The sequence below is a fragment of the Equus caballus genome, chromosome 9 (assembly GCF_041296265.1).
Source record: "Equus caballus isolate H_3958 breed thoroughbred chromosome 9, TB-T2T, whole genome shotgun sequence".
Lineage (NCBI taxonomy): Eukaryota > Metazoa > Chordata > Mammalia > Perissodactyla > Equidae > Equus > Equus caballus.
This window is the reverse complement of record NC_091692.1, coordinates 74,516,827-74,661,005: the sequence shown is the minus strand read 5'-3', so window position 1 is coordinate 74,661,005 and position 144,179 is coordinate 74,516,827. Positions and strand designations below refer to the sequence as shown.

At 37.3% G+C, this 144,179-nt stretch overlaps 2 long non-coding RNA genes across 7 annotated transcripts; one reads left to right on the top strand and one right to left on the bottom strand.

Annotated features, from left to right (window-relative positions):
• The first annotated feature begins 47,813 nt into the window (after positions 1-47,813).
• On the top strand, positions 47,814-133,322 carry LOC138915430 (uncharacterized). Of its 6 annotated transcripts, XR_011421360.1 has the most exons (6): positions 47,814-48,102; positions 49,213-49,336; positions 49,780-49,968; positions 55,650-55,735; positions 76,467-76,793; positions 87,295-91,379. It is a non-coding gene; the product is annotated as an uncharacterized lncRNA (long non-coding RNA). The 6 variants fall into 6 exon arrangements; XR_011421361.1 differs by lacking the exons at positions 49,213-49,336; positions 49,780-49,968 and adding an exon at positions 131,863-133,322 and having other exon boundaries at positions 47,840-48,102; positions 87,295-87,449; XR_011421358.1 differs by lacking the exons at positions 49,213-49,336; positions 49,780-49,968 and adding an exon at positions 86,032-86,119 and having other exon boundaries at positions 47,840-48,102; positions 87,258-91,374.
• On the bottom strand, positions 108,293-112,096 carry LOC138915431 (uncharacterized). The gene is made up of 2 exons (XR_011421362.1): positions 112,015-112,096; positions 108,293-108,514 (listed from the first exon to the last, which is right to left on the bottom strand). It is a non-coding gene; the product is annotated as an uncharacterized lncRNA (long non-coding RNA).
• Positions 133,323-144,179: the final 10,857 nt, after the last annotated feature.

The following is a 144,179-nucleotide window of genomic DNA, read 5'->3' as shown; positions in this document are numbered from 1 at the left end:
CACCTTTCCGTCGTAAACAATCTTTTCAAAATTTGAGGAGCAAATTTGGGGGAGTTACATCGTACACAATGGTTATGTTAGAAACTCAGCATGTAAAATCAAAAATTACACATGGAAAAATTACCAGTTAAAAATCTTTTAAACTGTCCATGAAATATAATACAGTATGTATCACTTATATAAACAAACTATACAATATGTGCACACATGTACTGTACACAGTAAAGCACAGTGTTTAAAAATGAATGCGTTTTTATAATTGTAGTAAAAACATAAAACACATAAATATAAATAAATATATACAATATAAATATGTAAAACATATAAAATTTACCATTTTAACCATTTTTAAAGGTATAGTTCAGTGGCATTAAGTACTTTCACATTGTCGTGCAACCATCACCGCCATTCATCTCCAGAATATTTTTTGTCTTCCAAAACTGAAAGTACGTACCCTTTAAACACTAACTTCCTGTCACCCCTAACTCCTGGCAACCACCATTCTACTTTCTGTCTCTGTTAATTCGATTATTCTAGGTGCCTCGTACAAGTGGAATCATACGGTATTTGTCTTTTAGTGACTGGCTTAATTCACTTAGCATAATGTCTTCAAGATTCTACCATGTTTTAGCATATACCAGAATTTTCTTCCTTTTTAAGGCTGTATAATATTCTGTTGTATGTATATACCACATTTTGTTTATCCATTCATCCATTGATGGACCTTTGGGTTGCTTCTATCTTTTAGCTATCGAGAATCATGCTATTATAAACCTTGGCATAAAAATATCTGTATGAGTTTCTATTTTTAACTCTTTTGGATAGATACCCAGAAGTGAAATTACTGGAACATATGGTAATCTTATTTTTAATTTGTTAAGGAAGCACTATTCCGTTTTCCATAGCAGCTGAACCATTTCACCTTTACACCAGCACTGCACAAGAGTTCCAATATCTTCACATCTTCATCAGCACTTGTTATTTTCTGTTTTGTTTTTGTTTTCTTATAATAGCAATTCTAATGGATGTGAAGTGGTATCTCATTGTGATTGCAATTTGCATTTCCCTAATTATTAGTGATATTGAACAACTTTTCATGTACTAATTGGTAATTTGTATATCTTTGGAGAAATATCTGTTCAAGTCTTTTGCCCATTTTTTAATCAAGTTGTTTGTTTCTGTGTTGTTGAATTGTAGGAAAATAAATGCATCTTAATTGCATTATATACATTTGACTAAGTTGAATGCATGATATGATTCCATCATAATGCATTCTGGGGAAATTCTGATTCAGAAGAACTTGAGATATAATGATTTATTATAAAACAGTCAATACTTTGACAATATACTGGATGTTATCAACAGTAGAGAACACACAATGGGGAAAGAAGATCTTTAAGTAGAAGAGGAGACATGCAGAAACCAGTGGATTGCTCACTCAGGTTAATTTTGCCAATCATTGTATTAGTTTTGATGGGTAAGTTGCAAATTTAGGAATGAGTGACTCATTTTTCCATTCTGGATGGTGGTATTACACAAAGTATTGCTTGCCCTCTCCTACTTACCAACAGTGAGCACCCAAATATAATAGGTTGTCTTGGTGAGTATGCTTCAAACTTGTCAAGCAGGGCAGAATTCCTGTTTGCTAGGCTATGCGGAAACAGCCTCATATTGTCTTCACAAAGCAGATCACCGTGACCTCCAGCGTTCTGGCTCCACCTCTGAAATCTCTCCTCTAGCTATGGTAGATTTTACCCTCTTGACAGTAATACCTACAACAGATTAGTTTCCCACCACTGCTGCTGCTACTGATGCTGCTGTGGTTTCTTAGCTTTGTCCTACTCACCTTTGTCTGCCTCAACTTGCCCGTTACCATGTTTTTTCTGCCCACCTGCTTCTCTCTCCTCACTTCAGAACCCCTACAGCAATGTTTGCAACCCTGCCGTCATCCATTCTGAGCACGTGTCACAAGTCATGGGGACCTGTTGCAGCAGGCACTGTTGGGAGCTGGGCTGTGTTCCAGAAAGTGGTCGTAAGGCCTCCTTCTTACTGTTAAGATTAAATGAGGCTCAGGGATGCTGCTGATGAAATTGTTTAGAGAGCTGGATGTGGTGCCTCTGTAGTAGGTCTAGGTCCTACCGTCATTAGAAGGATTGGACGGACTTGCCTTTCAAGTCTGGGCGGATGTACATTTGCAGGGAGGCCCCGAGGACTTTTCTGCTCGAAACACATGCGGGGCCAATCCCATTTTGAAAGCTCCAAGAGGTTGTTTATTTTGCCAACGCTATGAAGGTTCTTCACTGATGCACAGATTTTTTTTTTTTAACCACATGGAAGTCATACGATTTTTTTCCTCCTTCTCTGTGTCATATACTTGAGACACTCTCCATCATGCATTCCTTTCTTTATTCAAGACACAATTTTTGAGCGCTTGGCATGTACCAGGCACTAAGCTAAGGAGTGGAAAGCAAGGCATCGTGGTGGATAAGATTATATGCTTTGGAGTCATACATGCTTACATCGCATCCCAGCTTTGCAACTCGCTAATGGAACTCAGGGCAAGTGTCTTGACCCCGTTAGTACTCATTTACCTCATTTCTAAAATGGTGAATGTGATAGTACCCTTGATAACATAGCATAACATAGCAAAGATTATCTGATGTAGATGTATGTAAACTGCTTAGCACACCAGAGTAGAAATTCAATAAATGTTTGAAATTATACTATTGGTATTATTCTCGAATTGAGAGGTGGGATATAAAGCTTTTACCCTCAATTAATCCATCAGCTAGAATGGAGACAAGCTTGTAATCAGTTACAAGACGATATTAGTACTGTAAGGGAGATAGTGAGATAGAAGCTCTAAGAGGAGGGAGCTAATTAATTCTGCCTGGAATCGTGGAATATGGAAGTTCTCGTGGATGACGTCTCAAAGGAAATTTTACTGGGGCTGGAACTTAACATAGAAAATGATTTTGCTAAATCTTTTAATGCAAATTTTTTTAGTACTTAATATGTTTTTCAAAATGTCCTTCAGCCTACAACGTCTTCTCTCCCTTCCATTCCAAAGTCCAAATTTTATCCAGCCTCTAATCTTTCAAGGCCCTGTTCAAATGTCAAATCTTCCTTGAATCTTTCCCTGATGAGTGAATAAATTAAATATTACTTGAAAGTATACTTGTATGCTGGGGCCTGAAAATAATTTTCCTTATGCAGAAATTTATTTTGGCAAGAGAATTGCTGTAATGGAATATAACCTGTATTAACGTGAGTGCTATCAATCATTCTCTGAGGCAAGTATGATAAACATTTCCACTTTTGATCCAATTAAAGCTAGTGTAGCTAGAAAAAATATGGACTCCTTTTCTTTTATTAAGTGATATAAATTTTCATGGTATAACTACCTAACTGATTCACAGAGAATATTATGCCAGTGGAGTTTGGATACAATCTGCTGATATAACATAAAGGTCTTAGAACAATAAACAAAACCTATAATATAGAGAACTGATCGCATCAGGATAATAAGATCCATCAGTACATTTAGTAACAGCCAAATGAAAGAAAACCACAACCCAACACGCTAGAGGCATGTTGCTCATCTCTTTTGCTAAATAGCTCCAACTAGATAATATTCAGTGATAATGAAAATAATCAGTAAAGTTTACTGCATAAGTAACCAAGGCAAATTATACCTATAATAATTCCAGAAAAATAAAACCCAGGAGGCAGTACACAACGTACTCCCAAATGTTTCTCCCCCGCAAAGTATTGCCCAGGTCCTCATCCTGAGAATCTAAATGTCAGCTACAACAGAGACAGGACCATCATTCAGATGTGAAATGATAAACATGTGCCATAAAGGTTCTAGCAAAAAGACATGAGAATCTGCTGTATTTAATGTTCAACAACAAAGAGGAAGATGTGAAAGGGGTATGGAGGGTGGGCTGTTGAGGTTAAAGTACCCATAAAATGCAGAACTGACATTTTTGCATTGAAAATGAGTGATAATTGGATGATAGATTGAATCGTATCGAAGTCACAAACTGGCCATCTGATGCATAATGTGGTCTATTGGCATGTTATGTTTGTTGATCCATCTAACATTTAAAGTAATTTGTAATTGGAAGAGTTCACGTGAAAATCTAGATTTCTCCTTTCCTTTTAAAGTTGGAAGCTTGGTCACCCTGCGTGCAGATATTTATAATGCTCTTGCCCTCGCCTCCTTTAAGTGTTCACTCACGAGTCTAAGCTCACAGATCAGTCTTCTCTGGACTACCTATTCAAAAATTGCACCCCACATGCTCCCTCCTGTATTTCATTTTCCTCTATAGCGTGTATGACCTTTAGCATAGTACCTAATTTACTGACTCATGAAAGCTCCAAGTGGGCATGAATTTTGTTGGTTTTGTTCATTGTTTATTTTTCTCTACTTTGTTCAGTGTCTAAAATATGAATATAATTTGCACTCAATAAATATTTATTAAATAAATCTGGCAACACTGGGCCTGCATTTCTGCATATAGTAACTGGCACAATCTATATAGAAACTGCCTTCACTGCACAGGTCCCACACTCTCCCATTACCATCAACCTCCAACCCTCCCACCTTAGCTCTCTCTTTCTAAGCACATAGTTTTAAAACATCAGCCTCATTCTAATCACATGGAAAGCCTACAAGAATAAATGAATATACAAAATAAATTTTAAAATATAACATTCAAGACCTTATGTTAAATGCTTTTATATATATCAATATCTATTTTACAAAAAGAAATCTGAGGTTCTGGTAGATAAAGTCAGTTGCCTAAAAAAGATTTAAACCATGAGATTTAAGCCATTATTTATCTGATCTCAAAACTGTGCTCTTAACCCCTATAAGTCTTAGAATTTATTAAGACATAGTATGAGTATTTTTGTCTATGGCAAAAGAGATATTGAAACCTCATTATAAAGCCAAAGCTTTTTTCATCTGAAATCTAGAGAAACAAAGATACTTGCTCTAAGAAATAAAAAACAATGTTTCAGGAGATTACTCAAATATCTCCTGGTAAAATCAGAAATAATGGTTGAGTTCGCGGGTGGAACAAAGACCCCAAACTTGTTCTTTGGGTGAGTGTACCGTCAATGGACACACCTGCAGATTCTTCTACTAGTAAGTTGTAAATCCTCTGACCAGCCTCAGTTCAATGCAATGCAACGGCAGAGACCTGGCAGAACCGAAGGTCCTTACCCTTATGGTGGAAGAGACGACAGCTGGGTGATTCGACTGCCAATCATGATCTGATCAGTGCTCTCATTGAAGAAACAGAGAGAATGTCAAATGTTGTGTCCCCGTTTACTGTTCATGAGTTATGTGACTTTGAACACATCTTCTCATTTTTTTTATTCCTGTTTGACATAAGCTTGGCTGTAGGAAAACTGCAGTTTCCCTATGGGCCTCATCAGTTGTGAAGAAAGACAGGGAGACAAAAACCCTTCCTGTGGTCTTTGACTATAAGTCCACAGAGTACATCCCCTTGCCCCAAACCGCATAATAATACTTTCAGCTTCTGTTGACGCTTGTTTTCCAAAATCCAACCCCAGGTAACATAGCTCTGATCACCCAAAGGAAAATGTTGAGCCATCACTCCTTTCATTCGAGCATGGCCTTGGAGATTATGGATCAAAAAAACAAAACAAACAAACAAAGACTATGGTCATCCCTAACATTGTTTTGTTGTGTTGCTGCCATCATTAAAAAGCTTAGCTCAAGTTCTGTCAAATAGAATCAGTTGATATTCAGAGAAAGCAGCCACCACTCAGGGCTCCCCAGTTTTCGTCATCTCCATTTCCTTTCTCAACATGGCCCAAGGTAAGAACTATTTCCTACCTGTCTCCTTGCTTGACTTCTGGACCTTTTAATCCCATCTTAGTTTCCTATCCTCCTACTGTATGAGAGAAATATTCTTCTCTCTGCATCTCACTTTATGTGCATGATGTTTGTGTGAAAAGAAAGAAAGAAATCACCTTGCTGGTAACTCCTAAAGATGTATTTCTGTTTTTTATTTGGTTTGTTGATTGGCTGCTTGGAAGGGAGTAGGGTTTTTTAAATTATTTTTTTGATTATGATTTTTTCTAAAGTCTCTTAAGTACCAGGACAGGGTATATGTTTGTGGCTTGAAGAGTTACACAAGTCTGATGAGTTATACAAAATTTGGAGGCAACCCCTTTGTTATCAGGGTGTTCAGGTCCTGGCTTGAAATGCTCCAGGCCTGAGCCAGAGAAAGGCTGTACGATGGAATGAGTGACACCTAATGCACAAATAGAAAGGATGTCCACGACATGACATTTTGTGCAAACAATCTGCACCCATCAGATAGTACTAAGATGTTAAGACACTTTAAAATGGAGTCTTAGAAAACCTGTACTTCTGTCTGAGACCACTCAAGTCTCTACAGAACGTGTATAATCCCAAGTATCCTCTTTATAATGTGAAAAACAAAAAGGGAAAGGGAAGTAATTTACCATGATTTCTCCATGGAGATTAACTACTTGGTTGAATGGCACAAGAAACTGTCAAATTTAGGTCAAATGTAAAATGTCTCAATCTTATGAGAACACGAAACTACGATGCCAACAATTCAAAGGCTAAATGAGAGAGAAGCAAAAGTTAACATCCACAGCATTAAACCAAGACATATTGAACAATGTTCTCCACCCTCAATGGTATGGATTGTTCATTAGTTCATTAATTGGTGAAGGAGTGAATTGATTTCGATATACACCTTTTTCTCGTGATGAAGAGGAAAAAGATGCCATTTCCAACAGAAATATTTGTGTATGCAGTCTAAGTAGGTCTCCTTATGAAAATTTTCCTAAATTCTGGGGTGTCTATGCCCTCCTTGTGTTTGAAGCTTGCCGCCGAGCTCAGAATTTGCTTTTTGCCCCTCTCTCCGCTGCCCTGCATGCTGAGCTCATGAGGTACACTGCTCGTCGGAAAGGAAAAGTAAACATTGGATTGCTCGAACTGAGGTCATAGTTTCTCCATGTCTAGACACCACCAGTAACTGGTGCCTTCTGGACCTGCTGTGCTTTTCATGGATTTATAAATGTATGAATTGCTTTGGATTTGGTTGCATAAAAAGCGCTAGATTTCTAGACAAGTTTCAAGACCGTATTTTGGATCTTGCCGATAAGTCTCTGCTCGAGCTATTTTTACCTCCACCTGGAGCAAACAACTCTACATAATGAATTGGTGGACAATATGATGGTTCTTTGCCATATTTTTAAATGCACCAGATAAATGATTTTTACTTTTTGTAAACTAGTTGTACTTTTATTCCATTGGTACTGTATTTTCTTCAACCACTTTGAGTTTAAATGCAAAAGAGAGAGAGAAGAAAAAGAAATATCTACTAAAAATAGCATCAGAAAATAATTGCTTGTTGTAGGAAAAAAAATGAATGGGAATTATATTTTTCTTTCTACACTTTGTTTTCCTCCTTGGAGATAGACCATTTTGCTTTGGTTCTTTCATTACCTTACTATGTCACAATATATAAGAAAAGTGAAGTATGAGAAAAGACACACTCATACACATGTGCTTTTAAAGATAGTCCAGGGAAATAAGTCTTTATGAATAGGTCTGAGCCATTCTACAAACTGTATGATTTTCAAATCCTTTATAGTTACTTTCTTAAATTCACCAAATAATCGCAAATGCAGATCTATATATGTACTTCTGCAAAAAAAAAAATAATAAAATTGATTACTTGTTATCCCAAAGTCTAAATAGAATTTAGGCTCGCATACCGCGCCTGCTAGAGAAAAACAAGTGTTCTAAGAAATATCCTGTGGGCCTCTGTGAATATTTCAGGGCACAGAATTTTTTTTCCAGCTTTTTTCTATTCTGAGCCTAGAATATTCAGAAAAGAAATTTGATCCTTAGAAATTGGAATCCAAAATTTCTAACTCTTCAACGGATCCATATTATGGTATTTGGAGAAACACATCGTAATATATTCTATGAAATATGATTCCTAGTGATGTTTCAGTTATTTATGTTTTTAAATTGTGAATAAGATATTAGGAGCCTACAACCAAACCGGAAAAAAGAATTCACTCCTTAGAGTTGCTGTCCAAAAATTTTAAGTTGCATTGACTTGTTTCAAGCTAGTTGTTTTCTGTAGGAATGTCTTACTAATGCTTCTGCTTTTCTGGTTTTGCTTTGGGAAACAGGAAAAACTACCTCTGTGCCACCAGCAGCATCATCATAGTAACGGCCATATCAAATTCTAGTATTATTCTGTTAACCAAACATTAATACAAGAGAGTATCACCCTTGCCTATATTTCAGGAAGGCCAAGATCTATTAGCAAAAATACTACCAGTCGGCTTTCTTCTTGATTTGTGCAGTGATTTTTGCTTCCTTGAAAGAACAAAAGGATCTCCTGAGAATTCTTATGTGGTTTCATTCGCTCTTCTCATATGCTTTTCCCTCTTGCTTGAAGTCGATCCCCACTTTCTCTTCTTGGCCCACGTCTATTAGCCTTCAGTCAGTCACTTTATGAAGGCTTCCTATATCCTCCAATTTCGGTTAAAGAACCTTAGGTGTTCCTATAACATTTTGCATTTATCTCTGTTACAGTACTGGATGTATTTTATTATGCCCAGTTATTTCTATGTTTCTTTCCTTCTCTGAGAGTTTTCCAAAAGCAGAGATCTCCAGGGCCTTGTCCAGCTAGTCAATAAATGTAAATTAATTAACTAATTAATATGTATTTAATAAATTTTTTAAACTAGTTAGCCTTTTGAAAGACAATTAATTTAGCTCCTTAAGTTATACAAAATAAATTACAGCTGGAACGAAGGATTGAATTAAACAAAATAATACTGTAATGAAAATACCAACGTAAGAGGAAAAAAATTGTCTTTTTCTTAGCAGTTGAATTTGCTCCTGAGAAATGACGAGTTTTGTTGATTAGCAACACAGGGTAAGAGGTAAGACCCCAAGAGCAAGATTGAGCAATAGCGGTTCCTTATTGAGTTTTAAGTAGTCAGGTTCAGTTAAACGCAGATTTTTTGTTGTCCAAACTCAGATTAGGCATGCAATATTTGAGCAAGCGCGGAACTGTTTCAGAAAATAGAAAGGATTTCAGATACTGAAAAAATCAGAAAGAAGAAGGGGAGCAGAAGGGAGAAGAGGTTTTTGACATATAAAAAGGGAATTTGGGAGGAAAAACAGAAATATGTATCACAAATACTTATTAAGTTTTGCCTTGCAAAACTTAAGTACATAATATCTCTTCTTTTTCTCCCCACGAAATCATTAGCAAGATCTATATTACTCATGAGCATATCATGGACTTGAATCTATATTTTGAGAGATGAAACGGAATCGTGAATACAGTTTCAAGATTGGTATAGGACAAGCCCACACCGTGTCTGTGTTTACTCTGGTCAAACTTCTTAGTGGTTATGTGGAAGCATGGCAATGCTTCAAATCCTAAAATAATAGGAAACACCTCAAAGAACAGTATTAGCAGATTCAATTGTAAGAAGCTTAAAATTTTATATCATAGGGAAAAACATAGAAAATAAAAATACACCAAGAAAATATTTGTAGGACAGGGTTAATTCATCTGAAAGAGCTCATAAATATTCACAAGAAAATATCAAAACACTAATATGGTAAAAAAGATGAAGAGACAGTTGAGAATTAGTAAACAAACATATGGGAAAGTGCTCAGACTCACTGGTTATTGAAATAATGTAAGTTGAAAAAAATAACAAGTTATCCTTTTATACAATAAATTAGTAAAATTTTAAAGTAACATTATAACCTCATGTAAAGGTGGATGTTTGCAAAGTAGCATGCATTCATTCTTTGCTATTGTGAGTCTAAATTGAACAATTCTTTTAGGAAAAAAGAAATGTTACTTTATGTTTCAGAAGGCATAAATATGTTCCTCCTCTTTAACCTAGTATTCCTGGAATTTATTACAAGGAAATAATCCAAAAGGCAGAAAATGTCATATGGATAAAGTTGGTCATAACAGAGCAAATTAAAATTGTTGCTTTTTAAGAGCAATAATACTTCAAATTCTTTAAAAAAATTCCCTTTACATTATTCTAGTGTTGTATTTGAATTTTTAAAAAGCTTAAAGCTTAATTTTTTAAAGCAAGAGTCTTTACTTTTCTTCTAACAAAAAATAATCAAGATCAGCATTTTATCTTATTGCGCAAAATTTTGCTCAAAAATAGAGTGAATAAATACTATACCAATTCAAACATAGCTTCTAATAGTACTTTGGTTTCATAATTATCATGAAGTTGAAAAATACATTAATTCTTATTTTTCAGCTTAATCCATATGGTTCTGCTTTTAAATGAAACAAGATTGGTTTTACAGTACAGTACTGGGACATTATTTTAGATTTCTAAGAATATTAAGGATAGACGAGCCTTATTTTTTAATAATCTCTTTTTTTAATGATCAAAGAGTAACATATATTCACTGGGTTAAATTTCAAAAAGTAGAGAAAAGCATAAAGAAAAAAATAAAATCCTCAGCCTCCCACAACCCAAAGATAACCATTATTAATATTTTGACTTCTATTCATCCTATATCCATGAGCAAAAATGGAGTCACGGTGTACAAAAATGTTTCGTAAACCTTTTTTTGACTTTATATAGCATGATATATCTGTGCATTTCACTAAATATTCCACAGCATCATGGTTTTTAATCCTTGTGTTGCATCTAAACCTGCCTTATTTAATTCAATATCAAGTGATGAATTAGATCTTTTTCTAAAAGGAGGACCCAAAAGGGAAAAGTAATGCAGATACGTTATAAAGAGAAATAATAGTACCTACAAATGTTTTGATAAAGGACATGTCTGTCCACCCAATTCCCTGTGTCTGCCTTACGGAACAGATGTCAAATGTTTTTGTTTTATTGTGATTTTTACCATAGCTCAAAGTCAATATTCTGCTGTCAGATGTGGGCTTACTTGTGAAGAATAGGAAAGGAACTTAACTAGGAAGCGCGGAGCTTGGGGAATTGAATTTGCATCTAATTCAGTAAGCATACATGTTTACATGACCTTTAGAAAAAGGAATTAAACCAGTTTTTCACTAGCTCTAGGCAATCCACGTTAAAGAGGCGATTGAATCAAGAAGCTAAACTACTTCTTACAAGATAGCCAGGGTAACAAAAAATTACTTTAATTCAAACATATATTACTAATAAATTCGTAGTGACACTAACATCACACGTTGACCCTAGTAAGAAACTAGAGGTGTGAATTTTGGTTCTGAGTTGTTCCATGAACCATAGACTATTTTACTCAGCACCAAAACAATCCCACCTCTCCCAGAAAATTCAAATACAATATTTTAAAACCTCATTTCAAAGCATCCAGATTTTCTCTGGGCAGCATCCCGAATCAGTTCCAGATTTGTGATTAATGATAATGTCTAGTATAAAATTGATATAAAATCAGGGAGCCTGGGGTGGGGGCCAGCTCCATCATTAAATGTCTATATGATCAGAAGCAAGTAATTTAAGCTTTCTAGAACTGACTTTGTCACCTGTAAATAAAACTATTGGGTTATATAATCTTCGAGATTCCATCTAGCTCTGATGCTTTGGTATTCCAGTCCGCATTACCCATCGTTTTTGGAAAAATATCAAAGAGGTATCAATACATTGCAAGGGACTTGCTGCACATTGCAGCCTCAAGGATGGACTAAAATAGCTAAATCTCATCTTGTTCTCAGCCTTCCTTACTAACCCCGAGGAACATATGACTAAATATTTACTGAATGAAATGAATGAATGTATGAGTAAACTGCTATAAATATATATGTAGGGCAAGGAGAGGATTGGATTAATATGCCAATACAGTATTTATCTGTTGCCGGGGTTGTGTAAAGCACGGCTCTATTGAGCTGGCATACAGTTCTCTTTTCTTTACCATATTTTTACCCTTCAGCTTATGTATACAAAAGACTCTAACTTCAAAGGAAAGGCAGTAAGAAGAGAAAGCTTTAGAGTCCAAAGAGATGGGAAGGGAATAAATATTCCAATTGTTAAAAATTATTCCAGGTTTGTCTTTTTAAAAAAATCTTAAATTTCCTTTAGACACATAACTGAGTATTCATATTCCTCAGGAAGCAGAAGAAGAGCTGAGAGATATAATCAGTAAAAAGAGAGAGATCATCAATTTGGAGAGAATTCAGAAAAGAAAAATAAAAACAATTTATGAGCTCCGGGGATTTCAGAAAAAATGATTAAAAGAGTTCTACATAGCCTGACTGAGCAAAGCAGCAGTAGCCAGCACACAGTATCTGAGGATTTAATGATGTTTTTGTTAGTAGGATTTAATTCAGTGCACTTGAGTAAGAGTCAGTGTTAGGCAAGGCTGAGCAAAGGAAGTGGAATACCTTATGGAAAACAAACCAGATGTAAAGAATTTTTTCATAATTAAGAGTTTGTCTGTATACTCACAGAAAGGGTAAACCGAAAAAGAGTAAAGTCTTCTTTGGATCAAAGGAAATATTTAAACGAATGCTGAGAAAGTTCAATAGAATTTTCTTTTAGTTAAAGTTTTTTTGGAAGTAAGCGAGAAAAGACAGCTTTGACTAGTTGCTCAATAAATATTTTGACAATTATTTATTAACTACCAAGTTTGTGCAGGTCCTAGTCCAGGCTCTGGGAAGGTACCAGTAAATTCCCAGGCTCTGAGAGTGCACTGAGTCCTGCTTTCATGATGTTCACGATGGGGAGAGGGGAAGAAAGACGGTAATAGATAGTTGTACCACATGTCTGATGATGATAAGTGTATGAAGGAAAGTAAGGCAGGATAAAGAAGAGAGTAACTGTGTGGCTATTATTTTACCTAGGAATTCAGGAAAACTCTTTTTGATAAGGGGACTTTTGAGCAGAGACCTGAATGAAATGAGGGAGCCAAAAATATGCATCCCCAGGGAAAGAGCATTCCAAGAAGAGTCATAAAAGCAATGCAAAGACCTTGAGGCAGGAACATTTCTGGCATGCTCAGGGATGAGCGGGGAGATCAGTGCAGAGGAAGCAGACGGTACCAGGGAGATATAAGTAGGAGACGAGTTCAGAAAGAGAGCAAAGGGCAGATCACGTTGAGCATGTAAGTCAAGATAAGAACTTTAGACTTTGCTAGGAGTGCAACGAAAAGCTATTGGAGGTTTTTGAACAGAAATGTAATATTTGTGACTTAACTTCTATTTGAAAAGAATCTGATTGCTGTAGGGAGATGACATTGCAGAAGGACAAGGGCTAAAGCAAGGAAATCATTTCAGTTACTGACTAGTTCACCTGGGAAATAGTGGTGGCTTGGACTACAATGCTGAGAATGGGATTGAGAGAAGTGGTTGAAATATGTATAACGTGTGAAGGGCAAGGAAAGAATTTGAAGATGGATTTGGATGTGGGATGGGGGGTGGAAAGAAAAGAAAAATATGAAGCCTATGATTACTGTGAAAATGTTAAGTATTACAAAGGAAAAGATCTTCATCTGTCTTGTTCACCAACAAGTTCCAACACGTAGAACAGTGCCTGAAACATAGTAAATGCTTAATAAATGTATGTCAAATGGATAATTTTTCGTCTGAGATATTTGGAAAAAAAGGTTTTCCATTTGCTAAGATGGAGAACACCATGGTGAGAGCAGGCTCGGGATGGGAATCAGGACTTCTGTTTTGTACATGTTAAATAGAGATGTCAATTAGAATTCTGAGTAAAAATGTAGAATAGGTAGTTGGACACACAAGTCAGGTGTTCAGGGGATGGGCAAGGCCAGAGAAATTAATGTGAAGGTCCTAGTATTTGAATCCAGAGAACTGAATGAGATCACCTAGTAACTGATTGTAAATAAAGGAGAAAATAGACCTAAGCATTTAGCACTTAGATACTCCAACATTTAGAGGTTGAAGAGATAAGAAAGATCCATCAAAGGGGCCAAGAAGGAGGGCCAATGAGATAGAAAAGGATGGAGGTTGAAAATGCTTGAATCCAAGTGAAAAAAATGTTTCATGAAGGAAGGATGGATTAACTGTGTCAACTATTGCTGAAATGTCAACTAATGTGAGAATTGAGAAACATTGAATTTATCATTAGTGACCCTGAGAAGAACTATTTAAGTTAGGACAAAAGTCTGATTAAAGTAAATTTAATAAAACATGAGGGAAGAGTAAGTGAAGTGACAGTGAGTTTAGACAACTCTTTCAAGTAGTTTTACTTCCAAAAGATGAAGAATTAAGGGAAAATTTTTACAGCATGGGAGATACTGTAACATTTTTATATGTGTGTTGTAGCAGAGAAGGAAAAAACAATGAGGTGTTAGGTATAGGACAATTGCAAGAACAAAAATGGTTGAGAAGTCATAAATGAACGAGGCTTTAGGCATAAGAAGAGGAACAGGCCTAAGATAGAAGCTCAGGGAGTTGAGAAGGGAGGTAAAATATATGGATAGAGAATTAGGTATATTTGAAATTGTTTTCCTTGGAGAATCATGTAGATACTTGAAATAATTCCTCATGAAATAAGAATTCATCAGCTCACTCATCAGCTAATAATGAAAAGTCCTCATAAAGAAAAGTAGAGTGAAGTCATAGGTGTTTGAAAAGAGAAGGAGTAAAATAGCCCTCTATGTGAATAGAAGAGTGAGTGGATTAGAGAAATGTACAGTAAGATTGTAGGTAACACTAGGAACCACATAAATAATAAAATAAGGCTCAAGAATTCTATAACCTATAGTCATGAATTTAAAGTGCAAATAATCAGTGTATTGTTTTATTCGAATCACGTTCTGCAGCTTAAGTGCAAGAACCGAGTAGGATGGTTAGATTTAATTAGGGTTGAGGGTTTTCCCCAGAAATTTTGACAGAGGGAGAGAAAGTTAAGAGTATGACAAGGGTGGAATTATAATATTGGATGAGGAGATGTACGCCATATAAGAAGAAACGTAAGGTCGTGGAGGAGGAATGAAAGACAAGGAAAAAGTCATAAAGTCGATAGATCACAAAGTTCCCGTGGGGTTGTTTGATTCAAGGTAGCAGTGGTTTGCACTAAAATTCAAAAGAGGCGGTGTTGAAAACACTAATTTGAAAAAGCTATATGCACCCCTATGTTCATTGCAGCATTATTCACAATAGCAAGACGTGGAAGCAACCCAAGTCCCCCTCAACTGATGAATAGGTAAAGAAGATCTGATATATATGTGTACATACATATATGTACACAATGGAATACTACTCAGCCATGAAAAAAGATTAAATCTTGCCATTTGTGACTACATGGATGGATCCTGAGGGTATTATGCTAATTGAAATAAGTCAGACAAGAGAAAGACAATTACCATATTACTTCACTTATACGTGGAAGATAAACAAACAAGCAAACATATAGATACAGAGAACAGATTGGTGGTTACCAGAGGGGTAGGGGGAGAGGAAGGGAAAAAGGGGTAAGGGGGAACATGTGTACATTGACAGATGGCAACTAGACTTTTGGTGGTGAACACGATGCAGTTTATACAGAAGTCAAAATATAATGATGTACACTTGGAATTTATATAATGTTTTAAACCAGTGTTACCTCAATAAATAAATAAATAAATAAATAAATAAAAAGGAATGGTGGTCAGAGAGTGGTGCACTGGAATTTGAGATAATAGGGTTCAGCTACCATAATGACCTTGCAAATGGGTAACAGACCCGGAATGGAGAATGAAAACATTAGAGGATCTAGAAGGTCTGCTGGTGAAAGGATAGCCAGGTTGATATCAAAAACAGAAGGAAAAGTGTACAGAGATTAAGATGGGTGGTAAAATATTCAAGTAATGAGGTAGAGGGAAAAGAAGATTTGATGGAAGGACACTGATGTAGCTCACTCATTGAAGGATGAGTTCAATAGCCAAGACTTCAGAAGAGCGGGATTTGAGCAACAGGAATCTGTGGGCCTTCTTCCTAAGACGTTGCCATCAGATGTCTCAGCTCCTACCACCTTCCATTTCTGGTTATCTCTGCTAAACATCAAAATACTAGAGAGAGGCTCTGACTGACCAGTTGTGTTAAGAAATCCCTATCTTAGATCAATAGAAATGTACTAGGCCCTCTCCTTGGCCAAGGATGTGAGGATCTGATGCCAGAAGAAGTGTAGGAACAAATGCTAGGGTGACATAAGAAACAGCCATTGTAGAGGACATCACCCAGTCTGAAACTAACTAGAGATGGCAAACAGCCCCCCTCAGGGCAAAAGAATTCTTATTAAGTGTTAGATAAAGGTACAGCAGCTGCTGGGAGTTTTGAGAGCATCAACTTCTGGAATAAAATTGGGAGACAAAAATCTAACTATACTTCTAACTACAATCTTACTAAGGGAGATTGGTATCATTACCGTTGGAATATTTGAGAAATTTCTTATTCATCTTGTACCTATTTGTCCACAGTATTTACCTATAGAAGAAAATCCTTAAAACCAAACCAAAACACCTAGACTTTTAACTTAAAAAAACAAGCATTTATTGAGCACTCATTATGTTCCTGGTACGGAGCAGCAAATGAAGTGAGAAGGTGGGTTTCTGGCATCCCGCTTCACAAGTAACCTTGGAGGGAAGAGAAAACAAAGGGCAACAACCGATGGCATAGATATAGATAGACGTAGATATAGATACAGACACAGACGTAGATATGGCTATAGATGTAGATATAGATATAGATATAGATGATATAGATAGAGACATAGATACAGATCTGCCACTATCAATTGTTGTCCCTGAGACATATACGTATACGTATGTAGATACATGATATATTGTTTCAAAATGCAGATGTTTATGGATTAAAAGTGAAAAAACATTATTCACCACCTTCACTTCTTCAGCATCTCACTCTCCTTGTCACTTCCCCCTGTTAAACCCTTCACTCTTATTATTTTACAGAATTAAAAATTTTCACTCATTCAAACACATTACTCTCTTTCTGTATTAGGGTTTCTTTGGGGGTGGGGTTGTTGGGTTTTTTTGGTCACTTTATTAAGAAGGCTTTTCCCACCTCAAAATCATAAAAATATTCTCTAATGTATTCTTCCAAGCTTTCAGTTTTGTTTTGTCATTATTGTTGTTATTCTTTTACTGTATAGATACTTAATCTATTTCTGTGTGTGCCATAGGGTATGGACTTAACTTTCTTATGTTGTAAAAACATCCAGTTGTCCTAACAAAGTTATAGTCCATCTTTTCACCACTAAGTTAAAATACCATCTTTATCATCATGTTGGACAGCTGCTCTTTTTATCTGGTTAGCATCGCATCTAACCATCTCTAAGTAACCACAGCCCCACCTTCTTTGGGAGGCACTAGCAATCCTTTCTTCCATGCAGTTCTCATGGGGCTATCAATAACATAATCCAATCTGCTGAGGCAAGAGAGATGGTCAAATCACCCAGTACAGGTCAGTCAACTGTGTCTGTCTGGAATTTGAATCCTAAGAGCTCATACATTGCCACAAAGGACGGTGAATAAAAACAATGACATATATTTTCCCAAAGTCAATGACCATTCTTCTCCTATTCTCACTTAACCTCTTTGTAGCATGTGACATAATGGACCACTTTCTCCTTAAACCTTTTTCTCTAGTTTTCCACATCACCACATCCATCTGGCTTACCACCTGCCTCAGTGGCAGCCCTTTCTCAGTGTCCTATGCTCACTTCCCATCCCCTTTTATCCCTCTACATTTTTCCTGGGGCTCTAAACTTGGCCCTCATCCGTGATCTATTTCCTCCTTCTGAAATTATCTGACTTATATAATTGTTCAGGAATTTATTGTTTGCTCCCACTAGAATATAACTTCTTAGGAGGCAGGATTTTGTCTATCTTGTTCACTGCACTATCTGTAGCACCTAACATAGTGTCTAACACATGGTAAGTGATCGTTAAGTGTTTGCTGAACACCTGAAAAAGAATACAGCTCACTAAAAAGCTATATTTTAAAGTATACATCCTTCAACATATATTCCTTATGTGCCTTCTGATCACCAGGTACTGTATTAGACACCGAGGCTATAAAGTGGCAAAGGGTATCATCTCTATCCTTGGTCTGGTCAGTGGTTATCATAGAAAAAGAGATGCCTTGGACGTTATGGGAAAACCTCAGAACCAAGTAGGAAAAAGATAGTGAGAAACTTTTCAGTAAACTATCGAGGATGGCCCTTGAGATTGATACAGAAAGCAATAAAATTTAAGTCTTTTGCACGAAGATAAAAGGTAATATTTGAGAGAAAAGCATTATCTGGAAACATAGCCATAGATGGAAGTTCCTGATGCTAAGCTCAATAACGACAGTCTCACATGACCCCATTTTGGCAGCCATTAGCTAGAATGCTCCAAGTGATCTAACTGGGAGGGAGCAAAATCATTTCTAAAAACACCCAAATCACATAACACTTCATTACTCTGAGATAACATCTTCAGTCATATTCTGAGTAGTAAATCAACAAAAGTATTGCGACAGGCTTGCAATATATTCAGGAACTACGGTGCAATCTGTCTTGATTAAATTTTCATTATAGACTTCAACATTTAATATATGACGATATTGATATGTAGAAGTTTGGACTCTAGGTCCTAATAAGTCATTTTAGGGGCAAAGAGAAGAGAATACAAACTCCTGGTACACCAGATACTGGCAAACAACTTGGATTGGTCCTTCACCAGGCAGCTTTAGGTCTCTTTCTCAGGTCCAGGCCAGTTACCCTTTTTGTGCCTACCTTCTCTTCAATCCAAGAGTCTCCAGTTTTTGCTTTTTTTGTTTTCTGAGGAAGATTGGCCCTGAGCTAACATCTGTTGCCAATCTTCCTCTATTCTATGTGGGATCCCACCACAGCACGGCTTGATGAATGGTGTATAGGTCCGCCAAGATGCAAACCTGCGAACTCCTGGCCACTGAAGCTGAGCACTCAAACTTAACCACTACACCACCAGGCCAGCCCCCTTCTCTATACTCTTTGAAAGAGCTCTTATTGTATGCCAAGTTGTGGGAGAATATCCCATTCACAATAGCAACAAGAACTCAACTATATCAGGGACTAAAGTTAAGAAATACGAAAGAAAGCTCAACCTGAAGAAAAAAGGAAAACTTTAATAAGGAGCATAAAAAAACGAAATATATGGAAAGACTGACATTTACAAATTATAGGAATTAATTATGTAAATACACCAGTTTTTCCAAAATTAATTTATAGATTATTTGAAATTATTTGAAATTCGAATCAAATTGCCAATGGGATTGGTTTTTTGGAACTTGCAAATTTAAGTTCATCTGGGAGACTATGCAAGAAAAGCAAAGGTAATTTTGGAAGAAAATTTTTAAAAAAGAAGAAATAAGGACAATTGGATTTCCAGCAAACAAAAATTCACTAAACATCATAGTAATACAAGTTGTGTAAAATTGGTTTTGGAATACATAAATGGATGTAACGAACAGACTGGAGAATATAAAATATAACCCACATATGTAGGAATTCACATATGATTATCTAAGTTAGAGTTCCTTGGTTGGAAGCAACAAGCCACGAACACTGATTAATTCAGAGATTTTCTGAGTAGCTCACAGAATGGAAACATTTAAAATAAATAGGTCCCAAGAAATGCAGGAATAAGGGAAGCTGTAGGTGGTGCCAATATAGGTCATCAGTGACCACAATAAGGTCAGTGAAGTGATGAGAAAAAACCACCAGGTTGATATCGGTTAAAGAAAAAGCAGAAGTGAGAAAAAGAGAAATAATAAATGTAGACAACTATTTGGAGGGCTCCTGTTGTGAAGAGTTACAGAAAAGTTGGGTAGCAGCCAAAGGAGGCACTGGGTCAAAAGAGGTTTTTTGTTTTTTGTTTTGTTTTTGTTTATTAAGATGTGTAAAGTGTAATATTAATGCATGTTTTATGCCAATTAGAATGAGCCAGTTCAGAAAGAGAAATTAATAATGCTGGAGAGAAAGTGCACCATCGTAGGAACTAATTTCTCAGGAAGGCAAGGTGGAAGTCAAAATTTTAATAACAGAGAGGACATTTATTTTAATAAGAAGAATGTGGAGCATATGGATTCTGATGCAGGAACAATGGTGGAGTCAACAATGGGAAGATAAGGTAGTTCTATTTGCTTCTGTGAAATATGCAATGAAGTTATCACAGGAGAATGAATCAGGAATGGGAGATTGGAGACTTTAACAAAAAAAAAGAAGGAAGAAATTGTCACTCCAGATTGGAAATACTAAACCAAGTAAAACGAGTTAAATGCAGTAACATATCTGGACAGAGCAGTAATGTGCGAAGTGAGCCCCCTCAGTACAGGTATGTGGATTTTTTCCCCCTCGGTATTTTGCTCCTCTGTTACAGCAATAAGAACAGGGATAGTTAGACTTAGCACATAAATAGTTAGGCTTGGATGTTTTCCAGACAAGATGAGAGGACAGTGTTTAAAGGAAATCAGGATTATTTGCAGAGAGATGTTATATGCTGGATCACAGAATTTAGGCTGGGTAAAGTGCGCAACGAGGACATGAGGAAAATGATGCCAAGTGAAAAAATATTACAGTCTGTGGATTGGAGGTGTCCATGAGGTCCAAGGCTTGCTGGAGGAGGAAGAAGACCAGAGAAAGTGAGATAGAAAGAGTTGTAGTGAAAGCCAAAGGGTAGGATGTTTGACCTAGATTTTGGATTTGCTCCAGTTTTTGGTGTTGTTAGGAAAAGGGCAGGGCAACTTGAGGGGGTGGCTGAGATCATTGGAACTAAAAGGTCACTAATTAAAGAAGTCAGAGAGATGGGTGGGTCAGAGAATGTGAATGCTCAAATCACCAGTTATAGTAATAGTGGCAGTGGTGCTGAGGGAATCAGCGAGCTAGGCACTGATGAAACTTATCAATGAACCAGGATGACACAGCAGGGGTAGAAGCTGACAAACTTCAAAATAGTTTTGAAGGAAGAAGAAGGGATAATCGGGGAGCAGTGATATGGAGGAAGGAGGATCCCCAAGCACATGAGGCCTTGATAGATATAAGATATGGGATAATAATCAAATTCTACTTAAGAGAGAAGTGGTGAAAATAGCATCTTCAATGCACAACTGTGTTTCAGTTACTGCAACAGGATGAAGGGAATGTTCATAAAATAACTGGAAGACTAAAGAGGTTTGTTGATGATGGACCATGGGTTCCAGAGGGCCAAGTGGAAGAGGTGGGTGGGGGAGAGGATTCCAATTAACAGCCAACAGAGAAGTATAGGGATGAGTGTCCATAGCATGACAAGGCACAGAGGATAAGATTGATAGCATGGGTCTGGAGCACTGGGCAATGGAAGTATCTCAAGTGGCCTGCCACCCTGCAGATGAAGAACTGAAGCAGAACGGGGCACATAGAGCCACTTTCTTCTCACTTTTCACTAGAAATTCAGTCTGAGATCTTTAGATTCATGTTGAATGAATTCACTGTAAACAGCACTTATTAATCTGTTTAAAATTATTATTTTATTATAAAATATTCATGGATATGGTTAAAAACATTCAAGAAATATGGAAGGTTGTAAGTTGAAGTGTAAATGCCCCTTTCATTCCAATTCACCTTAGATATACACCCTCGAAGTAACTATTATAAGCAATTTCTTATGTAGTTTTCCAGAAATACTAAATCTAGAACCAGAAATACAATAATATTATTCACATTATCTTATACTCACTTTTTTTTTCTTTAGTTTAATAAGATCATGGACTACTTTCTCTAATAATGTGCTTACATCTACATAACTCATTCATTTAAAGGCTGAATAGCATTTCATTATGAGATATGGCCTATAAAAGGATATGTTTAGGGGCCGACCCCGTGGCCGAGTGGTTAAATTTCCTCGCACTCCGCTTCAGCAGCCTGGCGTTTGCAGGTTCTGATCCCGGGTGTGGACCTACCCAACTCATCAGCCATGCTGTGGAGGCGTCCCACATCCAAAATGGAGAAAGATAGGCACAGCTGTTAGCTCAGGGCTAATCTTCCTGCAGCAAAAGCAGAGGAGGATTGGCAATGGATGTTAGAACAGGGCAAATCTTCCTCACGCACGCAAAAAAGAGGGTTATGTTTAATATTACCATACTGGCCACCATTATTCCTGAAGATTTAGAAGCATCAGAGCAAATCCTGATTAAGAGTGTCAATCAAGTATCTAAGCAAAGACCAGTAGAGAAGCAACTCAGGGCAAAAAAGTGACTGACAAGATGGAAATTATTGCCTTTCAGCAAGCATCTAACCTGGATCAGCGATTTGCCTAGTTTCCATGCCACTGTCACATATGAAACAAGCAGAAGGTCAAGGCCTTGACCAGGGGCAGCGGTACTGCCACTCTGAAGGAAGCACTTACACTGATGTTAATGAAACTGTTTTTTACTGAATTAACTGCGAATGGGAATGATGATTCATCTGTGAACTATGATCATTCACTGATCACCTAGTGCCCTAGGAAATGGTATACTATTATCCTCTCCCTGTGAATAATTTCCATTTGTCTTATTTAGCTAAATTTCTTTACTTTATTTAAGTATTCATTGCAGCGAGAAGCAGTAACAAAAATAAAAACAGACATTTCACAATGAAAGCCTCAGCATCTGGTACATTCTAGAACCAATGTTTATACAAACTAGTTCCTACAGAGATACTCTTCAATGTATAGAATAGATGCATTCCTGAAAAATTGATTTTAAAGTGAGACTTCTCCTCCCGTTGAATTTTATACAAAATGGAAATATGCTGCTTCATAAAATCTATAAACCCATTGAATCTTTTTTAAAGACTTCATTTTTTTAGAGCAGTTTTAGGTTCACAGCAAAATTGTGAGGAATGTACAGAGATAAACCCCTGCCTCCACACATGCATAGCCTTCCCCAATAGCAACATCCCCTATCAGAGTGGTACATTTGTTACACTTGATGAACGTGCGTTGACACATCATAATCACCCAGAGTCCATGGTTTACAAGGGGTCGCTCTTGGTGCTGTACATTCTATGGGTTTGGATGAATGTATAATGACACGTATCCATCATTAGTATTATACGGAGCATTTACTTTCATTGCTCTAAAAATCCTTTGTGCTGGGTTAAGTCATCCCTCCCCTCCCCACCCCAACCGCTGGCAACCACTGGTCTTTTTACTGTCTCCATAGTTTTGTCTTTTCTAGAATGTCGTATAGTTGCAATCATACAGTATGTAGCCTTTTCAGATTGGCTGCTTTCACTTAATAGTACACATTTAAGGTTCTCTATGTCTTTCCACGGTTTGGTAGCTCATTTCTTTTTAGGGCTGAATAATATTCCGTTGTCTGGATGTGTCACAGTTTATTTATCCATTCACCTGCTGAAGGACATCTTAGTTGCTTCCGAGTTTTTGCAGTTGTGAATAAAGTTGCTATAAACAGCCATGTACAGGTTTTCGTGTGGTCATAAGTTTTCAACTTCTTGGGTAAATACCAAGGAGCATGACTGCTGGACTATATGGTCAGTTTTATAAGAAACTGCCAAACTATCTTCCAAAGCGGCTGTACCGTTTTGCATTCCCACCAGCAATGAATGAAAGTTCCTCTTGCTCCACATCCTTGCCAAGATTTGATGATTTTTTATAAAAATCTTAAAAGCAAGTAGTTAATTGTTGGTGACAATGTAAACTATTTTGCTAAGGCTTGTAGCAGTTAAGCTATTTCCCATCTCTAGGCTATTTCCCCTTATTCCCTTTGGGTTCTCTTGGGTCTTTTTATCATTTCATAGGAATTCTTCTTTAGCTAGAAATCTTCAAACTCCATATTTAGTTTCTATGGTTTGGCTTCTCTCCTTTCTATAACAGAATGTTTTTTCTTGGTTTTGCCTTCCTAGCATTTAATCATTATTTTTTTACAATTCTTCAATGTCTCCTTTGAACCTTACCCGCATTCTCCATCCATGAATTTGGACAGGTCTCCTGTGCTGCTCTCAGTCATGGAGCATATGATTCTGTCCTGTCAGTCAGTGCTCTGAGGCTCCCTAACAATGTTGACTGGGCTGGGGGTACTTATATGGTTGACTCAATAAAGAGTTCATCTTAGAACTTGTGTGAAGTCTCCTGGGAGGATACCTTTCTTTATCTTTTGACTTAGAGTTGTGAGGATGTTGGCTTGAAACCGCTGGTACCATCTCGCCATCACATGGAAAATGATAATGGGGCTAACAAGAAGTTAGAGAGATCTCGGAGATAGAGAGAGACCAGGCTATGATGATATCATTTGATTCTTTGAACTGCACCTATCTTAGTCCATTTGGGCTGCTATAACACAATACCACAGACTAGATAGTTTATAAACAACAGAAATCTATTTTTCACAGTTCTGCAGGCTGATAGTCCAAGATCAGGATGCCAGCATGGTCAAGTAAGTGCCCTCTTGCAGATAAAAGGGGCTCTTTGTGGTCTCTTTTATGAGAACACTAATCCCATTCAAGAGGGCTCCACCGTCATGACTTCAGTGCCCCCAAAGGTCCCACTTCCTAATACCATCACATTGAGCATTAGGATGTCAACATATGAATTTTCCGGAGACACATTCAAACATGCAGCACCCCTCTTGAAGACAGTCTGGGTACTTTTCTGTTATGCTAGAAAAATAACTTCCTTTTTTTAATCATCATCACCGTTACTATTACTTGTTCAAGCCATTTCGAGTAGGGTTTCCTGTCACTTGTAACTTAAATATTCACAATCAATAAAAGAAACATGGGAAATTTTGATCTTCCTCAGTACACACCCATAGCACCCAGTAGTAAAGAAGCAACATCGAGTGGCAGACTGAAGGCAAATTTGCAGGGTCTCCCAGGCCACATTAAGAGTTTAAGATTATATTGTTGGTATGATAGGAATTTGTCAAGATTTGGGAAATGGTAAGTGCTGTCATTGGTATAGAGGAGAGCAGGGAGAGACAGGACAACCAAGCTCTAAATAATCCACGTGACAGATGACAAAGGCTTGAACCAAGCGATGGCAGTGGAGATGGGGAGAAGTATATAGACTGGAAATATTTTGTAGAAAGATTTATAGGCCATAAATCATAGGCGTCTTTAGCTCTAACCTTCTACCATTTATTTGACCAAATGGCACAATTGCTAGTATTAATTCAACACGACTCCTTTATGCACTGAAGATTTTTTCCCAATTCAATTTTCATGAGGCCCTGGACACAGCACTAGAATATCATGGATCATTCTGGGTTTCCCTCCCATTATCATCCCCTGCTCCTTCCTCACCCTTCTTTTCTCCAAAGGAACAAGATACAGAAAATAATAATCAATGACATTCATACTCATTCTCCTAATTGTCAGCCAATATTATTTCCTAATTGCTGCAATTGGGTTTCTTATCCAGCAGTGTGTTTAAAGAGATAAGTTCTTCGAGCTGCCAGGATGAAGTGAAGGGAGACATAAAAGTTACTGCTTTGGGTGCTGCTTCAGGCAACCCTGTTTCGTTTTTCTTTACTGTCTCCCTATCTGTCGGAAAGGGGAAAAATATCTTTGCTGTTCCCTGATCTCTTGCACTGTCATACACTAGCAACCAAGAAATAATATATTTCTAGATAATGTACCTTCATGTTTGATTTCAGGGAATTTCATGAAGTCTTGACATGGTTTTGAAGTTCTCTTTAAAGATCCGATGACTTTTGCATTTACTGAACTCTGCCTTACAAAAATGCATTCTTTCAAACCTCTGAAAAAAATCTGCAATAGCGTTTATCACTTTATTCCTCCTAAACCTAAATAGGCCAATGGAGTAAAAGTGAGCAGCTTGGTGAATTGTAAAGTAGGGGAATATACAGATTTGCCCTGCTTTACAGAAAGATACGTTCCTGAAAAGTTAATCGGTTTTAAAATAAATCCAATCCTATTTTTAATACTTTGGGAAGTGGACTATTTCAGGGAACTCAGCAGCTAATCTTTTGGTATGTGAAGCTGTATCCTTTTGTAATGCAAATACTCATGACTGAATTTATCTGCTTTATTATCTAAAAGATTTGTATTTGGTTTTTATGAATGGTATATTTATATTATGACTTCTTAATGACCAGTAACTGTAATGACAAGAATCTCTTTCTCAGTTAGGTACAGGAACCTAGTACCAAGGGATAATATTTAATTTCCAAGAAAAGAACATTTCATATATATTTCTGTTCTTTCTAAAAGAACATCTCTACTCTAAAGTACCTGTGGTGAAATGTCAATAATAATATCAATAATAAAAATAAACAGCTAATTAGGGTCTTATTTACATGACTATTGGCAAGTATAACCACTTGTTTTTCATTTTTGTGGTTCTCTTCATTAAGCTGTTACTCCATTAAAAGAAACAATTTTTAAATTTTTTTCTTTGTACGTTTTTTTTAATTTCATGTGTTCTATATTTGAGAGCAGGAATCTAGACTCTTGACAACATATCCATGTATATACACCCATAATCAAAGTACCATGTCACTATTTAGATAACAAATGTCTAGAATGGAAAGAAAACAGACATACGGAAAAAAAATGTCTTGCGCAGTTACATGTTACAGGAATACGTTTGTCATATCAAAGGTTTTGAGGCATCTCACAGTGAGAAGCATGAAGGAAGGGCTGTCTATGGTTCATAGGAGCTCAGGAGAGAGCTTCTGCTTTAAATGCACAAATTGCACAATTTTTTTACTCTACATAAGTCAGTACTTTAAGTTTTCTCATAGTTTTTAACCATATTCTTTAAGAACTTGGATAGTCATTCAATATATATTTATTAGCAGGCACTGCTAATATAGTCAGTAGACACTGACGTGCCAGGATTCATAGAACATAGGTTTTGCTTCAAAGAGCTATAATCTAGTAGAAAAAATAATTCAAGCAAAGAGAAAGAACATAAACAATACAATGGTATAAGTGGTATGACAGCTCTAACTACAGGGTGCAGATGGTCCTCAAAAGGAGCTGCAGCTAGCCCTTTTCTGCGGAAATTGCTTTTAGACCTGAGAAGACTATAATGTATATCATTGCATGTTGAGTGGCAGTGATGTTCAGCCATTAACCGGGTTTTCATTTCCACTTGAGGCAAAAAAAAGTAAAACTGAAAAGAAAGAGGATGGTAAATTTAACAAATGAATCTACCAGAAAAATTTCCCTTCTTTATTCTTATACTTGCCAGTCCCTTTAATCCTCGAGTAGGATTATTTGCAGAGATGGTTACACTCAATGACTTGTAAGATGTAGTAAGCAATCTCTGGGATCATACTGAGATAAGAAAATAATAAATAACGAACTTGGGCAGGAAAGAAAGTCTTACTTTCATGTAATTAAGTTATAATGTGGAGCAAATAGAGACTAGGTATTATATTTTAGTTCATTCACGTCCATACTTTTGTGTATTTATACTATGTCTCATTCTACAGATGTTTAAAATGACTTTTGGAATTTCATAAGCAGAGCAAAGAATATTGCCGACGTGATGAAACTGATACGGCTTTGGATTAGAGCCATTGAAATAGATTCAATGTTTGATTATTATAGGAAAATTATCGATTATGAAATAACAGTAGACATAGAGCCAACCACCTTAATGATGCAAACAGATTAATGTGAAAATATTGGATGAATTGGTTTATACATACACAACAAACTAAGAAAGATGATTTTCACATTACTGGTCTCTGTGAGCTAAAAATCTAGTAAATTAAATCCAATTGAACAGAATATGTATAAAATATTCACCCTGAGAGGGGGAAAAAAGTCTCTTAGTTTTTGGCTAATAATATGAACTTTAGTGAGATTGAGAAGTTTCATGTTGGGAAAATTCCAGGGAATTTTTGTTTTAGTTGTCCTAGGAAAAGAGAATGCTTGTAAAGCAAACTTTTATTCTTCTTCACTATTCCATTCACTCCATCACAGGTTCTGATGTGGTGTAACACATTTGGTTAATTGAGTTTTTCTTCTATCTTCATCTATATTACTTACATTATCTGGATATTTAATTATTTTTCACTAATGTGAACCACCTTTTATGATAACCGAATGAGCTGGTGATACCGGATTTGCATATGGTTTGACTTGTTCTAGAATAATCCACTTACTTGATTTGTTAAAGCCATAGGACAATGATCTTTCCAGACTCAACCCTCAGATTTACTAGCTGTATAAAAGAGATGCTGTTCCCTGGGTGGGAAAGGCTGCTCTAAAGGATGTCTGCATCTTGGTACCCCTCCCCATGGAATGCTGTAATGTTAACTCACACTTCCCTCGGAGGGAAAGCAATTCAAAAGTAAACACTCAGCTACCTCTCCCAGACATCTGACACATTATGTACAAAGTACCCTCAGTCCTGGAGGCTATTTTGTCAGCCTCGATCTTTAAAGTATATAGCATAACGATTTAAAAGAGCCACCTAGCAAGGGCCTGGACATGCCTCAACCTTCACTTGGCTACATTTCAAAGAAACCGCACTGGCTATCAGAGCAGCTCTGCTTTCTATTCTACAGAAAAGGCAAATCTTCTGAACAATAAAAAAATCCACCAGACTGGAAAACATTACGGCCCCCATGCTTGTGTTAACACAAAGCACACTCAGGCATTAATGAGCCTCATTCCCATAATGTGTAAGTGAGGTGTTGTTTCTGGTTTTGTTTTGTTTTTTCTTAACCTGCTTGTCGCATCTTGGAAGCATATGGTGATGTGGCATCAAGCAATTTATCCTTTGGACACTTTGATAAAGATCTATCCTTGATAAACTGATATAGCTCATTTTCTTACATTGAAACACAGTTTTGTACTTTAAGATTATCCTTATTTGTGACAGATGAGTGAGTGTTTCTATCAGTTTGTGCCAATTTACGCAACTCCCAAGAAACTGGTTAAAGTTGTGGAAGCTAATTTCTTCAGGATTTTTTTTTTCAATTTATGTGTCAGTAACATTTTCAGTTGTCTCCACTATGTAATTATGAACAAATACTTTGAGTATTACCAATTTGAGTCTATTTTTCTGCATGGATATTAATGATCACTTCTGTTGGTTTTTATCCATGAAGAAACATTTTGGAGTCAATTGTGCTCAGATAAGAAGCGGCACGTTGAACTACAAGATTCTGGCGTTATCTCTAGCTCTTCATCAAAGGGACCCTGACTACCTTCAGCAAGTATGGTCGAGCATGTCTTAGGCCCACTAGGATCCTCTTCTGTGTGTCCCACTTAGCTCTTGTTCCATGCTCTTGGTCTGTTACAATGACTGCTTCTTGCTTCAAGGCACTATGTGTAACTTTTGGTTTTTACACATGCACTTACTTAAAAAGAAGCCTTTAAATATGAAGTCTCCATCAACTAATGTCAGTGGAAAGTTTAGCTATCATCAGCATTCTGCAAAGCATTTTGAAAGCAAGCCATTTGGTGAGTGCTTGCTTCTCTTTCTCTCTGTGAGATCAGAGATCCCATCCTCCACAGCTGTACAGTAATCCTCTGCAGTGTAGGCAACAGAATAGATGCTTTCAACTTTTTTTACCCAAAGGATTATTTCTCTCTTTGTGTGTGAGGAAGATTGGCCCCAAGCTAACATCTGTTGCCAATCTTCCTCCATTTTTTGTGTGAGATGCCACCAAAGCATGGCTTGTCAAGCGGTGCTAGGTCTGCACCCAGAATCCGAATCTGTGAACCCTGGGCTGCCACAGGGGAGCCACTACGCCAAGGGGCCAGCCCAAAGGATTATTTCTTATTTAATGTCTACACTGGAAAAAGCCCCTCCATACGCCCAATGCCCCACCCTACGTCAACAAAACTAGCAGGAAGACCGTTATTAAAACAAATAATATCACCACTTCTTGATTGGATGCGGAAGTGCATTAGAAAAGACGTAGATTTTTAAGTCTTAGGCTTGGTTCGAATTGTAGTTCCTCACTTACTATCTGTGGTATCTTAAACAACACATGATTCAGATTTCTGGGCTCCTATTTAATAGGGATTGCGAGATATAATGCAGGCCAAAGTAGCTGGCACATTAAACAGTTTTGAAATACATGGCATTTGTGGTAGTGACTTGAGAATTAGAGAACTGGTGATAAGTGAAATATAAACTCTAACTACCCAAGACTGAAAGTGGAGATGGAAACCCTGCTTAGGTCTGCCGCATTGTTAAGTTGCCTCACACGAAAACACATATCCCAGACAAGTGCTGTCACTCAGGAGTGTTGGTCTTCAAATTGTTAAGGTTGGGTTGGAAGGAGCCATAGTTCCTGACGTGTCTGATTTCTTTCAGCCATTGTAGTTCAGATAGCACTCCTCATCAGTTCCACTTCCATTTGTAGCTGGATGGGGTCTGGTACTCTAATTCTAGGCAAACAATTGGAGAAATAGTAGTTTATCTCTCGGCACCCTCCCTCACACACTTGTACCCTTTGCTATTGCCCAATCCCTTGTCACATTTCTCTATCCTTTCCTCACCTCCCTAACATTTCCCTTTCAAATACTGTTCCATTTTGTGAGTCTTCATTTATGGACTTTTAAAAATATTTTAGTTGAAAAAGGAGGATAATCAACTATACTTCATTAGGTCTTCACCCCGTTCCCAACCCTCTGCTATTTCCTGTGACTGTTCTTTCTTCACAACTTTTTCTCCACTTTCAATTCCATTCTTAGACTTTTGCTGAACAGGTTTGTGTCGGTTGCTAAGGCATACAGACCAAAATCAGACCAGTTCCCTGCCCTCAAGGAGTTCACTTTAAATATAACAGTGGATAGTTGAAATCCATTTATTGATACTATAATGTATTTATTTATTCAAAAAACATATTGAATGACTGCTGGGTGTCAGTCTCTGATTTTCCCACTGGTAAGCGAAATGATGGTTTTCCCTCATGGATTTATACTATAATGTTTCCATCATGGATTTACAAAATCATGTGTGGGAGGAACATAAAAAATAATTATACAAAAAGAAGACGTCATTGCAAATTCTGATTAAGTGATATAAGGAAGTAACAACTGTGTTAGAATAACAAGAGAAGAGAAAGGCTCATTTTGCATATCTTGTGGTCTGGTAGGGAATGCATGCAGGCAAACAGTCAATGGCAGAAAAAGAAGTAAAATGCTATGAGAGCATGAGACAGGAACATCCAACCCAGGCAGATTGGGGTCAGGCGAGGCTTTCCAGAATAAGTGAGGTCTAAATTGAAGGGAGAGTAAGAGACTTACACAGGCATCATCTCATTTAATAGCCACAAAATCTCTACGAAGTAAATACAATTTTAATCTTCATTTTATATGTAGGAAATTGAGGCTCAAAGACACCATGAGCAAAGAAAGGGTTTTCTTTTATACCCTTAGCACACAGTAGGGACTGAGTAAATACATATGAAATGAGTAAAGTAAATCAAAGCCAAGCCCACTGGATGTGAAAGTCTATACAAAGAACCACTGCACTACTTTGGTGTGGAGAGTTATGATTAATTCAGAACGGAGAATTTGGGAAGATTTAAGGAAAGATAATCCTTACCCTCAGAACGTTTTTACTAAAAAGCTCTCACTTCTTCCTCCAGCTTAAGATATTTTTTCCTTCCTCTCATCCAGCAGCCCATGATATGGAATGAGGGAAAAGGCAGCGGAAACAGCAAATCTGGGAAATGAAGATCTTTGAAGAAAACAACTTTTAATCTGCATTTCTATATTCGTTCTATCTTTATGTCATAAGTGCCTGTGGGCAGCAGCCATGCTTCTGTTTACTCTGTGGCTACTACAGTACTTGTCTAGAGTATTGGACAAGTGTCTTTGATTTTTTTAATTGTTTTTTTTTGAAAAGCTTCCTATGGCCAGAGTAGCTAGACATCATATTTGTGTGAAATTACCTTCATTGTTTTGAGAAAGTATACTTTTTGCCCCAGATCTTTCAGAGGTTTTGTGCATATTTACTTATCTTAGATTTGTAAAATTTGGGGAATCATAGAATGAGAAAAAGAAAAAAAGCAAAGGATGATCCAAATCAGGGAAGGCTTCTTGGGAGAGGTGATGGTTGAGTGAAATTTTTAAGCGTGAGTAAGGGTCAGCAAAGAAAAGAAGGTGAGAGAAAGGAATTCTGGGAAGTAGGAAAAACATATGAAGAAGCGTAGAGGCTTGAAAGAGCATGAGGCATTCAAGCAGCTATAAGGAGTTCTGGATTTCCAGAGGAAAAGTTCATGTTGGCAAACGGCAAGAGATTGGAATAGAACAATAAAATGTTTGGTACATTTCTGCTATTTAGCTACTGTCAAAAGTCTAGTTGGTATGTACAAGAGAAAGGGCATTCTTACCATTTACATGTATATTCTCTAATTTCTACCTCCTGTACACTATGCTATCAGAAAGCATATATCTGGACAAATGTCCCCAACTCTGGATGCACATCAAAATTATCCAGGAAACTTTTTAAAAATGTGAATTTCCTGGAGCTCAATTCAGTCTAAATGAAACAAAATATTAGACATTTGCCTAATTTTAATAACCGAATATATCTATGTATTATGCTTTTATTGTGCCTATGCCTTTTATTGAAAATTCACTGTTCTATACACAATTCCATTATAAGATAGATTCTTTTATACATTCAAAGGTCTGACTAGGTAATTTTATAAATAAATTTGTTCTAAAGTGCTAGAGACGGAAAACTGTGTTGAGTATGCATTTTACTTACAGAAGCATTCTGAAAACAATGTCTCCATCTTTGTTGCCTAACTGGAAAAAGTGACTAACCTTGTAAACTTTGGGTGAAATACAAAAGGTTAATATTATGACACAGTGGAGTGGACATCTGGGAACAGGTGAGATCCTTGAGTCATGCCATGTAAGACTCTCCACTGTCTTTGTTCATAGGGCAAGTTCTCATCTTTGAAATTTACCAACTTTCCCTGGGGGCAGTAATGTCCCTGAGTGTGGCAACAGGTGAAGAAATCAGCAGTGTTGGATAAAAGTGTACAAAATGCCTCCTTCAACCCATTCTGTCTTTGGATTACCTAGAATGTCTCTGCATAGCTTGGGAATTTGTCTTCAACCCCTCACTGAGCAATCTTTCTAGAGGCTTTTCCTTATTTAACATGTGCTCTCAGCAAATGCGTGTTGGCCAATGGATGACAAAAATTCAAGCAAGGCATGAAGCCAAAACTAAGTGAGAATCTCCTGTGGCTGGACCTCACTATATCAATATTTTATTCCATTTTGTTCCAGCGAAGACGGGGATTATATCTACTCAACTTTGTGTCTTTAGGGCCTAGGACAGCACCTGACTCCTCATAGTTATTTAGAAATTGTAAATTCAATGATTTTGAATTAACCTAGAAGCCCATAAAAATCCTACATAAAAGTAAAACTCAAAGGATTGTCACCTATGGAAAGTATTGTTCAAAATAGTTTCAAAGTGATAATTTGATTATATGAATAATTTCTTTTTGCTTCTCCTATGACAGCATGTAAGGTAGTTTCATATAAATTACTTCTTCTGTCCCTCAACAAGAAGAGATGAGGAAACTTTTACAGGGCACAGGGCTAATAGGTGGGAAAGCTAACAGTGAAGCCAGAACTCAAGATTCCAAATGCAGTCAATTACAAAATATGAAATTTGCTATTCCTCCATTGAGAGGTGGAAGCCATTTCCCCTAATCTGAGTTGGCCTTGTGACTCATTTTGACCAACACAATTCAGTGGAAACGAAGTTACATGACTTCCAAGGCCGAGGCCAAAGCTTTTCAGTTTTCCATTTGGGTCACCTAAAATGTTTGCCCCGGGACACTCCTCCTTGGAACTCAGGTGTGGTGTGATAATAAAATGTCTCAAGACATTTTGACAGTCCCACCTGAGCTGTCATAGATCACAGCCAGTATTAACTTCCAGTCCTGTGAGTAAGCCATCATGCACATCTAGCCCAGTTCAGCCCTCCTGTGACTGAAGCTCCAGCCAACATCTAACTATAAACACACAAAAGACTCTATGAGAACCACCCTGCAGCTCCCAGTTGATCTAGGGAACTATGATAGGTAATTGCAAATTGTTATTTTCAGCTAGTAAGTTTTGAGTGGTATGTTATGCAGAACAGATAACTGAAGGGAATATGTTACCAGAAGTAAGGAGCTATAATAACAATCATGTGAAACTTGTAGTATTGGCTTTGGGACCAGGCAACCTGTGAGATCAGGGAACACTGATCCAGTTGATGCTGTATGATGGGCTTGAGGGTTGCAAGAACGCCAAAGAAAATACTATTGGTGCTAGGTGAAAAGATGAACCTTGTTATGTGCAGTGGCAGAAAGTTTAGTGAGAGTGCAGCCAGCAGCAATGAGAAAAACAGAAAATGGACCTAATTAACTTAGAGACTAGCAAAAGGAGATTTACAGGCAAAATGTTGAACAACTACTGGATTCTTTAGCTATATATGATAAGGAATAGATAGAAAAAGATGAATTTTAAAAAAAGAATTTAGGGGAAATATAAAGCATATAAGACTTTCTGTGTTCAAAAATAAAACTATTTCTAATTACCAGCCTCTCCAGATGGTAAAGGCTCTCAAAGTAGAAAAGGGCCTCAAGGTAAAGATCACCTCAGAGGTGAGGAGGTAAAATCCTTTGCTAAGACTTCAGAAAGATTTAAAGTTATGCTCATAAACTCTCCAAACTAGACAAATGACCTTCTAATAATCTTAAGGACATAATTAGGTAGCACCCTCTCTCAACCTAAATTTTAAAAGAGGCTTGTCTTGAAAAAATTTGTATATGTACTTTTTTGTCCAGTGGAATGAACTACAATAAATTTTATAAGAAACCCACAAAGTTTGATGAGAATTATATTGACAAAGGCAAAATCAGCTGGAATGTTTTTTAAAGTTGGGGGAGAATTCAACAAGAAATGAGCTTTTCAGCACTTAACGTTATATGAACAGGAAGCCAACTGAAAAGCTATTCAGCTACAAATATAGTTCTTCTTCTCTTTTCTATCAAAAAGGAAGGATGAGTTAGAGTGTAGAGAGCCAAGTATCCAGAGAACACAGTCAAAGCTCAGAGGGTCTTTCCAAGTGCCACAGAAAACAATTCCCAGGAAGCAAAACCGAGCATTAATTAAGGAACTGGTAGGGGCCAGCCCCATGGCCGAGTGGTTAAGTTCGCACACTCTGCCTCAGTGGCCCAGGGTTTTGCCAGTTTGGATCCTGGGTGCAGATCTGGCACCATTCATCAAGCCGTGCTGAGGAGGTGTCTCACAGAGCAGAACGAGAAGGACTACAAATAGAATATACAACTATGTACTGGAGGGCTATGCAGAGAAGAAGAAAAAGAAAAAAAAAAGAAGATTGGCAACAGGTGCCAATCTAAAAGAAAAATAAATTAAGGAACTGGTGATTTGTGTGGAGTTGAATTTTAGAATCACCTTAGATCAGTGACTGCTTTGTGACACCTGTTCCTTAACCCCCAAATTAAATGAGAGTATTAACAGTCATTAATGGATATTTAGAGAAAACATTTAATGTCTCTTTAGATCACAAGAAACCATAGGACTTTTAATCAACATTGTGCTGGAGGTCCTTTATAGGGAAATAAGGCAAGAGAAATAAAAGAACATAGATAGTAAAGGAAGATGTAAAATTATCTTACAGACAACATAATCATCCATATAAAAAATCCTAATAAAGCTGAAAAGAAAGTTAACAGAGCTAATAAGTAAACACAGGAATATCACAGGATGCAGGGTCAATATACAAAAATGAATTGCAGGATATCACAAAAAATGGTGGAGGAGGGAATTCTAGGGCCCCATTCCTCCATAAAAACAAATAATAAGCTGGCAAAAACTGTCAGAATCAACTTTTACAGAACTCTGGAATCTAGTCAAAAACTCACAACAGCTAGGGAAAATTTGGGTGAAGAAAGAAGCTGTTGCCAACAGTAAAAGAGCATTGTGGCATTTTAAATTTGCCACCTCGCATTCCCAATCCCCAGGTCAGTAGCAGCTATGAGGACTACAGCCCACACTCTTAGAGCAGATGACTAGTGCCATTGGGAGTAATGTTAGCCTCCTGCTCAAAGAACTGTGGTTGTCTGTTTCAACCTTTCTGATATTTCCCTGATGGATTAGCACAAGGGCTTTCCTTTGTTTTGCCTGACTCAGACCATTCTCAGGGATGGAGTGGCTGTCCAGGTGGCACATCCTAAAAGCATTTAAAGGCACAAGTATTGGTGATAGCAGACGAGGGCAAGAGATAACAGTCAGGACAGGGATAGGCAGATTGAAAATCCTGGAAAGGTCAGCATTGGGAAAGGAGATACATGGAGGGATAAGGACTTTTAAAATCTCCCACAAATACTAGAGAATTGAAAAGCCTACACACACTCCCACAGCTGGATGCCTGCCCAGAAATGGCCTGAGAAGATCTTACACTTACAATTCTGGCTGACTTCAAGCTTTGTGCAAGTAGGAAGTGAATACTAAAGCAGAGTTGTAAATAGCTAGACAAGTATTTAAAGAGGGACCCAAAACAAGTCCCAATCTACAAAGAATTTTTTTTCTTTTTCTTTTTTCTTTCTTTTTTCTTTTTTCTTTTTTTGACTCCAGGAATGTAAAGAAACTATCAAGATGCTAACTGACTACTCAGCTAACAAAGTGCAGAGCTCAAAAGCCACATTCAACAAAGAACACAGAGTTTATAAAACTGGTTCAGAAAGTTCAACAAATAAGGAAACAACAAAAACCACAAGGAGGGGAGAGAATCTGATATCCAGAGTGGCCACATGAAAATATGCCCCATTTTCAACAGAAAATTATAAATGTCTCATTACATTATGAGACATGCAAAGAATTAGAAAGTGTGGCCCATTCACAGGAAAAAAGAAATTAATAGAAACTATCTTTGAGGAAGCTCAGTCATTAGACATATAGACAAAGACTTTAAATCAACTGTCTTAAATATGTTCAAAGAGCTAAAGAGCAGGTAAAGCATTATTTCTGGGTGTGTCTGAGAGGCATGCAAAGAAACAGGAAAGTATCACCCAAAAACAGAAAACAAAAAACAACCAAAAGTGTCTGTGAGAAGACTTCATTGCTGGAGTTAACAAACATCTCTGAGCAGTCATTGTGACCATGTTCAAAGAACTAAGGGAAACCAAATATTACCATTAGGTCAAGGAAAGCTCAATGATAATGCCCCATCAAGGGGAGAATGTTAATAAAGAGACAGATTTTATAAGATAGAACCGAGTGAAGATGCTGGAATTGTAAATTGCAGTAACTGAAATGACAATTCACTAGAGGGACTCAACAGTAGATCTGTCTGAACTAGCAAAAGAAAGAAAGAGCAAACTTGAAGATCGATCAAAGGAGATTATGCAGTCCAAACAAGAAGGAGAAAACAGAATGGAGAGAAACAGTCTCAGAGAAATGAGGGACACAATTAAGAGTACCAACATATGTGTAATGGGAGTACCAGAAGGAGAGGGGAGAGAGAAAGAGTTTTAAATAGATAATAGCTAAAAACTTAAGTTTGCTGAAAATCATTAATCAATCCAACCAAGCAGATCAACAAACTCCAAGTAGTCTACCTTAAAGAGATCCACACTCAGACATAGCATAGTAAAACTGCTGAAATACAAAGAAAAACTCTTTAAGCAGCAAGAGAAAAATGACTTGTCGGGTGTGAGAAGCCCCAATAAGATTAACAGCTGACTTTTACTAAAAAACAATGGAGACCAGAAGGCAGTGGATGACATAGTCCAAGTGCTGAAAGAAAAAACAAAGTCGTTAACTAAGAATCTTATATCTAAAAAAACTGTCTTTCAAAACACTAAAATGAAATAGACATTCCAAGATATTTGAGAGAATTTGTTCCTAGCCAAGCAAACTTACAAGAAATACTGAAGGAAGTTCTTCACGCTGAAAGCAAGTGACCACAAACAGTAATTGAAATACACATACACACACAAACACACACACAGTACTGGTGTAATTATGTAATTATGGAAGACAATGAAATACATATTTCTTCTGCTTTTTTTATTAACTGATTTAAAAAGTAATTTTATAAAACAATATTTTTATAATTGTGCTGTGGTTCTATAACATATAGAAATATAACATATTCGAAAATAATAACATGAAGGAGGAGGGGAGGTACTATATTGGAGAAGGTCATTAACACCAGATGGTAAGTCAAATCCATGGGAAAAAAATGAAGAGAACCAGAAATCATAAATAAAAGTTTACTATAACAAATTCAATAAATATATCTTTGTCCTCATTTCTTCTCTCAGCTCTTTTAAAAGACATAAAATCATATAAAGTGACAATTATAACAATGTGTCATTAGATTTATAATATGTATAACAATAATAGCACAAAAACTGGGGAAGAGAAAATTGGAGTAGCATTTCTCTAACTCACTGGAATTGTTAGTATAAATCTGAAGGAGATTCTGATAAGATGTATATTGCAAACCCTAGAGCAATCACTATGAAAATAACTTGAAAAATACAGTAAAAAATCATTAAAAGAATTTAAATAGTAAAGTAGAAAATAATCAGTTCATGCAAAGTAAATTATTGCTTACCTTCAAGTAATAGACACCATTTCATGTAATGTAAGAAGCTTACAGCAATATATTTAGATTCCCCCCTCCCATCCTGTGTATTATTTTTGTAGATTTAATTCTAGGTTATTAACCCCACAATGCATTCATATTATTTTGCTTTAAATTATTTATTATGTTTTAAATAAGTTAGAAATTAAAACGAGGAAAAACATATATGTTTTTGCCATCTTTACTATTCCACTTTCCATTCCTTACTACACTTCCAAGTGTTCGTTTGGTGTTACTTTCCTTCTGCGTGTAGAATTTGCTTTAACACTTCTTGGAGTTCACATCTGGCAGCATTGAATTATATCAGTTGTTAAATCTGAAAAAAGTATTTCCCTTTTATTTTTCATATGCTGTACTTTTATTATCATTCAATCTGTAGTATTTTATGAGTTGATGTCTCCTTTGACCCATGGGTCTTTGGAAGTGTGTTATTTAATTTCCAAATAATGGAAATTTTTCTTACTTTCCTAAATATGTTATTGGTTTTGATTTCTAATTTAATTCTCTTGTGATCAGAGAAAATCCTTTGTATGATACATCTTTCCTTTCCAATTTATTGAAAATCTTTTATAACCCATCATATGATTTCTCCTTGTGAGCTTGTGCTGTACCCTTGATAAAATTCTTTTTCTGTACTTGTTATGGGTAACACAGCATAAACCATACAATTAGATCAAGACAGTGGATATTATTCTTCATATCATCTATGAACTTTTCCTTTAGATGTTCAATTGGTAAGGGGGCGTGTAAAAATCTCTTTCTCTTATTTTGGGACTATTCTTTTTTCTTTAATTCTGTCAATTTTTGCTTCTTGTATATAAACTTTGTGTTTAAGCACATGCATATTCTTCTTTACCTCTGGAAAAATTCTTTTTCTTAGAATACATCTTTCTGGATATTAAAATAGCCACATCAGCCTTCTAATGATTAATGATTGCGTAGTGCATTTTTTCCACCCCCATTCTTTGAACATGTCTGTATCTTTTTATTTAACTACATCTCAGACAGCAAATAGTTGATTCTGCTTTTTTGTCCATCTCTGCCTTAAAATGTAATAATTATACACTACATATTTAATACAATTATTGATATAGTTAGATTTTGGTCATCTATTTTATTAATAGTTTTCTGTTTATTTCTCTCTGCTTTGTCATCCTGTTTCCCCTCTCATGCCTTATTTGAGATGATTTAAATATTTTTTTAAATTCCATTCTAATTTATTGATGGCCTCTTTAACTATCTCTTTGCATCTTTTAGTGGTTGCTCCAGGAATTATAATATATATCTTTAACTTTTCACAGTCTATAATAAATATTGTACCATATCACATAAAATACAGGAAACTTGTTTATTTCCTCCACTTGAAATTTTTTATTTGATGGTTTTCATATGTAACAAATTAATATATTACAATTCCCAAAAGAAAATATAAATTTTACTTTAAATAATTCTATGAAATTTAAATAAATTTAGGGTGAACATGTTCTTTTATATTTTCACAGATATTTGCTACCACCAATGCTTTTTGTTCCTCTTTGAAGATCAAATGTTTCCTCTTGTTAAATTTTTCTGCAGGCTAAAGGTATTTATCATCTCTTATTCTGTCAATCCCCTATCGACAACTGATTTTGTTTTCTATTATCTAAAAAATATATTTATTTGGCCCTAATTATTGATGGATATTTTTAAAGGCTAAACATTTCTTTTTTTTTTTTTCCTTTTTAAGAGAATTTTATTTGAGTGGTGCTTACAAAGGTTGTTGCAATATGAAAGTCATTTGTTTGATAGAAATATATCAAGCTGTCTTGTCAAACACACTGAAGTAACCCAAAAATATATTTCAGAGCTCACAGAGCTTAAAAAGAGCAAAGATTGTATGCAACCAGACAAAACCTATGTCTGCATTTCCTATTTCTTGCTCAGACTGCTTTGCTCATCAGACTGTCACTATAAACATTTCAGAGTTGATAGATTTATTTTTTCTTTCTACACTTTAAAAATGCTGGTCCACTGTCTTCTGGCTTGCATAGTTTCAACAAGAAATCTTCAGCCATTTGAATCATTTTCCCCCCGTGTTTATGTTTGGATTTTCCCTGGATGCTTTCAAGAATTTCTGTTTATTTTTAGTTTTTATTAGATTGAGTGTGATGGGCTTAAGTTTGATTTCTTCTTATTAATCTTATTTGGCATATTCTAAATTTCTTAATATTGCAAATTTATAACTGCCACCTAATTTTGGAAGTTTTGGGTCATTATAAATTTAACTATTTTTTTCTGCTTCCTACTTTCTCTTTTCTTTCTAGGACTCCAATTACACGTTACAACTTTCGATATTGCTCCCCTGGCACTTACAGCTCTGTTTATTTTTTCCTTATTTTTCCCGCTTTTATTTCAAATTACAGACCTTCTATCGATCTCTTGTCAAGTTAACCTGACTCTTCCCGTAGCCATTTCCATTATCTTAATAAGGCCGCCCGATTAATTTTTTATTTAAGACAGAGTATATTTCATTTCTAAAATTTCCATTTGGCTTTTTTTCATATTTTCTATTTCTCTGCACAGAGTTCCTAATATTTCACTCATTACGAACATATTTTTCTTCATCTAATTGATATTTACATTAGCTACTTTGAAGTCTTTGTCTGATAATTCCAGCATGTGGCCTCTGTTGATTGTCTCTCCCTTTCAGTACACTTCCCATTTTCCTGGTTCTTTGTGCGTGGAATAATTTTGTATTGTTTCCCAGACATTGTGAATGTTATGCTGCAGAGACTCAATTTGTATTTTATTATATTCCTTTGAATAGAGTTGACATTTTTGTCTGAGCAGACAATTTACTTGCTTACACTTAAAGTACAAACTCTCATTCTCACCTCCAGTGAGGCCACTCGTAGCTCAGTTGTTACTGTCATCCAGTTTCGAGGTGTGTGAAGTATGCCTTGTACAGCTTTGATTCAAGGAATAGCCAGGGACTTGGACAGAGTTGATAAATTTTCTCTGGACCACCCTTCCAGGGATCTCTCCTTCCCAGAATTCTGCCTTTACATTTCTGGTGCTGTGACCAGACTGGGATTTTTGTCTCCTAGTTTCTCAGTTCAGCAGAACAGAGGGTTTTCGATCAGATCACTAGACACACCTCCCACACTGAGACTGCAGTACACCCTCGGGCCAAAGGAACAAAAACGTGGAATTTCCCCTGTGCCAGTCCCTTCTTCCAAGTTTTTATTCCCCTCCAAAGTATGTAATGTGTTTTTCCCTGTAACTTCTTATGAAATTTCTCTTTATCACTGGCTTTCAGCAATTTGATTACGATATTACTGGCATGGTTTTCTTTACACTTACCTTGGTTGAGATCACTGAGTTTCTTGAATCTGGGTTTACGTTTTAATCAAATCTTGAAAATACCTAGCCATTCATTTTTCAAATGTTTTTTCTGCTCCTCCTTCTAAGGGACTCTAACTACACGTATATTAGACTTCTTTATGTCATCTCAGAGATAAATGATACTCAGTTCTTTTTTTCAGTTGTTTTTGTTTCTATTTGTGTTTCATTTTGGATAGTTTCCATTCTTACGTCTTTAAGATCATCATTTCTTCTGCAGCGTCTGATCTGATATTAAACCTAGCCAGTAAATTTCTCATTTGAGCTATTGTAATGTTTTTTCTTAGAAGTTCCATTGTTTCTTTATGCTCTGCATTTCTCTTTCTACTATGTTTGTTTTCCTTTAAATAGTCCAATGTGATTACAATAGCTTTTTTGTGTTTTGTCTTCTAATTCTTTCTTTGCTATTATTTTTATCTGTTTCTAATAGCTGACTTTTGTCACCTAGTTATGGGTTACATAATCCTGCTTCTCTAGGTGGTTGGTACTCTTTCGTTGGATGCTGAGCACTGTGAATTTTTACTGTTATCTTTCTGGATTTTACTGTCCTCCTTTGCTGGTTGCAGGCTTTACTCTGGTAGACAGGTAAGAACTCACAGTTTCGTTTATCTTTTGAGGCTAATTTCTAAGCTTAGTTTCTGTGGGTCTCAAGTAGCCTTTACTCTTGGGATATTTGAGTCTCACTACAAGACCCAGCCCTTCTATAGTTTCCACTAAATTTTCTACTTGACCACCAAGAAATTTCTATTCTAACTGGTGAGAACTTAAACGATTCTCAGTCCTGTGTGAACCCTGACAAGAATTCAACTCACAGAATACCAGTTATCATGTTGCACAATCTTTATAGATTTCTACCATACATATAGGCATGTTTGCGTTCAGGAAAGTTATGGAACTATTTTTCATCATTTCCTTTTCCCCAAAGCTGTGCCACACAACTTCCCACGGACTCAGACTTGCTGACTTCTTCTCAATTTCCAGACTTCTTCTCAACTCAGCAAGACCTCTACTTCCTACTTTGGATTTTGTCTTCCTACTCCATAGCTCAGAACGTGTCCTCAGTCAGAAGTCTAGTGTGATCTTAAATTTTACCTCATTTTTTTCTTTTTTCTCAAAGATCAAAGTCCTGTACTGCCTGTGTTTCAAAGACTGAAAATAATTTTTCCTATGTTTTGTTCAAGTTTCCAGTTTTTCAAAACAGGAGGTTAAATATGGTCCCTGTCACACCATTATGTCTTAAGAGTTTTTAACTGATATTTACTGCAGATGACAAGAGGTATAGCAAACATGATGACATAAAGAGGAAACATAATATTTATTGAGACTGTACTATGTACCAAACCCTGTATTTGGTCTAATATCACATCTCATTCAAATTGCAAAGCAGAGAAGGGATTGCTTAAATACATTGATTGACTCATTTACTGGTCTCTTCAGCTCATAGGATCATTAACAAAGAGCACAAACTCCAAGAATCTTCATGTTTGGCTAGGAGGCCAGTTTTGCATTCATATGACACTAGAAAAAGAAACTTCAAGATATCAATCAATCATGCCTAACAAAGAAGACAAATATCCTTGATTGCCTGATAATGACTGAGCTAAATAATTATTTTGTTTTCTTCCTTAGTAACTTATTGCAGCTCCAGATCCTAGACTTAATTTAATGAAGAAAAAATCAAATTTCTATCTACTATCCAGATAGAAGACCCCAGCTCCATCGCATCCATATATAAAAAAAATTCCTTCAGGCCTTTTTCAAGAGCCTTAACAAGTTTTGTAAGATAAATGTGAGTAAATGTGAACAGTTTCAGTCACACATACAAATACAAAGGTAACACTAACATATTATAGGGCTTTTATTTATTATAAAGGATCATATTATAAACTTGCTTGATAACCATATATCCACTTCAAATTTAAAGTGCAAGACTTTAGATTGTTATTAAAATATTTTGAGGGGGCCGGCTCCATGGCCGAGTGTTTAAGTTCAAGCGCTCAGCTGCGGTGGCCCAGGGTTCGGATCCTGGGCGCGGACATGGCACCGCTCATCAGGCCACATTGAGGCGGCGTCCCACATCCCACAACTAGAAGGACCTGCAATTAAGATATACAACTGTGTACAGGGGGCATTTGGGGAGATAAAGCAGAAGAAAAAAAAAAAAAAGATTGGCAACAGTTGTTAGCCCAGGTGCCAATCCTTAAAAAATAAAAAAAAATTTTTAAAAAAAGGAAGATTGGCAACAGTTGTTAGCCCAGGTGCTAATCTTTAAAAAAAAAAATATTTTGATGTTTATATTTTACGTGAATTTTGAAACTATTACCAGATACTTTCTTTTTCTTTTTTGGTGCAGAAGATTGGCCCTGAACTAACATCTTTTGCCAATCTTCCTCTTTTTGCTTGACAATGATTGTCGTTAAGCTAATATCTGTACCAATCTTCCTCTGTTTTGTACTTGAGATGCCACCACAGCATGGCTTGATGAGCAGTGTGTATGTCCACACCCAAGATTCGAATTGGCAAACTCCAGGCTGCCAAAGCAGAGCAAGCGAACTTAACCTCTACACCACCAGGCAGTCCCTGGATACTCTCATTTTTTAAGATCAACTTGTATCTGGCTGGCAAACCATGGCTCACAGGCTAAATATGATACCCTCTCTGTCTTTGTAAACAAAGTCTTATTGGAACACAGCCACTCCCATTTATGTATCTTTGGATGCTTTCATGCTGCACCCGCAGAGTTGAGTAGCTGCAGCAGAAGCTATGTGGCTTACAAAGACTATAATGTTTACAATGTACCCCTTACCAGAAAAAAATTGTCAAGCCCTGACTTATATGTATGTGGTAGTGGAAGGAAGAGATTAGGGAATGGGAAAGAAATGGTGGGGGACGAAGAGTCCAAGTTATCTTTTTGGTCTCCATTGAAGAGACTTGTGTCCACATGGTTACTATACATATTACTCTTTGATCCTGTGCCTCGCTTAACATTATAAATTTAAAGATAGTTTTTAGCATCTGGAAGACAATCTAGAGATCATTTAGACTTTCAATAAACCCTGCAAATACTGCTGAGTTCTTATTTCATTCATACAAAATAGGGTTGTAATAATTTTTTACTAGATTAATATAAGGCCAAGATGAAATAAATAGTGTATGTGAATATGTTTTCCTAACACTAGTAGGCACTCAATACATATTTGTTGCATGCATACTAGTCGTCTAGACCCCCTCATTTTACACAAGAGGAAACCAAGGCAGAGAGATTAGACAGATCGGGCAAGATTTCACTGATTCTTTTGTGGTATGCACGTAAAACGATCCACATCTTGTATTTCCTCTTTCAACACAATTTGTACTGGAGGCCCTCGATCTCCTTCTTCTCATTCCTTCTCCCCGTTGCCTGGCTTTGGACTGAAAAAGATTTAATCAATCCTATTCAACCTCCCATCCAGCCCATAAGAATAAATATATCTTTGTAGACATTTGGCTTGAAACACTCTTGTTGTTTGGTCTGGTTTGGTTTTTTGAAATTTTTCCTTTTTTATATCTTTTCATCAGATTTGGGTTTTTTGTCTTGTTTAGTTTTCTTGCTTCTTTAGATTCTGGAGAATGAAATGGGCAGGAAAAGCACAGCCTATATTACTCACATCTTATATAATAACATATAATTAAGATTTACAACTTACACAAAGTTACAAGAGATTTTAGCCACAATGTAACTATATATGTGTGTATGCATATGCTTCTATGTGGGCATATGTCTATATATATGCATATATTGAAAATAGATGCTTAAATATGACTTTACTGCCCTCGAAGTGACTATAGATTGGCGCTGCCCAAAAGTTAATATCAAATCTAAATATGACTTTTCTCAACATATAAAAGAAAGGCATTAGATCACTTTCTATTAAACTATAGACTGTATCTCCAGATATACTTTTAACCATTAGAACCATACAGAAAAGTCTGACTGAATACAAGATAACCCCTTTACCACCCACACCAAGGATGCTTGAAATATTCTTCCCAGGGAAAAGGACATTTTAGTCACTGTATCTTCAGTATTTGTAATATCTATAGTGCCTGGGGCTTGCCAATTGTTTGGCAAATGAATATTTTTCTCCCTTGAATGATTCCTTCATTTCAATCTCCTACAAAAATATACATACATGTACATAAATGAACAAAAGACTTTCAAAATTACGTCTTTCAGGCAAACTCTTTAAAATCTTTACGGAAGTTCAAAAACATTGTAAAGCATTTTAATTTGTTTTGTTCTCACTCTGCTTGATGCCAAAGGCATGATGTTGCCTGCCTCTGCTTGCTTACAGGTGGAGGCAACCGGAATCTGCCTAATGGAGGATGCCAAGAGAGGGGAGAGGAAGCGGGGGAATAGAGACGTCATTTCAGAACCAGATTGTACTTCTGCTCATCACACATCTCTTTTGGAGTGGCATGGCAGCTCTGCTCCAACTCTACTTGCTAGGCTACCAATAATAAAAGAGAAGACTGGCCTGACAGTTTGTGGGTGGGTGGGCTCTGCCAGACCTAAGAACCCACAGTGTTCTCCACTTGAGCCCAATTCTGTCTGAATTACTTTTGTTCCCAGGAGCAGATGTCTTTCCATTGGTAAAAGATAGATGCATATCAATTCTTATTAAACAATGGAGGCTTGATGGTCATTCAAAAATCGTTTAGGTTCCTATTATTGGCATTTGTTGATAGGCATTCACCTGTGTAACAGACTCAGCAGTGAACCATAAGCCACCTAGAAATCTGTGTATGTGGAATACCGACAAAAAGAAAATCTGTATTAAAGAGGAAGCGCCAGTATTTGGCAAAGTTACGCAGTTTTATTTTTTAAAGACTTCATCCTCTGAAATTTAGGACAAAAATAAAGGGCACAGATAGAATGCAGAATGTGGGCATGGCTTAGGAAATTTCAACATGTAAATAGGAATAAATGGTAGTACTACATGCATAAAATCAAATGTGTAAGTAAAAGATTATCTTGTCTAAGGAAAAGTAAGTTGATTTACTTCTCTTAATTTGGAAGGATTTACTACAAGAAAATTTGTGTAAAAAATTTATTGCTGAATGAATATGTCTATTACAATTGTTTTCTTAAAAATAAAATATGACAAAAATTTGGATTTTAGGAAAATATCAGCCACCAGCCACAATCCACCAACCAAATTTTCATTTTTCATATCACTTTATAATCCATGTCTACGAGTATGCATATTCTGGTCAGTAATGGTTGTTAAATACACACATACTGTATAATTCTTTCATAATTAATTCAGTATGAATTAATTTTTTTTTTTTTGAGGAAGATTAGCCCTGAGCTAACTCCTGCCAGTCCTCCTCTTTTTGCTGAGGAAGCCTGGCCCTGAGCCAACGTCTGTGCCCATCTTCCTCTACTTTATATGTGGGACGCCTATCACAGCATGGCGTGCCAAGTGGTGCCATGTCTGCCCCGGGATCCGAATTGGCTAACCCCGGGCCGCCGAGAAGCCGAACGTGCGAAGTTAACCTCTGCGCCAGCGGGTGGGCCCATCAGTATGAATTTAAAGCTGAACCATTTTGATGAAAAGAAACTTTCTGTATGGTACTTTTTAGGATATTGAAATGTTGGCTATATTTTTCAAAATTTCATTGACAATGGATAATCCCTCCCTTTCTAGACTGACATCAAAACGTCTTTACGCAGTCATCATTTATTTTGACTTACCAAATATCAGGGGGGGAAATAAATGAGTGTGTTTCTTAAGGCCATTTCATAAGTAGGTGTGGCTGGCATTCTCTGGCATAGTTTCTCTAGTAGATGGCATGCCAAGGTCTTAAGGCTAAAAGTAATTATACCCAATGTAAGTTAGTTATTCTTTGCCAGTTAAAATTGTCTTTTCAAAGAAGGATTTGAATCTACATACATATAAACTATTTCAAGAACAGAAGTACAAGAAGTTCAACCTAAATGATTTATTCAACTTTCAAACATAAAGTAAAAGTCAGAAAATATTGAGTGACAGTAAGAGAAAAATACGTTGGATTTATAATGGAGTTTCTAGGTAAGGAAATTTACCTTGTTTACATTGAAAATAGATGGGTAACAGAGTAATTATTGAATATTGCACTTTTTCTGCTTTGTGTTACCCTTTTTCTCTGTCGTGTTCGCTGTATCCTAAGGGGAAAAAATGTCGTTGTATTGCGACTGTGTATTCAACTACACCTTTTGTATGAAATTATGTATTTTAGCTAAGTGATAATTTTTCTTACTGTTGAATAAAACATTTCTCAAACTCTGGTTGTCAGGTTAGGACATCCTTTCAGTAACACAATGATAATGTTTTCAGTTAAAGTATATGAACTTGGGTAACAGAGAAATATATTGCTGTATATAATAAGACATGGAAACCTATTTATTTTAAATTAGTCTACTTTGATAGCACTCAGTTTCTTGCTAAGGACATCATAATGCTCTCAAGGGTTTTCGGTTAGTCCAACTAAGATTTAATGACAACTCTGTAACCTTTCATGTTCATTCATCAAATGAAATATATATTTTGTTTTAAATATATTGGCAATATTCTTTAAATCACAACAAATGTAATGTCATTTCCAAAGTGTGCTAAGCCAGGCATTGTTCCCTCTCTGCGTCCTTACAATTTGTGTAAGTTACATTTATTATGCCATTAATGTGACACAATTACAGCTCTAATTAGATGCAGATGTGACTGACAATTATGTATATAGTTTCTCTTACTTTCAGATCTAGTTTTAACACGTCCCCAAATAATATGCTCCCCCTTCCAAAAAAAAATAAATCTGCAACCCTCTTTGCTAGGAAATTCCTATCTGAATGTAATAACACTATAAGATTCTCAATTCCAACAGGATTAAAAAGAAAGAGATATAGTGGACTCCTGAATCCGAGTCTTCTTTTTACAGCCACCCAACACTCCTCCCTTCCTTGTGTTCACACCCTTGAAAGATTTGCAGGCAGTTATCGTGTTCCCACTTAGTCCTTGCTTAGCCAAGCTATACATACTTTTTTAATATTTTTTCATGCAGTAAGTCAAATCCTTCTTTCTGATGTCCTCTGAACTGTTTCCAATACTTCTATATATTTTAAAATAGCATTCTAGTGTTGACAATACGTTCATTGTTTTCTATTTTAGAAAGCTTTGCATGAAGCCAGAGCAACATACTGGGTTCTTCAGATAAAGTTGATTTCAGAGAGGACATGTAAAGAGTAGCCTAATTGTTACAAATTATCGCTTGCCCAAGTGACAGTGGAGGGAGGTAGGAAATCTTGATTTTCACTTATTTCACTTACTTTTCTATCTTTCTGGGTTATAGGATAGGTGATTTTAAAAGTCACATTTATTTTTTAAATTCTTTTTTCTTTTCTCCAAATACGTGTGAGGATGGGTTCTATGGTATTTAATAATACCTTCCAAATGTCCCTTGGGTAAGTTTGTTTTTTATCCAATTTTACAGATGAAAGTCTAGTTCCTAAATTATACACTCACATCCGTTTATTTTTGCATCCTCACATTTTATGCAAATTTGACAACGTCATGGTTTTGCAATTAAATCGACACACTGTACCCTGATCCATCAAAGGAATTTGAAATTCTTTATCTTGCTTTGCAGAGGAAAAGGGAATTTTAATTTTCCTGTACTTTACATTCTGTGAAATGGAAAATACAAATTTCTCTACTTCCGCCTCTTCCTTTCTCCAGAGAATCCCAAGTTTTCCCGATAGTGTGTATGTAACATACCAACTCTAGTACCATTTCAAAATATGGACTAAAGAGCTGCTGGTCCAGTTTCCATGGCTATGTTTGTCAGTCATCCTCAGTAATTTGGCGTGAAAGAGATGAGTGAGGATAACAAGGAGACAGGAGTGGAATCTCTTCTGTGGCTACAAGGTTAGTGAGTGGGAGGCTGGGACTTTCCTATTTCTATAAGACTAATTTCATGAATATAAAAGACAGGCACCCTACAACCAATATGCCTGAAGATGTATAATCATTATTATCACAGTTATTACTCTATATTTCCCCAGAAAGAAGGTTGAACCAAAGAGCTCAAATCACTTGACAAAAACTCTGTTGATGGAAACTGTTGTCACAAATCTCTGCAACGCAACAAGACATCAGAGACCTCAATTTACTAACTCACAATTATTCCAAGGTAGCTTACTACTATCAGAATAAGGCGAGGACCGTATTGCTAACCAAAAAAGTTAAAACCAAAGAAAAGATAAATAGGCAAAATGAGACTGAATACCAAGAGAATAGTAAACAGTCTGAAACAATGTGGTTGGAAACGTTAAGAAGGGGGATGTAGCTGCTATGTGTTTCCCTGTGTGTGACACTATCTATGGTCGAGAAGGCGTTATCCAATGACAGTTTCTGTCAAACTCTTATATACAGGTTTTTGGTGCAGGAAGATAGGACATTCAATTTACTTTCTGAAATTTTCAGCTTTTGTCAAAATGTTTTGGTTATATGGACATAGTCACAATCTTATTATTTTTCCGTGACTAATATTAAAAAAAGCCTCTAAAAACATTTTATGGAGTGAAATTCCATTCCTTTAGTGAGCTGAGCAAATGAACAAAACTTATTTAGAATGTCAGGCTACTTACTCAGGGGTATCCTCTTATTAGTCAACTTAAAGCTTTCATATAAATGCATAGAAATTTAATTATGAAGCTACGAGCATTGCCTCTGACTTTCTGGTGGTTTTATGTTGCTGTTGTTGTTGATAAGTGAATTATTTGTGAAAAGAGCCCACATAATTTTCAGGAAAGGATATTCATTTTTTGTATGCTTTTTTGTGTGTGTGTGTGAGGAAGATTGGCCCTGAGCTAACATCTGTTGCCAATCTTCCTCTTTTTGTTTTTTCTCCCCAAGCCCCCGGTACGCAGTTGTATATCCTAGTTGTAGATCCTTCTAGTTCTCCTATATGAGATGCCATCTCAGCATGTCTTGATGAGCTGCATGTAGGTCAGCACCCAGGATCCGAACCTTTGAATTGGGGCATGTGAAATTAACCACTCTGCCACCAGACCAGCCCCTGGAAGGGATATCCTTGATGTAATTCTTCTCTATTCTTTCCTGCTTTTCTTTTTTCTTTACTTCCTTCCTTCCTCCCTCCCTCCTTTCCTCCATCTTCCTAACTCTCTCGCCTTCTTCCTTCCTTCCTGTTGGTTAGAGGAGGGAAAGCATCATTTCCTAAACCATTACAAACGTTTCAAAATGTCCGATGCATGGTGTACCAAAAGCTGAAATGGACATACATAAAAATTCCAAGCGTGGGTTCAGAGTGGAGGAAGGAATTCCTGCCAAGATTGTCTCTTATTCTGCTATTTGTTTATTTGTTTTTCCTTTAAAAAATATCAGAGCACTGTTCATGGCCAATTACAATCCATTTTGCAAGTGTAACTGCCCATTAAGATGTAAATACAGTAAAGACAATAAAGAGCAATGCAGGGGTTAGTTTTCAAACTAAACAAGGAAATGTGAAAACTTAGGTAGCAGAGTGTAACTTTTTAAACACTTCATGGACTAAAGTGGAACCTATGACTTTGATAAGACATAAAAAACTTAAATTGTTCTCAAAAGCAAACATGGGTCCAATGATCACGTCCTTTCCTTACTCTGTGTTCCTGCTCTTCTCCCTGAGAATCGACTCTTTGGCATCATTTTTTCAGGAAGCCAAAGTATTGCTATTGAAATGGAAATACACTCCCACCCTGTTTCTGAATTGGGAAACATTTGTGTCTTGTGGGTGAGAGAATCTTCAGTGGCTTTGATTTCCTGCTTGATCTCCATTCCAGAGTGAGTTTCTCTCTCCAAGTCTTTTCTTCTTCACCTGGAGCCTCGGCTGAAGGCCAGTGTGGGTCCTTCTGAGCCATGGAACAGAGGAGCCTTTCTCCCTGCCCCCTCCCAGTTTCTCTGAAGTCCCACAAGCAATGCCCCTAAGAACTCACTCATTGCCAATTCTATTCAGGTTGTGAGAACTCTTGGCCACGCACTGGAGATGAGTTAAGGGGAAAAATTCCAACAACATCTCAGGGAAGCCAGGCAGCTGAGAGGAAGGACTGTCAAAGAAACAGACTTTGGGTTTTCCTTCTCAGTCATTCTCTATAATGGTCACCAGTGATCACCAGAATGGCTAACGTTCTCTGAGCCTTTGGAGAGGCCAGGCACTTGGCACCACATCATTTCTACCTGGCGTATTGGCAGAGCGTGAGAGTCAGGACAATCCTTATCCTTAAACTTTCCGTCTGTGGGATTTGCTCTCCCACGTTCACAGAGGCAAATTGGACTGGATAATCTTTAATATTAAAGGTATTAGATAATAACATAATAACACTGTCAAATACAGGAAGCTTCAACTTTATTTTTAAGATATTCTCCTTACTTAGGTTTGCCAGAAACCATAGCATGTAAATCACTTGTAAGAGAGTATTAGTAAAAAATATTTGAGGCTTCTTGACCATCTTCATTCTATATGCCATAGTTGACTTCTACATCCATAATGGAAATCTTACTTTCATTTCATTTTTCCTCTTTCACAGGAAGTTTAACACTTGTTTTGTTGGGTTTTTTTTTTCAAAGATTCCCAATTGCAAGCCACGCTCATTAAATGTGAATTTTTACCCGTCTTAAATATGACACATACCAAAAAAAAAAAAATGATAGAATGAGGTGTCCCTGATTGGTATGGGTATGTATGTTTGTGCGTATGCTCTCAAGTGTAGCGATGTCTCTTGTGGAGCTGTTTGTTGGTCTTAGGAAAGTCAGTTTCAAAAATCAGGCTGGTAACACATCCTGTAGTTCATGTGTGCTTCTCAAAAAGGCACTTGTCTCATATATCCTTAACAATTGGCAGAGAATGAGACCCCACATCTTTTTTTAGAACTACAAATCTTAAGTCTTTAATCAGCAAGTTTTGTTAAGAGGCTTGTCTAAAGAATACACTTATAGAAGTTCCAATTTATTATCATTTGGCTGTTTTACACAGAAATACTAAGGTTGCTCAGATTTGTTCCTTGCAAGTATTTTTTTTTTTTTTTTTTTTTTGAGGAAGATTAGCCCTGAGCTAACATCTGCTGCCAATCCTCCTCTTTTTGCTGAGGAAGACTGGCCCTGAGCTAACATCCAAGCCCATCTTCCTCTACTTTATATGTGAGACACCTACCACAGCATGGCTTGCCACGCAGTACCATGTCTGCACCTGAGATCCAAACCGGCGAACCCTGGGCGGCCAAAGCAGAAGGTGTGAACTTAACCACTCCGCCACCATGCCAGCCGTCCTTGCAAGTATTTGAATATTATTAAATGTCAACTTCCAACCTTCTCCAAATTACGTGACCAACATTCTTTTTTGTTCATTTTGCCATTTGCACTTACTTAGAGTCTAGAAAATACTGAAATATCATTATAGTATAATATTGAATTTGACAAGAAAAAATACATTATGAAGTTAACTGTTTATTGGCAGAAATCAGACTGTTGCTGAGTTTATAGGACTTACTTATTCAGCAAACATGTAGGGCTAATTTACCATGTACCAGGCACTTTGCAAGACTCTAGGTGTAAAAAGCCATAAGACAGTTGTATAGCAAATAGTTACTCTAGAATCTGATAAATGCTATAATAGAAGTTTATATCGTGTGCTATGAGAACATGAGGAGAGATCTCAGTCCAGAAGCATTGGAAACAGCTTCACAGAGTAAGTGACATTTGAAATTGAGTGGTGGCTCTCCACAAGAATAAGTAAGTCCCACACACGAAAGTATAGGGTTCTGAAATATTATAGTTAATGAGAAGTCGTTCATTAAGGCTGACACACAGGCCATATATGTAGAAGTCTGGGGAGTTGAGACCAAAAGGTTATTAATGAAGCCTGGAGTTGAGAATTACATACTTGGTAAAGCATTTGAACTTTATCTTGTTGGTTCAATAATATATATATTCATTCCAAAAAAATATTTTAACTAATATTTATTGAGTACCGACTATGTGCCTGGTAGCCTGCTAAACACTGGAGGCATTGAATAAAACAAAAGTTCCCATCATTAGAGCACTTATATTTTATGGGTGAAGATAGTAACAAATCAAGTAGACAATCAATATAACTAAAAAATAATCATATTAATATATTTGTCATACGCAGTGTGATTTTAGGTATTATAAGTGTTATTTTAAAAAAAACAAAGTACTGTAAGGAGAAAGAAAGTGATGTACAATGGGAATAGTGGACAGGGATGTTTCTCTAAGAAAGGTAACATTTAAAACAAGAATCAGTTTATCAATTTGAAGGGAGGCAGTGAGCCTTCTAAAGGATCTGAGTAAAGAGCATCCTGAGCAGAGAGAAGAGCACGTTCAGAGATTTTGAAGCATGAATTTCTTAAGTGATAAGAAACCATCACTGACACTCAAATAAGATAAGTCATGACACACATGGCATTATCCCACAGCTTCAGAGAGCCCCGGCATTAACAAGAGGATGAATGGAAATATATTCTTTTTTATTGGGTAAAAAAAAGCTTTACATAACAGAATTAGAATTCTTTTAAATTGTTAATTCTCAATTCTTTTTTATACTATCATTTCATCTCACCTAGAATGTAGAGTTTGGGATATGGGTATTTTAGAAAAACTAATTTAAATGTTGAACATTTGTCTACGTTTTTAGATCGCAAAGTTTGCTTTGCGATCTACTCAAAGGCCATCTTATGTATGGTTCTGTAAATGTTAGTGGACAGTATGGGTGAATATTACTCACTTTGATTTGGAAACTTTAGGCTCTCCTTGAAATTGTTAATGAGCTCAATTGCAGCGGGAACTTTCCTAGGGTAAATAATGGCAACTCAAAGTTCATTAGGTTCCTGAGTTTCACATTCTTTTGTCTTTCGTATGAAAAAATGCTGCTCCTCTTACTGTCATTCTAAGCATTTGTTACTAAGTCTAGCTGCTAAAATATAGGATATCATTAGGAGATTGGGGGTTTTGAGGGTTATTTCTGACAGCAACTTAAAATTTGCCTCTGTGCTCCAAATTGGATTTAGCTCCAATTTATCCTCACGCACCTCTGAAGACATGACAAAGACAAATAGATTGACTCGAAGGACATCAGGGGTCAAGAGGAGTTACCAAAGGAAGTGTATCTTTAGTTTCCCAGGCTCACGGCACATTTTCAGTGCCAGAAAAGAGTTTCACTTGCCAGTTTCTCAGAACTTTCTTTCCCAAGAAGGACACTTCCTTTCTCCATCCTAGAGATTCTTTGTTGTTTGAAATTCACATGCAGGGAACACTATTTACCATGTTAAATGTCCTCAAATGTGTGCTGCATTGGATTTTATGACTAACCTTCTCTTCTGTCACCTGACATTTGCCAATGAATTTCTGTTCATAGCTAAAGCCTTAGACAAAGACTTGACAGATCGCCCCCCCCAGCAGCACTCTATCCTAAATAAAACAAGTGATGGGTCCCCATATGTTTTATGAAGCAGCACACGAGCTGCTTAATTACAGTATGTCTTAGGAGAAGAATTTGAAACTTAAGATTGAGAGAAAATGCTTTCCTTTTCTAGAGAAAAACAGTTACCAGAATTCCCATGGCCTCTTCCTACACTCAGAGCAGGCCAAGATGGATCCTTGCTTCCTTGTGCCGTCACAGGTAAGTTTTTTAAAAATGAGTAAAACCCAGTGTGTTAGAAACTAATTCACAACGAGTGGACAAGGCAGCGGGAGAGGCACGTCAACTTTTGTGTGTCAATGTTTCGTGTAAATTTATTTTGGTTCAGCCAAATTTTTTCCTCCCCCATTCCCACTCCAAGGGCAAGCTATAAATCTAGCCTCAGCACCTTAATTTTGTATAATGCTGCAAGCACTTTATCAATAGGCTGTAGACAAATCTATATTTGTGTTTTATGAGTTGGTTGAGTTTACATTGTCATAAGAGAGTTATGGCCACTGATAGTTTAAAATATTGCTTTGGAAATAGCAGTTTGGAGAACCCAAGTTCTCACTGACGAGGAGCAGAAGAGGACAAATGATGGATGAGCCAAAGAGAGACGGTTTGTTCTGCTCCACACTTCGCTACGCTTTGTACTTCCAGTGGTCCTTAAGCCTGGAAACGAGATGCCTGACTGTCAGGGGGATAGAATTTGTAGTTTAAGATAGAAAGTACTGCACAAACCACTTTGTTATCCACAGACTATTTTGAATCAGTCTTTAAAGAATTTTAATTAGATGAAGAGAAAAACTAAGAGAGAGTTGGATTTAACTAGTGTTGTGGGATGAAACAATCCCGTGAAGAACTGTTAACCTCTTGAGACTAGTAGAGAATAGAGGAAAACTGCAAAAGTACTCTTTTTTAATACTTTCTGCTTAATTATCAATACTGAGATCATTTAAAGACTTGTGATGACTAGTGTGGTATTTACCTCCCTCTTTTTTTAAAGAATATGTATTCAAACCATGCTATTTATTCATTTATTCCGCAAGTATGTACTGAGTGTATAATATACTATGTGCCAAGCATTATGCAAGGCATTGGGAATATAAAGATGAACCCATACAGACACTGTCCCCATCCTTCCAGAGCTTACAAACACGTGGTTAATTATTTTAAATGATCAAATAGTTTCCTCTTGGGTCTGGAAGGGAGCTTTTCAGGAAAAAAGAAGTATATGTGGGGGAAAGAGGAGAACATGAGAGAAAAAATCCTAGTATAATGATGTATTTGAAAAAAATATTCAATGTGTAATCATGACAAATAGACCTTGAAAATAATAAAAGTGATTAAAAGCTATTAGTAAAACGAAGAGCTGCCCAAAAAGACACATAAACATAATACCTACATGATTTTGAAGCAAATGATATGTATATGGTCATGAGCATGTAAACACTGATTATTAATTTAATTAAAACACTGCTATAAGTATAATAAGAAGAATGAGAATAGAGATGAGGGTTGGTATAAGTGATTTCAATCCACATTTCTCAAAAAGGAAGTAAAAAAATATCAAAATGTATAAATCAAGAAACAATAAGTATGCTATTTAAACATATGGACATAGATTCCAGAAAAGAACATCTAAAGAGTTAAAGGTTTTATCACGTCTTGGGAACAAGACTAAATAGAAAGAAGGCAGGGAATGTTAGTTTTATTAACAAATCTTTGGGGACAAATTGATTTTTTAAACATGCTCATGTGTTGCTTTGGTTAAAATTAAGATAATATTAAAACTTACACAATCTTCCTTAGATCTCTTTCATACATTTTTTTCTTTAAAGCATGATTGAGTCTATTAACTTCTTAGTGTAGGGCACAGATGTAGAATATGATTTACGAACTCTTTACAGAATATTCTGAGTGATATTTACCTTCCTCTGTATCCTGCACTCTTTACCAATTCAGCCATTTATAATAAAACTAGGAGCAAGGCTATAAGATTTCAGTGGCCTTCTTATCTGTCAAGTGGTCGACAATTCTAAATCAGTGTTTCAGAAGGAGAGGTGACATACAGAAAATGATAAATATTAGAGGTGATCTAAATGTGTACGTCCTAACACCAGAGAGGAGATTTTGAGAAGGAAAATGGAGCGGTAACTCTCTCTCCAACTCTTCCTACATAAATTGCAAATCACCCTGCATTTCCTAGGGAAATATTTTTGGAATATAGGCAACAGTTCCACTGCCCCTCACTATAGCTTTGGTGATAACTTATGCTAATGAATAAATGTTCAAAATTACATTAAAAATACACATATACATACAGACTTGAGAGCTATTCTACATTTTCCTATTTAACCAAACCAACAAGATTGCTCCCTAACTCAAAAGCTATTAAAATGATGCAAAAAGAAACAAAAAAACCTGAGTACAGAAAAAAAGAGATACCTAAGCACAGGGAGCCGCTTGAATCATTTATTGCAGAAGAAACTTAAACAAAAGGTGAAGCAGTTCAATTTCAGAATTAAGGCTTGCTGCTCAGACTTTGAAATCCAACAGATGTAAATTCAAATCCTGATTGCACCTGGAACAAATTATTTCATTCATTTAGCCTCAGTTTCCAATCTGCAAAAAGGGGAATAAAATGACAACATGACAGCTTTGTCAGCATTACATAAAATGATACCTATAAATCATATGTTGGCCAAACACAGTAAATAACCTACAAGCATTGGGTTTTTTCTTTTTTTTTTTTTTTTTTTTTGAGGAAAATTAGCCTGAGCTAACATCTGCTGCCAATCCTCCTCTTTTTGCTGAGGAAGACTGACCCTGAGCTAAGATCCATGCCCATCTTTCCTCTACTTTATATGTGGAACGCCTGCCACAGCATGGCTTGCTATGCAGTGTCATGTCCGCACCTGGGATCCGAATTGGTGAACCCAGGGCCGCCAAAGCGGAATGTGCAAACTTAACCGCTGTGCCACTGGGCTGGCCTCATTGGGGTTTTTTCTTAAATATAAATGCCACATCACACTATTGCATGCATAGTGCAGTTTTCAGCAATAATGATAACTGCCACTCTGTGAGTATCCGTTTCGTACTCAGTGTTTTACATGAAGGTCACTGATCCTCAAGAAACCCTGCAAAGTTATCACTCACTTGTCACAGAGAGAACGTAGGCCACAGAGGAAAAAAGGAACTTCCCCCAGGTCACACAGTTAATGTGGGACAAAGGTAGAATTTGAGTCCAGAAATGTTTGACTCCAGAACCCAGGCAATTTACATTATTATGCCACCAAGCATGTTGCATTTCTATCAGGAGATCAGACTTATTAAATGAGTACTGCATTCAAAACAAGTAGAAGTCTCATGGAAATAAAAAGCTTCTAACTATATTTAATATTAGTAATATTAAAACAATAATGCCTTCTTACAGGCGCAATTTTAAATCTGTGCCCATTCAAATTAATTAAAGCAGCACATGTTTACTTAAAAAGAAAAATCAGGGCCAATACGTTGAGCTCTATATGGGAATTACTTATTTGAACATTAAGAAAGAATTTAAAGTCTACTAATAGGAGTTTTTAGCAGTGTAATATATTACACAAGTATGCAGGGCTTCTGACAGCAAAGCAATTTGCATATATTATTTTAATAATCCTCATAATTTTTCTGCTAGGAAGGTAAGTAGCAATTATTTCCCAGATTTTTCAGATAGGGAAACAAAAGCAAAGGGAAGGAAAATCTTTTCTATCTATCTCTCAATAGATCTCAAATTTTATTTTTAACTTTGGGAGTATTTGCTGTATTTTGAGGATGGTTATAATAAAATATGTCTCTATTTTAAGTGGAAAAATAGTAATGACTAACATTAAAGGGATACTCTGAGTTATAACAAAAATTGAGGAGAAGTAAATCAATTTGTGTATTCTTTCTACAACTACAGCAAATATCCAGTGGTTCTCTGGCAACTATTTTAAGAAAAGCAACAACAGCTCCTATTTGATAACAACATCTCTTATCAAATAAGTCGTTTCGGGCATCAACCATTACATTTCAATTGACTTGAAATGCAAGTGACAGAACCACCACATAAAAAGCAATTCATCATCAGATTCCTCATCTACCTCATATGTAAGATGCAATGCAACAATATTTCCTTGGGATGTTTGTGATACCAAGACCACAGCCCTGAAATAAAAACTCAAACTATAGGGGGCAAAAAGTCGGCATAGAACTACCACTAGCCTTGTTCCAAAACTCATCATATGGTTTTTATGAGTTTTCAAACAAACTAGAAAGATGAAAACAAAATAGAAGCAAGGAAATCTGATAGCCCTCGTGAGTCGGTTTCTGTTTGCCTGATTGTGCCAAGTCGCACTTTATTGCAGCTGTGACCAGCAAATGGCAATTTAAGAGCACTAATTGGTTGCAGAATTCTCTTATCAGTAGTTTATTTAACAATAAGAGTTAAATTATTTGTCTCCAAATAGTGAATGTTGTTACAGTTTGATAGAACAGTTGTCCTTCTGTTAATTGTGCTTTGGTGAGATATGGAAAATTTTAATTTTGCAGGAGAGAAGCTATAATTACTTACTGGTGCATTACATGTAAAAGGAAATACAGGCACTTTGGATAAAATGATAGGCAAAGACAGACACAGTCCCAATGCTCATTACAGTTTAGTAGAAGAAACAGACATGCATCAAATAGTTATACAAACAAACGTAAACTGAGAAATGAGGTAAATGTTATGAAGATGTGTTATGAGAGTATATAACAGGAGATTTTACACCTTAGGGAAGTCAGGGAATGCTTCCATTGAAAAAAGTGATGACTGCATTGTAATCTGAAGGATGAGTAGAAATTAAGCAGACAATAGAAGGAAAAGCATTTTGAACAAAGGAAAGACTATCTTCAAGGGCGCTTTAGGAGTTACCTTAGTATATATGAAATATTGCATGAAGCTCAATGTGCCTGGAATAGAGGCAGAGGGGAAAGTTTTTATTGTACGCTTATGTTACAAATAATTCATGTTGAAAGCTATAGTGGAAAATTCTGTTTCCAATCACAACGGAGTAACAGAGACTACATTTACCGTCCTGACTTAAACAATAATAAAAAGGATGAAAAGATATAAAACAGTGATTTTTCAGACATTGGTCAATAGGCAATGCCCTACAGGAATCGCTTCAGGAAGGGAAACAAAGTCAGCGAGTGCTATGTGCCCCAGCCTACTGCCTGGAGAGAGTTTCCAGGCTACAGTGCAGAGAGGTAAGCACCAAACAGAACCAGCAGGATCTCTGAGTTGAAGAGACAAAAGCTGAGAAATTGGGGAGGGCAGAGGAGTGAAGAAAAGAGAGACGTGCAGAAAGAGTGGAGCTGCACAGAGAGGTAATTGGAAAATCTACAGAAATCTGAAGAAACTACCTAAGGCCAAGAAAGACCCACCAGAAAGAACCATGCTGAGCCATACTGAAAGATCATACAGAGCCAGGAATGCCATTTAAAATAGCACAAAAAATTGAAGGACTTATATACAAATGTAAAGGCATATATTCAGAATCTCTATGCTGTAAACTACAAAAAACACTGATGAAAGAATTTTTTAAAGGATCTAAATAAGTGGAGAGTTATAGCTGTCTTGAATTGGAAGACTCAATATTTTTAAGATGCCAACTTGATTTATTTATTCAATACTATTCCAATCAAAATCCCAGGAAAGTTTTATCTAGATATTAATAATTTTTAAATTTATATGAGAACAAAAGAAACTAGACTAGCCCAAAAAAATTCTGAAAAGGAAGGAAAAGTTGGAGAACTCATGTTCTTTGATTTCAAGACTTACTTTAAATCTACAACAAGACGGTGTGATTTCGTGAAAGGATAGACACAAAAGTCAACGGAACAGAATAAAGAGCCCAGGAAGCAGACCCAAAATATAGTCCAAATGAAACTTTACAAAAGTTCAAAGGTAATTATAATTTTGAAAATAAAATGTTTTCAACAAATAGTACTAGAATCATTGCACATTCACTTGTAGAAAAGTAACTTTGACACCTGCTTCATATATTATACAATAATTAACTCAAAACTGTATGATAAACTTAAATGTAAAACACAAAACTATAAAATTTTTTAGATATGACATCAAAAGTACAATCTATAAAAGGAAGCATGACCCATGGGTCAAAGAAGAAATGACAAGGGAACTTAGAAGGCATTTTAGACTGAACCAAATGAATGTGAAAACGTGACATATTAAAATCTACAGGATGTTATACTTAAAGAGAAACTTACAGCACTAAACATCTATAATCAAAAAGAAAAAGTGCTTCTAATCAATGACCTAACAGTCTAGCTTAAGAAACTAGAAAAATAAGAGGAAATTAAACAGAAAAGGGAAAGTGAGAAGTAAAGGGAGATAATAAAGTCAGATCAGAAAGCAAAGAACTAGAAAACATAAAACCAATAGAAAAAATCAATGCCATCAAAAGCTATTCTTTGAAAAGACTAGTAAAATTCATAAAATTCTAGCCAGACTGATCAAAAATAAGAGAATACACAAATTACCAGTATCAAAAATGAGAGAGGAGGACATTATTATAAATACTATACACATAAGAAGATAATAAGAGAATACAATGAATAATTTTATGCCAATAAATTTGAAAACTTAAATGAAATCTAAAAATTGCTCAAAAGACACAGGCTACATATCCTAAATAAGTTGAATTTTTTGTCCAAAACCTTCCCACAAAGAAAATTCCAGGCCCAGATGTCTTCCTAGATAAATTCTACCAACTATAAGGAATAAATAGTGGTAATTCTACATAAACTCTTCCAAACATTGAAGAATAAGGAATAGGGGATATTTCCCAATGTATACTGGGAGGTTAGTATGCTGCTATCAAAACTAAAGATATTACAAGAAAAGAAAACTGCAGACCAACATCCCTCATGAATATAAACACAAAAATTTCTAACATTTTACCAAATTGATTCTAGTAAGAATGGTACATCAATGGTGATTTTTACCCTAAGAATGCAAGGTTGGTTTAACACTCAAAAATTCAAATCAGAGGCCAGCCTTGTGGCAGGGTGGTTAAGTTTGCGTGCTCCGATTCAGCAGCCCAGAGTTTCCCTGGTTCAGATCCTGGGCATGGGCGTGCACCACTCATCAGGCTGTGCTGAGGCAGTGACCCACATAGCACAACCAGAAGGACCACAACTACAATATACAACTATGTACTGAGGGACTTTGGGGAGAAGAAGAAGGGAAAAAAAAAGATTGGCAACAGATGTTAGCTCAGGGGCCAATCTTTAAAACAAAAATTCAAATCATGCCATATTAACAGACTAAAAATACAAAAAAGTTATTATTTCAATATGCAGGAAAAAAGCATTTGATAAAATTCAACATCCACCTATAATATCCATAATAAACACTGTAAGCAAACTAGGAATAAAAAGGAACTTCCTCAGCCTGATAGAGGGTATTGTCAAAAATCCAATGGCTAACATCACACTAAATGGTGAAAGATTTAATGCTTACCCCCGAGGATCAAGCAAACCAGAGGATATCTAATCTCACCACTTCTGTTCAACGTCGTATCAGAAGTTCTGGCCAATGACATAAAAGTAGAACAGAAGTCAAATTGTCTTTATTCTCAGAAGATATGATTGTCTATGTAGAAAATCCTACGAAATATAGCAAAAAAAAGGCTACTAGAAGTAGCAAGGAAGTTTAGCAAATTTACAGGATACAAGGTCGCTATCCAAAATCAATTGTGTTTCTATTATTCTTACAGTAAAACAGTTTCTGTAATAGCAATTCAGTCACAGACTCTGCTACTGGAATTCATCCCACTTGAAGCCATATTTTACACGCACCATGTTTTATATACTTATTATATGTCTGGGTTAGATTAGTGATTTTATTTTATTTCATTTTTACATCCACATGACTTATTTATTTTATAACTGGATGTTTGCGGATTAGATGATTTTAATACTGCCCTTAGACCTGAGTAAGAAAGACGTCTGCCCTGGATCCCATCACCAGTTGTAACTCTTCGGACAGTACGGAGCAAAGAGGGCATGCCCTCCTGGAGCCCTCGCTCCTGCTTCTAGACCACACTCTGGGTACTCATCATTTCAGCACTCCTGACCCAAATGGTCACTGAGTGGGCCTCTTCCTTGTGTCTGTCTTTCTAAGGGCAGACCACACCCTGGTGTGAATACTTCAAGCCCAATGGGTTGGCCATGAGCTGTTCTTTGCTGTGGGCTGTTCAGATATTGGACCTACGGGCTGAAGTGTCTACGTGCATAGGCACAAGGCCCCTCATGGTGTGGGAGGAAGCCAAGGGCAAGAAGAGAGTATGTGGGAAGAGAGTGTGAGCCAGAGGCATGGGCCAGGGAGCAGCTCTTCATGTTGGGCCACAGATCTCCAAGGCTTCTGAGAATTCGACATTCAAACCTGGCCTTCTGGATGTTGAGAAATATATTTGTCAAGTGACATAGATAGAACCTATTTTATTTTAACCATTTCTTAACTTAAAACTTTTAAATGTTTAGATCCATGGCAAGTGGGTCACCATTTGTACCATCTTGTTCCACCATCTTGTTCCAAACTCTGCAAACGTCAGAAGCAGGTCTGTCTTTAAACAATTAAGCTTTAATTGAGTAACTACTATGTACCTAATGCTCTACTGGGAGTTCTTGGAGATCTCTACTTTTCTGACATTTCTAGACTAATAATTTAGATTTCTCACCTACACTATAATCTCAGATCAAGCAATTCATTGCATCATAGTCAAACAGTTCATTCCTCATTCCTCTTTGTCTCCCTCCATCAATAGCTATGGTTTTTCTAAGTCATCTGCTTTATTGTGGATTATGCTACAGTTGTTGATCTAGCATATTTATTTATTTCTGTGTATGTAGTCCTCCGTTTTGTTTCTCAACAGTGCTATTCTTCATAGGAGAAACGTAGGGTTTTCTCATTCCCATCCTGCATTTAAACCATCAATTTCTTTATGATTAAAAGAAGATACAGATTTTGTTATAAGGAATGAAATATAGTTCAGAATTTTACAATAGGTACAGGCTGATCACTTTCTCTAAATATTTATACCTGTTGTGCTGATGAATCACCTGGCTTTTGGCAAATCAATTCTAAGTTATGCTGTTTATCGAAGATGGCTTAACCAGGGATAAGTACGTTTTAAAACATTGAATCCCAGATGAACCTGTCCTGTCACACATTGTAGGTGTTAACATCTCAGAAAAGCAATTACTGATGTTTCCTCAGGGGTTCAGTTCAAATGTCACTTGTTCCTTTGCTCTTCTCTATCTTCTAAGTGATACTTTTGCTTAACTTCGGCTTGCTTTGGCATTGACAGCTGAAGAAAACCATCCCGATTAAAAAGTTTGGCCTTTGAGGTGAAATATCCTGTCTCTTGTATTTCATTGAGCCTCTAAAATTGAAAAATGTAAATATTTTGAGATGATGTGCTTTATGTCTGTGTTTTTAGTATTTGCTTTAATTTCTGTCTGTATATACCATGGTCGTGGCAGTAAATAATCTGGCTTTATAAGTTTACATTAATGTCTCCATAAAGCTACGAAAAGCAGCTGCTGCCCTTCTTTAATTTTATATTTTTAAATTTCTCTACCAGTTAGGGTTTGTGTGGAGGATAGAGCGCAAAGACCAAATCATGGTGATTTTCCTTACAAGTCATGCCCTCCTAGTGATTTAAAATTTGCCATTTAGGATCAATTACTTCTTCATCTGTGTTTACTCTGAGGCTAAAGAGTGTGTATAAAGGGCCAGCCCCGATGGCCTGGTGGTTAAGTTTGGTTCACTCTGCTTCAGCGTCCCAGGTTCAGTTCCCAGGTTTGGTTCCCAGGTACGGACCTACACTGCTCGCCTGTCAGTGGTCATGCTGCAGCAGCAACTCACACACAAAAAGAGGAAGATTGGCAACAGATGTTAGCTCAGGGCAAATCTTCCTCAGCAAAAAAAAAAAAAAAAAAAAAGTATGTGTAAAAAAACCACATATTTAAGAAATGTTAATAATCACCTACAAAATTTCTCCCACCAAGCTGCAGAAAGACCACTGTATGGCTTAGATATCATCATCATTAGCATATTTGCTTTACAAATTATTTGTGAAAGAAAACTGTTTCATAAAACAAGAATCTGATAGGGATCAATCACGTGAGGAGGAGTGGGAATAAAGAGCAAATTGATCGACCTGCGGGCTGTAGGGTCGACACTTTGTAAAATATTCAGCCTGCAGACAACTTTTTGGAAGTGAAGAGCAGTCCGGTTTTAAGCCTCTGACAGCGAGAAGATTGTATTTTCAACCACGAAAATCTGTATTGTTCCACCTGGTTCGGGTATATTTTTACTTGAACAGGCCAGCATTCCTTTTCAGAGAGAAAGTGCTCTATTGTTGCTTCACGCTTCCATATGTGCTCTTCCGTGCCCAGGCACAATCCAGTTGACTGGAAAAGGAGAGTGTGACCAACACTCCTACCCCGCTATTCACCCGCTGGCACAGCTCAAGGCCTTTTGCCAAGGCTCTGGCAGTTTTAAGACTATTTCCTGGCAGCCATTGGCTTTGAGAGGCCATATGACTCTGCTTCTGTCCGTCTGGATTTTGTTCTGAATTTCTTAAGGGCTTGCTTCTGAGCAGCATCTCAGCGGCAGCAGGGGCCCTGGGATTCAGTGAAGCCATGTTAGCCAGGAGCTTTGGAGCCCTGAGCTGTCCCAGGCTCTGCCAGCCGCTGGCTGCAGGGCTTCAAAGAAGGGCTCGGCTGGAGGACCCAGGATGCTTTGCAGCGGCTGCCACAGCCCCTCTTTTGAAGCACCATGGCAGCCAACAGAGAGGATTCTGTGTTACGTACAGTATGACCCTGGAGGTGCCAGCCAGCTGCTGTGACTCAGCTAAAAACAGGCAACTCGCTGTAAGAGAGAGGGCGTAGAGGGGAGAGATGACTGAGGGGGAGGGAAGAGAGGAAAAGCAGCAGGAGTTTATGATGCCCAGTTTGTCAAAGGGCTCAAAACACATTTCTGAAAGAGCTTTCTTGATGGGCCAAAGGAAGCTCATCTCTGTGAGTCTGAAATCGGCTTGGGCTACATAATGTTTAATGGCCTTCGAATCTAATGAAAACAAGCACAGAAGGATTAGGAAAACCAGGAAATAAACGCTCTCTCCTCTTACTTACTCCCAGGTGCCCTGAGGAAATGCGTACGAATGCGCCTTCCAGATTTTGTCTGTGATCAAGCACACTGATGTAAAGAAACAGAATCACTTAGTGTACGAACATTTTAAAAATTTTTTTGCTTTTTCCTGTGGTGTCTTTATAACAGGGGTCTTAATGTCTGAATACACGTGGAACTAATCATCTCAGAAGCAACTCTGAATCCAATTGTCAAGAAAATAACACAAGACAGGGGAAATTTAAATATGAAACACTCTATTATGCCACTCTCCTTGGCTCTGGACTGTTTTTGAAGGAGAAAATTGATGCTTCGCTAAAAGTAGATCTTAAGCAAACCCAGCCTTCATTGGTGAAGCATTTGCTGGGGTCTATTGCTCAGTTTAAAGATAGAAATTTATAGGCGGATAGAACTAAAGATGCAAAATGCACCTTGGCTAAAAAACAACAAAGATGAGCTTGAGCAGAGTGCTGGAGAGAAGACGTCACAGGAAAAGGGTAAGAAGATTTGATTAAATCAGCATCTTAAAGCAAAGACCAAGGTATTCTCTCCTTCATGTCCCGTATGAGGAAGGCGTCTCTGAGATGATGCAATGATCTGTCTGGTTAGACAGAGAAGAAAATCAAGTTCATGTCTTTTATCCACCAGACTTGAAGTAGTAAGAGAGAGGAAGCTTAGCATTCAGATGACTAGAATGATTGAGTTTGCTTATGACAAGCAAGAAGGCGAGTACAGCCCATCAGCTCAGGCCTGGGTGTGTCTGATTTTGGCAGAGTTTCTAAGGTGATAAAACCTTGAGCAAGTGGTGACAGCTATCCTCTGGGGAAAAAGTCAGTCTCCAGAATTTCCCCAACGAAACTTGTCAAATTGATCAGCAAAGGAGAGGCTCACCCTCAGAGGCTCATAGCAATTCCAGGCCTTGGATTTGCTGTTTCATTTTTTGTTTTGCCTGACTATAGCTGCTGGATAAATAAGCAGACAAGTTTCATTAAAGAAGAGTCATTTTTCTCTGAGATCCAATTCTCGCATAAGCTTACTCAAACCTCAAAAGGAACTTAATGGGCTTTCTCAGACACATTATTTTTTATTGTGGAGCATATATTCTTGATAAGAGGCATATGCAAAGAAACAGAGGAGAGAAGTGAATATTTTTTTTTCTAATAGGGGCTGTCTTTTGAAATTCGGTTTCCACATATGAAGGAACTAGCATCTCCTTAATAGGCATTCTGGTGAGGCCTTAAAACAAACTGAGATTAAGGCAAGACAAATTAGAGGTAAGGAGCTCATGTTCTGCTCAAACCTAGACGATCACAAATAGCTTCAACAGGAAAAAGATGTGAAAAGAGAGATGGGATCAGGATACCAGAGAGTGGTAAGAGGGAGGAGCATGAGAAGTAGAATTAGGAATTCCCCTACTTCAAAGAGAAGAAGAAAGCACCGAGTGACATCTTCTCAAATGCCCACCATCTTGCCATTGAAATAAGAAAGCCAAGAGCAGAAATAAAATGAGGATGAAAGGCTGGATGATCCGGTGAAAAACTGGATTGGTTGTAGACCCAGGCGAGAAGGGGAGGATCGATTGGCTGGATTGCAATTATTTGCATAGGTTATATGACTCATGCATTCTAAGCCCCACTTGACCCCACAGTAGTCCTTGCCTGATTCTGGATATTTGGTCTGTGGTTTACTAGGCAACTGCCACTCCCAGTAATTCACTTGAAAGTTTTGGGATCCTGTGCTGGGTCATACGGTGGGCCGTTAGAAGATATGTTCACCCGCAACCTGTGAATATGATCTTCTTTGGAAATAGGTCTTTGCAGATGTAATTGTGAAGGATGTTGAGATGAGAGGATCTTGGGTTAGGATGGGCCCTAAATCCAATGACAAGTGTCCTTATGAGAGAAGAAAAGGGGAGGAGGTGCACAGAGGGGAAGGCCATGTGGAGACCGAGGCAGAGATTGGAGTTATGCAACTATAGGCCAAGGAATGTCAAGGATTGCCAGCAGCTACCAGAAGCTGGGAGAGAAGCAGGAGCAGATTCTCCTCAGAGCCCCCAGAAGAAACCAACCTTGCAGACAACTTGGTCTCAGACTTCTGGCTACCTGAACTGGGAAAGAAGACATTTCTGTTGTTTCAACCCACCCGGTTTGTGGTAATTTGCCGTGGCAGCCCTAGGACGTGAAGACAGACCTTCTTCAGGTACAACATTGCAGGCCTGGCTGTGCTGAAGATGAGACAGAGCAAAAAAGAAAAATGGATTTATTTTAGCTCAACTAAAATATATGCCTATGTGAATTCCTCCGTAAATCACTAAGGGATGGGGAAATCAACTCAAGTCATGTGACAATTGAGCACTTACTGTGTGCCAAGCACCAGGCAGGGAGGTCATTTAATAAAACAGCCCCCATGTCCTTACGATGTTGATAGCCCAGCTATACACAAAAGTGTTTACTGGTCAGCAAAATTCCCTGGGGGTAGAAACTCATCTTTGAAGTTGCAGCAGGTTGGGAATTACCAGTTCTGCTTTTCAACATTGATGAGCCAAGGGATGGTGTCTATTTTCTTGTGGTTCTATCCTGAGCACCCTGTAGAGTGGCTGGAGTATTCTGGGAGGGAAAAAATGTATTAATTGAATGAATGAATAAACGAATGCAGCTCCTCTCGCCCAGAAGATGAGGGCCCCAGGTAAGGGATCAACAGCAGATGGTAAATAATAAGTCAATGCCACAAAGTGCAGAGGAAGTTTTGCAGCCAGCCCCAGAATCCCTCTTTATGGGTCTCTTGATTGGCACACCCAGTCTGCTTTTGACTTTGTGGCTCCTCGACTCCTCTATCAACACTTTAAAATTCCCCTTACTTCTTGGACCCTCCTTCACTTAATTGCATTCTGAATGAACATCTGCTCCAAGGTGCCACGTAATTTCCCATGTTCCATTTGGAAAGGACCCACGAGCGCGATGGGGGAGGCACGACTAGAGGCTCCGCGTCTGGGAAGTCTGCTCTTTTCACAGCCAGCTCTGCTGTTGGTTTTGCCTGCTGGCTTACATGAATTGGCTTTTACATTTCTTAATTTAGACACTAGCAGTAGGGAGACATTTTATATATATATGTATATATATATATACACACGTATATATATTTTTTTCTGTCTGAGGAAAGCAATGTTTTCCATTGCACAATACAGATGACTGCCAGCAGCTAGTATGCACACAGAGCAACACACAGTCCACAGATGCATCACTTTGTCGCATGAGGCTGGGCACCAGGAGCTCAAGATCTTCCCTGTGGTCGGTTTAGACTGTTCCTTGGTTTGTTTGTTTGTTTGGTTGGTTGGTTAGTTTGGTTTGGTTTTGTTGAGGAAGATCAGCCCTGAGCTAACACTCGCCACCAATCCTCCTCTTTTCGCTGAGGAAGATTGGCCCTGAACTAACATCTGTGCCCATCTTCCTCTGTTTTACACATCGGATGCCTGCCACAGCATGGCTTGATGAGCAGTGTGTAGGTCCATGCCTGGGATCCAAACCAGGGAATCCCAGGCAGCCGAAGCAGAGTGCACAAATTTAACCGCTACACCACCAGGCCGGCCCTTGTTTGTTTGTTTTTTAATCTGATTAGGACCCAGGATGTTCAATCATTATTCTCATTCTGGATTGGGGGGGTGGTGAACTTCTTGGAGTTTCCAAACCTTTGAGGAGGCTTCACTTTTTCAGAAGCCCCAATTCATAGAGCAAATAATGTAGCCGATCATGTGGCAACACTATGTGCCAAGTATTGTGCTAAGCACTTTGTGGACACTTATACTTGCAACAAAACTATGAGGTCAGTAATAGCATCACTCTGATTTTAACAGATTAGAGGCCAGAAGCAGAACGAGCTGTTACTTCCCAAATTCACCCAATGTCTCAGGTCAGTTTCCCTAGAAGCAGACCCGGAAGTGGTGACTTATTTAGGGAAAGACTGGGCCTTCCTTTGACGTCCACCTTCACTCTGATCCCACAGGGAGCACTGAAGCAAAAAGTGCACCCTAGATGTGATCCCACCTTAAGGCAAGGGCAGTTGTTTCTTTCCAGACTGACAGTCACTCTTTGGCTTCCCGGAGAGGTCTTTGCATTTTTGCCGAGGCCAATTCTTTGAAGCAGGGGGCAATTGTGACCAGAGTTAGCAGCCAGTATTCACAGCAGCTAGGGTGAGTGCAAAGACTGGGTAAAGGGAAGCTTGGTGGAGGAGTCATAGCATCCATTGCCAGTTAACGAGTGGAGAAACTTGGCTTCAAATCCTGTGTGACTCGAAAGCCCCGGCTCTGAGTTCTGTGCTATATTGTAAACACAAAATTTCTTAACTGGGTTAAGAAGTGCCAAGTTTTTATCAGTCTCCAGATTCCAAGGAGTATGCAATCTCCTGTTGTTACTCCGAGAGAAGGTGTCAATAAAATCTCCTATATTTTCTTTCACAGTTCAAAACAACTTGATCTCAGAGTTCTTCTAGGTGCTGTGGAATATAGTGCTCACCCCTGGTCCCAGTACTACTTGCCTTCCCTCTGGTTTACTCACAGCTTGTGTCTCCCCCTTCCCTTTGGTCCCCAAGTTCATGATGAAGAGCAGAGCTTGGGCAATGGCTGCATTTGGACATGTGTATCCCTGTTCCTTGCAACCAGCAATAAATAAGAAAGAGTAAGAAGAGAGAAAAACTTGTTAACACCATGCTGTATCTAAACAAGCAATCCCAGATGGCATCCTTTATGCCTTCTGCCTCTGATAAGAAAAGATTGAGCAGGGAAAATAAGCAGCAGCTGACAAGCCATACCCAGCATTAAGACCAACAGGAAGAACAGACACCAGCTCTGTGTTCTGTGCTCAGTCATGGCTCAGCACCCAACTCAGAGGCCTGCCCGCCTTCAAACACTTTCGGCTGTGCGGTCTTATGGAACCAACGAATCATGGAAGGTTACAGGCCAAAGGATTTTTCTTCTTGATTCAATACATAGTTTGCTGATGAAGACTGAGGCGTGAAGCAGTGAGATGATTTACTTAGGACAGTTTGTTGTTAAAAAGTCAGAGAAGACATGAAATTCACAAGCTCCTGACTCTTGGTCAATATTTTTCCTGGAACCCAATAAACGTGCATTATTCTAATATACATATCTATTTAACTGGTACTTATATACACATATACATATGTGCATACATATGTAACTGGTCCTGACACCATGAGAGCAACTTTGAGCTCAGTCTCTGGTCTAAGACTACCTAGGATTGAGTTCTGGCTCAACTGCTTCGTAATTGTATGTCCTTCAGCAATATTCTCTGCACTTCAGTTTCCTCAATGGCAAACGGAAGATAATAATTGTACCATGGAGATTTGGGAAGCATTAAACAAGATAGTCCATGTACAAAGCTTAGCACAATACCCAGCACACAGTAAACATTCCATAAAGTTAACACTTGCTATCATTCGTCCATTGACTCAGGTGAAAAATGATACACCTTCTCTGTGTCGGATACTATGATAACTCTGGAAAACCAATTGCTCTGGAGATACCAATGTCAGTACAACATGGCACCCTTCCTCAAAAAGCTCAGTCCAGTTGTTTTAAAATGCCAGCTTGGAATTAAGTGTAGCTTATGACACTTCAATATTTCAACATGGACATTGTTTATGTGAAGTGCAATAGGACACAAGTTTTAACAGACCACTTGCAAAACCCAAGTCAGCAATAGTATTCATTAATAAGAGCATGATGTGGGATGAATCAATAGATATGCTATGAAAATGATATAGGGGTCGGCCCGGTGGCCAAGTGGTTAAGTTTGCGCCCTCTGCTTTGGTGGCCCAATATTTCACCAGTTCAGATCCTGGGCGCACACATGGCACCGCTCATCAAGCCATGCTGAGGCGGCATCCCACATGCCACGACTAGAAGGACCCACAACTAAAAATATACAACTATGAACCAGGGGGCTTTGGGGAGAAAAAGGAAAAATACAGTCTTTAAAACGATATAGGAGGTGTACCCCAATGTTGCCACTTGACAACCCATTTATTATATCCTCACCTGCCAAGCATCTAGGTCAGTTTTTATTTGCACAATTTGATGAATGTGAAGTGCTCAGACATGGTGCTGAAATGATGAAAAAAATTTAATGAAAACTCTTGGACCAAAGGTCCTATGTAGCTTTTCATACCGATGAGAAACAACCGGATTTGACTTTCTCCCATTCCTTATGGTTCCAGAAGATGGCTGAGCATTCCATCTCAGCTAAGAGGCATTGAGGTTAGACAAAGGAAGAATTTTCTAGTAGTCAAATGCCAGAAAGCAAAGGTTAGGAAGTCATAGATGACACAAATGCCTCCTTTGAAAATGTAAAAATGTAGCAACTCTTTAAAAAGAGCTTATGATAATGGAATGGAAATGAGTCAGAAAATATGCAAATTAAATTCACTTGAAATGTATATGTCTTTAAAAATTAAGTGATAAATTGCTTTGTCAAATGCTTTTTGTGTGTGATTTACCACCCGCACACCCCCAAATTTAAATTGCAGTTTAAGATGCTTTTCTTAATCTCAAATGCATTTTTAGGAACGACTGGGAAGGTCAGCGGGGAGGCATTCTTCAATATATGAGAAGGGGTGACAGAGTTCTCAGTTTTCTATGAAAGGAAAAAGAAAAATAAGGGGGGTATAGGACAAGTAGAGATAAAGCAATACAATATCACAAAAATTTTAGTGAATTGGACTGAGAGAAATGAAGCGCTGATACACTATAAAGAGCCTAATGTGAGATGCTCCTTAAGAACAGTGAGCTGTCCACATCCAACACGCTATTCCAGTAATTAACATAAAGCTTAGCGCATTGTCCATTCAAGAAATGCTTGTTGAATAAATAAGTGCATATTTTCCTGAAGTCCTAATGCACACCTTCACTGTAAATTGTCCTTGAAGATAAGCCTCAGCTCTTCCAGGTGCTAAGAGATGACAGCATTTTGGTTGAGATGCTGTTCTCTTAAAACCTACAAATTAAAACTTACAGCATCTGATCATTTCTAGGAAGTGCTACACCCAGGCTAAGAATAGCAGTGGATTAGAGAAACTGGGATGTAGAAAGAGATGGATAAAACTAAGGCTAAGATTGATAATGGAGAAAAAGAAGCTGAGGAAGTCAAAGTTAAAAGTTAGCTGCTAGGGGCAAGCCCAGTGGCGCAGTGGTTAATTTCACACTCTCAGCTATGGCAGCCCTGGGTTCGCAGGCCCGGATCCTGGGCGCAGACCTGCACACTGCTCATCAAGTCATGTTGTAGTGGCATTCCACTTACAAACTAGAGGAAGATTGGCACAGGTGTTAGCTGAGGGACAATCTTCCTCAAACACACACAAAAAAGTTAAGCTGTCAAAAATAGGGAAAACACAAGATCCCCAGGCTGAAAGAGAGCAGAGAATGGAAAAGCAGTCACCTTGTCAGAGACAGACACGGCACCAAAATCACTCATCGAATGGTACACTTTAAATACGTGCAGGTTTTTGCATATGAATTATACCTCAATAAAGCTATTTAAAAAAATAAATGGGGCCATGCAGTGAATGAAAGCGCGGAGCCCAGTCAAGAAAACAGGTGAGGACTCACGGCTCCTGAAACATAGAAACCTTGAACTAGCTAAGACCTGACCAGACAGGAAGCCGTTTATGCTATTCCTGCTACAGCAGGCATGAGTGATGACAAAAGGAGGAAACAATAGAGGGCCTAGAGCCTCAAAGTGGCTGAAATACGGTAACTCCCTTCACTGGGCTGCTTCTGACCCAGGGTACTGAAAGCTATTGCGGAATCGCAGTCGGCAGGGCCTCTGTTCCTTGCAAATTGATACACTCTTCAAACTATCGGTAAAGCCCAGAACATTGATAATACCCTACTGCTCATCTGAAATGAAAGTGACTGATGTGCGGCTTCCCCATCCCTTTCCTCCTTCTTCCCATTTATTTTTTTCTCTTGCACAATGAGTCGTGGAATAAATGAAATGAATTTGCTTCTGCACAATTTCTCTCTGCTGAAGCAGTGATCGCACATCTCTGATTCTTGTCACTGAACTTTCAGGGGTCTTAGCATACTATGAGTTCACAATGTCAGTCACAAGAGCCATTTCCAAATATATTTTCTCGCCTTTCTTGAACCAGTTTGCTAAAGTAATTTCTTAAAAAAGGAAGAGAATGTGCAATAGATGCTCAGCAGATATTTCAAAGTGTAAGACAAGAAGAGATTCTCCAGACAGCCAAACCCTTTTCTTGTCCCATCTAAGAGTTCATTTCCTTTTACAAAATCTTGTGATTGAAATTCAGAGAGGATTCATGCACAGTTTCCCCTTCAATTACTCCAGGAAAACGGCAATTCATTGCATCTCGTTCCATGTACTGTTACAAAGTTCTTATGATCCAAGGAAATTTGATTCCTTGGAGTTTATTCATCCTTGATGCTAGTTCTACCCTCTGTAAGAAAAACATTTTTATATCGGTAAATACTTCAAATATTTGAAGATACTTAACCAATCAGACAAACACAAATCCCCAACTTTGAATCATTTCTTCTCTGTGTTATAAAGCCCAAGTTTCCATATGTCATCATTTTCATGTCTCTCAAAATTCTGGTTACACTCTTTGAGCATACTCAGTTTGTCAGCATCCTTCTGAAAACACATCAGGCAGAAATGAGCTCTATTATCCAGGCCTAACCTAATCCGTGTAGAGAATTTCTTTTACTTTCCTTCCAGACACCATCATTGGTGCAATTCATGATTGCATTAGATCTTCTGGTTGTGCATTACTCTTTGACTCACTGGGTTTCCAGTCAAGCCAAATCTTGGGGTACTGTTTTTAATATATTTTTCTGGGTAACTACAGTTGCTTTAGTCCATTGGCATGGACAAATGAATGAATACAAGCAAAAATGCAAAGATCTTGAACAGGATATATGCCTTTTTTACTGACAGCAAGTTGGCTATTAGATGACGCTCAAACAAGAATAAAATAGAAGATCATTTTTATAGTTAAAACCGATATTTTGAAAACAGAAGTCTAGGCTCATATTGAGTTTCAAGTTCATTAAAGAAATTCTCCTGTTCTCATTTATTTGTTGCATCCATGGTGGTTCTGACTTTTAGTTTATACCTGACCACAGTTAGATAATTATTTCAGACAAATCACTATCTTCGGCTAGTAAGATGATGTTATTGAGACCACAAAAATGTCTTTACAAGCTGTATTTCCCATTTGCTGAAGGCTTTTAAAAGTTTTGGGCACCACTGAGAATCTATGAGTCATTAGAAATTTGGTTGTTTTCCTTGAATATCATATAAAGTTTGAATCAAATTAGTATAAAGCAAATAGTTTAAAAGTGATTTGGAATTTTCTGATAGGCTTTTGTTTAAAACAGATTGTTTTGCTTCAAAAAAATTATCTTCTTATTTTGAATTTTGAAGCAAGTTTCTTGATAAATGATGAGGAAATCAGGACCTTACATTGTTATATCATTGCTTTTCCTATTTTAGCTCGACAGAAAGTTGAAGAAGCAAGATGTGGTCTACTTTATTGTTTGTAGCTTAAATGAAATGTATTCTAAAATAAAACTTGATTATAAATACCAAGTCCAAGACTTATCCCTATAACTAGTTAAGAGAAACCTATAGAGCCCTGAACACGTGGAGGAGCGTTGACATTCCCCCTTCCTGCATTTCACAGGACACATGTTTGGATCCAGAGGCTATAAAGGAGATGTACAGAAGAAAGAGCGTCGGATGAATTCTCACAACTGAACATGACAACCCTCCACGTATTTTTGTTATCATCTCCACAGCAATCATTGTATGCACAATCATTCCTTTGGTTAACCTGGCTATCAGAGATTTAAAGACCTCAGATGTCTCTCTCTCCCCTGGCAACAGAGCAACACAATTCACCTCCATGCCCTGAAGAGGAATAATTTTGCACATTTCAACTAGAAGCCATCACTCCCTTTGAGCTCTGTCTGCCAGTCATGTGTAGATGACCAAGGGGATGGATCCTCAGGTGAGCACTCCTACAATGGCTATAGAATGATGTCATTGTAGAAACATGTATTAATAAATACATTTGCATCCTTATATATGTATACGCCAGTACACTCATATCTACACACACAGATAATTATACATCTCTAGGTTTAATGTGACAAAATAGGTCTATTGTGTGAGGACAAGCCATAGGAAATGGGCCTGACAGTTACAAGTATCAGGGAAGGACTAGTGCTACATAATGAATCACTGTTGTTGAACAAAATAGCACAAAACAGCTATTATTTCCTAGATGAAGGTGAGGCTATTCTGGCTCTTTGGGTGATCGTAAATAAATCTTTTGCAATGTCCTGGAACTCGATCAGCCAACAAGAGAAAGAACAGTTGTGAAGCTTCGAAGCTGTTTGACCACAGCCTAAGCTAAGGAGGGAAAATATTCTCCTTGAAAGTCATCTTCCTCACACCTTCCGCATTTACGGGTCTTGGAACCAAAGCGTAACGCCGCCCCTACTCCTTTTTTTCCCCTTATAAAGGGAACAGAAGTGTTGTCCTCTTTACCGGGAAAAGTTCTCCAAAGGGTTCAAGTTTTCCTTTCATTTGATTGCAAGTAGCAGCTTAATCTGGTGCCAACCGGCAGAAGCAGTGTGATCCCAGGCTCGAACAGGAAAAGGTGGTGGGCCAAGTGGTACGAAGCCTCGGGGACAGAAGAGTGCTGTAATAAATGTTGAAACAGCCCTATTTGATGAATGGGCGAGGTATGTGGGGAATGCAGCTGAGCGCCGCCACAGAGGCACATTTGTCTCGGGTGGAGCCCTTTGTAGTAGAGGACAAGGGAGATGCTGGCCGTCCCTGGCTCAGGATTTGCATGGAAAGATTTAAATGTCTGTGTAATTCCCTGTAATTTGTGGATCAAAACAAACAGAAAAGAGGAGGGGGAAAGCAGGCAGGAACAAATGCCCATGCTGGAATCTGCAATTTGAAATAAATAAATAAATGAAAATTTAGAGCAACATTGGATGAGGAAATAACCCTGCACTTGAAAATGTTTGAATTTTCATTCACTGTTTCAACTCAAAAGTCCACTTCCCCAGCCTACAAATCACTGCAGGGCTCAGGGATGCATGGAAACATGCGTGAGCTGCTAACATCCCTCTGTCTAACATGTGTCATATTCTAGACCTGTGCTGTCCAATACAGTAGCCACCAGCCACACATAGCCATTTAAATTTAGATTAATTGAAAGTAAATAAATTTAAAATTCAGTTCCTTGGCCACACTAACCACATTGGAGTGTTCAGTAGCTACGTGTGGCTATTGCCATTATATCGGACAACCCAGAACATTTCCATCACAGCAGAAAATTCTATCAGACCACACTATTCTAAGATATTCACGAGGCTTGTGAATGTCTCAGATTTTCAGGGGTAGGTATTAAAGGAACAAAACCAATGTGGAACCAGCTGAAATAATGCTCTTCAGTTAATCTTGTGTGGAAAACTTGATGCTCTGTGAGAAAAAATTCACTTTAAAAATTACTTCATCTTCTATCCTCCTCTCAGCAAATAGCAATGCTCGTGACAGATTCCAAGAAGTCCCATGGTAAAGACTAGTAAAGAACTTTGCTTGTTGTTGATTAACCCAAGTACTTCCAAGTTAACTTGAACACATAACCTCTATTTACAAGGCATCTATTAACTTTCCACAGAACTCAGGTTCCATGAAGCATTTCTGGAAGAATTTTGCTCAAGCCAAGACTCTGTAGTCAATTACTCACTTAGGATCCTGGCAGACAATTAGGACAGTTCCAAATTAGAATAAATTGACCAGGGTCTGCCTGATCGGGACTTATGCCTCATGAGTTTAGGGAAATCAAGTCGGCAGGTACGAATCAGGGAAGCTCAGTTAAAGTAAGATATTATTTCTCAAATGTCATTTCTGAGGATACCGACAAGCTACACACTGCTCTTTCTGAAACTGATTGCTGATTATCTACCTGAAATCAAGACTATGAAGTGATCTATCCTGGCTTTATCTCCTAGAAGCTTTGACATGGAATTCTCTTATTTCATAAAATTTGCTGAGCCAAGCTTGTCAAGTGGGATTCCTAGCTGGATTTCTCTGGAGACATGAGCACCAACATTCTTAATCTACTCAGCTGAGAGAGACTTACAATTTCTTAAGAAAAATAGAAACAGTTTCTAAGCAAGCCATATGTTCTCAGATCACTGACCCAGTGCTCGTGTTGGGGTGCGAAGTTGCTGGAGGGGCACTCAAAGATCCTGAAGCAGAAAGGCTTTGCTGCACTCCATCAAGCAGAATCGGGATCGTTTCTTACTCCCTCAAGTTTCTCTTCTTCTGTTTTCTATCTTCTTTTCTTCCCTCCTCTCTTCTTCTTTTCCCTTTCTCTCTCTTCTCTTCTCTTCCTTTCCTTTCTTTTCTTCCTTTTTCCTTTCTTTTCTTCTTCCATTGAGTTAGACAGCTCTGATGGAATCTTCAGATTCCAACGGCTCTTATTATCCATGGCAGCCTCCTTGAAGAGTATGTCAATGAAAATAAATAGCTGCCTAATATCTCTCCTCTAAAAATTATCAGCACTACCCCTTAGAATTTTACACCCTGGAATGTGAGCTATGCAATCTGAATAGAGAATTGTAAAGTGAAATTAACTCTCTACAGATTTCTGGGTTTTTTCTCTCTCTTCGGGTCTTCTCACCTGACGGATTTGTTCTTGCTACAATGAGTGTTAATGCTAAAAAAACAAAAAGAGAGAAAAGAAAAAAATCCTTTGCTGCTCACACTAATGCCACTAACATGAAGATTCCTGTTTATAATAATGCTCTTCAAGCCCCAGACTAAAAGCTTATTTAAGATGACAACAGTATTCAGATTAATAATATATTTGAGCACTTTAACTTTAAAATATATCATGGATTCTGCCTTCAAAAGTAAGTGCTATATAATCAGAGAAAGCTAAGTTATAAGGTTTATCCTCATTGGTAAAATTTATATTTGCAATACAAGTTGTGAGATTCAAAGGGCAATAATTTAACTTTTTATGAAAAATTTTTATAACAGTGCAGATTATTTGTACACTGCCTATTGCTATAAATCAACCACAACCCAAGAGAAGATGTTTGAAAATATCCAATCTCTGTCAGTGGAAAGGAATCAAATTTACAAATAAAATATCATTTTGGACAATATTATAATAAGGTCATTTCCCAAGTGTCTTAAAAGCTATTGGACAAGTCTAAGTACCTACTGATCGTATAGTGCCTTCAGCATCACAGTAGTGCTTTATTCTGTGGCACTAATTCAATAGACACTCTCTCCCATGATTTGCAGATTTTGTATTTTGGCAATATAAATGGTGCTACAATATAACTGATCCACAAATCTTCTTCGTATGTTAGAGACATGACCTGGATAGCTCTGTAAAGAAAAGCAAGCATAACAAAACTGTTTTGCTGAGAAAAACCTCATGAGCCAGCAAATATAAAAGAAAGCTGAAAAAGTAAATATGGCGTGGGTGCTAATCCAAAAGGATGTGAGTAAATGTCAACTCAATGGATATTTTTCCTACTTTCAAGGCGCTCGTGCATGACGGGTCCAAGCATCCTTTGTTCACTCGGTAACTAGAAGCAGAATGAAATTGCTGGATTCCTTAATTAACCAATTTCAAAATAGCCCTGAATTACACTGATCTTGTGGTTTCTACAGATTGCACCTGCCTTTATTCTGGTGACTCTAGGCATAGTTTTTGACAGTGCCAACACCTGGAGGAGCGTTCTTGTGAAAGGAGGTTTTCTATAATCCCAACGAACCTAGATTTTAGAAGATATTTCCCTACTCTTGGCCTTGTTTTCCATGAATCCTAGCTCTCCTCTGGCTTCAGATACCTTCATTCAGGCTGTATGTTCCATGAAAGGAATGAAATCAAAAGAAAGCTGGAAATGAGAATTAGATGTTATTTTGTCCCTTGTTTTCTAAAGTCAAAAGTACAGTTTATTGAAAAGAGGTTTTGCTGTTTTAACTACATATGTCTCCATTTCTATCAATACCTTTAGAACCACACATATTAATTCAGTGATTCCTCCTGTAAAAGCTTTGTTTTGATCACAGAACCTCCATTCATGCATTCACAGTCATGAATCCGGCTCCATGTTTCATTTGCTCCCCATTGTTAATGTAGGAAAACACCAAAACATCGCTCTGCAGCAAAGACGTATAATGTAAGCACACGTACCTGTAATACCAGCCAAAACTGAGTAAAAGTAAGAGAAACATATCTTCCAGACCTTCTTAATTTCCTTGGGCTAATTTCTAACCTATGGGGCATTTTCACCAACAGGATTTTTCAGACCGCTATTCTTCTGTCAGTTCCAGATTAGGAATTAAGATTTAGGACATCTAATTACTAAAACGTCCCTGTTTTATTGTTTCCAAAGAAGTATTTATTGTTTATCTTCTATGTGTTTTCGTTGTACTTTGTTTACACGGCTACAATTGCTTTCTTTACATATTATCACATTTGTTTGTCTTTCTCCAGATAGGTTATAAATTTAAAAGGCGAGGACCTTATTCATCTTTGTCTCCAGTTCTAGAATAGTATCAGTACACAGTAGACACTTAGGTTGAATAAATATTAGTTTGCTTTTAATTTTTCCCAGTGGGGATGTATGTATATGCGCACAGGTATGTGCATGCATGACAGCATCATTCAGATGAATGATAATTTATTTTGAGTACATACATGCACACATACACATATATGGATCATTTCTATTCATCTTTTACTAGCATATATGAAAATACGGTGAAGGCAATGTGATGTTTCAACAATATGTGTGTATGAAAATCAAACTTTGATTTCCAGCTACGAGAAGTTAGGATTTATTTTCCTTCTCTAAAATCCATCATACTTTACTTCCATATAAATTTTCCTAAATCATGACATTGATCTTGTTCCTCATCTGCTCAGAATTCTTCACTGACTCCTTATTGTCTAGCCATTAAAATCCAGGTACTTTAGCATTCCTTTAGGCTTGGAGCTTTTTCACTTCATTCTCCATTTTCTCTCTCATTCACCATCAGTTTTCTGACCTTGTTTACTCACAACTTTAACTCTGCACCCATGCTCCTGCAGTACCACCGTATGAACAATTTTTTTCCATCTTTGCATGTCCAAATGCTACCTATCCTGCATGACTCAGGTCAAATGCCATCACTACCTTCAGAAAGACTTGGTCATCCAATTTAAAATTAACTGCTATCCTCTCACCATCTACAGCATTAGCACGTCCTCTGAACTCCCATAACACGTGTGCTTCTGGCTTATTTATTTACTAAACAAGCATTTATTGAACATCCCCAATAACCAAGCACAGGAAAAGTGTCAAACTTGTACTTGTCTAGTCAACTCAATCAGGGCTCTCCTTAGGAGAAAAACAGCAAATGTTGGTAGGATGTACTCTAAAAGGAGGTTTTTAACTTATGGTTTTATATAACCAAAAGAACAATTGAGGAGAAAGTAAACCACATAATGAGACTTTGTGCAAGGTTACCATCGATCCAATTTACTTGTAATGTATGATCTCAATTTACTCTCTGTTAACAATCCTCTAGACAAACACAAAATGTTTAGTGAATTATGAATAACATGCAGGCTTTTTGTAATTATAATTTAAGTGGGACTCTGGTGAAGTTTTAGCCAGAAGTCATTGGGTTCACATTATCTTTTTATTTCATCTATCACTTTGATTTTTTTATTGCAAACTCCAAATATTTACTTGTGCACCTCATAGCGATCTGCATTCTCCCAGGCATTTCTTAGTTTCAATGGCAATATTAGAATTTCCACAATGCCTACTTTGATATTCTCAATCCCTTTCTGAATTTTTAAACTTGGAGTGTTTCCATGGTGCTAACTATTCCAGTTTCCCTCAGGTATTGCTATAGGAGTAAGAGGCAGAGAAATGGTAGGTGTTAGATCTGGATGTCTCAGCATTTTGGCCTCCCAGTCCTGGTCTGGGTGACTGCCCTCATGCCAGATTAACATGTTGAAGTAACCCAGCTCCAAGGCACACAGGTTTCCAATGTTGTCCCAGAGGTTCTATCTCTATGAAAGGGGAGCCGTGTTAGGCAACCAAAGAGTACACACATCCCAACTCTAATTCAAGATCCACGTTTTCCATACAATTCCCTTGGACACTGCTCTGGCTCTTAGCCTGGGCTTCAGAGTACAGCAAGAGTTGACAGGGAAGTGACAGTGGTTTGAAACGATTGCAGACAAGCCTCACGAGGGAAAAGCATGAGATAACCACACTAAAGAACATCAGCGTGAAGCAAGTCAAGCTGCTCGATCAATTCCACACTCTTCGTTTCCATGCCAGAGAATAGCAAAGCTGCCCAGGAATAACTAGAGGGCGGAGATGAGCAACCTCCGGCAGCTTTTAAAATGCCTGAGCTGAGGGAGGGCAAAAAGGATGAGACGAAAAAACACACCTGGTCCTTCTAAACATTTTATCCCTAAACCTGAAGGAAGCTTTTATCTCCCCATAAGGCTAACAAGGTACACTTTCATTGACACCGTGGTTGGTCTAGCGCCCTGAAGCAAAATGGGTGCTCAACAAACACTTGTTGACACAATTGCTTCTTCCTGCGTCTTTATTGCACCTAGTCGGGATGATATTTAACGAGCGAGCCTTGCCTAGTTCTCTCAATTCTGAGAAGACTGCCTTTAATTGAGATCACCTATACCTTTCCATGAAAAAATGTGGCCGCAGTTCAGGATCTGTGAGTGATGTGGGTCCCCTATGTGTCTCCCTGAGAATACACACACACACACACACACACACGGGATTACCTTCTGCGACAGTTGGAGGGAGGTTGTTGGTGCCTCCAATGGGAGTAGGAGGGGAAAATAATACATTCCTGGCCAAAAGCTAGCAAAAGTCTTTTTCATCTATGGTTGCATCGTGTCTCCCATTACAAGTGCGTCCAAGCATATTCTAGTCCTAGTTCAGCCTAGTTAGATTTTAACTGTTGTATATTAACTAGCCTTATGTTAAGGATGACTTCATACATTATTCATCCAGCTGCGTTACAAACTTGAAGGACACCCCTGTCGTCCTCAGTTCTCCTCCTCACTAGCTGTATACAGAGTAGGAACTTAATGAATAGTTTTTTAGTTTCAATTGGAGTCATAATCTAATTCCTCAAAATTCTCCTTCTTTCAGAATGTTTTCTACTTGACTGTTTTCATTTGAGCTGGTGCATGCGCTGTTGTGTGCCAGCAGTACAAAAGATGCCACACTGACACAGTGTTTCTTTAAACAGCTCTTTCATCCGCCCTTTTTGTGGTCACCTCATGGCAACTCATCATATTAAATGGTTATTTACGAATCTTGAGACTGCTTTCAACTTGGTCCAACCAGTAGAACTGTATTAGGATGAAACTTGTTTCAGTGCCAGTGGATTAGTTATATCCCATATCCTAATTAGTGATCTTTCATCATTTACGTCTTAGAGCTGTTCTGATAAAAAGGAAGGGAGGGATGGAGAGAAGGACAAGGAGGAGAGAGAGAAAAAAAGAGAAAGAATAATAGTTGAAGGAAAGAAAGAGCGAGAGAGAAGTACTTTGTGATCTAATAGTCCCATTGTATTTTATACCCAAATCTGGTTATGTACAGGAAGGCATACGTGGAGAAATGAAGAGAAACTTAAAGGTTCTCAAAACTTAGTTAATTAATTCTACCGACTGTTTGACCAACTTAACTTCAAGGATGTTTACACGTTAGAGTGAGCAATTTGGTCATTGGTATTCAATCTACTGATGCATGACTGAATCATTGTAAAAGATTTCTCTGAATTTTGATATTGGTGTCAACTTGGAAACTAATAGTTAACAGAATTATGCCACCATTGCTATGAATTAACTTGTATCTTGTAGGAGCTGAATAAACAGGGTCTGTTTCTGGAAGGAAGCAGTCATTCTCTTCTTGCATATTTATAACTGTTTTTAGTATTGGGTATTTAAAGAGTTGTCTTTGGCATCCCACAGCACCTTTTAGAGTAACAAGTCTACCAAATATTTCCAAGCACAACAAAGATTGTAAAGAATACTTGTAAGTCCTGTCTCTCTTCTGTATGGCTCACATTCTAAACAGCAAGTACACAAAAGTTCCCCTAATCACTTTCTAAGAACTTTGTTTTCCCTCTTTCTTGGTATTATTTGTTTTTTTATTCTGCTTTACCTGTTTCAGAGAAGAGAAACTTAAAATACTTCTCAGACTGGTTAGGGAGAGAAGTTAAATATCCCTGTCTTTTAATGTTTCAGCAAACATGGGAGGGTCAGGAATTAAGAGTTAGTCATCAAATATTTATCATCCATCTACCATGTTAATAGTTCTTAGTATGATGATTAAAATGATGTCCAAATTCTCCTTTTCCCTTAAGGCTTACATCAAGAGTCACCTCTTCCTTGAAGCCTTCCTGACTTATTGGTTGCTTTCTACATTCCTTTTTCACCATTATGAAATCCCTTAGCACTTTTTGTTTCTGCCATATTTGTTGGCCCTTGACTTTAATCTGCCATATATTGTTCACTGATTAGGTTTTTATGTCTAACATTTCTTCCCCAGTAAGAGTACAAAGTTCCTGGGGGATTTCTATAGATGACATTTGACTATAAAACTATACAAATGATTTTCTCATAAATAAACCTGAACTTGGACATCCGAGTGAAAGAAAGCCCTCACCTTCCGCCAGCCACTGTACTACGGTATACCTGCATTGCAAGGAAGTGGCCACCACTCACAAATATCTGGGAGCCTGTCCTCAGAATCTATGGCCCAGCATTTCTTGGGAGTAATCCCTAAGATGATAAATCCTTGACTTTTGAAGATGGATTTAGGTTTTGGAAACGGCCAAGAGTCATTTGGAGCCTGGACATAACCAATCTCTCAATGATTAAGAAGGGTGTCCCAGTTTCTGGTGAGGAATAAAGACTCTCAAATATGGGCACTGACTTTTTTGCATTATTTACAAACCAGCTGTGATGGCAATGCCAGACGTATAGTGACACATGTTTTAAAGAGTGACATTTCATTATTCTAAGTGTATTTCTTCCAAAGGTGACTAATTTGAAGGAGATGGTTCTAACTTTGAATATAATTCCTGGTCATTCAGTTAAAAAAAAATTGGTCTCGTTGCCTCCTGCACACATGTCCTATTTCTTCTGTATCTGTATCTAGCTTGGTGCCAAATAGCAGGTCATAAACAGAAAACTGCCTGGGCTTGAAGTATGCCTTTGCTGCTGTCTGACTGAGTGACCTTGGACAGGTAACTTAACCTCTCTGTGTTTCAATTTCCTCACATCTAAAATGGTATGGATTTCTGTGAAGATAAAACAAGTTAACACATGTGAAGTGGTTAGAAGCATGCCTCGCACATAGTATTCACTATTAGCATTGGTAACTCAATTAGAATTAATTAATTATTATTGACTACTATAGTTACAGTTCTTTTAAAATTATAACCATCAATTTAACTCAAATTGAAATAACATTTTTAAAGGTTACTTTCCACAAGTGCGATCTTTTTCAACTTAAATACTGGAGGACATTCAAATAATGCTTTCTCCATGGGGCCAATACTTACTACGGGTGCCACTGGGTCTGCCCTAGCATTCCAAAGCAAGGGGACCATCAGTGTGAAGACACCATGAGTCTGAAAGTCTTCACATCACACTGGGTGATGTCTGATCTTGGGATAAAGTAGCACACTAGACAAAGTAGTAGGAAGAATGGAGCTTGGAAAGAAGCAAAAGAAAATATCTGGGTTCTGGACAAAGGCACCATACATGTCAAACGGCTTTGAAATGTCTGGCTTCCTCTTTAATATTCCTCCCAACGTTCTGCCATTTAAGACCACAGCTATTAGTTACCCCACTGAGTAGAAGTGCAAGACACTTCTACTATCCATCTATCCCTTGGCTTACACCACGAATCACAAATGAATTACAGGCCATGAGAGGGAGATCTCAGCTCTCCAGTGCAGGGGTAAATGTTCCTTTCCTCACTGATCATGAAACACCAAGGACAAGCAAACCCTCGTTCTCTTTTTCACAACCCCGGATATCTGACCATGTGAGCAGGAAGACCCTCTGACTCTCCAGAGATGGGGCAGCTGCCCTCGCTTCCTGTCACCTGGAAGTGGGTGGCCTTGAACTGACAACCCATTAATGTTGCAAACATGTATTGTGTTGAGTCCATCATCCTGTTTAACTTGGCATCACCTACAACCACTCTAACATTTTGTGAATGAGATTACTGCCAAATCGGTATGTTTCTGATTCAGTTACACTTAACCCATTATCCCTAAGTGCTTTCATGATGCTTGTACTGATGACGAACTCTGCCTTCAATCTTGTTTTTTTTGTTAAGTAAGACTGTCTAAATTTTCTCTTTCTGTCGAGGAGATTGAAAGCCCTGAGACTCTTTCCAAAAACTTTTCAGGATCTGCAGTGGCATTTTCAGTGGGAAATTGGCAACGGCTTATGTGTGAATGAAGACAAAGAAAGCCAGTGAGCAGTCGAAGGCCTGCAATTGAGCGTCTGCTTGTCCACATGTCAGAGAAGAAATGTGCAAATCTTCCTTCAACTCCTAACAGAGTATGTCTGCCTGAAACTCATAAGGTCTGATGCATTTTAGGAATTTAAACAGAGGAGGGAGAAGAAAAACACCTAAAGTATTAATGCAAGCTTGCCTGGAAATATCATTCCTTTAACAACTGCATGTAGTCACACCCTTCCTCTACTGCCGCCACAGAAAACGGAAGATATGACATAGGTTGTGTCTACACAGCGCCAAGCATCTGGGTTAAATTCTATCTTGATGTTTTGACCTCATACAGACATAGGGTTATTTTTTTTAACACCATCTACAAGGCTGACATAATCTGTGTCAGCTAGGATAATACAATTACCAGGCTGCAGAGACTTTTACCAGACCATAAAATTTTCACCAGTCTTTCTCTCAGTGCCCACTGTTTTCTCATCATTTAAAAAACAAAATTAATTAAACACTTCCTTGTATATGAAGTTGCTAATGGTGCTGGTTGGGAGGGCTGTTGTAGAAACAGATCTCTAATAATCTTGATCAGAAGAATCAGTTTTTGACAATATTTGAATGGCTAAACAGTAGATTCTAGAGTGATTAGCCAAGGCTTCAAGTGTCAACTCTGCTTTGGATTTCTTGACACGCCTCAAAAAATACCGAGAGATTAAAAGAAGTAATGATGTTTAGTAGCAAGAATAAACACTTTGGATGAAGATAAACTTATATCTGGATCCTAGCTCTGCCATGTGACATTGCACAAGTTATTTGATATTCTGAGCCATAGTTTTCCTGTCTGCAAAATGGGGTTATCATAAGATTATATAACAAGTTGGAGTTGTTATATGACTATCAGATTATGTGGTAGATGCTCAAAAATTTATGGTAGCCATTATTGTTTTATTTGTATTAAAAATGACAATATTATGAGCAAAACCAATTCAAATATTCTTAAATCCCTCAATCTACTGTTCGAGGTGGACTCAAGAGATGTAGATGAGATATGGAGGAAAGAGCACTGGACTGGGGGTGAATGTTCAGCCAGTCAATTGTCCGGAATTTGTTGTGGTGACCTTGGACAAGTCAGTTTCCTTATTTGAGCTTCATATTGTTTATCTTTAATCATGAACATGTTAGCTCTGCTATCTAAGATCCCTTTAAACGCTATCATCAATGTTGCAAATGTTTCAGCACAGCTAGAGTTAAAACAGATATGTGAATACAGGTTCCTCCTATATGCCATTTTTGGAATTTGCTTGTGCTTCATCAATATGAGTTACTGACACAGGCAGAAGTAAAGGTCAATCATGTTGAGACTTTGATATTAGTCATCATTACTATTGTACTTAATAATGTATCATGTTGGCATTTTCATTCAGATCTTTTGTTTGTACCAGTGGCATTATTTTAGAATTCTTTACCATGACTTCCTGTCTTCACACTGGCTTTTGCAATCTGGTTTTAATTCAGCAGTTTCACTGATATTCTGTGTGGAAAGTCAATGCCTCCACTCTTCCCCAGATCTTACTTGGTCCCTTGAAAAGTTTGGGGAATGAGGTAGCAACGTGTTCTCAAGTTTATTCAGATACATGTATGAGAGTTTTATGGAATTTGATTATTTTACTCCACACGTGTGTTTGTCTAATGTTTTGTCTCGTGTGTGTTCACAGAAGGCAGAAATGATTCTCTTTCATCATTTTTTAACACGGCAGGATGTATTCAGTGGGAATCTTTTCTGTCATTAAAAGTGGATGATTTACTACATCTGAGTGGCAGAACTTAATGTCAATTGTGTATATTTCCTATCAACTGCTTCCATGGCTTCAGTTGCCTAGTGGTGTTTTCTTGTGTTTTCATACCTGTATCATTATACTGAGATTTCTTTTCCCTCCAGGGAATTTGGGGATATTTTTATTCTATGTTTAGAAGTGTTCAAACATGTTTTGTCTGACTGATACGATAATTCCCAGAAGAAAGACAACATTTTTGACTTTTTCCTTTAACACTTCACTTGTTTTGATCCATCAGTGAAGAAATCCTATTTCTTTCTTACCTTCATCCGCTTTTAAACACATATAAGATACCAGGTTGGGTGAAGTGATGTGAAACATGAGACAGAAATCTGACTAATTTTGCAGTGACCCTTTTCTTCCGGATGAGATTTATGTTTATATGCATGACTAGGATTGAATTTTCTAGGTGCCAATTCAGCATAAGTCACTTATATGGATTAAGTAGTAAAGTCAAGTTTGTAAACCCAAAGAGTCAGTAACAATCAAATATAAATATATATATATTTAAAGCTGAGAGGACTATCTTCAGGATTATCAAAAATGATTCTTCAATATCCAAATGTAATGAATACCAGTCTACAACATCAAGCCCTAAACAAGACATTTAAAAAAGTAATTGTTGAACAATTGAATGAACGTAGAGGCCACTAAATAGAATTTAGAAGAATTATCTAGCTTAGAAAGTAGTTTATTAGCCTAGAGGGAGGCAGAAGTGCAAAGTAGAGTCCTGTTCAACAGACTAGAATTGGAGATGTTCAGCAAATTGAAGATTAACAAATTTCTAGAGTTAGCAAAATGTATCGTTCCCACATTTCCCTTCCAAATGTTTCCATCACATTTTTTGCAATCATTCGAAGTTTCCAAGATTCTAGTGTCACCGTTTGACTTGTATCTACGTTAGTCAGAAAAGCACATCTAGAGTGTGTGTCATCATTGCACCATATATTTTAATTCAGATTTGTCATCATTAGTTTTGGTTTTCTTCAAACACGCCTAAAGAATTTTAAAGCATGTAATATTTTTCTGTGCTTTATTACGAATTATGTTTCCATATTCTACTTCCTAATAACATATCTTTATCTTTTGTCTTTTATGCTCATTTTCTCTGGATTAACAGCATAAGCTATACGTATTAGAGGAGGCTAAGCTCCTGAGACCATTAAATCCCCAAGAATCAGTAAGGTAGCATAGTAGAAATTTACTTTTTTTATGAAACAGGCCTGGGCAGTGACTTTAAGTCAGCAGTGTCTCTGCTCCATGAAGAGTCATTTAGGGAAATAGACCAAGACTGACACGGCCCCTTTCAAACTATGGCTTCCAAGATTGCCATGGTCTTCTCCATTGAGGTCTTCAGGAGGCAAAAGGAGCATGATAGTACATATCACTTCTGCTCACATTCCACTGGAATGACCTCAGTCCTATGGCCTCATCTGGCTTCGAGAAAGCCTGGGAAATTTGGTCCAGCTCTGCACCCTGGAAGAAGAGGAAAGCTTATTTTGGTTCTCCAGCTACAAGTATTTAGCCACCATGTTATCCTTCCCATACCCCATACTTCTGTTTTAGAGAATAAATAGTTATTCCTCTCAATCTTTCTTCACTTTTACATTATTTCTATTTTTCTCCTTTGTGTCCTATCCTAGCTGCTTAGATGTCCTTTAATTTGGATGGCTAAAAACTGAGAAGAAATTCAACACGGGAAATAATAGGAAGCCAACCTTGATGTGGGTCTCTGTCTTAACTGAATCTTTTGTTTGCCATAAATAAATAGGATTAAAATAGCAAATATTTGGATTGAATTATACAGATTGTATCCATAAAACTTATGTGAGAAAAAGTTTAACATAGTTCTGATCATAATAAATACTACATCTTGATAGTTGATGAATTGATTACTCAATAGGGGCAACAAGTAGAGCTAGTAAAACAGCTTTCATTTATATTTAGAGAAAAATCTAGGGGTTATCCAATGTTCTTTTCAATTTTATTTTTAATCCTTTAAATATATCCAAATTCGGTAATATGATCTCATAAAATTTCTTAGATTTGATATATTTTTTAATTGGTTGTCACACTTTCTCATGTTACTTATGGACCTTGATGATGACACCAAAAATGAAGTCCAGAGTAAAACACATGGAAACTGCACAGTATGTACTAAGTGCTCAATAAACCTTGGCCGTTATTACTATTTTATAATCAGGCAATTCTTTTTCCTATCCTATTACTTGTCTCCTTTGTAAATGATCACCAAATAGCTTAATTGAAATTAATGTAGCAGGAGGGAAGCAGGCTTTCAATCAAGAGGCGAGTACCTGCCTTTTTGGTTGGGGGGGAAATGTCTCTGAGATTTAGTGATCTCACTTTTAAAATGGAAGAGAATGCCTCTTGCACCTGTCTGGCAGGAATTCTTCAAAATCAAATGAGGTTTCGTGTGTGAAAGGACTCTGAAAGCCCAAATCTAGTAGCTCTTCGACTTTCACAAATTGAGTTATTTACAACTGACCTCAGAGGTCCTTAAGATAAATATGTGCCTAATTTTGTTTAAACACAAATTTGAATCCACGTGTTTTCTAAGTAAAAAGATCTTGCTATTTTAAAAAGTACATTTAGCTACTGCCAGGATGGTGTACCTAAATCACATAGTGAGTGGGTATTTTGATGACAGTGTGTAATGGGAGTGGAGACGAAGGGAGAAAGGGGACTAGCCCAGTGTTTCCCTCTGGCATTTCACATGCAATTACAAATATTGATAACCTTTCATGGGGATGGAGAAGAGAAACCCCCAGGGGAACTGAAATCCCATGGTCCTGAGTAAGCACGTGGTTAGAGAGTTAAGAAGATGCAGCACTGGGATGGGTCAGGCAGTGGGAAGCGCTAAAGGGAAGGGAGAGCTGCCCTGGCCAAGGCATCAGGTGGCTGGTGGTCACTTTTCAGAAACACTTTCACAAACCCTGAAGGCATCACTTAGAATTGTCTGTTATTGCTTTACAGGGTAATTTATAAGCTATAGCAGTACCTTTGGATTTAGTGATTTGAGATCCCTCTGCAGAAATCTTTTGCAAATATAAAGTGCTATAAGATCAGCCTGAAGCTTTTTAAATAGATCCACACTTCCTGTATTTAGAGCAAACTTTAAAAATACTATTGAATAAGAAGCCATGCACCTATTAAAATACAAATCTTCCTGTCATTTATCACACGTTAATTGGTTTGGAGCAATATTTTCCTCCTCCATTCTAGCAGCTGCCTCTTTTTTCTAAACTGCTTCACCTCATATCACAGAGCATTGTCTATTGGGCTATTCCTTAGTTTTGCAGCTGGAATCATAGCTGAGTTCTTAAGAAGGTGAAATTGGAAACTCACTGATGACATTGCAAAGACATGGAGAAGCTTATTGGGCATTGCCCAATTCTGTCTTTCTCAGAAGATGTATTCCAATCAGAGGTACTTGATACCGAGGGCCTTTTTTACTGCAACATTTGCCATACACATGCTGGGGAGAGCACAGGACTTAAAGGAAATACATATTAGGTTAACTAAAAATATACCAGATAAATTGATGGTTCTATTTTATGACTCTGATTCTCAGATTCTGTCTTGTTTCTACACATTGGCATAATAATCAAGTTTATGTCAGTAGCAATTTCTCATAAAAACCTGGATTTCCAATGAATCTATATAAATTTATAGGGTCACTGCACTACTTTTTCTCAGGCATTAAGTGACTCTGTTTTCCTAGATTCTACTTTGTTTCAAGCTACTCACTTAGTTTAGAAGAACTTCAGGGTTACCAAAATTCTGGCTCCTACGTTCTGCTCTTGAAAACTATTTGCTCATGACTAGTAGCCATAAAATCAAAATACAGAACACATGACCTCTTGCTTACAAGTTGGCTACACATTTCATGAAAGTAGTCATGACTTTGAAACTATTGCTCTGTTGGTCCACACTGATCTGAGAAGAGCTGGTAAGAATTGAAATGGTTTGGAAGAATTGTACCAAGGATGGGAAGAGAAATGAATTGGTGGGAAAGGGAACTTGCAAGGGTTTATGACCATCCTGCTTGAGTTGCTTTTTCCAACCCAGTGAGATCTTTGAAAAAAGTCGTGATGCGCTATGACAAAGCCCTAAAGCCCTACTTATTCCCAGACTTTGCCAATCACTCCACACTCACCTCCTCGCATTCAGCTTAAGTCATCTCTTGCCTGGTCATCTTGTGGTTTCTCCAGCACACTCAGCTGGAGTGCCTTTGACCTTGACATTCCCTTTCCTGGAAAGCTTTGCCTTATTCTTCTGGCTTCCTGCTCACTTCTTTCAGGTCTCTGTGGTAATGTCTCATTTTGAAAGGTCCTCCATTCTATCTAAAATAACTGCCTCCCTATTTCTATCACTCTCTTCTTTATTTTTCTTGACACTACTTATCTTTATCTGACATTAACTTTTATTTTTATTGGTTCATTTGTTTATTGCTCATCTCCTCCACTAGAATCTGACCTCCATAAAGGCAGAGAGTTTGTCATATTCTCCTCTCTATCCTCATGGTCCAGAGAAGTTCCTAGTATATAAAAGATATTCAGTAAGTATATGTTGAATTCATGAATAAATCAATGAATGAATGATATTTTGAAGCCATAAACTTCAAGTCGTAGATGGCCTTTCTATCTGAGATTATTTCCTAGTCCTTAAAGTGAGGACAAGACTTTTTCTCCTTTCAGAATACCATGAGAATTGAGTAGAATTATGTATGTAGAAGGACCCACAAACCATAAAGCACTACATAAAATTTGGGGAATGTCACAGCTCAGACACTGTGGTGTGATGCAAAATTAGCTGAACCCGAGTTCGAGGTCAGGCTTCTAATGGGGTGTACCCTTGAACAAGCATGTAACACTTAGGACCTCATTTTCCTTCTCTACTGTGTGAGAATACAGTGAGATCACGTATACGCATGCACTTGATGATCTGGAAAGTGATGCAGGAATATATCATAGTAGCGCTTATCCGGATAAAGCTGAACCACTCCCCTCACTGTCCTTTGCCCTGGTCTCCTCTGTTCATATGTATACAGCAGGGAAAAAGTAAGCATACTATTCTGTTGCTAGGCTGATGCATTCCCAGAAGTAGAAAGGGAATTTGCTAAATGGATGAAGGTATAATCCCTAAATAAGTAAGATGAATTATCAGATAAGTTTATAGGCTACTGATGTCACCACAGGGCCAAAACTTAACCTATTTCTTGATGATGCTTTGTCTCTAAATTTGTTTTAGTCTAAGTTCTGAGGTTAACCAATTCCCTGGAGTTCTGCAGCTGCAAAGAGCCTGTGAAGATCCTTGACCACTTTGGTTCAAGTTAAGCCATGCATGAATTTAACCTTCTTCAGACTATTTGCTTGTGCTCAAAGCACTGCATTAATCAGAGAAAGGAGGCTTCAGTCTTGGGCTTGTTCTGAGAGACTCTGTTGCATTGTGTTGCCTTTGATGGAAAGCTTAAAAGGCAAAGAACAGGAAATCCACTCTGATTTCATTGTTCGCATTGAACAGTTCTTTCTTCTTAGGAACAATGCTGGTTTGCCTAAAATGACTAATAATCACTACCATTTATTGAACATTAATTCTGTGCCAGGCACTGCACAAAGTAGTTTCTTTCCATCTTTACACTTCATTCTCGCACCAATGTTTCAAAGATTTTATTATCCCCATTGTACAGAAGAAGAAACTGAGACTGAGAGACTCAGAGAAGTGAAAAAAGTTCCCCCATGGTCACTGCATGAGAGGAGCCAGGCTGGGGAAACCACATCTATCTAGCTCCCAGGCTTACACTCCTAGTCCCTAAGCTAGAACCAATAGATGGCAAAGCCCAGGAGGAATTTGGGGAAGAGTAAAGGAATCATTTCACATTTCCTATAACAATTTTTGAGACACTTCAAATTGTAGACTACAAACTCCATCCATTAACAATGAAAAACCAGCACCTCCACTTCCCAGCGGTTTCTTTAGATATCTTACTTCATTACTTATTTCATTCTCTGAAATTTGATTACCTGGTTTTCTGCAATGAAAATATGTAAGTTACCTTAGCATAATTGATTCAAACAAATCATTTTGAAGTGTTGACACAGTGCCTAGCCTTGGCCTGGGTTTGGGCAATATATTTCCTACATAGTTAATTAGAATTATCTATACTTGAAACTGGCATTGTAATTCCAACACAGCCTTTTGAATCAAGCTTGACCAGCCCCAAGCCCTTGATCTATGATTTTGAGCAGTTGTAGAACCTCTCTGATGCTCGGTTTCTTCACTGGTTAAATGAAGGTGATGATGGCTCCTATCTCACAGGTTTGTTCTGAGAGTTATGCAAGATAATGCATCTTGGATGTGAAGATTAGTTGAAATAAAGTATGTAAAGCCTATAATACAGAGCCCAAGAAATAGCACTCTTTTGACAAATCTCAACAACATTAATTTTTTATCAGTTTGAAATGCTTTTTTGAAGACTCAGGATTATTAGATATATTTTTATGTATAAATAAGTCTATATAAGTTGTTTATAACCCACATGTTTCCAAAGAGGATTTGAGGTTGCCGGTATTTTACCCAGTGGCTGGCCTCTGAGTACATCACGGCCTTTTAATATTTGGGAAGGAAAATTAAGCTCTGTAGCCTGAAATCAACTTCAATTTCTTCTGGCATCTTTTCCATTACTCTCAGAAACAAAAACAAATCTCTGCTTCAGATAACTAATTACCCTCAATCTTTCAAAGATATTAACATTTTTTAGCACTGCTCTTCTGCTCAAAATGCTATCTCTCCCCTATTTAGACTTCAAATCCTGAGCGGCCAGGCCTGGCTCTCCTTCTCTCTTTTCCCTTCCTCTGCACTCAACCAATACTAATGAACCATGCTACTCAATTGGAATTTAACATTCTTCACCTGGTTTTATTAATCAGATTTTCAGGTGCTTTTATGTGTCTTCTCTGAACAGCTAGCCAGCAAGCAAACTGTCCTACAACTTCTTTGTGCCGTTCACATTGTGGAATTTCAGTTTTACGAATATTGATTAATTATTAAATTTTCATTTAAAATAATGGACAAACACTAGGCAAGGAATGGATTCTCCTTTTCATGGTGGCTTGTGTCAAAATCCAGGCCCCTGGATTATATCTCCCCTCTGGTGTTCCATCATTTGAAAAGTAAAATTTTAGTCAAATGGCTTCGCTGTTTGTCATGCAATGCTATGTAAATAATTTTATCTCTATTTACTTAGTTATTTATTTATTCATTGTTGAATATCAGCAATTGACTTAACTTTGCCAAGTCAGTCAATTCTTTTGGCTGGTATGTAGACATAATGCTAACAAGAAGATCAAATTCTGATGTGTCCCATTTAGTTGATATTGTATTTAATTTCATAGTTTAAAGGAAGATATATAATAGTTGTTGATAAGATAATTTGGTAACCAAAGCAAAAATTTATGCTTCCACTATTCAACCAGCACATCACTTTGTCCCAGACTGAATATGTTTTCAAAAAGGAAAAAAAAAAAACAAGTTTTAGAATCTTGATAAACCTGTTTTTACACACCCACGGCTGATTCATGAAAAGCCTTAAATGAATAGCCATTTTATCAAGCTTTGAGCTTCCAAGAATTATTTCAATTATGTTAAGGTTTTCAAAAGTGACCATTCAATTTTAACATTCTCAGTTGGTTTAGTAAATGCCGAGAGCACTGCTTACATTTTGCTCATGGTGTTTTCAGGTAACTTAATAGAATAGATCATTTAAAAATGGATTCCATATTTGCAGGTAAATCTGCCCTTATTCTCACCTTTAAAAGGGGAAATGCTGTATCTGGGGGATTTCCTGAGATCAAATATTTTGATGTGTTCAAGCCAGGCACTTTAATTACATAAGAGATTTTGACATACTCTCAGTCAATGAACAATGGTTGAGTCTAGACAGAACTTGAGGAAACTGTAGGGGAGCCAGCACATTTCAGTCATTAGAAGAGTTGTTTACATAGCTTCAACCTTCTACAAAGACACAAGAGCCTTTTCAAGGACCCCTTATTCAAAGCACTACTACCTGGATACAAAACCTTGAACAGCCACCCACGAAACCAAAGAAGTTTTGGAAACCAGCTTAGATATTTCGAATATGTCCCCAACTTCTGAAAATCCCCCTTTGATAACATTCATTGCAATTTATGTTATTCCTTATTGTATTATCAGTCTTTCATGCTTGGTTGCAAGCCCATGAAGAAATAGTTGTGCTTATTTTGTTCTCTGTTCTGCCACTTGCATCCCCAAGGTAGATGGCGCATGACAAGTCTTTAGTAAATGTTTGTGGAAGAAAGGACACAGGGAGGGTGAGAAGAAAATAGTGATGGGTTGAGTTAGCAAAGCCTGTTTTAAGCAAAGATAGGTGAAGTTTGGTCAGTGGTTGGTCTCCACTCTCCCTGTGTTTGTCCTATTTCAGACTTCTTTTCCTCGTTTATCAACTCTGCCCTCCCATCCCCCATGGCACTCCAATTAATGAGACCGGCCCTGGACTCACAAACAAAACAGTCAGGTAATTTTATTGACTAAGGCCACTCAGTATTTTACCATCCTTGCAGTCTTTATTCTTAATCCTTAACCCAAAATGTCGATCATTAACAATGGCGTAGAGCAGAAAGGGGAGAGCAGAGGTTTCCCAGCATCAGAGAGCAATCAGTTCTGCTTACTATAAAACAGCTATACCACGTAGGCAGAACTTCTACATTCGTATCTTCAATCAGCGAGTCACTGGTTCAACCAATATTTATTTAACCAGTATTTAGTGAGCATCTGTTGTACGCTAAGCTTAGTACTAGTCAATGTGACCATAATCTGAGAGAAGAAAATAGCAAACTTGTAAAGAAGTGGTCGACTTCTCTTTGAGATCCTCCTTTGTCTTTTTGAACAAACTTTCAAAAGTTGAGACTATAAGAGAGATCAATATTCATCCAGTCATTGACTGAAAAGGTAGAGTAAATCATAGGCCATTTCAAGCCTTCCTGGAAATTAGAGTCACTTGGGGAAGGAAGCCAGTTTTCTAGGCAACCTTTGCAAATATGTCTCTTCTTCACTGAGTCATCTAACAAAAGTGAACTGAGCACTGTCTGGGGGCATGGTGCTAGGCCCCAGGACACGTAGATGAAAGAGAGTCCCCTCCCTGAAGAAGGTCACAGTCTAGCGACAGACAAGAACAGGCAAATTAACACTTATAACACAATGAGATAAGTACAGGGTAGACGTCAGCAAAGGGTACTATGGCAACCCAAAGGAGGGGCACACAACTAAGCCTGAGGCGGTGGGTAAGGCTTCCCAGAGAAGATGACACTGAGTGGATGGGAGCAAGCCAGGTGAGAGGGTGTGGAGAGGATGGGCTTTTTAAACAAAGGAAACAGCAAAGGCAAACGCTCAGAGGTGAGAGAGAGCAAAACACTTCTGGGAATCTACAAATCACTGAGTAAAGTAGGGACTTACTCTGTGGGAAGGAAAACGGCTGAAATGAGGTAGCTCAGCGGGGGCAGATTATGAAGGACCTATGTGGGGAGCCACCAAAGGAATGAGAGAGTTTATGATATGAAGGAAGTGGCCTCTTAGCAAGTTGGCTCTGGTAAAGTGGATTAGAGAGAGAAAAATGGGGACAGGGAGGCATAAAGAGGCGAGTATTTTTATTTATTTGTATGCTTTTTATGTTTTACACTCAATATTGCTCTTAAAGCAGATTTTAGACTCTCAGAAGACATACAGCACAGTGACCTAACAAATTATTAAGTAGTGGTAGAAATAAGGCAAAGGGAAAATAAAGGCAGGGACATGAAATGGAACCTGAAATGAGATAAAACACAAAAATAGGTCATGCGCTTATAATCAACATCTAAGGGAGGCAAATTTGGCTCTAGGCTTCCTATAAGTCGATGATTTATTATATCTGTAAGATAAACAAGTTGATCAGGATTGTCCTGCTGCTGAATTTGAATGAATATCTACTAAAGAGTCTCATATAAAGGAAGTCAGGAACAATCTTACCCTTTGTTAGAACATGAGATCCTTAAGTAAAGGGACTTTTTCACTGCTATAGTTTCAATGACTTGAAGAGTGACAGACATATATATATGGAGAGCTCAAAAAATATTTCCTGAATAAGTGGAGTTGTGAACTAGAATATTCTCCCTCCAAAAGTGAGATAAAGGCTATGTAAAAGTAGACCAGCAGAGAATAGATCTATGGGACTCCCAACCATTTAGTTTGTAGGAGAGATCAATGTTTCAACCACAATCGTGCCCTGAAAAGAGAATAGTAAAACCAAACTTTCTGATCACAGTCAGCTCTCCATATCCGGGGTTCCACATTCTCAGATTTAACCAACCACACATGGGTAGGTCTATGATGGTTGTGTCTGTACTGAACATGTACAGACTTTTCTTCCTTGTCATTGTTCTCTAAACAATACAGTATAACTACTATTTACATAGTATTTGCATTGTATTATGAATTATAAGTAATCTAAAGATGATTTAAAGTATAGGAGAGCATTGTATGGGTTATATGCAAATACTATGCCATTTTACATACAGGACTTGAGCATCCACGGATTGTGGTACCCATGGGGGGGTCTTGAAACCAATCCCCTGTGGATACAGAGGGATGACTGTATCCTGAAACCTATCAAACTCTGCCACCTTGAGAAGGAAGGGAGAGAATCTAGACAACTCTCTAACTTCATGAGTAGCATTTTCATAAGCATTGTTAGAGTGAACCAAGTAAGAATTTTTATAGAGGTATTTCTAATAATGCTTTAAGGTTAGGACAAAAATATCATACCAAAAAGCACTTTTATAAAAGCAAATTGTGTGCTATGTGCTCAGTTCCCTAATAGTCTGGCATAATCTAAGAATAGCTTTCAGGAGATCTTCATAGATTTATTTTTAAAAACTTCATGGATTCCTTTAGAAATATTATTCTCCCAGGAAAACCATTGGCAAGTATTGGGCAGTAGTGAATTTAGAATTATACTCTATGACAAGTATCTGAAGGGCAGCCATTTAGTTTGTCCAGCTCAGGTTAAATCCCTAAGATAAACTATGGGTAACATTGATAACCTTTGAGAATATTGTAAAGCTTGGCTAGGACAATAGGTGGATATAAGGAAACTCCTTTTCTATCCAGAAATAAGCAAAAGGGATAATATCAGGTAAAAGAAATACATCACAGAGAAAATACATATATGTGTTCTAACTCAAAATTCTACATCATATGATATGACCAGAACTACAGTCTGAAAAATTTAAAAGATAGTATGTCCCATCATCTGCTAGTCCTTGAAATATATTAGTAAAGCATCCCTGGAATATTTAGATTTGAATAATGCAACTGCCATGCGTACCCTCGACATCGAGGTAACTTGCTCAATGCATTTATTAGTAGCAAAAAAGTTAAAAGTTGTAAAGTATTAATAAAAATAATGGCTTTTATTTTAAAATAGTGATCCATAGATTCTCTTTAGGGCAAATGGTGTTCAGCAAGGCCAGCTTTTTGCTAAGGCCAACCTAGGTCATGATAATAAAACTGTATCATATGCTTAAAAGAGAACGGTCATCTTTTATCAATATAGAAAATGGACATGCATCCTGATTAAGAAAAATAATACAAGAAAAAATCCATGCATGCACAGAATTTAGACGTTTAGGTTTCATTAGCTTCATGGAGAATCTGCTTCCGACGGAGGGTCCGTTCATTAAGAGAGAAAATATAGACTGAGAAGATTTTTCAGGGTCTGTGATAAAATAAATTTTAGATATGACTCCAGTGAGTCATCAAAATGAAAATGTCCAATAACTAATTGGATATATAAATCTTGCCTTTAAAAGAGAAGTCTGAGTTGGAAATAGATAATTGAGGAGTTATCATTTAGATTTAAATCTATGGTGATTTAGAGAGAAATCGGAACCTAGTTATTAAATATGGAAGATAATGTTGCTATGTAAGGGAGTAACAGGTCTTCTTTTCAACTGCTGCTGAACTCTAAAATGACACCACAAACATTAGTAATTTATTAAGAGTAGTTTGAAGATCATTACATAAGTAACCTCAACTCTTGATACCGTGTCAGGCAAAATTTGAGGTGACATTCTCAAAGTCTGGTTTCACCATCTATAATCACAAAGTAGAACAAATCAAAGGAGGGAAAAACACTTCTGAGAATGAGTAATTGGTGCAATAAAATGTACAGGTTAAAGGAAAATTCAGTTACATGAAGATTAAGTCAAGTTTAAGCAATGAAATGATGTATCATGACATGTTTCTTACATTCTACACACTTTGGAAAGGCTGATAAACCACGTCAGAATATCTTGACTTGGGAATTTGGAGAGTCAGAGTTGAGCCAGGAAAAAACCGTGAAGTTAGCAGTTTGGTTGTTCCATCTCCTCCCGCCAGCCCTTGCAGGTTTGCCTTTGAGCAGTTCCCTGACCCAGGTTCTCAGTGATCTTATTGCTGGTCTATGTGCCTCCAGCTCCAAAACAAAATGATCTGATAACCTCATTCATATCAGTGGACTTATTCATGCATTTATTAATTCAACAAATATTTATTGAGCATCTGCTCTCTCTGTACTAGGCATTGTCTTATGTCTCAGAATATGGTGATCAACAGATAGATGAATAAATAAGTAGACGTAAATTGATCCATGATGAAAGAAAGAAAGAAAGGAAGGACAGAAGGAAGGAAGGAAGGAAGAGAAGAAGGAAGCAAAGAGAGAGAGAAAGAAAGAAAGAAAAAGGAAAAGAAAGAGAGAAAGGGAAAAAGAAAATCAGGCAGGATATGTGATATATTAAGCAAGAATTAAAAAGCTGAGAGATGGGACGTATACTATTTAGATACAGTTTTCATAGGTGGGGATATTTGTACCTATGAAATGACTGGAATGACATGAAGGAGCCAGCAATACAAAAAACAGAAGAAAAAACTATTTAGACAGAGCAAATAGCAACTGTGTGGCTGACTGTATTTTCCAAAGATGGCCAAGACAAGATATCACATCCAATCTGCTCTGATGTGCCACTGACACTCCTTCCTTAAACCTGAACAGAACTTCGCGACCACTTCAACCAATGGAGCCTGGTAGAAGCAACACTAATTGCTATGCAGTTCTGTCCCATTCTCTTGGGATGCTTGCGTTTATTACTCAGTTTCCATGCTGTGAGGAAACCCATAGCATACATTGAAGAAACTAGGTGTTCTAGCTGAGAGCCACAAATGAGTCCCCAGCCAATAGCCAGCATCAACCATGAGGCCTTTGCTAGAGATGCCTCTGGATGATACCAGAGTCACCCCCAGCCTTTGAGTCTTCCCAGCTGAATACCCAGACTTTACAGAGCATAAACTAGTTGTCCCTGCTGTGTCCTGTACAAATCTGTGATCCACAGAATCCAGGATTAAAATAAAATGGTTGTTTTGTGCCACCAAATTTGGAGGTGGTTTGTAACGCAGCAATAGGTAACTGGAACTAGTGCTAAAGCCCATAGGTGGGGAGGAGAATCAGATATTCAATAAACACACAATGGCTACTGTAACTGAGCAGTATAGCCTTGGATCTAGTGTAGAGGTGAGGACAGAGAGCCTGGTAGGACAGATCATACAGAGCCTTCCTTGCAAGCCATAGGAAGGAGTTTAGATGTTTTTTTTATTAAAAATGATGGGGCCCCATTATCCTATTCCTATGAGACAGAGATCTAAGTCTGGTGTAGGAAGCACTTTGATCCTGGAGCAAAATCATGTAGGTTCAAGTGACACTTCCATCATTCCATCATACATGTTTTCTTGGAAAATCTGTTAATCTTTTGAACCATCAGTTTCATCAGCAAAGTAGGAATGAAAATAACACCTACTACTTCACAGGGTTGTTGCAAGGCTCAAACCATCTGGTGCACGTGAAATCACTCAAGAAAGCGAGAAGCATTCCAGGCTTTAGAAAGATTGGAATAATACGATGTACAAAATTAGTTAAATTTTTAAGTGGAGAAATTAAATATGTCAAATTTTCTTTTCCAAATGGATTTTCCATTCACTAATTATACCATGCCTGGCCGTATGGGATTATTAGCCAACTTGAAACATATACATCCCATACTTGACTTCAGGTCAATGGCCAAATAAATATGGTGACATATCTGGTCAATAAACAGATGATAATACCTGCAAATTTTGTTAGGAAAAGGAGTGATGGTTATTTACAAAGAGAGAGGGAAGACAAGAACTAATGAGCATTTTGAACACTTTCCTTTGAAAACCACCACATCTCTCAGCAACCGAAGGAATATGGAAGCCAATGAACACTTCATTACTAGCTGGGATTTTGATCCAAAAGTCCCAGCTGAAATATCAGCAATCTAGGATGGATTATTAGAATTCCTTTTCATTTTGACCAGGTGGGCTTATGCAGACTAAAACCAAAGCTGACTAAACAGCACTCTTTCCCCAAAGGTAACCCCCGGGAAAGAAACTGAGTAGCAATGAGAGTGGTGATGGGTTGAGAAAGAGACACATCTCTAGTTGGATTCCTCCCTCAGGAACAGCACTGAGCCTAGACCACCATTCCAGCTTCAGAAAGCAAACACAATCAGAGAGAAAGAGCAATGGCTGGAGATTGTCTCATAGGTGAGCTGCTTAGGATCCCTCACCACTCTCCCTAGGCTTAGGAATAGCAATGCTGTTATCAATGATAATTGCAGTAATAATAACATTTATTTGGTGCTAACAGCTTCTCATGCATTAACACCTCTAATGGTCACAATAATTCACAGATATTCGAGTAATCAATGATGATGCTATTATCACCATTTTACAGGTGAGGAAAAATGAGGCTTAAAGTGGTTAAGTAATAATCCAAGTGAGTTGAGCTAGTGGGTGTTGCAGCTGAGACTTGAACTTTGGTTTGTTCTAACACCAAGGCCATCTTATCACCTAAGATGTAATTTGTTCCTAATTTCCAAAGGAAAACCACTTTCAGTTCACTCCAACTTTAGGTACAGCAAAAGCTCTTTCCCTTTGGCATTGTAAGTCAATCTATATAGCCACTCCTCTTCCCTAGGCTTGGGGGAAAATGCCTGAAACTTGACCTCTCCCTGTTAGGGGGAGGGGAGCAGAGAAGTTGGACAATGAAAAAGAGCCTTCACCAATGGCAATCAAAGACTGATAAGAAGTTATCAAATTTGTCCATATGAAACTATTCCGGTTTCATCATCATTGGTACAGTTGATATATTCTTTGAAATTCCAAGAGCATAGTCTAATTTGGGGAAAAAATATGTTATATCAGCATTATTTTATCTATATATTTATTCAAGTCAGAAACAGTACAGGCAGTTGTCTATACGAGATGATTTCATAACTTACTTTAAATTATCCTCCCCTACTCAGTGCCTAGTGCCTAAAATCCTATCATTAGCTGCTCATTCCGTGGGGTTGAGCATTGTCCACATAATGTCAGACATTGGGATGATGGAAATTTTTATTTTTCTCTGGAATGCTGACTTTGAAGACTCAGGCCTCATGAGTCATCTAATTCATTATTTGTGATAATAATGGCCATTTTGACTAGTGCATGTTCCAACGGAGAACTGGGTGCAGAGATCAGATAAAAGGCAAGCAGACAGACTGGCACAAAAGAGCTTTCAAAACCCATTTAATGATCAGTTTCTAAATATTTTACAGCTTCAGGTAGTGCCAAGTTGGGCAGAAGACAGTCAGAAGACATTCTAGTGAAGATCTCTGTCCTTTTAGTTATGTGTATTCCCACGAGTGGGCTCTTTTTTGGTTTCAAATAGTATCAATGGATTGATCGTATTTTAAGTAGGAGCCAGTATTCCTTCCTCCCTTCCTTTCTTTGCTTCTGTCTTTCTTTCTACTGTTGAGCAATTCCTCTGTGAAACCCTCTCTTCTCTTGGCATTTGTGAGATGATACAGTCCTGATGTTCCCCCTGCGTCTCTGGCCACTCCCTTCCACTTTCCTTTGTCAACTCCTTCTTCTCTATCTCGTGTTCCACAGGCCTCAGGCCTGGGTCTTCTATTTTCTCACTCTCCGTATACTTCCTCAGTACTTTCATCCACTCCCACTTCTTTGAATACCATCTATAAGGGAGCAATTCCCACACTTATATTTCCAGCCTGCACTTCTCTTTGGAACTTCGGACCTGTATAAATGACCACTTACTTGACATATCTACTTGCATATTTCAAACATAACATGTTTAAAATCCGACTCCTTGATCTTCAACATTCTTTCCCCTCAAGGCTCTTCCTCTAGTGTTAACCCTCTGAGTAAATGACACCCAAGAAGTTCGTGCCAGAGGTCAGCCCTGAAGCCTCCCTTCCTACATCCCTACAGACACTCATCAATTCCTTTTGTTTCTACACATGAAATCCATTTATAATTCACCTGCTTAAATTCATCTGCACTGTCTGTCTCCTCATCTCAACACATCGTCTCTCTCCCAGATTATCAGATTCCTAACTGGTCTACCCAATTCAGTGACTGGCTCCCTATAATCCATTCCCTAATACAATGCTTCCCAATGAATTTAGAAGGAAATAAAAGTCTATAGAAGGAAACGAAAAGGTTATAAGGTCTGCCAAGAGTCTTCTCAATGGAGTCTCCACACTCCTAAGAAAAAGACAAAGCAAAAAAAATTTATTTCTTCCTCTGGGCATTTTTGAATCTGGATGTGACACAAGGACCCTGGGACAGTCATGCAGTCAGTGTGATGGAAGCAGGCACAAGAGCAAAGCTGAAACACTAGATCTGGCAGAATCGAGGGATGAAAGTGTAGAGATGAATCCACTACAATAGCAGTGAGCCCTGATGAAGCTCCCACCCTGATGTTCGGATGAAGCTCATTCTATCTCTAGAATTCTGTTTGTCTGAGATGATAGATATCCCCACTGTTTAAAACCAATCTGAGTGAGGGTTTTTGCTACCATAGCTGAAAGCATCCTAACTGATAGAAGATAGACAAAGAAATTAGTTTAAACCTATTGCAATTAATCTAAATGAGAGACAACAGGAGAGGGGAAAGATGGATTACATGTTTAAGAGATTAAATCAATGGGACTGAGATGTAGAAGAAGGAACCAGCATGGGGAAAAAACATGAACACAAATAAGTGAGAGGAAAAATGTGATAACCCTCAGCAAAGGTGCGAAGGAAATGCTGCGGAAACTCAAAGGAGGGAGTTCGTTTCTCAAAAGTAGGTATTAGGAAATGCTTTATGTAATAGAGACATATGGGATAGAATCTAACAGAAAGTAAAGTTTTGACAGGCACTAATGTGAAATGACAACTCCAAGCATAAAAAAAATTATGAAGGGAACATTCCAGATTGGGGAGAGTGAAGAAGAAATGTAACACATTTGTAGGAAAAGGAAAACAAAAGGTTGGAAAAGTACCCTGAAGTTTGAGTTTAGAAGTCCAATGTGCCATCCATTGTGTCATCGAGCTATGAAGTTTGAATTTAATGTGGTAGGCAATTATATCTGTGGAGGGTACATTGTATTTGCTGCTAAAAAAACTTTCCAATACCTTTCTAAGAAAGATTCTCTTATAAAGTTGCTACTTCTGGATTTTATTCTGAATTGATGCTAAAGCAGAAGTAATTAAGAATAAAATAGGGGCCGTCCCCGTGGCCAAGTGGTTAAGTTTGCGCGCTCTGCTCCGGTGGCCCAGGCTTTCACTGGTTCGAGTCCTGGGGGGACATGGCACCGCTCTTCAGACCACGCTGAGGCGGTGTCCCACATGCCACAACTAGAGGGACCCACAACTAAAAATACACAACTATGTACTGGGAGGCTTTGGGAGAAAAAGGAAAAATAAAATCTTTTTTTAAAAAAAAGAATAAACTAATTGTTAGTAATGTCTTTTCAAGAGATCCTCATTATTTCCATGGTGGTTGAGATAAATATTTATAGGAATACATCAAGTTCACAATGACAACAAATACTATTAATTTTCCCTTACTATTGGTGTTAATTTTCTGAAAGATGGTGATGAAGGAAGTTAAGGTCTTATTTTAAAAAAATAAATAAATAGGGCCAAGATCACGAAAAAACACATAATGCTTTTCTGAATCTTTAAATTAATTAAAATTAAATATTAAAGGTGATATATTAAAGAGACCAATGAAATTTTACACCTGCTAAGTGAACAGCAATGGGTTTGAAATACATTAAGCCATACAAGATTATCAATATTTAATCATTTTTTACCTACAAGTTGGACATTTCATGTAGTTTAGTCTGATATCCTATTGATTAGTCTTTGTTTTTCAACAAGGATGTTACAATTTTAAAATATTTTGGTGAATTTATTCTGGTTTGTAGTAAATAGTTTACATTTTAAGAGACTTGTAAGTAATAGTGATTAAGAGCATGAGCTCTAAAGTTAGATTGCTTGGATCAAACCGTGGCTCCAACTCCCACACAAGCTAGTTTTGAGCCAGTTATTCAATTTCTCTGCCTATTCTTCTTTGCCTATTCTGTAAAATGAGTTTAAAAATAATACCTACTTTGGGGTCAGCCCCATGGCCAAGTGGTTAAGTTTGCGCGCTCTGCTTTGGTGGTCCAGGATTTCACTGGTTCGAATCCTAGGCACGGACGTGGCACCGCTCATCAGGCCACGCTGAGGCGGCGTCCCACATAGCACGACCAGTGGCACTCACAACTAGAATATATAACTATATATCAAGGGGCTTTGAGGAGAAGAAGAAAAAGAAAAAGAAAAAGAAGATTGGCAAAAGATGTTAGCTCAGGTGCCAATCTTTAAAAAAATAAAAAATTTAAAAAAATAATACTACTTCATAGGATTGTCATAAGGAATGAATATATAATTACGCCTAAGATATATATAGCAGTGCCTGGCACATACTAATTCGTCAACAACTATTAGATGCCATTATTATTATTATTCTCGTTTAATAACCTATCCAAATATTTAAAACTTTCAATTTCATGAATGAACTATTGGGTACTATTGACTGGATCCTGTTCTTGGATATTCTTCTCAGCATAATAAGATAAAAACATCAGTCTCTTGTATTTAGTTTATTATATATTACTGAATTGGGGTTTTCTCATCTCTTTCCTCAAAGGAGAGCTTTAAGTAGCCTCATTTCACCCATCGTGACAGAATGGCAAAGCTCGTGCTCTGTCCTTAAACAGTCTCAGTTCTCGACCTCTTCCAACACTAGTCAATGCTTCTAACAGCCAGGTTTCGTCATTCCATCTTCATTTGTTTCTCTCTATGATACACTGAAAAAAGAAAATTATATTTCCCTCTGCTTTCTGGGCACCTTTTCCTTTCAATTCCCCTTTTCAAATCCTACTTTTTCTAACGAGCCTGACCTAGGAGTCACTAGCAATTCATATATAATGAAACTATACATTTCACATTTGCGATAAAGTTGTGTGGAAATAAATTAGCATATGCTAGCCTTTCATGTAAGAGAAACTGAAGTCTGGATGTAAGAAAGCATATATTTTTATAGACTAACTTTTTTAAGGTTTTAAACAACTGAGCCCTCAGAAGTTCATAATAGTTATGTAATCTATTGTACCAAATTAAGTCTTTAAATAGGTGGACTTTGTGCTATTAGTCAATCAATTGATTAGATGGGGCCCACTCCCATTATGGAGGGTAATCTGTTTTACTCAAAGGTCACTTATTTAAATGTAAATCTCATCCAAAAGCACCCTCACAAAAATATCCAGCAAAATGTTTGACCAGATCATTGGGCACCAGGGCCCAGACAATTTGACACACAACATTAACCAACGTATTCACCGGGGAAAGTAAATTCACCTGTTTAAGGCCAACTGACCACCTGGTCATTTCCTCAACAAGATGACTTTTGCCATGGTTAACGCACTCTTTACAAGATTTTGACTTTACTTTGTCTGACAAGAAATTTACATTTATGGGCACAGTCAACATGGATTCAACCCTTTGTGTCAGGTTCACATTAAACAAAATCAAAGATTACATAAAATTAGTTCATGTTTGTACACAAAATTCCAGTGCGTACCTTGACTATAAAGAAAAAAATATGAAGCCAAGGAAAATGAGTGAATCCACAAATACTTATTGAAGGCTGCCATGTTCCTCACACTATGTGAGTGCTGAGAAATATAATAATGAATGCTATGTGCTTAACTCCTGCCCCAAGGGGAGCTTTCCAGTCTAACTGGGTATATTGGAATGTGCTAACCTCCTGTATTGGTCCTTTATGGCATTGTATTACTTTTCTATTGATGTGTGACAACTTACCATGAACTTAGTCGCTAAAAGAAATGCCCATTTCTTAGTCATATTTTTGTGCATCAGAAATATGGCATGGTCTAGCTGGATTCTCTGCTCAGAGTATGACAAGGCTGAAATAAGGTGTCGAGCAGGCCAAGTTCTTGTCTGTAGGCCTGTACAGACAACAACCTCTTGTCTGTAGAGGAAAATCTGCTTCCAAGCTCCTTCTTGTTGGCAGAATTTAGTTCCTTGAGGTTGTAGGACTGAAGCTCTTGCCTTCTTACTGGCTCTCAAATAAGGACTGCTCTCAGGAACTAGAGAACTCCTCCCAAGAGTAGTTACCTAGCATATTCTCTCTCTCTCTCTCTCTCTCTCTGTTATTGCTGAGTCCTTCGTATGATAGGGCAGTATTTCTTAACTTCTGCACCATCGACATTTTGGACCAGATAATTCTTTGTTGTGGGGGTTGTCCTATGCATTGTGGGATGTTTAGCAGCATTTCTGACCTCTTCCCATTAGTGTCAGTAACAGTCCCCTTGTTTCATTTGTGACAATCAAAACTGTCTCCTACCACTCTCAATGTCTCCTGGGGGGCAAATAGTCCCCACTAAGGACCACTGCCTGAGGGCAAGCCAACGTTGAGATGGCTGCTAAACAAAGAGAGTTATGTAAACTTAACAAGTTTCTCTCAGCTAAGGCAGCTTTAAATTTTCTCACCCTCTACTATGGGGATAGCCTTGGCAAGGAAACTATGATCCTCAAGTCTCCTTAAGCATGATGGCTTTCTTCCCCAGACAGCAGTGGGTGATGCTTTTTGCCCTTTCTGATCACTGTGTCTGTCTCCCAATCCATTCTACTGATAATATTTCTGTTTATTAGATTGAAACTATGCCCTCCCTCTCTGGGACTACTTGATCGCCTTGACTGAAGCATTAAACATCTCCTACCTCTTTAATTACATCCTAAGAGACCCCTACTTGGTCCACCTTGGTTTGCTTTCTACTGATACACAACACAGTCATAGCACATGGATTAGGTTTAACTCAAAGGGCAACATTTTCAACTTCTTACAATATGAGGAGATGGAAGTTTTCTCATGCCTCATATTTATTTCTCATGCCTCATATTTAGCATCCATTTCCTTTTTAATCTTTTTTCTTTTTTCTAATTTATAACTATGTTTTTTAAATGTCTTTGTCTTTTTTTCCCACTAGACAACGGACTCCCCGGAGGCAAGAACTTTGCCTATTTTAATTTTAATGTATGTAGACCTACATAGCACCTGCCTCATAGTAGTATTGCTAAATGAATATTTATATAATGAAAAAAAGTGTGTGTGCATAAACTCTCTCTCTCTCTCTCTCTCTCTATATATATATATATATATATACATGCACATACATAAAGTATTTCTGTTATCACAGAATATCCTAGTGCCACCTTCAAACAAAGTAAGATGCCTACAAGTATACACTTAAGATGTGTTGCTGTTGTTTCTCCTCTATGGGGAAAAAGGAGAAGGGTTTTTGGAGTTAATAGTATGGGGAGGGATGCTGTACTGACTTTAATGTCTGAATTCATAGCAATTGTTTTGAAAACTGGGCTATGTCAGGGAGGCAAGCAATGTCTATCTTAGTATTTCTCTCCAGTACCTAGCAGAAATTGGTCTTTTTCTGCTTTTCTAATGAAAATAAAATAAAATTTAGAAATATGTGCTTTTAACAAGCAACACAAATAGTTTGAATATCTTACTTGTAGCAGTTACTTAAGTATAATTGCTATGACAGTGAAGTGTTATTATAAACTCAGTTGTTGCGATTAACAAGGACTAGAAATGATACATTTTAAACCATAGCATAAACCTATAGAATAGAAGTAAGACCTCTCATAATTTCTTCACTCCCTTTTCAAAAGTCAAACAATCTTTCCTCCAAAAGGGAGAACATGTGGTGCCAGCTGTGATCTTAAGTCAAGTTATTTACCCTCTCTGTGCCTCAGGGAGCTCATCTATAAAATAAGGATTATACTATCTACTTAAGATTGTTGTGCCTTACATATAGAAAGCGACTAACAAGTCATAGCTTTTGCTCTGTAGGCAGTCACCTCTTTGTAAGAAATACCCTTTTTTATGTACCATGAAGAAAAAAAAGACGGGTCACTACTTAAATTATGAGACAATGCTATCTTATTCTATAGACATAGTAACACACCCCAGTTTCTGAGATGTTAAAATAAGAAAAAAGCATGTTTTACAATCAATGATCTGTGATGCTATTTAGAAAGGATATCATTCACACATTCATTCCTTCAGAAAATTTTTCTGAGCACTTATTATAAAAGGTCACGATAAAAGTTAGGTTCACTTTCTTTTAGATTGCACATAGTTTACAGCAGTTTAATAAAATATTGAAATAAAAGTTTTAATATGGTACTGTCTTAAGGAACCATTCTTTTTAGGATTTCACTTATTTTTCCTTTCTATGAAAAAATATCTGATCCAAGTTTGGCTTACATGTTCAGGACAGAAAGATGAGAAGAGAATTGACCCTGTGCTGGAGACATTCTTGGCGTAGGAGGATGACAGAGAAGAAAACAAATAATTATGACATAATGGAATGGACACACTGTCAGGAGAGCGCAGCGCAGGGAAGTGAGCAACTACTGTGCGTGTGCCAATAAACAGTGACCAAAACTGTAAGGTGATTTCCCATTTTCACAAAAGGAAGATACAAAGGAAACAATGAAAAAGCAAAACAAGGCTTTTTGGTCACCTCGAATTCATAAAACTTTAGAATGATGAAGAACTAGTTAAGAATGATGTCCACTATTTGTTGAATGGATTATAAAAGCTATTTAAAATGAGATATTAATTTTATAATACTGTTTTCACGTCTTTCACGTATTCCGTGTAGCAATTGTACTTCAAACTCTGCCTAGTACTTTGACTCAGTGTATTTGTCATCACCAGACTGTTGGCTCATCAAGCTGTTTTTTGGAGCATGCCATCTTCATTCTCTCAAATTGTTGGAGGCACAGAACTTGTTTAATCTAGGTATTGTCATTGAAAATTTTATCCAAAGTCTCAAGTGCCTACGTAAATAACAGTGGAATCATTTTTTTTTAATTTCTCATTTACAAATATATTTGTGAACTCCATATTATGACAACTTCCAGTATTACATTTTTAAGTGATCATTAAAAGACATTCCCAATAAGTACTTTTTTCAGGTGTGATATCACTTTGGAAAAAGTAATTTTTTTTCCTGAGGAAGATTTGTTCTAACATCGTTAACAGAGCTAACATCTGTTGACAATCTTCCTCTTTTTTCACTTGAGGAGAATTAGCCCTGAGCTAACATCTGTGCCAGTCTTCCTCTATTTTGTACATGGGTTGCTGCCACAGCGTGGCTGATGAGAGATTTAGGTCCACATCTGGGGATCCAAACCCCCAAACCCATGCCACCAAACTTAACAACTTAGCCACTGGGCCACACCCTGGAAAAAGTAACTTTTAAATCCATGTAAACATATTTGCCGGCTTTTATTAACTAGTTTCATCAGGGATATCTTTAAGTACCAATAGCAATCATTTCTGCTTAATATGACTTCCCCCAAACAAACTGTTATTCAAAAGAGAAATGGAAAGAATTCCATACAATAACATGCTTTGTAAAGAATTAAGGTCCCCTTCCTCTTTTTAGAAAGACGATTTTGAGAGGGAAGCTCACTTTACACTCAGACCCAAGATAATCCTGAGAAAGTTAGGGAATGTCTTATCTGTGGAGGAGATGAGACCAAGTCAGAGCTTGAAGGATCAGCCAGATGTTCTCAAAGACAGAATGGAGAAAATAGAAGAAATAAGAGTATTCCATGCAGAAGGAGAATGCAGACTCAAACTATAGTATCTTCAGGAAAAGATAGTTTTATTCAGCTGGAGCAGAGTATAATGTAGATGTGAAATGGGACATAAACTAGAGAAGCATGTTGGGGTCAGATCATGTAGAGCTAATGAATTTAGATTTTATGTGGCAGGCAATAGGGAAGCTTCCAAGGTATTTAAAGAGACAAATGATAATATTAGGGGTTTTTTTAACTGCATAAAATAGCTAAATGGCAATGACCTACACTAAAAGAAATATAAAGTATAATGAAAGCTAGCCCTATGCAAAATGAATTTGTTATCCACACCCATCACTTCTGTTTCTGTACCCATTTCCCCCTCTATAGTACACTCATTTTATTCACACCTCTCATACACTCCACTTCATCCTCCTCATCAAAAACTTCTCTTGGAGAAGATAGGAAACCTGTTATGGTCATCTTCTTTAACCCCACAGCAACCATGAATTAGATCCCATTATCACTATTTTACAGACAACAAAACTGTGCCTTACAGAAGTTAGGTGAGTTTTAGAGCTGGAATTTCAGAAGCAGGTCTGTGGGAACACATTCCTGCTCTTATACGTGACATAAGGTATGAGTTTAGAACTCTGTTGAGTTTGATGTGCAATATCAAGGAATTTACAATCTAACCCGGGAGGATAGATTAACAGATGGGAAACAAAGATGAAAGAAGTCAAGAGGGAGTATAATTTAGTGGTAAGCTCATTTAGAGAATAAAGACATCTTTGGGAGACTGAAAAGTCATGAAAGAAAGATCTTGAAATTGCCTAGAATGAGCAGAGATGATGGTGAGTCTGGTAGTGGGAATTATGAGGACACACATATGGAAGTAGAATATTCAGGACCATAAAAAGTGACTAAGACAGAGAGAGGTTCCAGTTATAGGAAAAAAGATTGGAAATGAGTAAGTGGTTTATACATGAAAGACTCTGACGTGAGATAGATTTTATACCAGACGTGCCAGTCCTTGTTAGTTACGATATGCTGTAGGTTTTGATATGCTGAAAAAGATAAATATCAGAATACCGGTCTGGCAGCCACATACAGGATGGATTAAGTTTGTGAAAGGACAGAAGAGAAACCAACTAATAGGCTGTTACAGTAATCCAGGTGTGCAATAATGATGGCCTGGACTTTCTTCTCCCTTATGTAAACCTCATGGCAACGGCCATGTCTATGAAGTCTTTCAGAAAATAATACGAAAACATGGCCTTGCCAACTTGGAGATTACCAGTTTAACTGGACAGAGGCCATCGACCAATGAGTCACGGGAGACATTTTAAACAATGAATTCAGACAGTCTCACTTTGTATTCAGCTGCAGTATACCTGGAAGGTAGGGTAAGATTATCATCAAAAACTGTGCTGAATAATTCTGTGATGCCACAGACGAGCCATTCAACCTATAAACTACAGCCTATGCCCCAACCAGCAAATGGAATTATATGTTGTGAAAAAAGAAATCAACTGTTAGACATTAACATGAGTAGGTTTCACTAATTGAGAAAAGGTTCAGTTTATCGAGATTTAGAGAAAAAAACAGTTTCTGTGATCACTCTCAATTACAGGGAAAATCCCTCAATTTGCTGTCATGGACAATGTCTTTAATTTAGGAAAACGGAAGAAAAAAATTTTAATGTTGTTAAGCACTCCAAATGTTTTTGGATTCACATTCCTTTTCTATTTGCTTTTTCAGAATGTTTCTGCCTGTGTGCTCTGTTTACTAATGTGGACAGTGTAATAAAGGCTTCCAGGAGAGAGGTACCACTTCCTATTTGTATTCTACAGGGTAGACAGATCCACTTTAGAAGCCCATGTGAATAAGCACCTGAATTTATTTAGATGCTCCTGGCATTTCAGAGAACTTAGTGCTCTGTCTGCTTTATCCGTTTAGATCGTATAGGAGTGGCCGCGTTTACACTGGCCTAAAATAATTCACTGAGGACCCAGGCTAGTTCTAGGAGTGATGCCCCTGTTTTAATGAAGGATGCCTCCTGAATCACGGTCTCATCAGATACGGCACGTGCACTCTGCTGTTAGGTTACAGTCATTCTGTGAGAAGGGACACTAAGCCATGTGTGACCCCTGAGGACAGCACTGGGGAGAGCTAGGGGATGGAACCTGGCTATTTTAGTCACAGCATTGTTCCATGCGGCCCAGTGCTGTCCAACAGAAACGTAATGAAAGCCAAACTGTGAGCTGCATATGTAATTTTAAATTTTCTTGCGCCCACATTTAAAAAGCAAAAATAAACAGGCAAAATTTATTCTAATAATATATTTCATTTAATGTAGTTCATTCAAATTATCATTTCAACAAATAATCAATATAGATATTATTTATGTATGTTTTGTGTTCTATTTTGTGTGAAATCTGGTGTCTGTTTTACATCTTCAGCACATCTCATTTGGCTCTGCCACGTTTGAATTGCATAATAACTACATCTGGCTAGCAGCTAGGCTAGTGTACCCTAACTTTTCAAACTGTTTCAACCAGAAAGGTGTTCTCATTCAGAAATAAGAATGAGATATCACTGAGATAAGCTCCTCAGAGTTGGAGAAAGAGGTGAAGAAAACTCAATTTTACAATCATTTAAAACTGGTGTTTACATTTATTGTCATGAGGGAATTCTGTCTTGTGTGAAATGGACACTGAGAGCTTGCAAATGAGGACACAGTGGTAAGGGTAAATACCGATCTAAGGTGAAGTGTACTGACCGACAACAAAGTGAGCAAACCAAAAACAGCTTAGTGAGATTTCCAGAATGTCCAATTTATTTAATTTAGAATATTCCCTTTTATTGTTATTGTATATTCTTCCTCTCTTGTGTGTCGAAATGCCATTACTTCTATTAAATAATAGTAATAGTAAATAGTTGATAGATGTGTTTTTAATATCTCCTCTGGCAAAATAAATTTTGGCGAACATATATTGATTCTGAACTTTAAAAATGTTTCTTTGAGGGGCTGGCCTGGTGGCATGGCAGTTAAGTTCATGCACTCTGCTTCAATGGCCTGGGGTTTGCCAGTTCAGATCAAGGCTCAGACCTATGCATAGCTTATCAAGCCAAGCTGTGGTGGTGTCCCACATATAAAATAGAAGAAGATAGGCACGGATGTTAGCTCAGGGCCAATCTTCCTCAGCAAAAAGAGGAGGATTCATGGCAGATGTTAACTCAGGGCTAATCTTCCTCAAAAAAAAAAAAGTTTCTTTGAAACTTGAAAGACATGAAAACAAGTTGAAAGACAAGTGTTCAAGGTGACAGAGACCTATTTTGGGAATCAGAAGCCCAGCCTTCAAGTCCTGTTTCTGCTAACAAACATGTTAAATGGCCTGAATCCACTCACTAAGTCTTTCTGGTCCTCACATATTCATCTGTAAAATGAGGGATTTGGACCAGATTACCCCTAAGATGGATTGTATCTATGAAATTCCCCACTTTTATGACTCAGCTAAGATCTTCTGGTAAGGCAATGACAAGGTACTGAAGGCAGACTGTGCCTCCAGAACTAGTGTGCATTTCCACCAGAGGCGAATTATGTGATCCTCTTTCAGAAACTCCTCCTTGAAAGCCTATGAAAGGAAATGTGCTACACAAATAAATGATCATCAAAGGGAAGATTTACTTCTAAAATACAACCTGTACGTACATGGTGATGTAGGCATGTAATACCATCTGAGTCATGCCCCATCTCCTGACATGACTAATACACCTCTCCCCAATCCTCATGTGAAGCTACATTATGGTTTTGGCAGTTAAACTGATTGATATTTGGCTTTATCATTTTAATACTTCTATAAAATACCTGTTTAACCTGTTCTAATCTGTTGGTGAGTAGGAGTTGAAATACTTTCCAATAAGTAAACTGAATTACTTCTTTTGATTTACTACCTAGGGTTGGAATAAAGAGGAATTGTGTTCAAGATATGATAGTTTCTGTTTGAATATTTTGTATAAAAATAAAACTGAAAATCATTCAGTGCACAATAGTATTGATATTTCACTCAAGTTAGTGATTTTCAACATTAAGTTTCTGTAGAAATTTGCATGGCTTTAAGTCTGAATTCTGCCACATTGCACTTACTGGCATTTTGTAGTGGCACCAAGCACCAGTCTTCCACGCCAAAGCTTTTGAACTGATCTTTTGTTCTTAATTGTCTTGAAAATGTACTAGTGCCCAGTTTTCACAAGTGGAATTGCCTTTATAATGTGTGAGTGTGGTGAACTGACTTACTGAGTCTTTTTGGCTAAAGTTTAGATGTGGACATTATTTATGACTCCAGTTCCTTTCAAGGTATACCCTACTCTTCCTCTCAGCAAAAAGAAAGATCATCCCCAAATATAATCAGGGTCCACACCCCCTTAAAAATTGTAAGTGCTTCCTGCTTCTACAAGGAAAATATAACTGGAAAATATAAAGATAAAAAGTGAGACATTTTCAATAAAACTGTCTAAATTCCAACTTTCCTATTCTGATGTTTACCTATTATAGAGCACACTTCCCAATATAGACACTTAGCTACCAAAGAGATAAATTTAGCTTGATTTCTATTTACTTTATATATATATTTAGACCTTAAATGAGTCAAGTTCAACAATTTTTAAATAAAAAGTCTCCATAATTTCAGAAAGTATGAAAGTTCTATGTAAAAACTGAGAAATGCTATTTAGTAAAAAAATAGGCTGATCACATTATCTCTTTTCTCTTCTCATTGGAGAAATGAATGTACCAGCCTGATCTTCCTTCTGTAATTTGGGAGTTGCATGTATGCTTATTTCTGAGAAAAATAGCTAAAGTCTAACCATTTAAAATAAAGATGAAGAAAATACACAGACAACTCTGTTCATATAATATAATTTTGCTCTGCCACACTAAATTTTTGTTTGATAAATGGAATAGATTATATTTACGCATACATGGATACATACTATAGAAAATATACTATTTCCTGAGACTCTAATATTTAATGTTTCAGCAAAAGCAAGGAAGTAAACCAGATTTTTTCCTGAGTTACTTAAAACAATTTCTCTTAATACATTTACATTGGAACTAAATGTATGTTTCTAATATGCCTTTTTAAATCTGAACAGATGATTTCTTTCATCTGAACAGTTGAAGATAATGAAGTCATTTTTGCAATAATAAATCCCTTCTTTGCAAGTATTTGTCCACCAGCAATGAGTAAGTTAGACTATCTTAGCATTTGTTAAAAAATTCTACTTTCTCTTAAGCATATGAGTTATGTTATTGAATCTAGAATTAATATTACTGAAGTAGTCACATTAAATCTTTTATGGAAACAAAAATAAGAATAAAATATAACTGGTAACTTCCTTGATTCTTCAAAAACTATTGATAATACACTTAAAAACTGAGTTGATATTAACATAGTGGGATGCACAGCTGCTCATCCAGTAAACATTTCTTGAGCAGCTTCTGTTCATGCATTTGTTCCTTCAATTGTCTTGCAAATATTTTTTGAGTACCTGTTATATATTAGTCTTTGTGTTGGACATGCAGAACGCATCCGTGAAGAAGACCTAGATGGCCTCGACCTGCATGGAACTCACAGTCTAACACGGGGAGAGTCACGTCAGTTAGATAAGTCTGCGTGTGAGGAATGTTATGAAAGATAAGAGGATGTGGAGAAGATTATAAAAGACTAGGGAAAATTGAAATGAGAATTTGTAGCAGGACTACCTGATCTGGAAGGCAAAGACAAAAATGTCTCAAGAGGAAGTGACATGTAAGCTAAGAAGAGAAGAATGAGTAAGAGTTAATGTTAGGCTAGAAGAGAGAAAGAGGGAAGAGACAGAGCACTTCAGGCAAGCAACCAACAATAGGTTGAAGATCCTGAATGCTGAGGGATGTTAGAGTGTCCAAGGAGTTGGAAGAGCAGAGTGAGGAGCAACATAAGATGAGGTCTCCAAGAGCTAGTCAGAAGGTCGATAATAATGGGTCTTATGGGCCATGATGTGGACTTTGTAGTTTGTCCCAAGTGCAATGGGAAGCCAGAGAAAGCTATTAAACAGGAGATTCTAAGAAAATCAATCTCAAGATGGAGGGTGGAGGACAATTTGAAGAGAGTCAAGAGTAGAAACAGAGAGACCATTATAAGTTATTTCAGTAGTCTAAACAATAGCTTGGACTAAGGACACAGTTGTGAAGATTAGAGGTGTGGATAGGTAATTGGAATATAGACTCAGTGGGACCTGGCTATTAGTTTAGATATGGGGATAAAGAGAGATTTATAGATTTCTGGCTTGGGCAACTGGGTGGATGGTGGATTTTTGAGGAAGCTGGACCAGGAAGACAAATTCGGGGAAAGTCGGATGAACTCACTTTTGAGCATGTTGCTTTTAAGGTGCCTGTGAGACATTCAATTGTTGATGACAAGTAAGCATTTGAAAACATGATCTGGGGCTCAGAAAAGAGTTCTGAGCTGGAGATATAAATTTCAGATTTGCTTTTATGGATGGTAATTGAAGCCATGTGAGTATATGAGATTGCCTAAGGAGAATGTATATAGAGCGAGCAGGAAAGAAGTTATAAGACAGAGCTCTGAGAAACTCTGCTACCTAAAGATGAGAAGAAGAAGAGGAGCAAGAAAAAGAGACTGAGAAAGAGTACTCTGAGTCCAAGACAGAAAACCAAGAGAAGAGCCCACAGAAAAGAGAGTTTGGAGAACAAAATTGATCCAAAGTGTTAAATACTGCTGAAAGGTGAATTCACATATGTGCTGTGTAGAAGAGATGGTGCTGAATGCTCTGAGGACTACAGAGAGGACAAGGCACAGACCTTACCCTCAAAGCGCTAGCTACCCAGTAGGAGAAATTGACATGTAATTAACTTCCAAACAGAGTGGAAGACATAAGCATTGGCTAAATTAGATGCAGACAACTCAGCTATGTATTAGCTTACTCAGGGAAGAGTTTCAGGATCTGTTTTTTTCTGGGGTTGGTTTTACCCCATCCTGGCCACTTCATGGAGATCCAGGAAGTTGGCCTTAAAGAAGATTGGACCTTAAGGCAAAGAAAGATATTGTTCTTTCCTCTTCAGGGTGACAAAATGGCCCATCTGTTAAAATGCTCAGCAATAGCTGGGACAAATGTCATAGACACTTAGTAACTGAAAAGTGGGGATAATTTGGACACACCATAATTCAGTTGTTACTTTAATCATAATTAATTATTTAAAAGTTATTCCCAAATATGTACACATTTTATATGTCTCTTTCTTACTTTAATATAAGCTTACACTTCAAAATTTAACCTTTCAAAAGAAACGAATCAAAAAGTTCTTTTAAGTAAAGTATTGTATTAGTGATTTCCTTTAAATAAGGGTTTCTGCCATGAATTTAACATTTGCTTTCACAATTTTTACCAAAATTTCCGGTAGTTAAGCATTTTTTGTTTATTTGTTTATTTTTGTTGTTGTTTTAGGAATACCTTTGCTGCTTGAATGAGATATTTTTGTAATTTTCTTAGTAATACTTTTTCATATCACACTAGAAAATGACTCATGCTTAAAAGCAATGATTACATTTCATTAAAACAATTTAATTTGGAATATTCACTAATTAACTAGAATGTCTCTTTATTTTTGTGACAAATTGATGAAACTTTACAGACTATAATTAAACTCCAGAATTAATTTAAATACCTTGAGACAATTTGTCTTAGACATACTTCAATTTTATTTTACAATAGGGGAAGTGGGCAAAAGACATTTTGATAACCCTGCTGGTATTGAGACATTCTCTTTGTCCACAGTCTCCATTTTGTTCTCTTAAGCATGTCACTAAAGAGTTACTATAATCTGAAAATATTTAAAGTTTTGAAAAAAATACTGGTGTTCTTGGGCATAGTGAATTACTCCACATAAACTACAAATTTCAAACAAATTGGACAAGACTTTACATTTATAGATGCATGAATAGAATCAAGTCGTAGTTCTGTATATTTTGATGAGAGTTCACGGGTTGGTTGGCATTTAAGGCCCTTTTGACATGAACAAACCGGGAATTAAAATTTATTTCCCTCCTAATACATTCTAGGGGAGTATCCTTTTTGTTTCTCTGGGAAATTTTTTATTGACATTTCAGGGTATCTGTCATGAGAGTTTATGTTTATCAGCTTGCTTAGTGCTTTTAAATTTAATCCCCAGCAATTTTGTCATCAGAAAATAGCCATATTCATAACAACCCACTTTGGGTTTAATTCACATGTCAGAGATTCAACACATGTGGTTTCCTTTGGGCTCCACTGTTTTTGACTCAGTATATAAAGAGCTGAAGGGATGCAGGTGCCAGACGTTAAGCTTCTTTCACTGAAGGATGCTAGAGCGAGCCAGGGGAAGGGGGAAACAGCACAAACAGCATGCATGCGATGATCCAATTTTGTTTAAAAAAAAAGAGACATTTTTATGGGTTTAAACCTGCACATGAGTAGGGCAGTGAGATTGGAGGTGATATTTTTCAACCTTCTCTGTATTTTTTATAGTGTTTGGATTGTTTTTACAAAACATAATCAATTAGAAAAAATACTATTTTCATTTTGGGGGAAAATGTTGTACTCAGTTATTTTGTGGGGGAGGGTGGGATTCTATTCTATATCAAATGTAAAGATTTCATTTTAAAGAACAATTTTGAGCAAGAAGCAGCATACACTGTTTTGTTCTTATATTTTTAACCTTTAAAAAGGACTGACCATATGTTAATTTACAGCTTTTAGTTTTCAGATTTCAGATTTGAGAATGCATATTCTCTCTCCTCCACAAATTTGAATGAAATTTCTGCACATTCGTTGGTATATGCAGAATGCCATCTTCAAAACGGAACTTTCCCTTCCACTCACAGACATCTTAGAATATTCTTACAATATTCCTAAATTAATCTTAATTCATTTCCGTCACTCTCGTAATATTCCTCCTGTCTTTTTTTTTCATTCCTCGTTACCTTTCTCTTCTCACTGTTGCTGTTGCGCATCCCTAGGGAAACACTTCAATGGAGCAGAGAGAAATTCAGGTTGGACAACTTGGATTTGAGTCACGTCTCTGCTGCTCACCAAGTGAAGGACCTTGAGTATCATGCAATTGTCTCAACTTCCTTGTTTCCAAAACAGAGATAAGCACCTGCCTTCAGTGCCTCATTGCGTGGTTGTGAGGATCAAATGAGAGGATATATGGATGCTATAAAGTAGTATACTAGGAAAAGATAGTACTATGGTTATTAATATCATTTTTACTAGGTTCAGGAAGGTTGTTAATAAAGATCATGTTTTATCCTTTGGATGTCTTTATATCAGACCATAGAAGATAAAGCACTGGGAATTTTAGAAATTAAGGTTTTAGGAACATAACTAGTCACAGTTGTCTGGACAATAAAGTAACAAGAAGGTTGGAGAGAAATATGTAAATATGGATGCATGTACCTATAGGTATGAGAAATTGAATTGCACACTCAGTGAATCCATGTTTATTCCCCCTTGGCTGTGGAAATTGCAGAGACAAGTTGTCTTTAGTTTATCTCGGAAGTCTCATGTTACATAATTTATTTCTTTCCCTGTGTCTTAATAAATAAAATGGAATTCATAATATCCAACTACAGGACGTCATGGGGGTACTGCTCTGTGATATTAAAGAAGAACTTAGTTTTACAAACATTTCAATAGATTTCACCCAACAAATACAATTGCTTAGTGATTATGTGCAAGACGTTGTACTTGGCAGATACGGGTGGAATCCCTGGGAAAACGTATTTTCTGAAAGGTAGATGATACAGATACACAAATAAATAAGATGTTAGGTAAAAAAGGCAAGTGCGTAATGGGGGTAAAAATAAAATGTCACAGGATTCAAAGGAGAGAGGAATCAAATTTGGTTGTGTCAAAGTCCAAAAGCTTTACAGGAAGGCAGAGTGAGTGTGAGCTATTGATATGGGTAGTTTGGCTTGACTGTCACATATGGTTATCATAGTGGCACTTGATATGGGCCTCAAAGGATTGTGATAAGGAGAAATAAAGGAAGAACTCATTCACTCATATAAAATTCATTATAAATATATTGTTGGCCACACGTTGTGCAAGGAGCTAAGAGTATGATGGTGAAACCGAATCACACATGAGCCATCGTTAGGGAGTAAAACCAGAGGGAGGCCAGCATTAGGTACCCCATTCAGTTGGTGAGAGCTGCAAGGAACGAGGATGTGCTCAAGTGTCCAAGGAGTAAGGACATATTGAAGAGGACACAGGATGACCAGTTGAAGCTGAAAAGGCAGTTTTGAACATAGGGATGAAATATCCAGGAACAGGTTTTGCAAGTTTAATTTGACAGCAGAGTTCAGAATGAATTGAGGTGATTTTAAATGCCCAGATGCATGTTAAGGGCCTTATGTGAATGTAAACCATGTTATCCATATTCTTTCCTTTAATCTTCACAATGGTACTTAGAGGCAGGTATTATAATTCCAATTTTAAAGATGAAGAAACCAAAGCTCAGAAAAGTAAAATGACTTATTCAAAGCTATAGAGTCATAACTGGCAGTGCTAGGATTTCAACCCTTGTGTTGATTTCAACGTCTGTGATCTTGAGCTCTGCCCTACACTGAATCTCAGGGAGAAAGAAGCGAGCAGATAGAACCACACTGCCATCCTTGACCCTCAGCACTGACCACGTAGTGTCATTCCATCCTGTTCACTCATTTTTACAATAAAGATTTGGTGAGAAACTGTGCTGTTCTTTCATACGTTGTTCATTGATTTATCCCTTCAACAAATCTTTATGACGTCAAGCACGGTAATAAGTGTTTAGATACAAGATGAATAAGACAGAATCTTTGCCTTTAAAGAGCTTAAAATTTAGGTGAGGAGACATCCAGGTGAACAAGCTAGTTCAGGGCACTGCAGTAAACACGATGGTAGGAACGAAGGAGAGGATCTCTAGGAACAAATGGGAGAAGCCCCGCATCAGTTTTGGGGAAGATCAGGGAAGGCATGCTGAAAGAGCAGCTTCCAATATGAAACGGGAAAGATAAGGATGTGCTACCCAAGGAAAAGTGGTGGAGGCAAATGAGACAGACATGGAGGCCCAGAACGTGGGGGATATCGCTGGGCCTGTGAACTGTTTGGTACAGCTGCCTAGTAGGGTTATCCTAGTGGTGGTGACAAAAGTGAGTTCTAAAGAGATAATCAGGTACTGGATCATGAAGAGATGCTCATCTTTTTGGAAAAATGATACCTGCACATTACTAGTGGGAGTATAAATGTAGCTAAGTCTTTAAACAATATATTACAAAGGCTTTAGAAAGTTCTTACCCTTTGATTTCATACCTGTGACACTTCTGAGAAATTTCATTAAAAGAAATAATTTGAAATGTAATCATATGTTTATGTGCAATGTTGTTCATTGAAGCTTTACTTACAATAACAAATTTTATAAAGAACTTAAATGCTTAACAACAAAGGGATAATTCAGCCAATTATAGTGCTTCAATATGAATATGAGATAGACATACATATTATATATATATATGATTGTGATATATAATCGCTGTGTTATACAGAGAGAGTCGATCTTCGTTAATTGTAGAGTCTATATTTTCAAATTGGCCTACTCACTAACAATTATTTGTAAACCCAAAACCAGTACTAATGGCATGTTACAGCCATTCATGGGCATGCAGAGAGCGGCAAACAGTTGGAGGCATTGGAGATACAGTTCTCAGCTGAGGTTGAGCAAGGCGATGTTCTGGCTTCTCCTTTCAGCTCTCATACAGCAAACAGGTGTCCTTGACACGGTATGCCTATTGCCACATTTTTCACCTTTTTGAGCCTTTTCTTGGTGATTTTGCTGTTTAAAATGGTTCCCAAGAGTAGGGCTGAGGTGCTGTCTCATGTTTCTTAGCGCAAGAAGGCATGAATGCTGTACAGGGAAAATATTTCTGTCGTGTAAGATTTGTTCAGGCATGAGCTACAGTGCAGTTGGCCATGAGTTCAATGTTAATGAGTCAATAATATATATTAAATAAGGCATATTTAAACAGAAACACACATAAATCAAGCTTGCTTATTGATCAAGTGATGAAAAAGTTGTGACCCGAGGCTTACAGGAACCTAACCCTTTATTTTCCATAGGAACAATGCTTCAGTATTCACTAATTCACTGTTCACGGCAACTTTATAGAACATAACTAGCTCAAATAATAACTGTATATATATATACACAAAAACACACCTGTATGTATGAATATATATGTATATACATACAGATGTGTATGTGTGTATACACAGATACACATTACCCATATATTAATTATATATATTTTGCATTATAGGATAATTTCGTAATCATCCTTTATAATATTCCATATGCCCTATACCTGCAATTCAGAACAAAACAAGATTGAAATACTTAAATATGGGGTCCACTTTAATGACATATTAATTTCATGAGGAAAGAATAATGCAACTAAAAAGCAGTTAATTTAGATTTTAATTCTGCTTGAGACAAACGGGGTATAGCTAAAAGGCTCTTGTTTGATATTGTGTTTGGAGGAGGCCAAGGGCTGGAGTCAATATTCTCTTAACCTCTCCCTGTGAAGAAGGCTGAGACATAGCTCACCTTGTAAGATCAGTCTCCTTTATCCTCATACTACTCATAAATTATCTCAGCCTTTGCTGATGTCACGAAGCTGAGTTGATGAATCCCTCAGCTAAAAAGTTGTTTGCATCTCTTGGACAAAGTCTGTGTGGGAAGGGTGATTTATGGAAGGGATCATTTGGAATATTTTAGAGATAACCAAGAGAACAATCATTTTTGCCTCAGTGCCTGCGTATCAAAGGCCTCTGAGAGAGAGACTGGAGAATAAAACCAACTAACTGGGATAAAGCCGACAAAACACACACATTCACACTGTTTATGATGACTGCACGAAAAACGCAAGACACACCCCACAGTAGCAGGATTAGTCAAAGGATTCCTTCAAGGTCCCACCACATGGACACAGCCAGTAGAAAGAGATTCAGTAAATTCTTCTCTCTACTTAGGATTCTTCATTCTTTTTGTATCTATGGTGCAAACGTTGTGGTGTTGGTCATAGGGTTAGGATCAGGGTGGCCTGGTTTGGATCAACAATGGAGAATCTTGACAATGAAACCACACAGTTTAGGAGGAGCCTACAGCGGGTCCATGCACAATATATCTTATGGGAATAAAATTAATGGACTTTCTTTTTATCGCCCCCTTTTGTGGGAGTGCACCAGTTTGGAGGCCAAATTTGGGGAAGTCTTTTCCTGGGAGCAGATACCTAAGAGGGGATTCCCTCTGTCATTTCTATTCAAAGTATTAGCATAATTCCTCAAGCACAGACTCTCTAAGATACCTTGAGTTATTTATTAATATTTAAAGAGGTTATTTGGCATGAAGCTTGGAGTATAATTCTTAAAAGGAGCTGACAGCAGAATACATTTGTTAACTAGAAAGACATGTCTAAACTTTGCCAAAAGAAATACTGTGTGCAGCAAACACTCTTGGTGGGGAGGGTTGTATTTTCTCTGGACATCTGTGTGCGTGTGTGTGTGTGTGTGTGTGTGTGATTTTTTTGTTTCTCCTCAATTGCCATTTACACATCCCTCCCTTGTGTCTTGACCCATTTTGAGTGAAATACTAATAATAAAAGAAAGAAAGACTTGCAACGGCCATGAAGACTCATCCTCTATCTGCTCCTGGGGCAATCTTTTCTCTAGCTCAGAATTTAACAGTAGACACCCCTACTGTCCTCCCATCTAACTTGTTTATATTTTGCTCATTTTCTTCCTTTTAACGAGGTGATGAATAAATGCGCTTTACAAGGAAAAAGGGACTGTCAGGGCTAGAGACTGGAGTCCTCTGTTCATTCATACACCAGGTAGGGTACAAACAGGCAAAATGCAAATCTGTCTGTCAGTAATCACAAATTTGGCCTGGGGGGGGTACCCAGTTAAATGAAGGTAGTTAATTTTTCCTCCCCGCTGCTTCATTCCTGGGCCCCTTCAGAGGGGAATTAGGAGGGCTAGTTACTGATTTGTTTCTTTCTCCAGACCACTGACTAACACACTTTAACTTGTTTCTCCTGCAAGCTTCATAATACCAAGGTTTTCAGCAGGCAGTATAAACGTTATAGCATGGCAGTCACAAGTAAATACAAATCAATATTCTATATAATTGTTTGAGAATGCTCTGAGAGCCATCAGAGCCATCAAAATTAAATATAAAGTGTAATGTCTAGGGATTCATGCTTGAGTGACAAAACCATAAAAGTAAAAGCAAGGAAATGATTACTATAAAAATCAGCCCGGTGGGAGGGAATGGCTGCAATTAGGATGGGGCACATGGAGGGGCTTTGAGGTGGCTGGTAAAGATCAGTTTCTGGCCCTGGGTGGTGGGTATAAAGTAGGTGTTCACTTTACAATAATTCACTAAGTACCATAAAATAATTGAGGAAAATTCCATATGGTTGCTGCCATTAGCTGGGAGAAGGGACGAGCATGAGAGGTACTTCTTGGATGAGGCATCATACTGGTTCTTGCCCAAAGTACTTGCCCAAAGACACACGAGTTTGTTCAGTTTATGAAACTTCTTCCAGCTGACTACTTACGGGCACTAGTCTGTATGGAAATTATATTTCAATCAAAGTGTAAAAATTCAAAACGAGACTTCTCAAACAGTTATTAAGATTTCACCCCGACTTTGTTTCTACATCCGATAAATCTCTCAGTGATTAAAAAAAATCCCTCCAATTTTCCTGAACTTCTTAGTGGAAAAGTCTAACCAACTACCAATAATACAGACTTTGCTCATGTGGGAGGACCGGAGTGGAGGGAGGGGTTCAGAAGGTGAATTTAGAGAAAAACAGTTTATCTAGGGAATGCCATAAGACTTCCCGGGGCTGCAAATTTGCGTAAACAGAAAACAGCATTGAAAAGCTCAAGGCAGCAGGTCAAAATAAATATATAGTAGCATCTTAAACTTTGACCTTATATGTGTTAGGATAACCAAACAGCACTCAGTGAAAGAATTTTGATTTGTTTTTCAGTTTGCTGATAGGATTTTTCTTTCTACTAGGCTGTAAGGTCCTGCTAGGACTGAAGCCAACAAAGACGTTTTGGTAGCTGAATTAATTTTTTTTCATCTATTGAGGATGTTCCTCGCTGAAAGTCAGAGTCCATTTGGGATGTAATCTAATCTTTTTAATAGCTGATAAACGGAAATGAATAGCTTCTTGGATGCAACAGAGGTGGAGCAGGTTTGAACAGCTGGCACTCTCCTTTTTTTACATGTCCATACAAAGATAAACAGCTCTTCTAAAATATGGTATTGCTGGAGAATCAAGCAAGCAGATTAGAAACCACATTCTGGTTGGTTTTTTTTCCGCCAGCATTTTGCATGACGTTTTCTGAAAATTGTTTGCAAAAACATAGGAACAGTTTTGAAAATCTTAGTTAAAAAAAAAAGACAGCATTAGAATGCTCTGCTAGAGGTGAACTGAGTGAATGCAAAGACTGTCGGAATGATAACAATTAAGGGTGTGGGAAGACTTTGCCTGGCGTCATGAAAATGAATGCGGGCACATTGCCTTTACTCATCACTGAAATTGACAAAAAGAGAGGGCAAGGATTTCTGAGTGACAAGAAGAAGGTGCTCTTATTCTGAACCAGGATTACCATCTAGTTTCTCAAGAAAAGCCCAGGTGAAGGTAAAGGAAATACAGTTTAGTGTCACATCCCTTAATTATTTACAGATGTTTCTGAAACTCCTAGTGGTCTCATCTGTTCAGCAGGGGGAAAAGCATCAATGGAAAAGCGGGGATCAGATCGCTGTCTGCTATCAATTAAATCATCAAAACAAAATTATCATTCAAATTACAATGTATCATTTCACTTTTCCAATGTATGGGGGAAAACCATCTATGCAACAGAAATCTGTAAACCATCAAAGCTACAAAGCGACATTAAAGTTCAATGAGCAGTTTGTCCATGCATGTTTTAATCTAGTTAAAAAATGGAAACCATGTTCACGTGGTCAAAAATCACGCTTGCGTCAAAGGAATCTTTGAGGTTCAATCCAGTGAGACAGGCAAACAATTTTGGTGAAACCCCAAAATATTTTCAAGAGGAGAAAGGGCTCCCTAGAGATATGAATACAGTGGCATTAGTGGAATTTTAATGTGGGAAAGTATCTTGCTTGTTAGAGGGAGAAAAATATCGAATGTTCAACTTCTAAATGTGTTCTCTTCGATGATTATGTAATTGAGAACTGTTTTGTATTTTCTATTAATACTTACATTCTATTGTTTCCTATCATGCATATGCTAAACTTGCTTTGTATTAAGTTCTGTGTTATTGTGTCCTGCCATGTTAAAGTAATTATCTGTCTCTACACAAGAGATTTATTACCTTCATGAATCTGACCATACACACATCTTAAATAAATTAATGAACTGACAAACAAAGAGTGCCTCATCATTCTAAGTAGCTGACAACATTTAAAAAGCAGTCACACTGCAGTGGCAAACATTTTAAAGAGATGGCACTTTTGGAAAAGAAAAGGAAATTATTTTGTGAATAGTCATTGCAGCAAGCAGCCTAACCGGACCTCAAAGTTAAGCAAAGATCAATGCCTCTACTACACTGTTCTAGAATGCTGTTTTGTTAGAGTACCTTGAGTTATTTTCTACCAAAAGCCCATGTTACCCGGTGTTTCTCAAGAAGCAGTTCTCTGGATTGGTTTAGTAACTTTATCCAAAACATACTGACCAGTTTGAATTAGTAATTTGAGACGAGGTATGTGCATTTTGTTAAAGATAAAAAAAGATTATTTATTTATGGAAGTGTGTAAAGTATTGGCAAAGAAAACAAACACTAGATATGTTTAAGCAAAACTAGTTTTCTCTAATAAAAACTGGAAAAAAAAAAGATTGTATTTCTTTAAAAATACTGTTCTTTAAAAATACCGTCATATTTTTCAATATGAAATTTAAATGTTGATGAATACTTAAGACTGCCAAATTATTTCTCACTCCTTTCCTAAAGAATGGAAATAAAGACCATTTCTGTTTTTTTCCATATTGTTCTTTTCAATTTTTAAAAATAATTGCAAGAGGGAAATAAAACTGAAAATTCTTGACTGAAGAATTATTTTAACCTGGTTTTTACCATAACTGAAATATAGGCAGATCTACATGGAATTTCTTGTGAGCCGGATGACTGCTATGCCACTTCTCCTTCACACAGCTAGCAAAGGATATTATTTTCTTATTAAATTTCACTCAGTAAAGTAGATACAGCAAGCAGTCGGCACCTCACAAGGATCAAGGATGTCTCATTTCTGCATTTAAAAATCATCATAGGAAGCAGGAACAGGGTTTACTTCCGGGTCTCCTGGGTCACAAGTTTTAAAAAATTAGCGAGACACGTGTGCTTTGCTAGGTTTTATGCCTGAACCCAAGCATTCACTTTTACAGTTTGACAATTATTTTTTTCTTCATGAACAAAGTTCTTAGGAAAGATCTGGAAACTTGATTCAAAGAGAACATCTAAAGGAAAGGTCACTAAAAACAGTAACTCCTGCAGCACACCAATGCTTTCACTCTTGTGATTTCCTGAGGAGAGTCAAAGTGTTTCCAACCTGCTAGATGATGTTGTAGGGTTTTGAATATATTTTGTATAACTAGGTAATATGTCAGACCCACAGTTCAAAGATAACTTTCTAGTAAACAAAATGCAAAAGGTCCCATACTGAAGTATATATCATACTATTCTCTAAACTACTTTACACAATTTTAAAGTTTTTGCTCCAACAGATTGTCGAGGCATTTCTGATTTGCTACTAGTGGATTTATGCTGATTTTCTTTCCTCAAAATTCAAAACTAAATACTTCATCATTAACTTGAAAAAAAGAAGCAAATTTCTGTAAATTTAATTTAAATGTATAATTTATCTAATGATATCGAAAATATTCCTTGCCAATATATTCCTGTTACATCATTTAGGAAGCCCATGACACTAGATCTTGAAGAATAAATTTGGAGTGTTTTCAAAGCATTAAAACATAAGAAAATATTTCTTGTAATTAGGATACACTCAAGTAGTTTTTACCTGCTCCATGCGTGTTTTATATTTTATCGTTATCATCATATCATATCATGACCACCATCATCATCATCATCCTTAAACTTTTCCTTGTACTTGTTGTGTGTGATGCCCTGTGATAAGTGCTTTATGCGCATCATTTCATTGCTCTCTCTAGCTCTTATTTCCAGGAAAATGTCGTAAGATCAGCACCTGAGCATCGATGTCTTAATGCGAAGCTGGCTTGTGGTGGAATGATTTCACCTAACAACGTTGGTCGACCTGTTTAATGCTGCTATTTGAATCAATGGAGAAAATATCTTAATAATTTTGTTTCCTTGTTCTTTCTAGTGTCCAGCAGAAAAAGAAATGTTGGTGTAGAGAAATGCAGAGGGAGAATGAAGATAACTGCATTCGGAGAAACAGAAGAGTGGTCTCTGTTTCGAATGGAGGAAATAGGATTATTTTCAAATATTTTATGTCCGTCAAAACTTGACAACTAGAAGAATGCGATTTATTATAAGTGAACATTCAACAATTGTGTTACTCCCAATGATTCAAGCATACACTAGACTGGGTGTTCTGAGGTCTATTTTAGAATTGCAATACATTTTCCTTCCCAACTCAAAGTCATTTCTTTAGAAAGGAAATACTCTAATGTCAGCAATATTTTCTTTAAAGTGAGTGTATTTCAATTTTGTTTCTGTTGTGTAACTTTAGGAGAAAGACAGCACCTGAAAAACATTTCAAACTTCATTCTATCTTTCATGTCATTTGATACTATTCCATATTTCTAGGAATTCATTTTTGTTTTTTATGTTCTTCACAGATGAAATAATTTTGAGTTGAGTTGGGCTTGATCTTAACCCTTCTGCAAAAAATAGAGCTTTTTATTCCCCTCAACTCAACTTTTTAAAAATGTTGATTTAATATTTCTCAGACAGGTAATTTAAAAGTGGTAACTTATAGCTAAAATTTTATTACTGAGGATAGTTTTTCTACTACGAAAATTTCCTGATATAAATCTCAGTACAAATAATTTTCTAAGAATCCCTTTTTCCTTCTTCCTTGTTTCATTTTTATCGACTATTTTGTCTCATAATGATACTTCATAAATATTCTTGGATAAAAGGTGCCATGCAGATGGAAATATGCTTTAATTAAACTCTCCTCCACCAAAGCGAGGTGGGTGAACATTAATTTTTTCACATGTCATAGGAGAGGATCATTTCTAGAAGTAAGTTGCCCGTGGAACGAATGCATATAAACACTGTGGCCTCTCTCATGCATTTGCCATTTCAACATTCCACTAAGAATGCTTTCCAATAAGTCCCGCTTTGCCAGTGCTCTTTCAACATAGAACTTTCTTTTAATGTCTTTTGAGTAGAAAGTAGCATTGTTTTCAACTTTCAAAGAGCTCAGAGTGAGTACAGATATTCTGTTGTGTCCTTCAACAACATTATAATCTGTCATGTATCAGAATCTAAACTCTACCTGAGCAACTGATTTTAAAGAGGCTGTCATTAAGAAAATATTTTTTCTTTGTAAGTGCTTTAAAAAGGGTCAATCACACTTATTTGAATTCTACAAAGCAGTAAGAATCTTTCAAAGAAAACATGCCATCTACAAAAGAAGAAAGAAAGGAAAAGAAAAGCTGTTTCTTTAAGATAGAGAAGATCTTCTGGAGCAGTCCTCACCCAGTCAAAAGAATGTAGGTGTGGAGAATTAAAGACCGTTTCACCTGGAAAATTAGAGGAACTAAATCCGTAAATTGTAGGAGCAAATTATATAATGTATTTTTTCCATAACGCAAAAAAAAAAAAAAAAAAAATACGAGTCAGAAAGTAATGTAAACTACTATTCAATAGAAACTGGTTTGGTTTATGTTTGTGAAACATTTAACAGTTCTGCTAAGAGTATCACCTATTTGTTAAAACAACGGAAAAAGCCCAGAAATGCATTAACTTAAAGGAAAAATTGGACATCATAGTTACTTAATCAGGGTCGTTTTTCCACAAAGCAAGTTGTTTACCTCTATGTTTTCTCATAGAGAGAAAATTTTAAACCAGCTGAATTTGCCTACATGCATTGAGAGTAAAATAGTTATTTTGTAAAAAAGGCCAATTCGGTCTGCTTGTAGAGAAGCAAGTGTAGCATACTTTTTTCCTTCTTCTAATCTTTCCACAGTTCATCAATCATGAATTTTCCCTGGTATGTTGCCGAAGCAGGGAGTGAAATGTGCAGCTCTGGATCTACCAATAGGAGGGTTTCCATACCTGGCCATTTTAATAAGTCATCTAAACACAGCCAGAAGGAAACTCAAACTTTGTTTTTTTACCTCATCTGTGATTGTAGCTGACATCAGAGTGTTTGGCTGAATATATTATGCATTTCAAATAAGACGCCTGCATATTAAAAATAAGACAACACAGTTTAAAATTAATACCATTAATAAATTAATAAAATTATTTATATAGTCTAGAAATTGCTATGTTATATTTTTCATCCTTTTTTTACATCTCAGTCCCACTGAATTAGCTCTGTGGCTTTAACTAGTACTTTCCACGTGTTCCCATGTTTTCCCCTCTTTTCATAAGATTTGGCATTTATAATTATAAATTAGCTCATCAAAGCAATATCACTTTGGCACTGGCAGGTAAGGCAATATAATTTTCAGATGACAAAAAATTAAGATATTTATCTAAAGTCCATGAGGAAATGTGCTACAAAGAAAGACAAGACTGAAAAGCAACCAGTTTCTAATTAATTTCTTGAATCATTCTCTGCCACTGTTTCTGAAAGCGATCCAAGGCTTCAAGCTTATGTTGTAGTTTTCCACTAAAAATATGATGGCATATTCATATTTTGCCTTGAAGAGGCTGATGCACTTTTAAAAGTGAAAAGTGGAAAATTTAAACATGTTAGTTTAACTCAGCAAGCAATTACTGAACATCTATTATATGCGAGCACCATCCTAGGCACAGTGGACCCCAAAGGTAACCAAGACATAGTCCTTCACCTTAAGGAGCTTATGATATAGAAACAGGAAATAAACACATAGAAAACAATATCCAGGAACATCTGGGGAAAACTATAATAAAGAGTGAAGATGCTACAGATCTGAGAAGGCTTTCTAGAAGAGGGAGCACCTAAGATAAGTCTTGTATTCTTGGTGAATTAATACCTGTGAGATGTTGTGGGATGGGTCTGGAGAGGTTGATGGCTACTAGGTCTCTAGAGGACCATACAAAGAAGCATGGATTTTCTTCAGTGCCCAAGAGAGAACAACTTTAAGCAGCAGACCTGGTTAGTTTTCCAGATCATTCTAGAGTCAGTGTAAAAGGAGGCTGCCATAAAAGGACAAATATGGAAGCAAGAAGATGAGTGAGGAGACAATTCCAGAGTGTGATTTCCGGATAGCATGGGCATAACCTGGGAGCAAAATCTCAGGCCGCACCCTAACCCGACTGAATCAGGATCCGTTTTATCAAGATCCCCTAGTTATTCATGTGCCCATTCAAGTTTAAGAAGCACTGATCCAGACTAAGCAGAACTAAGTGATGCATTAGATTTTGAGAGTCGTTGAGAAGGAGGAACCTGGGCCTGAACGAGTGAGAGTCATTGCTGGGGTCTTGCGGGTCTTCCATGAGGCTAACACACTATCGCATCGTAGACATTAATGTCAATGATCTCATCTGTATTCAAAGACTGGAGAAACTTGAGTTCAAACACCTCACAAAGCAAGTGCAGAGTAAAGAACAGGTGACAAAGAAGAAGATATGGGAGACAATATTTTCAATTTTTAGCAAAGCGAAATGTGAAATTCAAAGGGAAATGTCCATCCGAAGTTTGGATTCTCTTATTTGTAGATCTGAGGAAACGTTAGGGTAGAGAGAAAGATATGGAGCCATCAGTCTATTTTTGGTTGTTAAAATCACGACGGGGGGCATGATCACTTGGGGAGAACATGTTGACTTAGAAGAGCAAAGGGACGCAGAATTTCTGAGAACAACACCAGTTGAGAGAAAGAAACCAAGAAAGAGCAGTCAAAGATAGCCGAGGACATCCAGGAGCCGCGGGAAGAGAGTGTGTCAGGAGAGTGTGTTCAACAAATTCCAGTGCAGCGGGGTTCCAGGAAGATTTATGTCCACCGGATTTGGCAATCATTTTAGTTCGAAAGCTGGAATATTAATTTCTTGAGGAGACTCACATTCACAGTCTTCTGCTAGCTAGCTCATATTACTTTTATAAGTGAAATAGAAATTACTGAGTCTGAGTCAAAAATGCGGTCTATTTGGGGGGTTTTATCCATATTTAATTTTCTCTCTGGCATTGAAAATTCTATCAGGTTTCAGAGGGATTCCCTAAGATGAGCACACCTGAAGAACCCAGGTGCACCGTAGCACGGTAGTCCTAAAATGCCTTGGGGAGTAAGTCACACTCCAAAGGTTAATTTTCTGGCAGATTAGCTGGCAGCGCAGGATTAGTTGCAGGTAGTGTGATCCTGAATACGGGATTTGGAGTGAGGCACCTCTGTAGTCAAAACCCAGTCATGTCAATTACCAGCTATGCTGTTCTTTTTTCTCCGTCTGATTTTGTTCATCTGCAAAGGGGGACTAATAATGCCTGCAGAGTCACTGAATTGTCTAAGTGAGATCAAATATATATATTTATATAAATGGAGAAAGAGAGAGATGGATAGCTAAGGATGTCCTTCGATATGGCAGACTTGATAATCCACTCCTATAGAATCACATTTATCTTGTGATTATTACCAAAAGGTAAGTAAAATTAAAAAGCTACTTATCTCACCTTGAAATTATTTAGAAAATTATAGTTTTGGTGATTATCAGGGAGGCAAGATAGTACTTTAGAAAAATTACAAATGTTAAGAATTTAGAGACCTGGATGGAAATCAGTTTCATAACTAATGACACGAGCAATAGTCACTTGTCTAACATGCATAATATATGTAGCACACCCATTGTAGATCGAATTCTTTGGCAGAAAGGACAGTGTAAATTCCACAAGAGAAGGGATTTTGTTGCAGTAATTCACTGCTATGGCTTGGCATATAGTAAGAGCACTCAAATACCTATATTTACCTGAGCCTTTAAGAGGTTTAAATTTTATTTGTAGATATGAATTATTGTAGACCTCAATTTTTTCATCTATAAAATGGCATCCGGGGTCCTTTTATGCTCTAAGGCACTGTAATTTTACACTCACAGACAGAATAAAAGAGATAGAAAGCCATATGCATAAATCAGAGTAGCAACAATCAAATTGTCCGTACAGTTCATATAATTTTTTATTAGGTAGGTGGGACTGGGCTGTCATTAATAGTCCGTGTGGTGATAGATTTTTACTGATCAATTGACTCACTGGACGTTCAACATATATTTTTGTGCACCTAGTATGTACTAAGCGCTGAGAAGTGGTGAACAATGTTCTCGCAAGATATACAGTTCACCTCCTCTTCTATTTCCCGGTACCCAATGCCATTAAATGTGAGATGGCTGGCAGGGAATCAGCCTGCAGTTTGTAACCATGGCACAGAATAAATTAAACTAATCTACACTAGAGTTAGTTCCATTCCACTGAATGTTACCGAAAGACTAGTGGTTTGCAAAAGGTGAAATAATGCTAGACTTATTTCTTCTTGACAACTACAGTTGTCCGAGATAAACAAAATAGATTAAAGTCTACCATTGTAACGTCAGCAACCTGACCAAGTAGGGAGAAAGTATGCAGGCAAGCAGAGAAGGAAAAAGAGAAGTAAATAAAACCACAACCACACAGAGGTAGACTCGCAAGGGCGGTGAAAGAGCAAGGGTGACATAAGTCACGCTGACAGCCTACTTGGACTCAGCCTGATCCAGAAGAACGCCTTCGCAAGCAAGGCGTTTAAATCCCACGGGCTGTTGGTGAATGTTTAGTTGTATTTCCTGGTGTCTGGTGATAACCCCTTACATATACATCTCAGGAAGATATTCATCATTATGTATATGTCTTTCCATAATTTATCAGCTCCACTTTATTTTGTAGACACTATTTCATTATATGTTCAGAAATATATCTCATAACTATTCCTACTGGTTGTGTTACTATTTATTTAATTTTGTCAGACTATGATGATTTTTAAAAAGGTTCTTTAAAACTTTTGTTTAATTTTGAAATGTGATTCCATTTTCCTGTTTCTGCATAGTTCCCATTTTTAGAGTAATAATTATTGAGTAAGTATCATTTAATTTGTGTAAATTTTTGTTTAAAAGATGTTAACAGAAATTCTTTAACCTGAGAAATTAGTATTAATATTACCCTTGTTTTTTATATACTAACATGCTGTGTGTATTTTAAATTTTTTTTTAATAAGTTCAAGTTTTTCAACTATTTCGTCTGAAAATACACTGTTTTGGCAGATGTTTGCGTACAAAAATAAAGTCACATTTCTCAGAAACATTAGCAAATTTATAGCGTAACTCGAAATGTTTTTACATGTATGGTTAAAAAAGTGATGCAGTGAAAGTGCCTATTTGTATGCGTAGCTGCTAATTAATGTTTCCTTAGACTGAGAGTAATACATAAATGTGTACATATTGATGTGCATTTAGTATAGGCAAACCTGTGTAAATAAATCTATTTAACCATATGTTAAGCAATCAATACATATCATCTCCTAAATACTAAAAAGAAAAACCCAAAATGCCCTGTAACTTACAAAGCATTTTAAGGATCTCAGAACACTGGTTCCTCTTTACCCCAGCATCATTAAACTTGAGGGCCAGAGAGATTTTCATCTTGTATGGGACAATGTATCCATATTGTCTTCATAGAACTTCTACTAAGCCATTATAGAATTTGCGAAAACTTCAGAAATACAGTTTTTGCTGTTTTGCAAAATTTTTTATAAAGGGGACTTTTAAACATACAAAGTATAAATCACAAAAATGAGTGTATTTGCTAATGAAGTTTGAAAATTGGACTTGATTTAGAATCAAATTTTATTCTACCATCGAAAACACTCTTCTGATTTTATGGCAACTTATTTGACTTCGAAGCAAAATGAAAGAAAACCATCTTTAAAGACCCTCACATCACTTAGAAAGAACAATGTGGAATTTAGATTTTTCATTATGGAGCTGTCTCATACGCTAGCTCTTTCAATGACTGCTGCTTTAGGGAGCTCCTCAGTGCCACAGCATGAAAAAAATCGCTATACACTAATTAACATCATTAAGACTTTTAATTATTAATGATCAGAATGCTAAAAATAAAAACAGGTTTTTGTTGTTCTTGTTAATGTTACTATTTGCTTTAGAAGATGAACAAGGGAGGGTTATAGTCACTGCCTAGGAAAGATTTTGTAATGTGAACAGGCAACAAAAAAATAAGCAGAACTACTCAACTTCTTTTTCTCCAACTTTTCTATCAAGAAGCATGATCTTCAAACTGGAAAGGTTAGAACAAACATCGTTAAGAGGGAATTGAATTCCAGAATAGATGAGGAGATAGTAGAAAGTACCTAGCATTTCAAATGAATTCAAGTCTCCTTAAGAATAACATCCCCCAGTGCTGAAAGAACTTGCAGATGTGATGATGAAACAAGTGTCAGTAATCTTTCAGAAATCATGGACAACAGGAGAGGTGCCAGAAGACTAGGGATGTGAAAATATCTCAATTCTCTAAAAGGGGTAAAAGCAAATTGCATCAACTACATGCGATCAAACTTGTTGTCAGCTCCCAGTCAATTCAAGATTATGTGATCAAATAGATGGCTTAGAAGTAAGTAGGGGGAAAAAATGCAGTAATTGCTATAAGTCTTTGTGGGTAACCTAAAAACAAATATTGCCAAACTAACCTCAATTTCTGAATTTCGTCACAAATCATCATTAACTAAAATGACTGTCAAAAATCATAACGTGGGGGCTGGTCCAGTGGCCCAGTGGTGAAGTTCGCATGTTCCAGTTTGGCGGCCCAGGGTTCACCAGTAGGATCCCAGGTGCGGACCTACACACCTGTTGGCAAGCCATGCTGTGGCAGGAGTCCCACATATAAAGTAGAGGAAGACGGGCACAGATGTTATCTCAGGGCCAGTCTTCCTCAGCAAAAAGAGGAGATTTGGTGGCAGATGTTAGCTTAGGGATAATCTTACTTAAAAAAATATATATATATAACATGAACACAAAGCAGTATGGTATGTTAGGTGACAAATTTATTTACTAGTTCAGGACAGATGAAAATTTATATATCCAGAGCCATGTGAACAGGACTTGTAGTTTTTAATTGCCAACATGCTCAGTGTCAGCCAGTTGTGTGACAGCTATGCTAAAACGGTGACGATATCGTAGGGTCTATTAATACCGATGAAGGAAAACAGCATTACCATGGCACCTGCACCCAATCAGAGTTCATCTTGACACTTCTTGTTTCCAATTTTGGGGCACCAACATTTGGAGGATATTGTTAACCTGCAGTCTGTCCAAACAAGTGTGACCAGGCTGATGAAGTGTACATCCATCACAGTGGCAAACCATGGAGGGACTTACAACAGAACAATTGGAAGAGTTGTTTTCAATGATATAAGGAGGAGTACATGATAGTGAATAGATTTTTTTGAGCAGATCCAGAGTCTGGAGCCAGGAACAATTGGTGGATGTCGCAGGAAACCAGGGAAGAGGTTTCTTTCAATTAGAAATACCAAAAACTGAATCCGCCTATCTTACGAAGCAATCATTTTCCTGTCTCTGGGAGTGTTCAGGGAGAGACTGAATAGAACAAAGGGATTTCTGCATTGCTTGGGCAATTGGTCAAGTCTTTAGATTCCTTTCAATTCTATGATTATTTGATTCTAAGCAGTTGTAACTAGTACTTAATATTCTTTGGACACCAAAAAAAAGTAAACGAAAGACAAAATATCTTGAATACTCTCTAAATATTTAGAAAATGTTTATTGAATACAGTAGTTTTTATTGCCATGAAGACAGGCATTCAGACGTCATCATACAATACATCCCAGAAAAAGCTTTATTTTAGCTTTCTTCTTTGGCATAGGCACAACATTTATGTGATCTTAACGATGAACATATATTTTGCCATTTTATCTGATTTGTTGTTATAAAAGAAGCATGTTTAAACCGTACACTTATACTAGCTCAACATCATTTTCGCTTTACTGATTTAGTTAAATATAGATTGCAAGACTCAGAAGTGAGCAACTGGTTGATGATTCTTAGAGTCTTTTGTGCTAAAAATTTATCATCAAGAAAGTAAAAATTCTGACAGGATGAAAATAACTTGATATTGTAAAAAATATAATCACACTTACTCTCAGTTTCCATGAGCTACTCAAATTCAGCCTAAGTGGTAGGATATGTCTTCACGAGTGGCGTACGTATAAAATTTTTGGACTCCTAGCTCAGAAAATTTGCATGTCAGTTAAAGATGAAATCTTTGGAATGTATATTCAAATCAATGAACTGTATGCAAAAAAAAGAAGCAGTCTCTAAAATGGAGCACTCTCTTGAAAGATGCTAGTACCTCAGTGCATATTTCATAGGAAATGAGGAGTTTTAAGATACAGAGAAAAATTAAATTAGTTTTTTAGATAGAATGATAGGAAGGTTTTCTTTCGAAATTAAAGAGAAAGCAGTTGTATTGTATATTACATATCTTGCTTACTGCACCATAAACATTCAATAAACTTGACTACGGGTTGATAACATCAAGGAATATTTTTGAACATATGCAAAGTATAAGCAATTTAGCTAACATGACCTTACATAATCATTATATAAGTTTCAGTGCTTGCTGGATTCGTGGAGAGGTAATTTAATCACCATAATGGAGTGCTTATAGGAAGATCACACCATAGGCAAAAGTTGCTATAGGTAGTTGGATTAAAAAATAATAACGTAGCACAGCAAACCTCAGGTATAATACATTTCATTATAACAAGGATTCAGATATGCGAAAGGGCAAATCATGACCCACCCATCCATTCCAACCCTCAGGCCTATATGAATTAGGCACAGGAAAAAAAAGTCAAAGAACTTGATATACCCCTTAGCTTTTGTTTTAGGTATTACTCCTGAACTCTATATGCAACATAGTAAAGGATTTCATTGAATTTCAAAAATAAGAAGAGTTACTGTAGATATAACTCTATAATTAAAGTAATCAAACAGATATGAACAGAAAAACAAAAATCTTAAGGCCTAAAGACTAAGAAAACAGCTTAATAAATTTTTAGGGCAAATTAGTTTTAAGAAAAACATAGCGTTGTCCAAAAGAATGCTAAATAAGCTCAACCATAAGTAATACGTTCCTCTTTCAGAAATTTCAGAAAAGCATTAATTTTCTTTCCCAAGTAACACTTGCTGAATTAGTTAAGCATCAAAATTATATGGAAGAAAAAGAGGCCAAAATTCAAAGAACTTACTCACTGACAGTATATTTTGTTATATAAGGGTATTTAAAGGGAATTACAAGTATATTTTCCTTTAGCTTCTTAAAGATTGGAGAAGGGCATCTATGTTAATGGAGTTTGCGAATCGATGCCAACATATATTAAATTGTCAACACTAAGAAATATGTTAAAATATGAGTACTCCTAAAGAATTGGAAATGGTTACAGAAATAATGATGTAAATTAAATAAGTATAAACCAAAATATCTGTGGAAAATAATTGAAAATATACTATTTTGTGGTGAACTTGAAAGATGCTTAAGAATTGTTGTTGATCATTGGTTCCCTTCCTTGGGTCGTGATCCAGATTAAGGTTGCTGAGGGTCTAAAGAAGCGTCACGAAGGATCCTCGAGGGAAAATGTGTTCCTGACCTTCTGGATAAACACAGAATGGCACAGGGGAAGGACGTGTATTTTGGTTTTCTACCCTCCTCACCCCCAGACCCCCCTTCCAGTAAAAAGGAAATAATAGGGAGGAAAAACAGGGTGCTGAGGAGTCTTTCTCTGGGCCACAGCAACAGGACGAGTGACCAGCATTTACAGATCCACTTGGAATAAATATCTTCCTCTATAGAGCTGGCTGTCATTTACAATCCACACTGCCTGCCTGGGATTCAGGGAAGCCGATGGCCCACGAAATGTTTTGTTGCAATAATCCTTGTTATATTCCTTTCAATAAAGCAAATAGGTGGAATTCTTTTAGGAACTTTTTTAGTCCTGCCAGTAAAACCATAAAGATGACCAATTTATAGTTTCCTTGAGAGAAAACTGAGAAGCAGCGTAGTAGATGATAGAAATGGATGGTACATAGTTGGTTCACAAAGAAAAACACTAATGTCCAAAAGGGAGCAGTGCTTTCTCTTTCTTCCTGGGATCCAAATAAGAAAATTTGGGACAGTTTTGATTTTTCTGAGTAAGAGCCAAGAACAATCAAAATAATGAAGAAGCTCTAAGCATGCATTAGAAGAGAAAAAAGTGTGTCATTTAAGCTGCAGAAAGAGAAGCCTGCAAACAAATGAGTGTGACAGTTCAGGTAACTGGTAAGAATAACACTGTAACTCCAACTAAAAATTTAGTTTAAATATACAGAGAACTATTTCCAAAAGATGGGCATCTAAACTTATAAGCTTGCATACAAGTTTTTTTAATGATCCACAAATCATTTGTTTCTTCATAAGATGAAGTTTGATGAAAAACTAAGCTTAGACAGTCACCAAATACTATGCTTTCAGAAAAGAACCACGTAATCAGTTGATATATCTTTAAAGAGCTAAGATTTCTCTTCTATTTGCACTGAAAGGAGAGATCATTTCAAGCTGATAATTTTTCGCTCTGAAGTCTCATTTTATGTGCACGCTGCCAACTTGTAGACCCCTCTCCGTGGTTTCCACATTGTTATCAGGGTTGCACTGCTCAGAACCCTTTTCCTAGAACAAGAAAAACCCTCCATACCTTTTCAGCTTGTCACGTTTTCACTGCATTATTGAATTTAAACAAGCTTCGAAGATGAAACAGACTGTACACAATGCTTAAGTGTTACTATTATTATGATGGTGATGATATGGTCTACAAGATGTACAAGGGCATTTTGGGATGAATGTATTATGAGTCACAAAGTCGCAACTGAAGACAGCTGTTTGATTGCTACTTGAGAGAGTAGAGTTGAACAAGCCTGAATATGGATGATCTCATTTGGCTTTATAAAACTAAACAGAGCACAGGCAGTTAGCTGGATAATATATCTCCAAGGGAAGGAAGAGTTACTGTAATTCATCTCTCGGCTGTAGTATATATCATGCCCTTGCTTATAAACTCCAGATAGGATTTCTGTTTCCAAAAGGTCAGATTATCTTTAGCATGGTGACCTCAGCCTTTGGTCACAACATGTAAGCTTGCATTTTATAATATTTTTTTTAACTTTAGTTATATTTATTGCTTTCTTATTTTCTTTGTATTTCCCTCCACTATATTTTCATTCTTGTGTGATTGATATTTTCCTTTACCATTTTCTCCTCCTATGGGAATGAAGAAAAATTATTTAGAATATTGGCTTGTATTTATGAGTTCCCATGCTACTGTAATGTATGGAAGAAAAATATGAATTAGAAACCTACAACCCATTCAATGATGCAAGATGCAAATAAATGAAAAGTTAAATAATTCTATGATTAAATACCAAGAAATGTCAAGAATATCATGT